General features: G+C 51.9%; 3 protein-coding genes across 8 annotated transcripts; 2 read left to right on the top strand and 1 right to left on the bottom strand.

The window, feature by feature from the left end:
• The first annotated feature begins 22,515 nt into the window (after positions 1-22,515).
• Positions 22,516-29,134, top strand: ARSI (arylsulfatase family member I). The gene is made up of 2 exons (XM_004042810.5): positions 22,516-23,415; positions 26,865-29,134. Exons 1-2 carry the CDS (start codon positions 23,105-23,107, stop codon positions 28,261-28,263), a joined length of 1,710 nt encoding a protein of 569 aa, XP_004042858.2. The 5' UTR covers positions 22,516-23,104; the 3' UTR covers positions 28,264-29,134.
• Positions 29,135-35,661: 6,527 nt separating this feature from the next.
• Positions 35,662-105,803, top strand: CAMK2A (calcium/calmodulin dependent protein kinase II alpha). Of its 5 annotated transcripts, XM_004042809.5 has the most exons (19): positions 35,665-35,920; positions 52,334-52,428; positions 60,479-60,538; positions 67,868-67,922; positions 68,653-68,718; positions 68,839-68,911; positions 71,940-72,042; positions 73,421-73,504; positions 73,642-73,736; positions 74,685-74,807; positions 75,186-75,269; positions 77,696-77,738; positions 80,297-80,337; positions 85,603-85,635; positions 86,591-86,639; positions 93,940-94,015; positions 97,019-97,113; positions 102,085-102,313; positions 102,589-105,803. In XM_004042809.5, the coding sequence occupies exons 1-19, from the start codon at positions 35,859-35,861 to the stop codon at positions 102,590-102,592; spliced, it is 1,470 nt and encodes a 489-aa protein (XP_004042857.1). In that variant the 5' UTR covers positions 35,665-35,858; the 3' UTR covers positions 102,593-105,803. The 5 variants fall into 5 exon arrangements, with proteins under 5 accessions (XP_063562946.1, XP_063562947.1, XP_004042857.1 ...); XM_031010833.3 differs by lacking the exon at positions 85,603-85,635 and having other exon boundaries at positions 35,666-35,920; XM_063706876.1 differs by lacking the exons at positions 93,940-94,015; positions 97,019-97,113 and having other exon boundaries at positions 35,662-35,920.
• An 8,442-nt stretch (positions 105,804-114,245) lies between these two features.
• On the bottom strand, positions 114,246-135,389 carry SLC6A7 (solute carrier family 6 member 7). 2 transcript variants are annotated; one of them, XM_004042807.5, is made up of 14 exons: positions 134,989-135,389; positions 130,438-130,621; positions 128,499-128,630; positions 128,070-128,304; positions 126,001-126,139; positions 124,140-124,274; positions 122,913-123,016; positions 122,660-122,784; positions 121,584-121,696; positions 121,298-121,429; positions 120,701-120,800; positions 120,405-120,505; positions 119,705-119,872; positions 114,246-115,905 (listed from the first exon to the last, which is right to left on the bottom strand). In XM_004042807.5, exons 1-14 carry the CDS (start codon positions 135,019-135,021, stop codon positions 115,696-115,698), a joined length of 1,911 nt encoding a protein of 636 aa, XP_004042855.2. In that variant the 5' UTR covers positions 135,022-135,389; the 3' UTR covers positions 114,246-115,695. The 2 variants fall into 2 exon arrangements, with proteins under 2 accessions (XP_004042855.2, XP_055242176.1); XM_055386201.2 differs by lacking the exon at positions 134,989-135,389 and having other exon boundaries at positions 128,499-130,220; positions 130,438-130,527.
• Positions 135,390-140,606: the final 5,217 nt, after the last annotated feature.

Here is a 140,606-nt window from a genome sequence, read left to right as displayed (position 1 = left end):
CAGCCCCACCAGCCTCCTCCCCAAACCCTAAGTGACCACCCAGGGCCCACATCACCTGCACTGAGAGGCCCTCCTCCGATCCCTCCCTGCCCCCTGTCCTCTGTCTCCTAGTTACATACATCCCTGTTCTCCTCCTCCCCTCACTGACCATAGTCCTGGTTACTATGTAGGTTAATAAGATTGGAAAGACGGTGGGGGTATCAGGTTCACCTTCCGATCACCTGGGCAGAGCTGGCCAACCGTGCATATTGGTTGAACAGATAAATACAAGCTAGAAAGACATAGCCTAGCAATAGCAAGGGTGAGAAAGAAAAGGCATTTTACGTGATCTTAGGCTAACTTCATACAGATAGGTAAAACCCTCCTCCCTTTCTCCCTCCTTCCCCACTCCCTCTTTCCTTCTTCCCTCCTTCCCTCTCTTCCTTCCAAAATACATCAAGTAGCTACTAGGTGCCCAGCTCTATGTTAGGCACTGGGGTGCCATGTTGAACAAGTTAGAGGAGATCCCTGCCATTATGGGGCTTATATTCTATTGGTGGGGGGTGGGGAGGGCTGGCAAAAAGACAAAGTACTGATAAATGTGCAGTATGAGATCTGGTAATGATCAGTGTTTAGGGAAAAAGAGTATCAGGGCTGTGTATATGCATGTGACTTTAGGTTGGGTGGAAAGAAGAGGCTCTGCTGAGTAGTGAAAACCTGAATGAAGAAATGCACCGTGTGAACACAGCGGGGAACGGTGGTCCTGGTGGAGGGCATAGCAGATGTTAAGGCCAGGTGGTGAGGATGACCATGGCATGTTCCAAAGGTGTTGGCTGTTGGACTCCAAAAAAGCCAAACTGGAAGGGCTTTCATCCAGGCCAGTCTCTTTTGTGATGGCAGGGGAAAAAGCCCTAAAGAAGGGAAGGAATTGGCTGGGCTCTGTGGCTCATGCCTGTAATCCCAGCACTTTGAGAGGCCGAGGTGGGGGGAGTCACCTGAGGTCAGGAATTTGAGACCAGCCTGACCAACATGGAGAAACCCCATCTGTACTACAAATACAAAATTAGCTGGGCGTGGTGGTGCATGCCTGTAATCCCAACTACTTAGGAGGCTGAGGCAGGAGAATTGCTTGAACCTGGGAGGCGGAGACTGTGGTGAGCCGAGATCGTGCCATTGCACTCCAGCCTGCGCAACAAGAGCAAAATTTCGTCTCAAAAAAAAAAAAATAAATAAAAAATAAAAGGGAAGGAATTGCCCAAGCATGTCAGTGGCAGAGCAGGAGACAGGACCAGGCATCCTAGCCTTTGTCTGAACTCCTGCCACCGTGCCTATCCTCAGGTCAGGACCCAAAAGTGTCCTAAAGGACCACCCCAAGCTAAAATCACACAAAAAGAAAGGTGGCAGGGCCTCTCAGATCACCTAAAGCCCTCAGTGTACAGACTGCCAACCAGAAGACTAAGGACCAGAGAGACGAGCCCGTCCCCAAGCCACACAACAAACCACTGGGGTTTCCAAACGAGCAGGGCCCATCCTTTCTGAAGCCTGGCAAGGAACTGAGTGTGGCTGAAGCAAAGGCTGCTAGAGGGCTGCCTGAGTGAAGGCCTGGGGGCTAAGTAGAGAGGCAGTGGTCTCCATGTCCCGCTTTTCTGTATGTCAAATGTGGTATTTCTCTATGGCGATGATGCTTGCTTCAATATAAAATCAAACTAATGAGGGCTGAGGGAACAGCATCAGAAGTGCCTAATTAATAAGGTTGTGTAGAAAAAGTACCCTTTCAGGAACTCTCTGTCAAACTCACGGGTGAAGCATAAGAGTACAATTAGGGCCTAGGAGAAGTTCTTCTCATCTGTGCATGGTGTTTGGGCTGCAAAGCAATTTTCCTACCTTTACGCTCCATACCTTATTTGGGTTTCACAAGAACTTATCTGGTGAACATGGGGGACACTTTTCCTCATCTTACCATGAAGAAGAATGAGCTGAAGGCAGGGTCCAGGTGTCCTGGTTCCCAGGCCAGAGCTCCCTAACTCACCCCTTCTCTCCTAGTTTCTATGACCCCTTCTCTCCTACTTTCTATGAAATGGGGGAAGCCCAAAGGTCCCAGTCTCCTAACTCCTGGTATTATGGATTGAATTGTGTTTCCCCAAAACGTACGTTGAATGCCTAACTCCAGTTCTTGTGAATGTGAGATTACAGTCGTGAATTACGTAATGATGCTTTGGTCAACAACAGATTGCATATGCAACAGTGGTCCTATAAGATTACAATGAAGCTGAAAGATTCCTGTTGTCTGGTGATGTCATAGTACAATGCATTATTTACGTGTTTGTGGTGATGCTGGTATAAACAAACCTATTATGCTGCCAGTTGTACAAGAGTATAACACATACAATCATGGGCAGTTCATAATACTCTTGATAATGACAAAAAACAGCTGGTGTATTTCTGGTTTATGTATTTACTATATATTATTATTATTTTTAGTTATTTATTATTATTTTTATTAGTGTTATCAACATCATTATTTTAGAGTGTACTCCTTCTACTTGTACATAAAAAAAATGTTAGGCTGGTGCAGTGGTTCATGCCTATAATCCCAGCACTTTGGGAGGCTGAGGCAGGTGGATCACTTGAGTCTAGGAGTTTGAGACCAACCCGGGAAACATGGCCAAAAGCCATCTCTACAAAAAATACAAAAGTTAGCTGAACATGGTGGCACATGGCTGTAGTCCCAGCTACTCAGGAGGCTGAGGTGGGAGGATTGCTTGAGCCCAGGAGTTCAAGACCAGCCTGGGCAACACAGTGAGATCCTATCTCTAAAAATAGTAACAGTAAATAAAAAAATAAAAAGTAGCCAGGTGTGGCAGCACATATCTGTAGTCCTAGCTATCCTGGAGGCTGAGGTGGAAGGATTAATTGAGTCCTTCCACTCAGGTGTTCAAAGCTGCGGTGAGCTATGATTGAGCCACTGCATTCCGGCCTGGGTAACAGAGTGAGACCCAGTCTCAAAAAAAAGTTAGTGTAGCCTAAGTGTCCAGTGTTTATAAAGTCTACAGTAGTGTACAGCAACGCCCTAGGCCTTCACATTCATGCACCATTGACTCACTGACTCACCAGAGTAATTTCCAGTCCTGCAGTAATTTCCATTCACAGGAAATGCCCTACACAAGTGTAATGTTTTTTATCTTTTTCATCTATTTTTGTCTTTTTTTAGAGATAGGGTGTTGCCATGTTGCTATGTTGCCCAGGCTGATCTTGAACTCTTAGAGTAAAGGCTGAGTCCCAACCTCAACCTCCTGTAGCTGGAACTACAGGTGCGTGCCACTGTACGCAGCTTTTTTTTTTCTTTTTAAATTATCTTTTACATGGTATTTTGCTGTGCCTTTTGGTTTGGATATGTTTAGTTACTCAATTACTTACCGTTATGTTCCAATTGCTTACAGTATTCAGTACAGGAACGTGCTGGACAGGTTTGTAGCCTAGAAGCAATGGGCCCTCTCATATAGCCTATGTGTGTAATGGGCTATCCCATTTAGGTTTGTGTAAGTGCACTCTGTGATGTTCACACATGATGAAATTGCCTAACAACATATTTCTCAGAACATACCCCAGCAGTTAACTCACACATAACAATATTTGACAATATTTGGAAATAGAGGCTTACAGATTAACTCAAATTAAGATGAGTTGTACTGGATTTGTGGGGAAGTCTAATCCAATGTGATTGGTGTCCTTATAAGAAGTGAGGAGACACACACATGGAATTCCATGTGAAAACACAGACACACAGGGACAATGCCACGTGAAAACAGAGGCAGAGATTGGAGCGATGTGTCTACAAGCCAAGGATTGATGGCCACTACCAGGAAGGAAGAAATTACAGATATCAACAGACATGGTTCCTGCCATGGAAGAGGCAAGAACAAATTCTGCCTAGAGTTTCAGAGGAGCATGGCCCTACTGACATCTTGGTTTTGGACTTCTAGCCTCTAGGACTGAGAGAATACGTTTCTGTTGTTTAAGCCACCCACTTTGTGGTTCTTTGTTATGGCAGCCACAGGCAGCAAATCTACCTGTATTAGGTCTTTCCACCTGAAAGTGAGGGAGATGGCCCCAGGCTTTTGATGCACTGACTTGATAAGACCAGCTCCTCCCAAGAGGCAAGGCCAACACTCAGAGCCTTCTTGTCCCTGCATGAACCTCAATGATGCCCAAGGTAGCTCTCCCTACCCTGGACTATTCTGTTCAATGTAACCCCCATTCCTTGGTCCTCCTGTGTGCCAGGCCACTGTGGAGGGAGGTGGGGATATCCAGATGATGAAGATGTGACTCTGCCCAAGGAGCTTACAACCTAGGGAGTTTGAAAGCACCAGGCAATTTGCCCTAAGAGTGGGCAGAGAGTGCTTCCATTTGGGGGACCTCAGAAGGCTTCATGGAAATGGTGAAACATGAGCTAGTCCTCAAAAGGTAGGCAGGATTTCAACAAGTAGGGTTGCTAATGATAGCTTAATGCTGATAAATATCTTACTATGAGTGAGACGTTGTTCTACATGGTTTCCATATGTTAACACACTAAATCCTCACAACAGCTTTGTGAATAACAGAGTCACGACTATCCCATTTTACAGATTAGGAAACCAAGGCCCAGGGAGGTTAACTGAGGAGCCCAGATCACACAGCTGGCAAGTAGCAGAGTCCACATCGAAACACAGGCAGCCTATCTCTTTACCATGTCTCCAACTGGGGCAGAGATGGAGGTATATATCATTCCTGGCAGAGAGAAAAATGTAAGCAACGCTCTGACATGGGGAGAGTCAAGGGCACTTTGGGGAAATGGGTAGTTTTCCAAGGTAGTGGACTTGGGGAAGGAGGCAACAGTAAAGGTAAGAGCATTCCACAAGGAACATTAAGGCTTTGCTCCAGTCTTGGCTTGGTCAATGTCTGGCACAACACAGCAGTTAAGACTGTGGGCTTTAAAGACAGGGGCTGCATCTTTAATGTGATTTTAGATGATATGCTGTATGAGTCAGAATAGCTTAGGTTACGCTGCAGTAAATAAACAACCTGAAAGTCTTAATGACTTATAACACCAAGCTTATTTCTTGCTTGTGTTACATAATCACTGTGGCTTAGCTGGGGGCTGTCTCTCCTCTTCACTGACCTCACTCTGGGAACCAGGCTCTGGACAAGAGAGGGCTGGCTGGCCTCACACCAGGAATTAAAATGTTCTAGCCCAGAAGTAATGTGCCATTTAGAAAGGGCCAGAACTGGTCACATGGCCCCACCCAATCACAAAGGAATCAGGAGGTGTCAACCCTCCATGTGCCTGGGAGGCAGAAAGCCAGAAATGTTTGCTGAACAGCACTAATGATGACTACATAGCTAAACCATATTAAATAACAGTGAAGCACGCAGTGAAAAACTGATTCCCTTTTCAATCTCATTTTAGCTTGCAGATTATTTCAAGAGAAATCCTGACTCAGTTCAGTGCTTGTGTATCATCAATACCTTTCTAACATTTGTTAATCTCTCTTGTTCATCAGTTGAATAAAGGTTTCAGATTTAGCTCTTTGAACAGCAACAGTATCCAGCTGGAATTTACTAACATTATTTCCTTTTTTTTTGTTTTATTTTTACTTTTGCCTAATATGTGTTTCCATTAATAGTAGTATTATAATAAGTTCCCTTTGAGAAAAAATTAATATAAGGAAATCAAACACAATGAAAACCAGAGTGAGCTCTAGAGTCAGAAGGCCGTGGTTCAAATCTTAAGTCCTCTACTTAGTAGTTGCTTGATCTTGGGCTTGTCATTAAACCTCTGAAGCCTCAATTTCTCCATCTGTAAAATGGCAGTAACACGAGTACCCACACCAAAGGTTTGTTAGATGTTACTCAAGCTCTGACCACACTGCCTGACCCATAGTAAGTTCTTGATGTTAGCAATTGTTATTATCTAGCTGGGTGGCCCCGTCTGTCTCTGGCTTCAGAGGATGATCTGTGGCAGGCTGTCTTCCCTGCTTAGGATAGTCAAGGTAGATACAGGTCCTTGAATGCCAGTGTGACTGAACTTTGCAGGCAGGGAGAGGACCCCAGCAAGCCTGGGCAGCCCCCTCCCCTGCCAGGCCCGGTCCCTCCCTGCAGGTGTTGTGCTGAGCCTCTGGTTGACAGCTGTGTTTTCTCTGCTCAGCAAAGGCTTTAACCATAAACAGGAGAAATCGGGTGACCCCTAGTCCCCGGAAAGCCTCACCTCAGGGGCCTGGGTGAGAAAGGGCTCCTTCTGTCTGAGGTAGGGGTGGGCTCTGCATTCCTCAGTTTCAACCATTTGGTCAGATTTCCTCCTGGAATGCAGCTGGAGGGCCCGGCACCCCGCCAGAAATAACACAGTGCAGGGTGGCTTTGCTGTGGTCTCCCTGCCTACTTTGGGGAGGGGCTCACTTTCAAGGTCCCTGCTGGTGCTGAGAGGGCTGATGTTCACAGCTGTCTGGATGGGACATGGATGCCCCTCAGAAAGATGGTTAAGCTCTTCTCAGCTTAGTTCTCATTCAGGTATTCGAGAGTCTTACTCTGAACTCCAGCCTACAGAGGCATGGACTTGCATTTAGCAAGAAATGAACATGTTTTAACATGGCCCACAAGGTCTGGCCACTCCCTGCCCACATCTCACCCTGCACTGCTCCCTTCTCCCTGCAGTCCCACTGCCTCCTTGCTGTGTCTTCCACAGCAAAGCCTTCTCCTGACACTGGTGCCTGCCTTGACCTCGCCGTGCTTGAGACACTCCTCCTGCCTCTTCACAAGCCCAGGCTCCCCTCATGGCTCAGCCCTCCTGGCTCAGGAAATGCCACCTCTTCAGAGAGGTTGCCCCTGGCCACTCCATCTAAAGTGGCCTCTTCCCATCACTCTCCACTGTATCTGTCATTTTCTTGTTTATTGTCCATTTGTCTATTTATTGTCTCATTTTCCCCCACTAGAATATAAGTTCCATGATGGCAGGAACCTTGTCTATTGATATCTGTATTTTCTTTGCTCAGTGAAGGGGTTAACCATGAACATCAGTGATACGGTTAGGCTTTGTGTCCCCACACAAGTCCCCTCTTGAACTGTAATCCCCATAATCCCCACGTGTCAAGGGAGAGATCAGGTGGAGGGTAACTGGATTATGGTGGGTGGGTCGCGATAGAGTTCTCATGGGATCTGATGGTTTTATAAGGGGCTCTTCCTTTTTTGCTTGGCACTTCTACCTGCTGCTTTGTAAACAAGGTACTTTGTTTCCCCTTCATCTTCCGCCATTATTGTAAGTTTCTTGAGGCCTTCCCCCAGCCATGCTGAACTGATGAGTCAGTTAAGCCTCTTTCCTCTATGAATTACCCAGTCTCAGGCAGTTCTTTATAGCAGTATGAAAACAGAATAATACAATTAGCAATTGGGTGACCGTCAGTTCTCAGAAAGCCTGTTCTGAACTCTGTCCCCCAACTCCTATAGGTACTCAATACATAAATACTCATCACATGAATGAATGACTGAATAAATGAAAGGAGAATGTTAGAAGAGACCTTGGATAATGTCTACTATAATATTATCTAAATAATAACTACCAATTTCCAAGAGCTTTATCAGTGTCCTATACTGTGCTAAGTGCATTACATACATGATCTCATTTAGTTTTGCAGTAGCAGGCACTGGTTTTCCCAGTTTCCTTTTTTCAGATGCCCAGAGAGGTTAAGTGACTTGCCCAGGTCACACTGTAAGAGGCAGACTTAGGACTCCAACTCCAAACTAGGTTTGCCTTGTGGCAAAACCCATGCTCTTAACCCTCATCCCCACAGCCACCCGGAGATGGGGGTGACTTGTACTCAAAGGGGTAAGGGAGGTTATCAGGGAAACTTCTCACTGCCTCCTACCATCCCTTCCCAGCCCAGACAGTTGCTGGTACTTTCTGCCCAGTACTACTTCACAGAGTCAGTGTCCAGCTTCCGAACAGCATGGAGGCAGCTCTGAGTCATCCGAATCCCAGTGGCTCCCACAGGTCAGCTCTCAGGCCATGACCCAAGGCCACTCATCCGCTGACTCTTTTACTCCTAGCCTAGCTGGAGGATGTGCCAGGCTCACCAAGGTACAGGGGAAGGGCCCTGAGGTTGAGCTGCGCTGCTCTCAGCCACAAAGAATGCTGCTGACTCACAGCAGTGAGGCAGGCAGACGGTGACTCAGGGGTCACACAGGCACAGCCCCTAGGGAGGAGAGCAGAGGGTCTTGTGGTAGGATGCGGACCAGGCCCCAGTTCATGGCCGGACATGCAGTGAGGGCTCTCTCCATGCCAGCGATTATCATCTTGCTTAATGACTCAGACTTCCCCTCAGTGGGCCTTGACCTCCCTGCCTGTGCATGGAGCAGATGCAGAGGATGTCCTATGATGGGATGTCATCTGTGATTAAGGTAATCAAAGCGGGTGAGAACCAGGTGATGCAAAGCTGCGAATACCAATGTGAAGAATCGAGACTGGATTTTCTGGAGGCCAAAGCCCAGACCTGAGAGTTGGGAGTCCTGGGTTCGAGCCCTGCCCTTTACAAGGACTCACTGTATGACCTTGGTAAACATTACCTTGCCTCTCTGAGCCCTGATTCTTGCATCTGTCAAAAGCAAGCTTCTAATGGACAGAGTGTCCTGTCACCAACTTGACTTTGTCTACACTCTGCCCTCTGCTGAGAACGCTCTGGCCACCATCTCAGCCTCCTGATTCTTCAAGTGTCTGTTTTCAAATGCCACTTCCTCAAAAGAGTCTTGCAGAATCTCCTGTTCAAAATTAATCTGTCACAGATATTAAAATGATGGCATAAATCTACATTTAATGACATAAAAAATGTCTGAAATATATTAAATGAGAAAAAAGCAGGAGACAGAATAAAATGCATCTTAATCTATATATATGTCTATGAATGGAAATGCATAGGAAAAAAAAGGCCTAGAAGAATATATATAAATGTTAACTATGACAATCTCTGAGTCATGGAAATTATGTTGGTCTTTATTTTTCTTAATATTTTTGAGTGTTTCTAAAATACATGCAACGAGCATGTTCCTTTTATAAACAAGAGACAATAGAGCTTCTTCCCAATTAAAAACATCATCTCCACTTTCCTAAACTAAGCCCTGATTGTTGGTTATGGCTGCGGCCCTAAATTGTTGTATGTGCTTATATAAGATGCTTCATCTCTCTAGGCCTCATTTTTCTCACCTATAAAATGAAGAAGTCGGCTGGGCATGGTGTGGCTCATGCCTGTAATCTTGGCACTTTGGGAGGCTGAGGCTGGTGGATGATCTGAGGTCAGGAGTTCAAGAGCGGCCTGGCCAACGTGGCAAAACCTTGTCTCTACTAAAAATATAAAAATTAGCCGGGTGTGGTGGTGGGCGCCTGTAATCCCAGCTACTTGGGAGGCTGAGGCAGGAGAATCGCTTGAACCTGAGAGATGGAGGTTTCAGTGAGCCGAGATCGTGCCACTGCACTCCAGTCTCAAAAAAAAAAAAAAAAAAAAAAGTCGTACTCTGCAGTCTCTAAATTAATGTTCTTCAATATAACTCTCTGTAATGATAGAAAATGTCTACATCTTTGCTGCCCAGTTTGGTACCACTAGCTTTTGAAAGGTGGCTATTGTTATTTAGGAATTGAATTAATTTAAATCTAACTAGCCACAGGCAGCTAGTGGCCACCATATTGATGGAGTAGTTCTAAATTTTCTCCTATCTCCAATGTTTGATTGTGTCACATCTTGTTTATTAAACTATAGTTTAATAAATAAATACTCTTTTCCAAAAGAGTACTCTGTCTTCCACCCTGCAAGAATGTGACTACCCTCAACTGTAGCCACCTGACTCCAGTGGGAGCTGCCCTTTCTTTTGTAAGTGCCACCCTACACCCTGTTGATTGATCATCATTTCAAAAGGAAACCCTCTCCATTCTCCCTTTCCCGTAGACCCTGGCAACCACCAGTCCAGGTTCTGTCTCTATGAATTTACCTATTCCAGATATTTCACACAAATGGAATTGCACAATACACGAACTTTTGCATGTGGCTTCTTTTACTTAGCGTAATGTTTCTGAAGTTCATCTGGGTTGTACTATATATCAGGACTTCATTTCTTTTTTATGGCTGAATAATATTCCATTGTGTGTATTTACTACAATTTATTCATTTATCCATTGAAAGGACATTTGGGCTGTTTCCACCTTTTGGCTATTGTAAATAACGCTATGAGGAACATATATTTGAATCCCTGTTTTCAACTTTTTTGGGTATATGCCTAGGAGTGGAATTGCTGGGTCATATGGCAATTCTGTGTCTAACTTTGTGAAGAACCGTCAAACTATTTTCCACAGGGGCATTTTACTTTCCCACCAGCCATGTCTAAATTCTCTGATACATTTTTAACCTGGACCTAGAGAGTGGCTCTTAGTTCCTTCCTGCTCATGGTGAGGGCTACTTGTCTGGAAGGATGACAATGACATCCAAAGAAATGTAAAGGTGAAAGGTGGAAAGAGTTCAAGTCATCTCCGAAGCTTGATTCCATCCTGTCTCCTTCTTTGTGGTTACGCGAGTCAGGAAATTCCTCCTTCTTCCCTAAGCTGGCAAGTTGGGTTTCTGTCACCCAAAGAGTTCGGACTGATGCCTGCTCGGTGCTGGGTTCAGAGTCTTGTATTTGAGGGTGCTCTAGGTAGAACCATCTACAATGTCAGCCACCAAAATCCAGCCTGGACCCTGCAACTGAATCACCTTTTGGTTCCCTCTGTTCTTCCCCAGGTCCTGAGCCAAGAGCTTCAGACAGAACCCTAAGGAAAACTTGACCCCTGGCAGGTCACCTGAATATGATAGCAAGCCAGAGAGGCTGGTGGCAAAGGCAGGCAGGAGGTGGGTTGGAGGAGGAGAAGAGGGCTGGGGTTCCCCTGAGGACACGGTGGAGCAGGGAAGGGAGCCTGGAGGCCTGGCTGGGGGGAGGAGGAGGAGGAGGAGGATGAGAAGGAGGAGGAGGAGGAAAAGGTGGAAAGAAAAACCCAGTGGAATCGCCAATGTTTAGATGGCCTTTCCCAGGGTAATTGAGACAGCTCATCTGTCCGTGGCCAAACATGAAGGCAACATTTTTTCAGGTTCTGAGAGGAAATAACTCCAATTTCATTTTCTGGCTGGAGGAAAGGAATGAAAAATGATGAAGAAGGGCAGTTTTGGAGACAGAGTCCAGGCCACTCTGACCCCTTAATTCTCTAGAACCTCAAACCTGACATCTGGGCCCATGGGAGCAGAGCCCAGCCAGTTGTTTCTCTAAATAGGACCCAAAGAGCACACTCAGGCACCAGGGAAGCCCTAGATGCAGACAACAGAAAAAAGGCCCAGACTCAGGAGCAGTGTAGTGTTGGGAGGATGAGCACCGGCCACAGGTGTCACCATAGTCTTGACAGGAAAATGGTTTTGTAATCATTTTCTAAACATAGAATGGAAAGATAATCCACTCTTCCCCCTTGCAGGGTTAATTGAATTTTTCTCTTTAATTTTTGATGGCTGGAATGCATAAAACATGAGATGTAGTCACTGTGTGTAATGCTGCTGCTGGTTGGTGGGCCACAGACATGGGTTTTCTGATAAATTCTCCTTCACATGCTATTGGCTTGCTAGGGCTGCCGTAACAAAATACCACAAACTTAGCAAGAGATTTAATTTCTCAGTCCTGGAGGCTAAAAGTTGGAGATCAAGGTGTTGGCAGGGTTGATTCCTTCTAAGGCCATGAGGGAATCTGTTCCGGGCCTCTCCCCCAGCCTCTGGTGGTTTGTTGGCAATCTCTGGTGCTCCCTGGCTTGGAGATGTGTCACGCTAACCTCGCCTTCATCAAAGCTTGGTGTTCTCCTTTTGCACGTCTGCCTGTGTCCAAATTTCCCCTTTCTATAAGAATACCAGTCATATTGGATTAAGGGCCTACCCTAATGACCTCATTTTAACTTGATTATCTCTGTAAAAATCCTATTTCCAGATCAAGTCTACATTCTGACACATTCTGAGGTAGGTGGGGTTTAAACATTTCTTGTTTTTTTGTTTTTTGTTTTGAGGGGTGGGGACATAATTCAACCCATAACATGATATCCATCAAAAAAAGAAAAAGAAAACAGAAGAAGTCCAGGCATGGTGGCTCATGCCTGTGATCCCAGCACTTTGGGAGGCTGAGAGGCAGGCAGATCACTTGAGGCCAGAAGTTTGAGACCAGCCTGGCCAACATGGTTAAACCCCGTCTCTATGAAAAATACAAAAATTAGCCAGGCATGATGGTGTGCACCTCTAGTCCCAGCTACTCAGGAGGCCGAGGCAGGAGAATTGCTTGAACCCGGGAAGTGGAGGTTGCAGTGAGCAAAGATCATGCCATTGCACTCCAGCCTGGGAGACACAGCGAGACTTTATCTCAAAAAAAAAAAAGAAAAAAAGAAAAAGAAAAGTCCTAGCCAGGGCTAGGAAAAAAAAAGAAAGAAAGAAAGAAAAAGGTTTTGGTGTGTGTATTTATAATGATATGTACTGTATTGTAGAATATTCCTGACAGGAAATAATTTCCATTTTGTTTAAGCATCTTTGAGCACTGAGTCTTTTGCTTAGAATTTTACAGGTCTGATAACTGGAAGAATTTTCCACAGCTTAGCTCTTGGCTCCTTAGATTTCAAAATTGTCCCTCTTCTCCAACACATATACTTCTATTGCCGCGGACTGGAAGACACCTTCACGCTGCCATCCAAGCTTGGGGCCTGCACCTTTGTGTCATAATATGTCAAGTGAGTCAGCTCAGCAGACAGCAAGAGGCCTGGAAGACATTTCTATACCGAGACAGCCGACTTAACTGTGCATGTATCCCCAGTTCAACTTCCCGTGAGCCAGACCCCCAAAATGCCACAGTCCTTCTAAAGCCATCTGTCCTGAGGAAAAATAACAGTGAAGAGGTCAGAGGGAAGAGTCATTGATCACAACTGATTGCAGTTAAGATGACGGGCTCAACTTTCAGATACATGATCATGTGAACACAGTGTCGGAGCCCCCCTCAGGGACTAGAGAGGACCCTGTGCTAGGGAGGGGTCTGGAAGTTTAAGCTGTACTGATTTCATGGTCAATCTGTCTCAGAATGGGTGCCTCTCCCCATCTTAAAATAATCCTATGAACAGGCTGGGCGTGGTGGCTCACACCTGTAATTCCAGCACGTTGGGAGGCTGAGGCAGGTGGATTACCTGATTGTCAGGAGTTCGAGACCATCCTGACCAACATGGTGAAACCCTGTCTCTACTAAAAATACAAAAAAAAAAAAAAAAAAAAAGTAGCTGGGCATGCTGGCAGGCACCTGTAATCCCAGCTACTTGGGAGGCTGAGGCAGGAGAATTGCTTGAACCAGGGAGGCGGAGGTTGCAGTGAGCTGAGATCGCGTAATTGCACTCCAATCTGGGTGACAGAGCAAGATTCCGTCTCAAAAAAAAAAAAAAAAAAAATCCTACAAACATTCATGAGATACAGACTTACTCATCTACTATAAGCCAGGGTCTTGCTAGGAACTGAGGAGGCAGAGACAAACTAAGTCAGCTGAGTGCAAATCCAATTTCTAGGTATCACAACCTCCGTGAGAGACCTGGCCCTGAGAGACTGGGTTTGCCCAAGAGACTAGGTTCTCCCAAGGGTGGGTCATAGGATAAAGGAAAAAACTAGGCTCAGGTTAGGCTATAAGATGGGGCTTTTCCCTTTGATAAGCATATTGAAAACCCCTGTGAGACGGAGGCTCCCTCCAGGGTAATCTTGATGCTGAAATGCCTCTTCATAATCAGAATTCCAGACCAAAGCGAGTCCACCCGTAAAGCCAGGAGCATGGGAATTGACACCCTCAAATGAGACCTTGGAGCCATGCTGCTCGCAGGAAACTATCCCCTGCCTGGAGTCCTGGATCCAGGGGACGAGGGCTCAGCCTCTAGGTCCAACTGCCAGCGTTGGTCTGGAAGCTTCCTGCTGAGCAGAAACTCACTAATCCCTAAACCAGCTCTTCCTGCCAGTGATCAGCCAATTACCACTGCCTGCCTCAGCTCCAGCCCAGCTTCATTCAGGACCGAGGCACTCTTAATCATGTGAAGGACACATATTTTGGGGTGTTCTCCTCTCTGAGCCTCAGTGTCTTCACAAGTCTAAGGGAATGACAATGGACCATCAACTCCAAGAGGGCCAGGTGGTTTGTCTTGTCCATATCTGTAGTCTTAGTCCCAGTGAGTGAAAGGCACATAATAGTTGCTCAGTAAGTGCTTGTTGAGTGAATGAATTGGATAAAGAGATCCTTGATTTCTGTGTGGATAAGACAGCATTCTCACAGTAGTTGGTACTCATCCAGTAGCAAGTGACAGACATCAACACAAATTGGTGTAAGAAAGAAGGAACATATTGTTCCCATAACTGAAGTCCAGGGGAGTAGTTCTAGCTTCAGGTAGGACTGGAAAGGACCCATGTACTCAAATGGTGTTATTGGGAATCTGTCTTTACCTCTCACTTTGCTTTTTTCTCTTCACTACAGTTAGCTCCAGGCAGGTCCGGGCTTCTAATCTTCTTGCTCCAAGTCTAGCAGCAAAGAGACGATGAACAATCTTGTTCTCAAAAATCCAAACAAAATTCTCAGAATTGAGTCTCACTAGACAGTCTTAGGTCACTTGTGCATTCCTGAACTAATCACTTTGACCAGGGACATTTGATGCTCTAATTGTCCAAGCCTGCTCCTGGAGTCAACCCATCAGTGGAAACCCATCAAAGAAAATCTAGGTTCTGTTTCCAAGAAAGGGGAGCAGCTGCAAGGCAGACAATAGGTGCCCATCACAGTATTTGACTAAAGTCTGAACACTTAGGCAACTCTTACCTTCTCTAAGCCTCAGTCTCTTCATATGTCATTGATAACAATGATGACACTAACAAAATTCCTGCCCCTTTTACATCCCAGAGCTTTCGTGAGGTCCAAACAAGATCATGAGTTATGATAATAATTAACATTTATTGAAGGATCACTGGACATCTGGCCCTGTGCTAAGTAAACCCTTTACACATTTAGTTTTATCTTTACCACAATCCACGTTACTGATGAGAAGCAGGTTGAGAGAGGCTACAAGGCTTGTATACTGGTCACACAGCTAGGAAGGGTGGAGCTGGGGTTTAAAGCAGTACCCTCAAGCATGAAGCTATATATAAACTGTAAATAATTTTACAAGTGTAAGGGATTATTAGTAACGGCCTGTACTATTAATAATAGAAAATATTTAAAACCCTGAAAGGAAATTCAAATAAATTCAAACAAATGTTTGTTTAGCACCTACTATGGGCTGATCACTCACCAGGGGCTCAGAAAGAGACACATAAATAACTCTGAAACCTGCAGACTGTGATCTAATAGAACCATAAACATGCCCCAGGGGACTGTGGAGAGCAAGAGATTGACTCTGAATAGGGAAGGAAGGGAGGAGGAGGTCTAGAAAAGTCTCTTGGAAGCGGTGGGATTTGAGCTGGGCTTTAAAGATTAAAGGACTTCAACAAAGGAAGGGAAAGGGAAAATCAACTTTTAAGAGACCTGGAAGGATCTAAAGACTCAGAACAGAGTTCTTGGATAAGGGTTCAGCACTTCTATGCAAAATAACTTTCACACCAGCAGGAACTTCAAAAGTGATTGACTTAGCAGAGCACAGTAGTTGCCATGGGAACAGAGGCAAGCCTCATCCCTGTCATTAGACAGCATCTCTGGCTTTGAGCAGTCTAGCCAAGGCCAGGAGGCAGCGGGGGCTGGGTTGTGCTATCCCTTAGAAGCAAAACCCAGCAAGATTGCTGCCCCGAGAGACTGACTCTCATTTCACAGGGAGGTGACATCTGGGTCTGAGAACATAGAAAGCCAGAGGAAGCCTCTGCCTCAAGGGGCTTTGGGACATCCTGAAGCTATTGGAGCAGGCAAGGGAGCCTCAAGGAGGGAATGGGAAGGGCAGGGGACAAGCCTGAGAGCGGCTTCCAAGATGGATCAATTCCCACTCAGTCCGGGAGGAGTGGAGCAGTGCTGGAGGCAGCTCCACCCAGCATCCCAGCATGGCAGGGGGTGGAGGGCGTCTCCCAGAGCATGCACTCATGTCACTCCTAGGCCCACTCGGACCTCTCAGGCCTCTGGGGCCCACTGCCAGGGCATTCCAGTGCATTGGGAGTGTTGGCATCTAACCACTGAAGTGCAGAGGGGACCCCATTCACAGGCTTGGTGACGGGAGAGCATATGGTGGGGACTTTAATGCAGCAGGCAATAGGTTTGACACCTATATTCAAATCATGGCCTTGACACTTTCTAGCTGTGTGACTTTGGGCAAGTTACTTACCCTTTCTGTGTTTCTCGGTTTCTCCATGGGCAAGATGCAGATAATGATAATAATTTTACCTACCTTATAGGTAGGTAAGAATTTAGTGAGATAATGGATATAAAGAGTTATGCATGGTACCTGGCACAGTAGATCTTCAATAAATGTAAGCTATTATATTATTATTATCACTTCCAAATTTCAATTTGGTATCGAGTCAGGTTTTTTTTTTAATTTATTTTTATTTCAGGCAGAGTCTCTTATCATTTGTGCTAAAAGCCAGTTTCTCCAAGTATAGTAGATGATGACAATGACAGCAGTAATAGTAGTGACGGGACCCATTTACCTTCCATATATCCAGTGACATTATGATGAAGAAGGAAGGCAAAGTTCTAGTGCCAAATGCCAGGCTAAACGCTTGAGCTTTTTATTTCAGGCAGCTAGTGGCTATTGAAATTTTGGAGGAGAATAACTTCATCAGGGAAATGTAGATTTTTGCCCTGAGGCTATACAGTTGTAGAAATAGAATCTAAGTATAACAACAACAAAGCTTAGTAACAAAAACAATAATAGCTACCATTTTCAGAGAGCTAATTGTATACCAGGCACTGTGCTAAGAGCTTCAGAAGCCTTGTCTGTTGTAATCCTCACAACAATCTTATGAGGTTATATATTTCTCCTTCTCCTCCTCCTCCTCCTCCTCCTCCTCCTCCTCCTCTTCTTCTTCTTCTTCCTCTCCCCCCCCATTTTACAAATAAGAAAACTGGGCACAGAGAGGTTAAGTCATGCAGCTAGCAAATGGCAGAGCTGGGCTAGAACACAGGCGATCTAGTTCTAGGAGTCTCACATTTAACCAGAACACGCTTTTTCCTTCCCTGAACCCTGGAAGGCCCTCGTGGTGGGGTTGGGGGGCAGCCTGCCACCCTCACTTTTGGGAGCCCCTCTGTTTGTCTGCATATGAGCACTGCCACTCTCTATTTGATTCTCTGGGACTTCACCTCTTTCTTTGAAAGTATGTGTGTGTTTGTGTGTATGTGTGTGTGGGGGGTGTTTGTATAAGAGAGAAACTGCAGCTGACCAGTGATGACAGAAGCCTCTGGACATCAAAGTGGGCAGAGCCCTGGATGGATGGGCTGGAGGCAGGCCTGGGTCCCATTAGGCTAATTCCTCTCAAGGTTGGAAGAGGCCAGGGCGGGAACTTCTGAGAACATGGAGAACAAGTCCTTTCATATGACCTCCCTTTGAGCAGGCCTTGGGGTGGGACCGGGGTCGGGTGGGTGGAGGGTGGGGAGTGTGTGGAGAGGTGAGGCCACAGTCAGGCTGGGCAAACAGATTGGGCAGCGGCTGTGAGCACAGAGCGCCCATTGTGTACCCAGAGCTCTGCTTTCAATAATCTTCTCGGAAGAATGTTTCATTGAGCGCCAGAGAAAGGAGCCATTGAAATGCCAGGGCTGGGCCCTATGAAGGGTTAAAGACAAGGAGGCCATGGGTACCTGGGCTCTTGCCACTCCTGGCTCAAAGACTTGATATAGGGATCCTGATCACTAAGACAAGGGCACTCAGTGAGACCACCCAGAGGTCTGGAAGCGAGGGTCAGAGGGGGGATGTATGTCTGCCCCAGAAAGGCTAAAGTAGGTGCCCCAGTATCAAGGAGGAAAACCCCTGTCTTCCCAGCACCATTTTGCCCAAGTAATACCCAAGAAGATGTTAGATACCTTCTCAGATACCCCTTCAGCCTGCCTTCTGTGGAGAGCAACCCATCGGGCAGACGTGTCTCTGCGTGGTCTTCCTGCGTGGACCCATACCATGGGTCCTGCAATCCATTCTCCACAATGCAGCCGTATGGCTTCCTTAAACACCTCTGGCCTTTCCATTAATCAGTAATTAATTATAATGAATGATGCTGAAGCAGAGAGTGTGGGAGTTACGGTAAGAGCCAGTGGTCACTAAACTAGGTGACCAAGGGAACATGTAGAGTTTTCTCTTCCAAACAGAAAGACCTGCTCATTAGAGGGATATGGCCTGGCTGTCAGAGAGGGCACCAGAGTGGGATTCTCTGCTTCCACACTGAGTCCCACGTGTCTTTGCCAGCTACTGAAGCTTGTGGGGCTTGAAGTGTGGGTAACACCATGCTGGCCTCAGTGGGCTGCACAGAGGAGGCAGAGGGTGGATGAGAGGGGCCTGCCACTGGGGAGGGAGGGCACTCTTGTTGGGCAGCTGAGAATGACCTCCAGCATCACCATGGAACCCGCTGAAGATGTTGCTGCCTCACTGAGCCTGTGTCTGCAGAGAGGATGTTCTGCAACTGAAGATGACCTTGCACTATGAACGGTTCATATTAACCATTTTGGATGGAAACCTTAAAAAACAGATGATGCCTTTCTGGCTCTCTTAAAAAGAGATCCTCAACTCTTAAAAAGAGATCTAAACTCACTTCTGTGCTGAACGGTGATTTGGCGATGTTTCTGGGTCTGTTCAGGTGAATATAGTTCTTGGCTCCTGCACCGATAAACCCCAAACTCCCAGGCTTTTGGAATTCATCAGTTTGAATTTTCGTTTATTCTTTTGTTTCTCCTTAATTTTTCACTGTGAAACATGTAAGCATATTTTGCTATAAAATAGGCAAGTGTCTCACTTTCTTATATATTCCATCTGAGCTGCTTCTAATATTCTCGGACTGGGAAAGGAAATGATTGGCCTTATAAGAATTGCGAATGAAGTAAGAGTCAGTAGACTTAAGAGTTAGGAAGGCCTGAGGAGCTCTCCTCTGAGTTAAGTGATTGAACTCTGTGATATTTTGAGTGTTCAGAGGCCTTCTATGTTTTCTTTTGGTCTTTGATTTGATCCAGCCTAGACAAATTGACCCCTAGAGAGAGACAGCATGCATAATTTATGCATAAGGTCTTTGCCAAGGGCAATAAATCAGAAGGAAATAATATTGGTACTTAGATAATTTTAGTTCAAAGATGGCCAAACATACACATATACCTAGCCACTAACATGCACACACACACACACACACACACACACACACATACACACGAATAGCAATGAGAGACAAAGCCACAAAACCAACTAACCCAGTTTTTCACTTTTATATCTCCGCTCCCTAAAAAGTTGTCTGGGAACAAGTGATTAAAATCGTAACATTTTCAAATGGGAAAGAGCTTTCAAAGTCCTTTCATTTTGCTCCCCTCTTTTTAGTTCAGGAATCTCTTCTGTTATCTCCTGGATAGACAGGCACTTTAACCCCCTTCTTGCATGGATCCAGTAATGGGAAGCTCAGTACTTTCTGAAGTCTGATTTCATCAATGGAAATCTGTGACAGGAAGTAACAAAACTACACCCTGCCACATCTGAAATGCATTTTGTATGCAGATATTAGGCTTTCTGTTGTGTTTTAATGTGGATGTCGTTTGGGGGTTAAGGGAGGAGAACACATCTGTGAGAATGGGGGGACAGATCTTTCCTGTGTGGGGTGGACATTCCTCTTGTCAATTGTCTTGGAAACAGCTGAGTTCTGAGACAGAAACTGAAAAGGCTAGTTTAGCTTGCTGGAGAGGGAACGTCTGTGTCTCTAAGTCTTAATTCTTGGGCCTGAACTTGAGACATGTTGGAGTTTTGAGAGTCTGTGTGGGTTGGGGTAGGGCTGATGGACATTGTCCCAGGGAAGAAGGCAGGTAAGCACCTTGTCTTGTAGAGAACACAAAGGGAAGATAAGTGAGCCAATCTTGAAAGCTATATGACCACGATTCACATTACACTTTGTGTTTATTCCCTCCTTGTCATCCTTGAGCCTTTGGAAATGTCTGGTTTAAATGTTCCAGCCTGGCCTAGCTGTGTAATGGCATCATTGGAATTGCTGAGGGTCAGTGTTTATTTCCCTAGAATGATAGAGGGAGGATAGTGCTCTCTGAGGCCTCTGTGGGTTTTGGTGATTATGGAGACTCTTAAGAAAAAAGTGAGTATTGAGGAACAAGAGTTGGGCCCGAAGTTCACCCACTCCCCTCCACATGGTGATTTACCAATCACTGTCATCCTTTTATTAAGCAGGTGGCCGGATTTCTTACAAAAGCAATCCCTTAAATTGGTCTGAAATCTGTTTTCCTGTAACTTTCACCCACAGGACTTAGTCCTTCCTCTCAAAAGCACAGAGAACAATCATCGTAACCATTCACATTCACCAAGTACTTACTGTGTGCTGGGCACTTTACTGAGCATTGTAGTAGATCTTATATATACTATTATCCCATTTTACAGATGAAGAAATTGAGGCTAAGGGAGGTCAAATAACTTGTGCAAGGCCAGACCCCAAATGAGTGGCAGGATTTGAACTCAAATAGTCTGATAGCAGAGCCCACTGTCTTGAATTCTGAAATACTACTTGTTTCAGTGACAGCTCCACAGAGGTCTGCCGCCTGTGATCTTTCCTCCCTGGGCCTTTTTTGATCCAGGTGGAACCCCCACCCCATCCCCTTGCTGCTTCTCTTTGTGCTTGGAGTAGAAGGGAGGCAGCCCTGCCCAGTTCCTTTTGCCCTGGGGTAATAGAAAGAATGCAAAACCCTAGTCCACCTGACCTCTGGTGACTTGTTCCACTTCGACACCCCAGGACAGACAGCCTTGTGGAAGCCTCTGGAAGCACCATTTTAGCAGCCTTCCCCTCAGGAGGCTGTATTTTTCCTGTCTGTCCTCAACATGTCTTCTGCCAGAACAACAAGCTCAGTTTTCCCTTCTGATAAATCTGGTCACCCTAAATATGGGGCTTTGAGCAAATGGGAGCGGCTGGCCCCACGCAGCCCTCATTTCAAAATGCAGATTCACACGGGCTGCTATTTTGGAGGTCTGGTTTCTTTCCCCACACGCAGTGGTTTTAAGTAAGAGGGAAGGGATCATGACAGAATCTTGGCAGGGGAAAGATGCTAGGAGAGAAGATGCACCTGGGCAGTCTTTGCTTCCCAAAGTCCCCAAACACTGGCCCTTCAAGAAGCTGGTTGGGGGGTGGGGGAACCAGGAAAGAGGGTCCATGGTAACATAACACTGGGAAATACAGCTTAACCAGCCCCTCCTGCAGATCAGCAGTGTGCATGTTAAACATTTGAAATCCTAGAAGTAAAGAAGCCTAACTGGTTTTGTTTAGCCCAGTTTTTCCATTTAAAAATGTAGCCTAGTAAAATTTTGCAAAACAATGATGCAGAGCAGAGCTTGCAAACCGGCACCGATGGTCTGATATATTCCTGGGAGAGGTCTGATTTGGCCTACAAAGTGCTTAAATTTTGCTTTCAATTAGTCACTAACATTTCACAATTGGAATAGTTCTCCTAATAGATAAAGAGGGTATTCCTCTTGAAAAATCAGAAGATCTGGAAACACTGGTCCGTATTCTTGCCTGACTGTAGTCAGCTGGAAGCCAGGCTGTGGTTTTTAACTTGCTGCAGCCCCTGTGTCTCCTTAGGGCAAGACAACTATCTCTTGCTCTACTCATTTATGATGCTCATCGGGTTCCAGAGTCCCCCAAGCTTGCCTTCTCTGGTGTGGAGGTTTCCTTGGGTAGGCTGGCCTAGGTGACCACTGGGGCCCATGCATCCATTCATTCATGCAACATATACTGATTGAGCTTATACTGTGTGCTGCACCCTGTGGATACGAGATGGATAAAACAGCCCCTGCCCTCTGGATTCCAGCGCTGGCATTCTAAGATTCTAGTTGGGAATTGCAGAACGAGGAGGAGGGAGGGATTGAGGAGAGGGGAGCTGGCAAGGCTACAACCAAGCTTCCTGACTTCCAGCCGCGGGGGCTTGCCAAAGTGCTTGCCATTCTCCATCGCTTTCTCTACCGGCTCACCGAAGGCAGCCGCCACTCCAACAGCCACGGTGAGCCTTAGAGACATAGCCACTGACTTGTTCTGTGACTTAGACGCGTTGAGGCTTATCTCCGGGCCTCAGTTTCTCCATCTGTAGAATGACCCGGTTGGACTAGGAAATGATGGGCTTTCCTTCCAGGGCTGGCACTCAGAGAGGCTAAGGCTCCATGATCGAGGAATGTCTGACCCAGCCATTCCGGAGCTGTTCCATCGAATTCCAAGCAGCCCCACTCCATCCTTTCCCCATCCCGGTCAGGGGCGGGCGCTGGAGCCAGCAGGCCGAGAGGGCCGGGGCTTCCCGCCCGGGAGGTGGAGCCGCTGCTTTGCGTCCCGCCCCTCCACCTGGGGCTCGGCCCGGCCCGGCAGATGTTACAACTTTTTCGAATTCTCTCCCGCCGTGTCCCCTCGACCCGCCCAACTCGTGCCTCCCTCCCCTTCCCCTCTGGGGTCCTGCCCACCTCCCTGCAGGGAGCTGGGCTGTTCTAGGGACTCCGGGTGGGGCGAGAGGCCGGGAAAGCAGAGGAGAGAGAAATTAGGAGGCGGGAGAAATCCAGGGCAAGAAGGAAGAGGGGAGTCAGAGGATGGTAGAGAGCACTTTTTGGAAGCTGCCACGCCGCGTCTCAGGCTGGCCGGGCTGAGCTGGGGAAGAGGGAGCAAAGGCGGCACAGGGCCTGCGCTTAGGCAGCGGGAGGCAGCTCGGCGCGGGCCTGACCTCCCCAGAGCGCCCCGCTGCGGCCGAGCAGATCCGGCCCAGCCGTCCGGCAGCCAGTCCCGGACCAGACACTGGGCCGTCCCCGGGGGGCGCTGAACTCCCTCGCAGCATCCGAGCCGGCGGGCCGGTGGTGCGCCCTGGGCGCGCGAGGTGGTGAGGCCCCAGGAGCCCGGCGCGCCGGGACGCGCGGGCCGGCTTGGCGATGCACACCCTCACTGGCTTCTCCCTGGTCAGCCTGATCAGCTTCGGCTACCTGTCCTGGGACTGGGCCAAGCCGAGCTTCGTGGCCGACGGGCCCGGGGAGGCTGGCGAGCAGCCCTCGGCCGCTCCGCCCCAGCCTCCCCACATCATCTTCATCCTCACGGACGACCAAGGCTACCACGACGTGGGCTACCATGGTTCAGATATCGAGACCCCTACGCTGGACAGGCTGGCGGCCAAGGGGGTCAAGTTGGAGAATTATTACATCCAGCCCATCTGCACGCCTTCGCGGAGCCAGCTCCTCACTGGCAGGTAGGCGTGGCTCAAGGCCCCGGGACTGGGCATCTAAACCCCAAATCAACCCAGTTGATAGATTTCTCCTGCCAGTACCACCCCATGCTGGGATCTGGGAAATCTCCTATTGGCTGTGTAATCATTAGTAAGTCCCTCGCCCTCTCTAGGCCTCAATTACCCTTCCTTTACACTGAATGGGCTTCATCATCTTTGAGGTCTTCTTGCTTTGATGTTCCAGGACACTCACATTCCACACAACGTGGAGACATCTGGTCATCCCTTTGTTAGAGGAACATGGCAGCCTCTGACATTTACTGCTGCTTCTATTTATGGACCCCGAGACCCTGAGCAAGTCATTTAATTTCTCTAAGCCTCAGTTTTCTTGTCCGTAAAATGGAGCGAAGAACAGTTTTCATCTTGAAAAGGAGTGGCAAAGTTGGAATGAGTTGTGTGTAACCTGCTTGGCTGTCAATATATGGCAGCCTCTATGTCTCCTGAGAGATTCAGGTCCCCATACTGCTTGATGAATACATTGGGAGAAGACCAAGGAATTGATAGGTGGAAGAGAAAGACACATAGGATACCATGACCTGTGTAGCCTTAGGGTGGTTACTTCATTTCTCTGAGCCTCTGTTTTTTCATCTGCAAAATCCTCCTAAGTTGGCTTGGAGCCCCAAGTAGACATGCTGCTTCCTCCACAAGGAAATGTCCACAGGCGAGGCAGCAGGATTACAGGATTAAAAGAGCAGGGAAACAGGAGGTGGGGATATGGAAGGCAAACTCTGGCCACTTATGAGAAAATCCTTTGGCAGTGCTGAAGCTAATTCTCCTTGGATGGGGTCCAAGGCATGCTTTCTCCCAAGTTCCACCCAAGAGCCACTAATGTGATCTCAGGAACCAGAAGCCTTAGTCTCCCTGTTTCTTAGTCTCACTATTTCTTGGATGGGAGAAATTGAGGCAAGGACTCAGGGAGGGCCTAGTTTGGTGCCCGTGCCCAACTTCAGGGTCTGTGGGAGATAGGATTGAGAGGCCAGTTGGCGGGGGTCCTGGAGCTGGGCATCAAATGGTGTCCTTTCTTCCTTCGATCTGGCACCCAGCGTTTAGATCCAGGAATCAGAAGGAGAACAGAAGAAAGAAGGAGGGGTGTGGGGTGTGTGTGGGTTGGGGTGGTGGTGCATGCAGGTTGGTGGTGTAGTGGTGAAGACCAATGTTGACCTGCAGAAGAGGGTGGAGGAGTCTGCATTCCCAAGAGTTATACACAACTTAGCGTTTCTGTCCTAAGAGGTGACTTTTGGTTTAAGTAGCGGAATGAGCAGACAGCAGCAGGGCAGTGCTCCAGTCCCCTGATCTGCGAAGCTAACTGAACGTGGCCGACCAGTGCCTGCCCTCCACCCCCTGCAGCTGGCTCCATCTCATTGATGCTTACAGCCCTCGTTAGTGTTTGTTAACACATCCAGTTGTGTTTTGTGACACTGGAGAGAGGCAAAGTTTCTCTTGTGACTCACTTGCAGGTGGGCTTTGATGACTCTTAGCTGGCCCATCCGCTTTACAAGCCAGCACTCCACAGCACCCCACCTCTATGAAGACAGGCCCAGTTGGGACTCAGGGCCCTAGGGCGCTTCTCATATCAAATCCAATAATTTATTAGCTTGATTGAGGCCTGGAGAGGCTGTTATCACCAAAAGATTTTGAGCATGACTTGAGTGGACCCGGGTTCAAAGCTTAGCTCCACTGCTTGTCAGCTGTCTGAACTTGGGTCATTGCTGCACTTTTGGGGGACTTGGTTTTGTCATCTGTAGAATGGGGGTGGTAATAGACTTCCCTGTAGGTTTTTAAAATGAGAGTTAAATGAGATAATGTATGCGTATGGCACATAGTGTTAAAAATGGCGGTAGTAGCTAATTATAGCTAACAACAATAACAGCTTTAAGATAAGGAAACCAAAACAGAAACTCACTCCTGTGCTCTGGTTAAAGATGTCAGGTATTCAGGGCTTGGCTTAATTTGGATGCCTGGGGGTGAGAAAAAGGTGTGGGATTTTAACATACTTGTGAAGTTCCAGGCTTCTTATTTACTCTGGGACTTTCAAGACTTGAGTAAAGGCAAGACACCATAAGCAGATCACATGGGAGCCTTGACCACAGAAGGGGGAAGATGGGATATGAATGGATAAATGAGGAATTCAGGATTTGCCTAGCCATTTACTCCTGCCTCAGGGTGAGAGCCTGGATCAAGGGGTCATATGAGCTCACAGGCAGGCACTTGGGAGCTGGTCTTAAAAAACTGGGAAACTAGACGAGTCTTAGAAATTTCCCATTTCAACCAACTCCTATACGGGAGCAAACTGAGGCCCCCATGTGGGAAGAGATACGGCAGCCCAGTTTGCTGAAAAAGAGTCCCTGCTTAGACTCTGCTTGGATTTATGTTCAAGTCCTGGCTCTGTTCCTGACCACTGAGTGACCTCGGTTAAGGCCCTTCCCCTTCCCTTAAAAAGACCTTACGTCCTTTTTAAGATGAGGTGAGTAAACTAGAGAATGAATTGGGTCCCTTCTGGCTCTAAAACCCTCTTGAGTGTCATTCATTCATTCATTTCATAAATAATTGAGTGCTCTTTGAACATCACTTGGGTGCTAGGAACAGAAGGTTGAATAAAGGACAGTCCCATCACATGTCACTGGGCGCAAGAGCATGTGCAGACGAGTATAATCCCACGGCCAAGTAAGAAAACGATGGCGTGTACTAAATGCTAGGGGAACCCAGAAGCAAAAGTGACTAATTCTTTGGGAGAGTTGTGAAAGACCTTATAGCATGGATAACATTTGGACTGAGCTTTGAAGAGTGAGTAAGAGTTTGCCTGGGAAAGCAGGGCTTGCTCTAGGCCCCAGTGCAAGTTAATAGCTTAGAGCTTAGGGATTCCGAAGTCTGGAGTCAGACTGCTTGGGTTATAAATCCCACTCCAACTACTAGCCGTGTGAGTCACTGGGCAACTAATTTAATTTACCAAGCCTCAGTTCCCTTATTTGGAAAAGGGGAACAATAATATGTACCTCTGAATTTGTGGTGAGGAATAAGAAAGATAATTCACATAAGAGGATTAGTGTAATGCCAAGCTCACAGTGAGTGCTCGGTATTAGCTATTATTATTGTCATTATTACCCTGGGTTCAACTTTTAACTCTCCAACTTCCTAGCTGTGTGATCTTGGGTGAGTGGCTTAGCCATTCTGAGCTTCAATCTCCTCATCTGTAAAATGACAATATGATCTACTTCCAGTGATTTTGAGGAGTCGATGAGATAACGCATTTGAGGTGCTTAGCACAGTAGATAATACCTGGTGGTTACTGTTATTATTTTTGCTGGTAGTGCTGGGACCACAGCCCACCTCACAGTGGTACTGGGGACTGGATGGCCAGAGCAATGGTCTGTAGCTTACCTGTGCCTTCTGTGCCTTCCCCTCCTCTCCACCAGGTACCAGATCCACACAGGACTCCAGCATTCCATCATCCGCCCACAGCAGCCCAACTGCCTGCCCCTGGACCAGGTGACACTGCCACAGAAGCTGCAGGAGGCGGGTTATTCCACCCATATGGTGGGCAAGTGGCACCTGGGCTTCTACCGGAAGGAGTGTCTGCCCACCCGTCGGGGCTTCGACACCTTCCTGGGCTCGCTCACGGGCAATGTGGACTATTACACCTATGACAACTGTGATGGCCCAGGCGTATGCGGCTTCGACCTGCACGAGGGTGAGAATGTGGCCTGGGGGCTCAGCGGCCAGTACTCCACTATGCTTTACGCCCAGCGCGCCAGCCATATCCTGGCCAGCCACAGCCCTCAGCGTCCCCTCTTCCTCTATGTGGCCTTCCAGGCAGTACACACACCCCTGCAGTCCCCTCGTGAGTACCTGTACCGCTACCGCACCATGGGCAATGTGGCCCGGCGGAAGTACGCGGCCATGGTGACCTGCATGGATGAGGCTGTGCGCAACATCACCTGGGCCCTGAAGCGCTACGGTTTCTACAACAACAGTGTCATCATCTTCTCCAGTGACAATGGTGGCCAGACTTTCTCGGGGGGCAGCAACTGGCCACTCCGAGGACGCAAGGGCACTTATTGGGAAGGTGGCGTGCGGGGCCTAGGCTTTGTCCATAGTCCCCTGCTCAAGCGAAAGCAACGGACAAGCCGGGCACTGATGCACATCACTGACTGGTACCCGACCCTGGTGGGTCTGGCAGGTGGTACCACCTCAGCAGCCGATGGGCTGGATGGCTATGACGTGTGGCCGGCCATCAGCGAGGGCCGGGCCTCACCACGCACGGAGATCCTGCACAACATCGACCCACTCTACAACCATGCCCAGCATGGCTCCCTGGAGGGCGGCTTTGGCATCTGGAACACCGCTGTGCAGGCTGCCATCCGCGTGGGTGAGTGGAAGCTGCTGACAGGAGACCCCGGCTATGGCGATTGGATCCCGCCGCAGACACTGGCCACCTTCCCGGGTAGCTGGTGGAACCTGGAACGAATGGCCAGTGTCCGCCAGGCCGTGTGGCTCTTCAACATCAGTGCTGACCCTTATGAACGGGAGGACCTGGCTGGCCAGCGGCCTGATGTGGTCCGCACACTGCTGGCTCGCCTGGCGGAATATAACCGCACAGCCATCCCGGTACGCTACCCAGCTGAGAACCCCCGGGCTCATCCTGACTTTAATGGGGGTGCTTGGGGGCCCTGGGCCAGTGATGAGGAAGAGGAGGAAGACGAAGGGAGGGCTCGAAGCTTCTCCCGGGGTCGTCGCAAGAAAAAATGCAAGATTTGCAAGCTTCGGTCCTTTTTCCGTAAACTCAACACCAGGCTAATGTCCCAACGGATCTGATGGTGGGGAGGGAGAAAACTGTCCTTTAGAGGATCTTCCCCACTCCGGCTTGGCCCTGCTGTTTCTCAGGGAGAAGCCTGTCACGTCTCCATCTACAAGGAGTTGGAGGGTGTAGAGTCCCTTGGTTGAACAGGGTAGGGAGCCTGGTTAGGAGTGGGTGGGAATAAACCAGACTGGGATGCCTGTGTCTCAGTCCTGCCTCCTCACAGACTTGCTCTGTGACCTCAGGTGACCCACATGAGCTTTTGGCCTCAGTTTCCTCATCTGTAAAATGAGCTCTAATGACTTTGTGACTCTTTGGTGTGGCCCTGGAGCCTGGGACCACGGTGGAGTTCCTGGCCGGCCTTGCCACTTGACAACTCCTTTAAGGCTTCCCCCTTAACACGGGATCCCTGTGGTGGTGTTTGGGAGTTGCCTGGAGGCAACTCCAAGCCTGGCCCCCAGCTGAAGCATGGAAATCTGGCTGCTCTCTACAGGGACCCCCAAGCGCTGTGGGTGGAGGGCAGGGGTCGGGGGGGTTGACCTTCCTGGGTCTTCACATGGCCTAGGCCAGTCCTCGGGTCAGACTGGTGTCAGGCACCGTGGTGCAAAATTCCTCTTCTGGCCCCTCCAGTACCCAGAGAAACTGGCTGGGCCATTAACTGCTGCAGCACCAAGGGTGGTAGAAAGAGCTGTGAAGAGCCCCCAAACCAGTACCAGGACACCTGGGTTCTCCTGTGACCTGGGGCACAGTTCTTGCCCTCTAGGCCTTGATTTCCCCACCTGCAAGTGGGGATGCTAGCCCTGGCTCTGCCTCCTTCATGAGGCTCTGGAAGACTGGCCAAGGTTGTGGAGGAGCTTGTGAACTTGATTAAAGTGTCGTAACGTGGAAGTGAGGGATGCAGTGCTGTCTGACTATGAGCATGTGTGGGTGTGTGCATGTGTGTCCTGGGGGCAGGTATGAGCTCACGGTCGCCCGAGTGAACAGGAGAGGAGGTGGACAGCCTGGCTAGGAGGTGGGGGAATGGGAGTCCTGCCACAGACCCACTATGTGACCTCAGGCACATCCCTGACCCTCTCTGGGCCTCAACATCCCACTATGTTCAGTGATGATCTAAGAGCACTTCCCATTTGGCCATTCTGGGCTAGTGTGCATGTGTGTGTGTTGGGGTGGGGGGCAGGCTGAGTGGTAGCGAGGAGGCCACGGGTGTTGCAGAGCCTGCCTGCCGCCTAGCGCGCCTCCATCCGCACACTGCGTTCTGCATATCTCCCTTCAGGTTCCAGTCGGCGCAGTGTGTGTAGGCGAAAGCCCTGCTGTGAATTTTGAAAATAGTTATTTTTGTCACTGGCAAAGGAGGCCTGTTAGGACTCATCAGCTTGTGGATGAGCAGGATGGGTGGGGTGGGGTGGGTGCGGTATGTGTTCAGGTATTGGTTACAGAGCTCCATCCCCACTGCAGATGTGGCTGAGTCCAGGAGTGAGGGTCTGGCCTGAGGCTGTTGGGTGGAGGTGACCATTCATGCTCTAGGCCCCTTCCTCCTGGCCCTATTCTTTTTACCCCTTATCACCTCCCCCAACTAGCATCTTTTCCTGCCTCTATGATGTTGATGCCCAGCTGTGTCATGGGGCAGGAGCCAGGACAGGCAGAGGCCTCTGGATTCCAGTGACCTCCAGCATTTCAGTCTGCTCAGGAGGGAGGCTCTGAAGCAGTAAGTCACCTGTTAGGGCGGTGGCCCAGGCCTGACACACCCTGGGAGATGAGCTGTCCATAGTTCGCCCACTCCTCAGGGTACTCTAGCTCTGCTGGGTGCTTGTCCCAGCTGTGTGGGTGGGGCCTTTCCAGGGTGGCATGGAGCCAAGGCTTCCCTGCTGCTCCAGGCTTGCACGAGTTGTATGGAGGCCTCTCCTGTGCCTGCTGAGTCAGCCCTGCCCGAGGCCTACCCTCCAGCTCCAGCCCCCACTTCTCTCCCGGGGCCCCTGCCCTTTGGCACCACAAGTGCAGGACCGTGAATGGCCCTTTCTGCTGTCCCCTAATCACTGAGGCTTACTGCCTGTGACCAACCTAAACCAAGAAAGACCAGCTGGGGAGGGGGCTGGCACCTGTTCCTGGTGCCCTGAGAAGGAGACTTGACCCCAGGTCTTGGTCCAGTCTCAAATCCAGCCCAGAGCTTGCCTAGCTGAGTCCTACCCAACCCAGCGCTCAGCAAACAGCCCGGTGGCCCCACGCAAGCTTGAGCCTGCAACCTGGTCTAGAGGAGCTGGCGGCTGGCCTAGGCCTGAGATTGGTGGAGGGTCTTGGGTGCCCCAGAGCACTCAAGCACTACGATAACAGGCTCAGCCTGTGGTGACTTCTGCTTTTCCCAGCAATCAGCATGGCTCCTGCCAGCCCCCTCCCATCTCCTGTGGCCCAAGTTTCCTCCAGCCGGGGCACCTGGGTCTGGACTCTGTGCCAGGCCGCCAACTGGCACTGCCAGGCGGTTGCTCGTACCATTTGAGCACCTGTGCTTGTGGGGAGGGAAGGGAGGGCAGATCAGAGGCAGCTCCGGTCCCTCGGGCCACAGATCTGGGGAAGTGGAGCCCAGAGATGCCTGGTGAGACCCCCTGTTTCTTCCTTGGCTGCACCAGATGGCAGCTGATCTGCCAGCTGTAGGGGCCAGAGCCAGGGGGCAGCCTGTCCAAGCTGGGCCCTGCCAGTGGAGTCCTGGGCTCTGGTAACCCATTCCCCAAGGGCCAAGTGATAGCCCCATACCTGGATGGAGGGCCAGTGCTCTGGGCTCCATCTTTCTCAGGAGGAAGTGGAGGTTCTGCTGGGGAGACCTCCTGCAAGCTCTTCCAGGACTCGAACTCAGGTCCTCTAACTGCAAGGAGTGCTATGCAGCCCTCGGCCCAGTAGCCATTGTCCTCTGTCCCATGGCTCTCTGCTTCACTCTCCCCTGCAAGAGTGCCTCCTGTGTGGGAGACCTCAGGGACAGTGCTGCTCCTTGATCCCTGACTTCCCCCACTTCTTCATGTAGGCCTAGCCTTACTTACTGCAATGAATGAACCCAATCTCCCTCCACCCAGACCCTCAGCAGGACCATTTCTCTCTTGGCCCACTTTCCACCAATTCTGCCCCCCATGCTCACTGCCCTTAGTGGGACAGGCCCTGTGGGGACCCTTTGGATGGCATGCTTTCTGTGGTGCCTGCCCAGGCCCTGCAGGACCCTGGGGCACTTGGGCATATGTGTGTGAGCACATATGTGTGTGGGCTGTGGAAGGTGGGATTTGAGTCAGCTGTCACAATGCCACTGGGGCTACAATCACCCATGCAGGAACCCAGCCCTGGTCACTTTTCATCCCTTCTGTCTCTGTGGGGCACTGCCTGTGTTCATGTGCCAATCCCTATTCTGGCATGTCAGGACTGGGTTCAGCAACCTCCAGGGCTCCCACCCCTGGCAACCAGCCCATAGCATGCAGGCCTGCTCTCGAATGCCACACGCGTGTTGCAGATGGGGGCACACGTGCTGCCTCTCGTGTCTGCTTTGGCCCTGGGGAGTGGGGAGTTTGGCAGGAACAGTCCCCCTCCTGTAATCATCGGCTCATTCTCTCAGCGCCACAGAGGCACGGCTGGCTCCTCAGTGCCCGCCACCACCGGGCACAGCTGCTAGCCTCGCGGGCTCAGGGGAGGTGGTGAATTAGCAGTCATGCCTTCTCAGCAGAGTGGCTATTACCCTCAGGAAGGTGGGGGGTGCCTGTCCGAGGCAGTGCCCACACTGCTGAGCTAGGCTCTGGAAGGCTCAGAGGGGTGTGTGTGTGTGCTCATGTGTAAGACTTTCAGAGGGGACTTCTTCCTCTTCTCCCTCCTCTTCGTCTCTCTTCCGCCTCTCCAGCCATCTCTCTGCTATCTGGATCTGCAGCCCTCAACTTGCCCATCCCCCAGGACCGCATGCACAGTGTAGGCCAGCAGGGGAGGGAGAGAAGAGTGACAGAAAGAGAGGGAGCTGGAAACCAGAAAGGAAGTAAAAAGGATGAGAAAGACGGAGAACCGAGAAGGAAGGATGCAAAGGAGGGAAGAGGAAAAATGAGGAAGAGGGGAGGGCAAGAGGAGAAAAGAAAGGAGAGTGGAAAGGAGAGATGGAAGTAGGGAAGAAAGAGATGACAGGAGCGGGGCTGTGCTGGCCCTGCTCCCAGCAGCCACAGAGGCTGCCCCCGTGGTCCACATCACATACAGGGAGAGAGGTGGCCATCTTCCTGCCTCCATTCCTTCACACCTTCCTCTGAGGGACCTGATGCCAGGGTCTTCCCCACGTGCTCTGCTCACTTCTGAGCATGCTCCATTTCATCAGTGGGAATGGAGAGAGGAAACAGGCGTCAGGCCAGCACCCAGCCACGCAGGACTGTCCCAGTTTGGAACATTAGATTTCCATTAATACAGCCTCATAATCTCACAGCATAGTTGCTTTTTTGTTTTACTGTGAATTTTTAAAACAGTATCATCATTCCTTTGGCACCCGATGAGCTGGAGAGCCTTGTGGTTCCTCTCCTTCTAGCTCTAGTTCTTTGTTCTACAGAAATTGCTGCAAACTAGGCTTAGACAAGGTGATTTCCAAACCATGAGCTAAACTCCAGTGCAGACTAAGGGAACAGTGCCCTGAAGTGCCGGGACTTGAGATGATGGTGTGTGCTTCCGTGATTCAGGGAGTGGTGTGTGAGGGGAGAGGACTTTTGAGTTTCTTGATTATAATTTCCCATTTATTGAGCATTTATAGTGTCAGCCACTGTGCTTGTCTCATTTAATCTACAGAACAGCCTGGAGGTAGGGAATATTATTGACCCAATTATGCAGATGAAGACACAGAGGCACAGAGAAGTTAGGATATTCATCCAAAATCACATAGCCCGTAAGTCGTGGAGTCACCCTAACTACTACACTGCCTCTCCTGTCCCTGTGCAATGGCAGGTGGCCTCGGTGGTCACTAAGGGCTCTTCCAGCACTTTCTTGTGTGGAAGCCATCCCCTCCTGGGGGACAGGCTAGAGGGTCTGGGGCAGGAGGGTAGCAGTGCAGCCCTCCCCCACCCTCCCCACATAGGCCTGTAGCTTGGCCACCGTGTTCTGTGCCCTGCCTGCTGCCCACTGGCTGTGCGGCCCCCAGGCATAGGCCTCTCCACTCTGCCTCTGAATTGCAACGTTGGCGGCAGAAGCGGGAAGCATATTGTGCGCAGAAACAAAACTGAGTGGTTCTCCCTTTTTCCGAAGGTGGTAATGGTGCAATTAGTGGCTAAGCCATTACCCCCCTCCTCCCTTGCTCACTTCCCCTCTTCCCCTCTGCCGCCCTCCCTCTCCCACCCTCCCTCTCCTCTCCTGGGAACAGTGGCTGAATGGGAGAACTCACCCTTTATTCTCCCCCACAGCCCACTCCCAGGAAGAAGGGCAGAATGGGAGGGTTATCCGGATGTCTCCAGGGGGCCCCTGCAAGTAGGGTAGTGAGTCAGGGACTTCGTGGGGTTGGAGAATACCAACAAGCAGATAACATGTCCTGCAAGTGAGAGGACTAGCAAGGCAATGTGGAGGTTCAGAGCGGGTGGGCTAGAATCCCTGAGGGTCTGGATGCCTGGATCCTTTTATCCAACCCATGCTCACTGGGGGCAGGTGCTGGCATGAAGCCTCTGCCCATCAAGCTGCGAAATGGGCCAAGGCACCCTTTTTCCTCAGTGGAGAGGGGAAGGTGTATGCAGGGTCTGAGATGCCAAGCCCAAGCTAGAGTGATGGGGTGGTCACGGGCCAGCCTTAAACCTTCATTTTCCTCCTCTAGAGCCTAGAAAGAGGCCTCCTATTTGCATAGTTCCCAAAGGCCTTCACAGCCCTTAACCCACTCCATCTCCACAGCCTTCCCCTGCAGGGCATCTTCATTCCCCTGTTGTGTAGAAAAGGAGCTGGAGGCTCAGAGAGGGTGAGTGACTTGCCCGTGATCACTCAGCTAATAAATGTCCAAAGGCCGGGCATGGTGCCTCACACCTGTAATCCTAGCACTTTGGGAGGCTGAGGCGGGTGGATTGCCTGAGCTCAGGAGTTTGAGACCAGCCTGGGTAACATGGTGAAACCTTGTCTGTACTAAAACACAAAAAATTAGCCAGGTGTGGTGGTGTGCGCCTGTAGTCCCAGCTACTTGGGAGGCTGAGGCAGGAGAATCGCTTGAACTCAGGAGACGGAGGCTTCGGTGAGCCGAGATTGCACCACTGTACTCCAGCCTGGGTGACAGAGCAAGACTCTGTCTCCAAAATAAATAAATAAATAAATAAATAAAATAATAAATGTCCAAGAATCAGAGCTCAAACTCAGATCCTTAGTCTTAAACTCCAGTCCCTTTTCTTCCTAACTCCAAGATCTTAGAGGAAGATCTTGTGGCTGTAGGTATGGCTGATGCCCTGAAGAGTTGAAGTTGGCAGGGAAGGTGCCCACAAAATTTTGGATTGAAGATTTCATGGCAAGTCTCTGGCCAGTGGCCTAGCCCGGGTAAGCCATGCCATGCTCACCTCCCCACAGCCCCCTCTCGCCTTTTTTTTTTTCTTTTTTTTTTACCTTGACTGGAAGCACAAGCAGAAACTGGGACATGAGCACCAGGAGACCAGATTTCCATGGTCCCGTTGGGGGCATGGGGTTGGGGAGAGGTTGCAGAGGAGGGCTCTGGAGGGGAGCAACTGTCACAGCTGTGAGAGGTGGGGGTGAGCAGGCAGTCAGGGCTGTTCCCTCCAGAATCCTGGAGTGTCCTCTGCACTTCTGCACCAAGCTGGAGTGCTAGTGTGATGGACAAGGTGGTAAGAGAGCTAAAAGAGCACGAGCATAACAAGAAAGACAGAGGCAGAAGCAAAAAAAAAAAAAAAAAAAAAAAAATACAGAGGGCAACAGAGAGACAGTAACAGAGACTACAGTGATCCACAGAGGGAGAGCCATCCCTGTGAATTAGCCATCGTTTCCCTGTAAACCTTAGAACCCAGCTGTTGCCAGGGCAACGGGGCAATACCTGTCTCTCTAGAGATGAAGTTGCCAGGGTAACTGCATCCTGTCATTCCTTCCTGGGGACCATCCGGAATGCGGCACCCACTGGCTGTTACCATGGCAACTGCCTTTTTGCCCCACTTAATCCCATCCCGTCTGCTACAAGGGCCCCACAGTTGGAGGTGGGGGAGGTGGGAAGAGAAAAGATCACTTGTGGACAAAGTTTGTTCTATTCCACCTCCTCCAGGCCCTCCTTGGGTCCATCACCCCAGAGGTGCTGGGTACATCCCACCCCCAGGCCCACACAGGCTTGCAGTATTGTGTGCGGTATGGTCAGGGCGTCCGAGAGCAGGTTTCGCAGTGGAAGGCAGGCAGGTGTTGGGGAGGCAGTTACCGGGGCAACGGGAACAGGGCGTTTCGGAGGTGGTTGCCATGGGGACCTGGATGCTGACGAAGGCTCGCGAGGCTGTGAGCAGCCACAGTGCCCTGCTCAGAAGCCCCAGGCTCGTCAGTCAAACCGGTTCTCTGTTTGCATTCAGCAGCACGGGCAGGCAAGTGGTCCCTAGGTTCGGGAGCAGAGCAGCAGCGCCTCAGTCCTGGTCCCCCAGTCCCAAGCCTCACCTGCCTGCCCAGCGCCAGGATGGCCACCATCACCTGCACCCGCTTCACGGAAGAGTACCAGCTCTTCGAGGAATTGGGCAAGTGAGTTGTGCCTCAGGAAGTCCTGGAGGGCATGGGGGGCGGGGAGGTCAGGGTCTCTAGCGGGGTGTGTGTGCCTGCAGTGCTTGGGGAGCATTCCTGTGTACACAGATGAAGGCAGGCTGCATGGGTTTGGGGGCACCTGCTTGTGTACAGAGCGTCCAGAGTCGGGCGTGGGCATGTTTGTGGGTGCACAGATGTGCCAAGCTAGCCAGGCGAGTGTGTATGTAGGGATGAAGGGTTGACAGTGTATGCCAGTGCACACACATACACACAAAATGCACACAAGTACACACAACCTGGATACACACAGATTCTTAGAGACTTAGGGTTAAAAAGGGATTTTCCTAGTCAGCTGGGTCCAAAGCTGGAATTCCTTCTCTAGTTTTGCTTGAGGTGGCCATCCCCCTCCACTTAGATACCTCCAGTGACAGAGAATTCACCAGCTACCGGTAGTTCTTCCTGACTTTAGACACCTACAGTGACTGTACAGAGTGGCCAACTTCTCCCTCCCTACCTCCCCTTTCTCAGCTCCTGCCAGGAGTGAGGGCATCAGTACAGTAGGGGTTAATATCTGAGCATGACAGGCTTCCCGGGTGTTGGGAGGTGGGGAGGGGAAATCAGGAAGCTGTAGCGGGGAGCACCGCTGTTTCAGGGGCTAGGGTATGAAGGGTGCAGTGGCTCTGGACAAGCAAAGTTGCCCAGTCCAGAGCTCATTTTCTGCCCTGATGACTGCTGTGTAGAGAAGGATGGGAGGATGAGGAAAGAGGGGAGGCCCTTGTGGGTGGCCCAGTAGGGTGTGGAGTGTCAGGGAGGGATTCCTGGATGTCCCCAGCTGGGTTTCTGGAGGATCCTGGGATGGGTCAAGGGTTGGGTGCATTTTGGAGGCAGAGTTTGCCTTGTGGGCAAAGGAGCACCGATGCCCTGGTTGGTTTCTGCTGTGGCAGCAGGAGCATGGGGGGAGGGGCCTTGGAGGCAGGTGTGTATTGGTGTGAGTTCTGAATGTGTGTGTACTAGTGTGCATTTTGAGGAGTGATGTGTGTGGCTGTAAAAGGGCTTTTGAGGGAAATTGCTTGTGACACTGGGGTACACTGGTGTGCCCTGCCAGGGTGTGCAAGCATTCATGCATATGCACCAGGAAGAGGTGCTTCGTGTGTAAGGCCTGAAAATGCAAGTGTGCCTTGCAAGGGTGCATGTGCGTGAGTATTACAAGAGTGCTATTGGCTGGGTTGAATGAGAACAAGGGTGTAAACATGACTCATTAAATGTGCACATGTATGGCAGGTTAGAGCTGTGTGCACGTAGGAAGGCACATGTGTGTGAGGTCTAGGGGTGTGTGAGGATGCTCATATGAGATGCGGACACAATGGTGTTCCTGTGAGGTCTTCATATGCACATCTACGTGAAGACTGGGGTCACGCACACAGGATAATGTACGTGTGTGTGCACACGCATGTGTGTGCGTGTGTGAGGCCTGGGCTCACAGGGTTATGTGGGAGTATGGGTGTTATAGGCGTGTGTGAGCTCATGCTGGTGTCTGCATATGTGTGGGAGGTGGCCCTGTGACTGTATACAGGAAGGCTGCACACACACACACACACACACACACACACACACACGCTATCCTACAGGCATGCACCACCTCCCTTGAGCACATATACCCCCATGTGTACGTGTGTTCACTCTTATCTGCAGACTTTCAGCTTTTCTGAATGTGCTTTTTTTGTGGGTAGGGGCAGGAACAAAATATTTGGGGCTGCTCTGGAGGACTGAGGCTGTCTACAAACTTGTGCAGGGACCCCTCTCCAGGTGTTTTCCAGTGCTCGCCTAGAACCCAAGAATTCCCTGATTAGCCACGAAGCTGCCTTTCAGGGAGTGACCAAGACTGAGTCCTGGCAGGACTGCGTCATGAGTACAGTGAGATGGAGTTGAGATGTGACTCAAGTGCTCAAAGTGAAAATAAAAGTGATGTTTTGCCCCAAGAGGAGATGGATATCATTAAGACTGGGTTTTGTGGGGGCAACTGGGCAGAGAGACCCTTCGTGAACCTTCACAGAGAATTTCAGGGGCAAGGGAGCCCTGGTGTGGCCATGGCAGGAAAACCGAGGGTAGCAGGCATAGCTAGGCCTTGTTTAATCAATTTCAGACTTCTTCCTTCCAGAACCATCAGACTGCTCTTAACCTTTTTTAGGTCACATATTCCTTCAGGAATCTGATGAAAGTCTAAATCTACGTTCCCCAGAAAAACGCACAAACCTACGAAATGTTGCATGCAATGTCAGGAGCTTGCAGGGACATCGGGAAGACTGTGTATGAGCCTAAGTTTGCAGAAGCTTGTGTTGGAGACAAGGGGATAAAGTGGACTGATTCCGCACCCCTGATGTCTGTGTTAAAAAGTCCAGACCACATCATTGAGGAGCCTGGGGCTCCTGCTCTCCACAGCAGCTTCAGTCTGAGCATCCAGTGGTGCAGGGAGGGGCAGTGCCCTGCGTAGCCGTTAGGGACACAGGCTCTGTCCCTCATCACCCATAGCTCTGTGACACCAGGCAGGCTATGCTACCTCTTTACCCCCACCTGTAGTCTGGAGATATAAAGGGCTGTGAGCATTCAATGAGATGGTGCATGTAGAGATGCAGCCTCGAGCCTGGCACATGACAGGCCCTCAGTGCCGATTGCTACCGGGGTGACTGTTGTTGTTCTCAAAGTCTGGGCAAGGCTGAAAGTGAGGAATGGGATCTGCTTGTACCTTTTGTCTGGAGTTGGCCCATCCGGGGCTGGGACGAGGTTGACCAAACTGTGCTTCCCCCCTGGCTGGCCTCTTCTGTGGGAGGAAGCTATGAGGGTACCTGCAGGGCCCATCCTTCAATTGATGATCCACCGTCCCTGCCAGCTGGGACACTGCAGTCACCACCCAAAAGCTAAGCCCCCGTTCCAGAACCCACTTCAGATCACTAGCAGGGTGACTGGAAAAGGCAGCCAGGTTGGCCCTAAAAGGGCACATGGGAGCCTTTGGGTCTCCTTCAAGGTGTTGGGCTGCCCAGCAGGAGAGGAGGGCAAATACCTCTGGAGGGCTTCTGGCATCCTGCCCAGTGAGGTCTGGCTCAGGACTGCAGGCCTTTGAGGAGCTCCGGATAGGGCTGGCTATGGATGTGAGAGTAGCTGCTCTTCTCCAGCCCTGGTGGGTAGCCCTCTGGGAACCTGTGACTGGGGCCAGGGCCCCAGGGAGGGCTACTGGAGCCTCTTGATGCTACTCGACTGCAGGTTCCACTGAAGCATATGAATTCAGATGAGTCAAGAACTTGATTCCGGTCTCCTAGAAGGTTGGGGTGGGGCTGTCTCTTGGGATCCAGAGATGAGCTCATCCCTCTTCCTTTGACCCAATCCTCTTCTCTCCTGAGGATGAGAGAAATAAAAGCCCAGATCCTAGCGGCACCGAAGCTTGCAGGAGGCATGCTGCACCAGCTCCAGGGTTCAGTGTGGACTGAAGTGGTCAGGCCAGAGCTCCCAGCATACCCAGCCTTCTCCAAAGACCTCTCTAAGAAAGGGAAGAATGCTGGTTATTGGGCAAAGGGGTTGCCACGGATGCACCAGAGGGCCCAAGGAAGGGGTCACGTTCAAGGAAGTGGAAAACGAGCCTTTTCCAGCCATTGGCATTCTCCGGGCTTCTGATCCTACCCCCAGGAGAGGTTAGAAAGGTAAAAAGTTGCCCTGCAGCCTGTGTCATCACTGGGCTGTATAGGAAGAGTCTCTGAAGGAGATTTTACTTGAGAGAGGGAGAGAGAGGGAGGAAGAGAGACTAGAGAGAGAGCTCAGCCCACTCTTTTCTCTCTAGAAACAGAGATCTGAAATTGACTCAAGGCAGAGCTGGGGTTGGAGAAGGGGTTGCCAAGGCTGCAGTTGGCCAGCATGGTTGACAGGGAGGAGAGGGCAGCTTCCTCGACCTAAGCTCCTTCTCACCTGGGTTGATCCACGGGTGGCAGTGTGGCCCAGAGGCAACTCCCTGTACTGAGGTCCTGGGGCCTGGGTGCTCAAGTCCTCTCATGGGACCCAAACTCTAACATCTGTAGAATGTGCTTAGCAATCCTGCCTTTCCCAGGCAGAGCTGTTGGGTGGACAATGTCACGTTGGAGAGAGGACACTGGGCATCCATGTACCCAAAGACTGGGGGCCGTGCTTTTCTTCCACCTCTTATACCCTCTCCTATCCACAGCACTTTGGGGCCGGCGAGGCTTTTCATCCATGAGCTCATCTCTGAAGGAGGTGGGCAGGGCTTACTCATCCATCTTACAGATGAGGAGACCGCAGCTTGAGGAGGTGGAGAGACTGGCTCAGGGGATTATGTCCAGGTCTCCAGCACCCAGCATATGGGGGGAAGACTGCTGAGAGGGATCATGACTGGTGCCGTATCTGGGGAACATCCTCCCTCTTACCCACTAACAGGGGAAGAGGAGCAGTGGCCATGTGGGCAGGGAAACTCTGATGTTGCTGATTTTCCAATCATGATTCTGCCTCTAATTTACTGGGCCATCCTGGGTGAATCACTTGCCGTTTGTGTGCCTCGGCTTTACCATCTGTAAAATGGGGATCATAATACCTCTGGAGATGCCTGCAATGCCCCATTAGAGATGCCACCCTCTGTAGCCTCCCTCTGTGGAGGGCACACATGGGAAATTGCAGACCTCCAGAACATCAGAATTGTAAGGACCATGGAGATGCTCTGCTCATTGCATAGATGGTCCTTGCCTTGGTCTCTGGGAGCCAACACTCAGAGAGAAGTGGTTTGTCCAAGGCCACAGGAGAGAGAGGGCCCAGTCTAGGGGACCAGATGACGTGCAGGGACCAGAGGCCAAAGGATGGGAAATTGAGGGGCAGGACCTCAAGGAAAGGGTGGCAGGAACAGGGAAGGGACGAGCTTTCCTCCCTCTCCTCCAAGCCATCAGAGTGGCAGGCACGCACATGTTCTGGTGCACGCTGCAGCCCTCCGCCCCCGCGCAGCCGCCCCCACACAGGCTGAGACACACTGACACTCTGCTGAGCCTCCCTCCCTCCCTCCCTTCCTCCCCACCTCCCTCCACAAGCACACAGTGACACTGCTGCCAGCATGCCCTGCAGTCTGGGCCATGGCCCTCTCTGTGGGGTGAGGGCAGAGCCTCGGAGTGCAACACTCACATCCTGTTGCTGATGCATGTGTGCTCACACACACACATGCGTCTTCACACAGCTCACGGGAGCACACACATGCACATGGACACACACACACACACTGGCTGTGACAGGGCATAGAGCACGAGTCCATCTCCCAGTGCAGGGATAGTAAGATGGTGCTAGCAGGGCTTGTCTTTCTCTGTGTTCTTCTCTCCATCTCTCTGGTCTCACTCTGTCTCTGTCTCTCTGGTCTCACTCTGCCTCTGTCTCTGTCCCTCTTTGCTGCAGTCCCCTTCTGCATGTGAACCACCTGTGGCATTCTCTTGGAGCTTCTCTGTGGCACTGTAGGAAGCCTCCTACCCCAGGCAATCTGCTGAGTGCAGGTGCAGCCCAACATGCTGAGACCCAGCCCAGGTCCTCTAGGTCCTCGTGTGGCATGGCTGTCTACCACGGTGTCAGGTGGGACTCTAAGGCCAGTGAGACTTTCTGTGCTGGAGAAGGTTGAGGGCCTTGGTGTCTTAGGGTCATATAAGAAGAGGAACACATCTGGAATCCTTGCATCCCTTCAACAGGTATTTCCTGGGCAGGTACTCTGTTCCCAGGCCTAGGTTGAGCCCAGCATGCACCACATGCAAGACTTAAGTAGTCTCTGCCTCACGGGGCTCACAATCCAGTGCAAAGCCAACATTAATTAAATCACTTCAGAAATCATTATTTACATGCAACTGGATAAGGGCTTTGGCCACACACATGGAATTGTGAGCTGCAAAGAGACCTCGATTAGTTGGGGTGAGGGAGGTATCAGGGAAAGTTTCCTGAGGCGGTGACATTAGGGAGCTGGAGGCTGAATAAGAGTTACCCAGAGGTTAGCTGGGCACAGTGGTGCATGCCTGTAGTTCCAGCTACTCGGGAGGCTGAGGTGGGAGGATTGCTTGAGCCCCGGAGTCTGAGGATGCAATGAGCTATGATCATGCCACTGCACTCCAGCCTGGGTGACAGAGCAAGACCTTGTCTCTATCTTAAAAAAAGAGAGAAAGTAAGAGAGAGGAGGAAGAGTTAACCAGAAGGAAGAGGGTGGAAGAGTGTTCCTGAGAGTGGGAACAACTCAGACAAAAGCTCTGAGGTATGTATTTCAGTGGAGCATGTCAGCCCTGGGGGATCTGGGGTCCCACTCTTCTCTGGCCTGTTCAGCCTGACCCCAATTTCCAGATGCTGGGTCCTAGCAGGACTATTAAAAACCTGTAGATTGTCTGGAAGAGAGGGCCAGGCAGGGTGGTGAAGATCTGGAAGCTGAATCAAGTGAGAGAACACCAAGGAATTGGGGGGCTTTAGCAGACAGAAGAGATCCCTTGGGGACTATGTCTCCCCCTTCCCCAACACCTCGTGTCTGCAGAGATGTCCTGGGGCCTGAGGGGCCCTAGAGGCAGAGCTGCCGACTCTGTAGAGTAAGGGAGGCAGCTTTCAGCTCCACAGAAGGAAGACATTCCAATGGTCAGAACTGCTCCTGCATCCCACAGCTGGCTGTGGCCTCAGGAGCTAGTAGTGCTCTGGCAGCAGAGATGTACAAATTCCCACTCTCATCCATGGCCTTACCTTCCTTGCAGGCCTCCTGCCCTAGGTCCCTACCCTCATCTGGGGAGATGCTTTGCTGAAAGAATGACATGCGAGATGGTTTAGAGCCATGGTACCCTCAGTTCGATTCAGTATATTGGAGGGAAGAGGGCTCCATTGTCTTACAGATGGTGAGCTAAGGCCCAGAGAGGGCGAGGGCGTTGCCCATGGTCACACAAGCCAGTGACACATGAGAACTGGACACTCCAGTGTCTGTCCACTCCAGTGCTTGGCTGTCCTACCCCTGGAGACCTCTCTCTCTCTCTGACGCTTGGACCTCTGAAAGCCTTTGTGGTGTATACTCTGGACAGGGACAGGCCATCAAAGACCGAGGAGTAAGTCACCCCTTGGCATGTCCCTTGACTTGCTGGGCTCTGGCCCTGCCTTTCAGCACTGTAAAGAGAAAATAGAATATTTTTCTGTTTTTCTTTTTGTGACCCATTCAAAAAAACCCTTGCATAGCCAAAACAAGGAATATGTTGGAACTTCTGTTGGTTCAATGTTCCCTGCAGCAAACAGATTCTTCCGGTTCCCAGCCCTTCTGTGTCCCCCACGAGACTTCTGCTGGATTGGTGTTTGGGGGCGGGGGGCAGTGTGGGACAGCTCGAGCACACTGCGTCCCTGCAGCATCTTTTAGAGTCTGGGAGTGGGTGGCTGCAGCCTCAGGCGGTCGAGAGGACGGGAGAGGTGTGGTTTCAGTAACAGGTCCTAGGATTTTCTGGCCGTATAATGCTTTGTTCTGTGGAGTTCTGCTTACAGAGCTGGGAAGAAGTGGGGAGAGTCAAGCAAAGGGGATAGTGAGCATCCAGCCCCATCTCCTCTGATCTATTTGCCATTTGAGAAGCTGCATAGCTGTGTTTTGTTTGTTTATTATTAACAAAAGGTACTAATGCCTAAATGGGAAAGAAAGAAAGAGAAGGTTTAAAAATTACTTATCAACAGTTGATTTCACAGATGGGTAAGCTGAGGCCTAAAAGCTTCTCATTGTTTCTGAATGAAACTGACCCCAGCTTTTTAACTGTTTTGGGAATTAGGAGCCCTCAGAGAATCTCAAGCAAGCTGTGGGTACTCTCCCCCTTCCAAAATGCACACTCACTGCAACACGCAGAATGCTGTTATTTTCCACAGGTCCTCCTACTCCAAGCCCAACTATGGACCTCAAGGTCGGACCCCCTCTAATCTGAGAGTACTGGGTATTGGAAAAAGCAATGACTATGAATCAGCAGTCCTGGGTTCAAAGTCTTGGCCCCAGTTTCTTCAGCTTTGGAATAGGAGGGGGTGGACTTCAAAAGTAAGACATTATGGGCTATACAAGGTTCTGATGCAGCCACATGTGGCCCAAACTCTAGCCCAGTGCGTGGTGCTGCCTCTGTGGCCAACCCCAGCTCTTTCTCTTCCCCCAGGCATTCTAACCTGTCTATTCTGGGTTCCACATCCTGGGTGATCAAATCAGCCAGCTTAGGCTATGTGTTACTGACCACCAAGGGGTTTTGGATGCAGATTCTCTTACAGATAACAGATCTATCTGCATTTGACCAGGAACTTTCTGAAATCACCCCCAGCTCATCTCAGAGAAGTGAAATGCTTAAGTATCTTAACCAAGAGTGGGGAAATTTTGGGGAAGAGACTGGGCTTTGATTATGAGGTAACTGCCATGTAGCATCTAGGCAAGACAATGAGTAGCTAAAAATACAGGGCTAGAGTTCCTAAGACAGGAGGGGGCTCTGGATGTGGATTTCAGTTTTGGGTGATGGTCAATGGCTTTAACTATTTGCGGAGTCATGGACTGCTTTGCAGAGCTGATGACTACGCATCCTTTGCCCAGAACAATGCACAGACACAGAATCATTTTAATACAGTTTTAAGTGGGTTCGCAAATGCCCAGAGCCTCCCCAGAGATCACAGCTAATGGCCCCTGGTAGAGGGGATGGGCGGGAGTGGTAAGAGGGTGGGTAGAAAGAGGCCGGGAGCAGCAACACTGAGGGAAGGTGGGGCAGCGAAGGCACTGCCAGTGATGGAGGAGGCCGGGAGAGCACGGCGACCCAGAAACAAAAGGAAGGGCGAGCTCAAAGCTGTGTTCAGTGGGGCCAAATGCTACCTGGGGTGGGGCAGGCAAGGTGCATTAGGCTCCAGCGGGGACTGCAAGGGGTAGTGGTGAGGGTGGGAGGAGGCATGGGTGGGCGAACCTGGCGCAGGCATTTCTTCCATGGAGCCCTGGGGGTGGCAGCCAGATTGTGGTGGGTTCATGGAGTGTGGGAGGTGGGAAGAGGAGGCGGCGGATGTCGGACATTTGTTCTGGAAGTTTGGCAGCAAAGAAGAAGGGAGGAAGGAAACAGCCCAGGCTGCTGGGTCGAGAGAAAGGTTCTCGGTTGTTTTGTTTTATTTGAGGAGACAGTTTTATTTTTCTGGAAGAAAGGAGACCTGAGCGTGTTTGAGGAAACAGTCAATGAAGAGCAGACACTAAAGACTACCGTAAGGGGCCCAGACAATCAGACCCCCACGGAGAACAGAGTGGAGGGAAGTGTTGGGTGAGTGCTGTCCCCAGAAGGCTGCGATAGATAAAAAGTCTTCCTGTTTGCTGAGACTCACAGATGTAACGTGGCTCTGAGTGGCTTGGGGTGAAGGTGAAGAGGCTTCCTTTAGAGAAAGTGGCAGCAACCAGTCTTGGGTAGCAGAGACCCCTCACAAATAGCCCCAGAAGGGAGCGGGGCTGGTCGCATCTTTCAAATGAGGAAACTGAGGCCCAGAAGAGTAAGCAAGCTGGTAGCCAAGCTGAGTGAGGGCTCAGGAGTTCTGACTCCCCATCTAGTGCTGCTGGAGCTGCACTTGGCTGCCATGTCAACTCTTCCTGCTGTTTCAGGCCAGAGAGGGCAGTGGGCCCCTTTGGGCTGGCAGCCAGCTACACCCAGGCCACCTTGTCTGCCAGGCAGCTAGAAAGCAATTTCCCAGCGTGAATCTTGCTTTTCACAGCCCATTAGCACATTCCCACATTCTCAGCCATGCGCCGGACCCACTGTCACTGTGCCCTCTCCGTCTGTCTGCCGGAGTGCCGGAGGGGGGCCTCCCTGCCTGCCCACACTCCTGCTCGTCCACCCTCAGGGGCAGGCTACTCAACCCTGGTGAGCAGCCCTTTCTCCACCTTGCTGTGGCTCCCACACACCTCCACCTTGGCTTGCTTCTTCCCCGAGCTTGGCAAACAATGTCCATTTTGTTTCTGATGATGCCAGCTGTCCTCCTCTCTTCATGGATAATGATGCCTACACAAGGCATTGTTCCTTGAGCATTTACTATACCCCAGGGACTCTGCCAAACTCATTGCCTACCTTATTATCTCATTGAATCCTTGAAACAACCGCATAGGGTTGGTACTATTATTATCCGTATTTTGCAGTGGGGAGGAAACAGGCTTACTGAGGTGAAGTAGCTTGCTAGGAAGTAGCTGACCCACGATGTGAACTCTGCTTGGTCTGATTCAGGAGTGCCTGCTCTTCTCTATGTTGAACCACGCTCTCCAACGTGGCAGTCATTAGCCACATATAGTTATTTAGATTAAATAAAATAAGAAATTTGGTGCTCAGTTCCACTGATCCCATTTCAAGTGCTCTGTAGCATCTGTGGCTAGTGGCTGCCACAGTGGACAGCTCAGGGTGTGTGCGTCATCACAGGAAGTTCTGTTGAATGGCACTGGTATGAAACACGAGAGCTGAAAAGCCACTGCGTTCCTGAGCCTCATCCTTACCCCAGCCTCCACATTGTAGGTGAAGAGACTGCGGCCCTCACTGGGGCTGGTTCTTGCCCAAGTCCTCCCAGCAGGGCTGAGGGCTGAGACTTGGTTCTTCCCGTGTCTGCCTGTCTGTCTCTCCCCCACACACCCCTCCCTGCCTACATTCTGTGACCCTCTGGCTCACATGGATGCACGCCTCATACCCAGGGTGATATACGTGTGCTTTGTCACACCTACAGCCTCACAGCATCACACTCTTAGGGGCTAGACCAGGTTGCCAATACACGCCTATGGCCAGACACCCGCCCCTTGCACCCAGGAACACTTCTCCCACCCCTCCTCCTTTGCACCCAGGGGCATTCCCCTACACCCCTCGAGGAATTCAGAAACACTTTCACAGGCACTTCCAGGACTGCCCATGGCCACCCGCCACAGCCCTCACACCCAGGCCTCATCCCTTCCTCTTGGGACTCTTGGCCATCGCTTCCCACCCTTGCCCTCCCCAACTTGGCCTCATTGCCTCTCCTGCCCTGTCCTGTTCCCAAGCTCTGGCCCACCCACCCATCTGCTGGCTGCCTGCTCAGCTCAGGGCCACAAGAGGAGTGGGCTGGCTCTTCTGTTTGCCAAGGTTTCTGGGCTATGGCCACTTGTTCATGCAGGACAAGAATACAGAAACATGCTTTTTTTTTTTTTTTTTTTTTTAAACAGAAGATAAAAAAGGGAGGAGGTTAGAGCTGCCGACTCACTGCTTTCACTCTCATTTTGGCTATGACTTTCCTCTGATCCCCACTGCCATGGCAGGCAGGGATGGAGCCTGGGGCTGCCTAGGTAGCAGCCCAGCCCCTTTTCTCGCCTCATTCGGAACCCCTTCTTTCCCAACTATGTCTCATGTGCTTGGTGCTGTGCCAAGTGTTTTGCACTAGTTACCTCACTTAATCTCCCCAAGGAACCCAGGAGGTAGAGGCTATTATTGCCCTCTAACAGGAAGACGCAGAAAGGTGATGCGTCAAGTTCAGCGTCACACAGTTGGGGGTGAGCTAGGATTGGACTACAGGTCTTTGTGACCCCAGAGTCTCTGCTTTTGAGGACCACATTCTTCTGTTGTTGGTTGAGTCAGAAGAAAAAGTGCAAGTGACCTGGATTCTCTTCACAGCCTCAGTTAAGAATATGCCTGCTCACTTGAGGCCTCAGTTTCCTGATCTATTAAATGGGAGATCAGAATTCCAACTTCACAGGATTGCTGTGAGGATCCAAAGGGTGCTTAGGGGTGAATGTACATTTGAAGAGAAGAAGACTTCTGCGCTTGTGAGGGGCTGGTACCCTCTGGATCAGCAGCTCTAAACTTGTTTTGAGAAACTCCTCTCTCTGAGCATCTGATAAAAGCCATGCACCCTTACCTGCCTCCAAAAAATGCACTTGCTTACATTGGGATGTACAGGGTGTCCTTCAAGGGGTTCAGGGTCCCCACACTACCCCACCTACGGCATGGACCTTCAGTGAGGAGCCTCTAATTTACACAAAAGCTTGATGCTGTTCTGAAGGGGAATTTCAGCAAGTATGGCTTCTCTTGTTTTATAGACGTAGCTCTTACGGCCTTGGCTCACTGAGCCAGAGCCCAGGCTCATGGGGCCTGTCAGGCCTCCCTGCGCAGAGCCCCCCTCGCTGGCCCCCATCAGTGCTGATTTCCAAGGGAGACAGGATACACAGAAGGACTTCCCCAGAAGGCGTCGGGCAGTGCTGGGCTGCCTGGGAAAGAATCACCCACAGACAGAGTTAAAATGAAATTACAAATTCCCTGGGCCTACACCCAGAGGTGCTGATTTAGGAGGTCTGGGTGGGACCTTGGAATCTGCTTATTTTTTCTTTTGAGACAGAGTCTTGCTCTGTCACCCAGGCTGGAGTGCAGTGATGCTATCTCAGCTCACTGCAACCTCCCACTCTGGCACTTAAGTGATCCTCATACATCAGCCTTCTGAGTAGCTGGGACCACAGACATGTACCACCATGCTCAGCAGTAGAGATCGGGTTTCGCCATGTTGCCCAGGCTGGTCTCAAACTCCTGGGCTGAAGAGATTCTCCCACCTTGGCCTCCCAAAGTGCTGGGATTGCAGGCGTGAGCCATCATGCCCGGTCAGAATCTTTTTTTTAAAGATCCTCCAGGGGATTCTGAGGCAGCCAGTTTGATAATCACTGATCTAAGGTCTTTACCTAGAATGGAGTTTTGCCTCTCTAATGGAGAAATTATACTCATCCCTCCCTCCCCCTGTCCAGCCATCCCTTCCTCTATCCCTCCAACTACCCACACATATTAATTGAGCTGTAGCTCTGGACCAAGATTTGTCACGTGCTGGTGAGCAGGATGAGACCCAGCTCCTGCACCCTGGAGCTCACAACCTTCCCTGCTTCCTGCCCTTCTCTTCCTGGAGTTCTCGGAACCTTGCCCAGATGTGGCCACTTTAAGCTTTTTTCTCATAGGTCTTTTGAGAATCATGGCCCCCAGCTAGAGGGGGACCTAAAGGTCTTTGGGGTCCATCCCCATGCCTGGGTAGGGTGGGCACCTTTGAGAGACCAGTTGTCCCCCACCTTCCTTAGATGACTGTTCCTATGCCTAACACCCCATCTGAAAATCTCTTCTCCTGCCTCACTTCAGTTTCTCTCACTCTTGCTGAAATCCACCTCCTTCTCCTGCAAGTAACACTCATGGAGGCTCTATTGGCACTAGACACTGGGTATTCAAGCACTGGGGGCAGAGAGAAGAAAGTGAAAGTCCTGGCCCTCAGGAACTCACTGTCAGGGTGGGAGAAATAAGCAGGTGGAGGAGCCGCCACCAGTCTAAGTTAGATGGGGATGTAGGGTTGTGATATGATGTAATAAGAAATCTAGAAATAAATAGTTGGTCATTGTCCCTGGTTCTTGGCACAGAGCTCCCCAAACCCTTGTAATTTTCTAAGTGATGGGGGTACTAACAGCATCTTTTGTTCTAATATTTGGTCTTAGAACCCAGTTCCTGACTGAAAGCTCCCAACTGCCTTGGAATTTCCTGGGTGATGAGAACATCTTTTGTTCTAATGAGGCAGCTTTGGGTAGGTGCCTGTATGGGAGCTGGTCACAGAAAGACCAAACCGTGGCCAGAAGCTTGGAACTTTCATCCCCTCCCCCCATTCTCAGGGAGGGGAGGGGGGCTGGGGATTGAGTTAATAATCAGTCATGCCTAGTGATGAGGCCTCCATAAAGGTCGCTTGAGTACGGAGCTGGGAGACCTTCTGGTTTGGTGAACACATCCACATACCCCGAAGGTGACACACCCCAACTACATGGGGACAAAAGTTCCTGTGTTCAAGATCCTTCCAGACCTTGCTCTGTGCCCCTCCTCATCTAGCTGTTCATCTGTACCCTTTATCATAACCTTTAATGTAAACACACACACACGCACAACTGGTAAATGTAAGTAAGCGTTTTCCTAGTTTTGTGAGCCATCATAGAAAATGATAAAAGGAGGGGGTTGTGGGATCCCCCAGTCACTAGCTGGGTGGACAGAATTGTGGGTAACCTGAGGACCCACTATTTGTGATTGGTATCTGAAGCAAGGGGAAAGTCTTGTAGGACTTAGCCCTTAACCTGTGGGGTCTGCACTAACTCTAGGTAGTTAGTCTCATAACTGAATTATAGGATACCCAACTGGTGTCCAAAGCATCAGTTGGTGTGAAAAAAAAACCCCTTCATAGCTGGTGGCCAGAAGCGTGGGAATGATGGAAGAAAAGTGAATTTTTTCTAAGCAGGGGTGCTCTGGAAGCACGGAAGAGGGGCTGCATAGCAGGGGAGAGTCTCAGGGAGGGGACTGGGGTCTTGCTGCTTTCTTCCTGGTAGCATATGGACAGGCTGCACGCCCCAAGGAGGAGCCACAGCTGTGTGAGGCCCTCTGTGTGCCCATGAATTCTGGCCCTCTCTAGCTTTCCTACAAGGTTATATTTCTTGGTCTCTAGTCCGTATCCTGGCTCCTTCCTCCTCATCCTTCTGCACAGTTTCCCAGCCGCTCATTTCCTGCTGCCCAGACATGAAGCCAGTGATACCATGTTCAGGGCTGTGTGCAGAGCAGGCATCTGTGCTAGCCTGCGGGCTTCTTCGGTGCCTGCCAGCATCCTCCTCTGCCTTGTCAGCCTCATCTTTTTGTGGGCTCGGAGCTGCCCATAAGCTTGGGATGAGGCATCCAAGTTTGAAGGATGTGATGGGTGCAGCCATGTCAAAAACCTGGGCATGGCCCAGCATGCCAGGAAGTGGAAGGCTTACTTGGTGTGGAAGTCACATACCCAAGAATGCTAACATCTGAGTTCTAGACACAGCTCTACCTGTTATGAACCATGTGACCTTGGGCAATCTACACTGAACTACACTGGAGCTCAAAGTCTTGAGGAATCATAACCTGCATTTTAACAAGGTGCCTGGGTGATTTCCATGGACATTTAGATTTGGGAAGCCTGCCCAGGAGACTCTCTTCTTGCTATTAGCATGGGGTTAGGGTGCCATAGTGGTGACCACGGTCAGTATCGGGCCCTTTAGGAGTCTCCTCTGTAGATGAAGGGGTTGGAGCACATGGCCTTTGTGGCAAAGAGTGCAAAATGGCATCTAGACTCCAGATCTAGCCCTTAGACAACTTTTGTTTGGCCAAATACCATCCTCAAGTTCTTTTGGAATAGGTGCCAATATTTAAAAATTGGGAAATTTCTCATCAATATCCAGATTTGTAGCTTTTCCTGAAAAATCAAATGAGGTAGGAAATGGGCCACATTCTACATGGTGACAATGTTTTCCCCTGTGAGCTGGAAAACTCACAGACCTTGCCCCAAGTTCTCTTATAATTACTAATAGTTTGAGGATAAAATCCCAAGAGCCTCTTAACACATGAAAAGATGCTCAGCTTCACTCTTAATGTGACAATTACAAATTAAATTACAGCAAATTGCCATTTTCTACCTGTCTCTTTAGCAGATATAAAAAAGTTTGATAATACACTGTGTTGACAAGGGCAAAGGAAACAGGCACCCTTGCATTCTAGTGGGAAAGTGAGTTGGTACAATCTTTAATATGGACACTCTCTCATTATCCATTGAAATCAGCAAACAACACCTACCCCTTGACCAGATAACATAAGTTCTGGAAATGTATCCCACACAGACACATGCATACATAGGAGATATAATTCTAATGCACACATACACGGCTAGTCATTGTAGCATTGTTTGTAATGGCTATAGATTGAAACTAATCTGAGTGCCCATCAGTAGGGGACTGGCTGAATAAAGGATCGGACAGCCATACAATTACATACTAAGTAACAAGGAACTCTTATGTTATGATATGGAAGGAGGATCTCTAAAAATATATTATTCACTGAAAAAAGGAAGGTGGAGAACACTATACAAAGTCCAGTCCATTAGTGTGTGGGACACCATCTGTGGAAAGAGACTCAAGGACATGGTAACAGTGGTAATCTCTGGGAAGGGGACCTCAGAGGCTGCAGTACAGGGGCGGGAGGGGGTCATTTTACTACCTATACCCTTATATCTTTTGAACTTTGAACCATGTCCACGTTTACCTACTCAAAGAATAAAAAACTGAAAACTTTCAGAGACCTGGATTCCACGGTTCTAACACTACATGATTCTAATGTTTTACAGCATGATGAGCCTGACTTTGATGACGTTGGCAGGCTCCTCTCACTTGAGGCCAAACTTCTAATCTTCTGCTTCTGGATCCATCTTCTGGGTCTCTCTGGCCTCGCTCTGTCCCTGAGTTGGGTCACAGAAGCCCCTGTGAGCTTGAGCAGCTCTGATGAAGGGCTTCCATCTAGCGTGGGGCAGTGATGTGAACTCCAACATCTCCTAGGGACACAGCCCTCAGGCATTCCCTCACCCTCTCCACCTTCTCTGTCCTCCTAGGGGAGCCTTCTCGGTGGTGCGAAGGTGTGTGAAGGTGCTGGCCGGCCAGGAGTATGCTGCCAAGATCATCAACACAAAGAAGCTGTCAGCCAGAGGTAGGTGCCTGATCTCTACCCTGCCCACCCTCCAGGGCTCTCCTCTCTCCCCTTACCTGTACTGCTTGGTTTAGACCAGGGCCCAGGGCTGAGCCCCTGGGTGATACTTATGGCAGGGGTGGGGGCTGCTCTTCCTGGGGTGTCATGAGAATAGACCTTCCCTTTTTCCTTCTTTTCCTTTTTTTCAAGGCCGGAGAGCACAGATTCACCCAGACAGGCCAAGCTCTGTGCCTCACGGGTGAGGGCTGAGACACCAGATGGGCCCTTCTTTCCCTACTCTCTTGCCACTTGCCATCACTTCTCCCCTCCAGACCGCTACCCTTGCCATTCCCTCTGCCTGAACGCCATCTCCTGGCTCCTTTGATGAATGGCTGTTTCTCAGCCTTCAGGTCTCAGCTCAAGGTCACATCCTTTGAGAGGTTTTCCTGACCCCTCAATCTGACGAGGCCTTCTCCATTTCCTGTCTCTCTCTCTCTCTTTTTTTTTGAGATGGAGTTTCACTCTTGTCGCCCAGGCTGGAGTGCAATGGTGCGATCTTGGCTTACTGCAACCTCTGCCTCCCGGGTTCAAGCGATTCTCCTGCCTCAGCCTCCCGAGTAGCTGGGATTACAAGCGTCCACCACCATGCCCGGCTAATTTTTTCTTTTTGTATTTTTAGTAGCGATGGGGTTTCACCATGTTGGCCAGGCTGGTCTCGAACTCTTGACCTCAGATGATCTGTCTGCCTCGGCCTCCCAAAGTGCTGGGATTACACGTGTGAGCCATCACGCCCAACCTATTTTCTCTCTCTTATTACTATTCATTTCCTTTATGGCTTTCTCTGACCTAGACTCATCCTGTTTACTGATTAGGCCCCTTGTTTAATACCCACCTCCCCTTCTGGGCTGTAAACTTCAAGAGTATGGGCTACTCTGCACCCAGCACCTAGGACAGCACCTGGCACTCAGAGAGGGGCCAGTGAACTCCAAGTGTGCTTGGCTTCAGCCACGCCACTCTTGGGTCCTCCAGAGAGTTGGTCTGGGGTGTGATCTGGGTTTTGGAAAAGATGCCCAGATAACTCTAATTTGCAGATGAGTTTGAGAACCACTGCCTTAAGACCTTAGAAGTGGTCCTGGGCCAGCGACATCAGCATCCCTAGCAGCTTGTTAGAAAGGCAAAGCCTAGAGCCCCACTCCAGACTTGAAGAATCTGAATCTGCATTTTAACAAGACACCAGGGTGATTGTGGACGTTAAAATTTGGGAAGCCTGCCCAGGAGATGCGCTTCTTGCCATTACTCTGTGTTTGAGACAGTGATGGTGGTAACCATGGTCAGTGTGTTGGAAAGGGTTATCTTCAGAAAGGCCAGTCCCCACCCTGAATGAAATGGTGTATAAGCTTTCCTTGGGACCGCCTGGTGGTGGAGGGAATTCTGTTGGGTGAGGTGGGTGCAGGTATGGGCTGTACAATCCATGGTTTGTGCAGTGCGGGAGATGTTGTGTGAGGGGCTGGCAGAGTGTCCAGGTGTTTGACAGGCGCAGCTGTGTGGGGCCAGGGCCCAGCAGGTGCAGGTTCGTGGCGGTCCTCACCGTGGCTGGTACAGGAGGCTCATGCTGCTCCCCACAGGCCTCCCAGCAGGCCTCATGTTGGACTGTGTGTTGCTGCCTTTCTTCTCTGGCTCAGTGTTGCTGGGAGCTCAGCACTTTCTTCCAGTTACCGACCTCCCCCCCATGTCTTGCGGTCAAAGAGGATCAGCAGAGGGGGTGGCTGGGGTTAGGGTGAGGGTCTCTGAAGGACCAGGAGCCCCACGTGGTATACAGTCAGTATGAAAAGTCCAAGCTTGTGGAAGGCTGGGAACTAGAGACAGGGTGGGCAGGAATGCCAGCAGAGGTGTTGCCTCATGGCCAGATGCCTGGATTGGCCTTGCCATTGCTGTGTGACTAGCAGCAGTCTGGTGCCCTCTCTGTGCATTGGGTGTTGAGTAACCAAGGGAGATGTCCCAATCCCTGAGATACAACAGGGACAGGGGGTGACAGGTTAAGGTTGTCCCAGTGGGAGAGAGGGTCAGGCACCAAGGTGGTCCCTAGATGCTGGGGATCTCGGGTTAGTTCACCACACTCTCGAGGCACATCCACACACACACTTGCACGTTGACCAAAAGAGACAGATGTGTATGGGAGGGTGGAAGGGCCATGGCTCCTGTTTTGGAAGGTGACTAAGCACTCCTGGGACAGTGCAGACCCTGGGCTATGCCAGACAGTCACTGTCCAAACCGCCTCTCTTTGGCAACTTGTTGAGTCCTTGACCTCTTGGAAGGAAGGTGGCCTGGCCTAGGTGAATGTTGAGGGCGGGGGTGGGGAGGTTATCAGGGAAACTTCTGGAAAAGTCTGCCAACCGCCAGCCGCTTTTCTTCCCAGCGGGAGAGGAGAAGCAAAAGCTTCTTTTAGCAGGATTCTTTGTTTGCTGCTCATGGTGCCTCGGGGGCGGGGGGAGGGAGTTAATGCTGAATATTTGGCAACACACTCTAAGCATCTCCTGCTGGTGCTCCCGGGTGACTTCTGGCAGCACCCAGCAGGGGCTGTACCCACCCTCCCGGGAGCTGTGGCTTTCTTTTGCCCGCCCTGCCCAGCCTCTTCTAGCAAGCGGTTCCCAAACCCACGATATATTTGTGTATGTATTTTTAATCTAGTCTTTTAAAAAATGTTCATAGTATAAACAATTCAAAGAAACCATGAAGAAATGAAGTGAAAAGTGAAAATTCTGCCTGTTCTAATCCCTGCCAAATACCTTTGGGAGCTTTTTAAAAAAGGCAGCTGCCTGAGTTCCACCCATGAGAGTTGGATTCAGTAGGTGGGGCCCAAGCCCCTGCATTAAAAAAATCCTATCATCAGTAACAGTAGCTATTAACACCAACCTAATACGATAATACAGGCTCAGTGCTAACCCCCATCAGGTGCTGTATAGCCTCCTAGCTCGTCCTCCCCACGGCACACACCGAGGTAGAATTCTAAGGGCGCATTGGGCACATGCATGAGGCTGGTGCAGCCAGAGGTGACTGGCCTGGGCACTGTGACCTCCACAGGCCCCACTCTCCAGCTCGAGCATGAGGGGGTCACTTCCTCGGCTCCCCAGTGACAAGTCTCGGGGCACCAGGTGGGGAGCATGACGAGCTCATCCAGCCTGCACTAGAGTGTCATTCAGTTCCCTGCAAGGAAGCCTCTGAGGGGACGGCAAAACATGTGCTTCCCATCTCTCCTGTTCTCCTCCCCACCACTTGCCTGGCACTCTTGCTCCCAGGATCAGGCTGCCCTATGTAGGGAGCAGGTACTTCCTGTTCCCAGACTTCAGGTCTCTTTTCTCTCCTGGCTTGTGTGCCTCCTGCTGGAATCTCGGGCCGCCTGCCTGCTGGAGGCCACTAATTATTAGAATGGGGCTGGGTTTGGTGGCTCACGTCTTCAATCCCAGCACTTTGGGAGGCGGAGGTGGGAGGATCACTTGAGGCCAGGAGTTCAAGACTAGCCTGGGCAACATGGTGAGACCCCCGTCCCTATTAAAAATATAAAAAATTAGCCGGGTGTAGTGGCGGGTGCCTGTAGTCCCAGCTACTCAAGAGGGAGACTGAGGAGGGAGAATCACCTGAGCCCAGGGGAGTCCACTCCCTTCTGGAGGCAGAGTCCTGCCCATTTGTGTGATGGCAGGTCTTCCAGGCCTGCCCTGTCCTGACCCACCCTGCTGAGACTGTCTGGCCCCAGGGACCTCACCCCAGAATGTCCATCCACCTCTGCCTGCTGAGCTCTGCTGAGCCTTGCCATGCTCTTAGCCCCCACACCCTGGAGGTGACCCAACCATCTGGGGAGGAAGCAAAAAGGTTCCCAAGATATCATCATGGGCATTGGGGAAAGCTCCCCCAGGTCCCCAGGCAGGAGGCTGAAGACTTCTAGCTTCCCTCAGATCTCTCACCATCATGGGACTCTGCTGAGCCAATGGATCTATTCATCAATAAATTAATTATTAGAATGGGGCTGGGTTTGGTGGCTCACGTCTTTAATCCCAGCACTTTGGGAGGCGGAGGTGGGAGGATCACTTGAGGCCAGGAGTTCAAGACTAGCCTGGGCAACATGGTGAGACCCCCATCTCTATTAAAAATATAAAAAATTAGCCGGGCATGGTGGCAGGTGACTGTAGTCCCAGCTACTCAAGAGGGAGGCAGAGAAGGGAGAATCACCTGAGCCCAGGAAGTAGAGGCTGCAGTGAGCCGTGATCCTGCCACTGTGCTCCAACCTGGACAATGAGAGTGAGACCCTGTCTCAAAAAAAATTATTAGAATGGGAAGCAATATAGTATAGTAGCTATGTACATGGATTGAAATCTCAGCCCTGCCACTTGTTTGCTATGGGATCTTGGACAAGCTGCTTAGCAGCTCTATGCCACGCCCTGGGAACATGGCAGTGACCAACAGAAAAGGTCTTACTCTCATTGTGCCCGTTTTCTGGGGAGTGAGACTGAAAAGAACATTAAACACATATGTCAGCTGGGTAGCTTCAGGTAATGACAAGTGTTAACCAAGAAAATAAGACAGGGTATGGGGACATGATGTGGCAGGAGGGACAGGCTTAGAAAAGGCAGCCAGGGAATCTCTCTAAGGAGGTGACATTGTGCCGGGGCCTGCCTGATGAGAAGACCCAGGGAAGAGCTTTCCAGGCAGAAGGCACAGCAGGTACAGAGGCCCTGAGGTGGGAAGGAGCTTGGTGTGTCAGGGCAGAGAGGAGGCCAGTGTGGCTGGAGCTTCCTGGCCGGAAGGTGAGGCCGGACCCAGTGAGGAGTTTGGATTGTGCTCTAAGTATATTGGGAAGCTGTTGGAGAGTTGGAAGCCAAGGAGGGACAGGATTTAATTGATGTTTTAAAAAGAGCTCCTTGGCGGGTCAGGGCGCGGTAATCCCAGCACTTTGGGAGGACAAGGCAGGCGGATCACAAGGTCAGGAGTTCGAGACCAGCCTGACCAGGCCAGCATGGTGAAACCCTGTCTCTACTAAAAATACAAAATATTAGCCTGGCATGGTGGCATGTGCCTGTAGTCCCAGCTACTCAGGAGGCTGAGGCAGGAGAATTGCTTGAACCTGGCAGGCAGAGGTTGCAGTGAGCCAAGATCGAGTCACCGCACTCCAGTCTGGCCGACACAGCGAGACTCTGTCTCAAAAAAAAAAAAAAGGCTCCTTGGCTGAGGGGAGGAGTTGGGGGAAGGTGCAGGGGTAGAGGCCTCAGAGCTTTGAGTTTTCAGAGTGATTTTGGTGAGTGATTTTGATAAAGGGACTCTTCCTTTGTCAACGGGCCTCAGTTTCTCCATCTATATAACAGAACACGGCCTCGGAGGTCAAAAGAAACATGGTCCCTAGATGTCTTAAGGTTCTCTGTATATTGGAAAATGAAAACACTGCAAACACAGTTACCAGAAATATTGTATAATGTATATGTTTACACTCAGTAGGATGAATGCTTTCAACAGTGACAATGCAGGTTAATTGTACCATGCATAAGATGATGATAAGATTTATACAATTAGTTCCTAGCATTTCCAGCAATAAGGTCTGGTAACCAGATACAAGTTTACAGTTGCATGACCAGCGTTTTCTTCTTTCAATCCTGTCAATATTCTCTGCTCCTGGGTAAACTCACAGGGAGAAAACAGCAACATTCTGGATTTGGGGCTTCCGCTTCCTGAATGCATAGCCTAAGCCAGAAGCCTCCTTCCCACTCTGACAGGCCTGACCTTGACCTGCCTGAGTTCTGGTTCTGCTGGAGGTGGGATGGGGGGTAGGGCATGGGACATGGGGTAGGGCATGGGACGTGGATCAGGGGAGGGCCCCGCCTGGTCAGCTCTGGATGGTCATCCCCTCCTCTGCCCAGAAGTCAGCCTCCCCTACCCTGGAGGATATGAAAGGAGCCCACGGAGGGAGGAGGAATCAAGGGATGCCCCCCAACTTGGCCCCACCTCCTTATCCCTAGCTTGCAGCCGGTTTTCAGCTGGGGAGTTGAGCCATGGAAACTGAATTGGACTTAATTGCTTTGCTGGTGGAAAAGCCACCTTTCAGTATTGATTTTGGCTTCTGCAGCCCTTGGAGGACAGCCAGTGATTGCTCTAGTGAAGGGGGCAGGGGAAAGGGGAGCTGGATTCCTGGGAACAAGGGCTGGAACTTTCTTCATTCTCACCACCCCCCCACCCGCATACCTGCCTACTCTGAGAGGGCCATTCAGGGCCAGGGTTCTAGTGCTGGCTCGGCGTCTGAGTGTCGGCATGAGTTTCCTCCTGTGGGTCTTAATTTTTCTATTTGGGAATTGGGGGCAAGTGGAGGTAGTGGTTGTGAGCTGGGGCACAGAGAACAGTATAGCCCAGGATTGAAAGCCTAGCTCTGGAGTCTAACTGTCTGGGTAAAAATCATAGCTCCACTGCTCACTGCGGGATTGACTTTGGGCAGGTACTTAACCTCTCTGAAGCTCTGTCTCCTCTTCTGGAAAGCCAGAAAAATGATAGTAACCCCTTCAAAGGATTGTAGTGAGGGCTTGAAAGGCATATAAAGCCCCTCTGCACAGTGCTTGGCACAGAGTTTTTAAAAAGAGATTTCTTTTTATGGTTTTGTTTGTTAAATTAAGGGGTTAACTACCAAATTGTGAAAAAAGCACCAAAAATGAAAATGGGAAATGCATTTTCAGTTCCAGCTCTGCCACCACGGAGGCTTCAGCTTGTTCAGGCTGCAGTTTCCTTATCTATAAAATGGGGAGAGTGGTGGTCCCAGCCCAGGATTGTTTGGGGGCACGGAGTAGGATCATGTGTCCCACTGTTCCCAGCAGCTGGAGAATCAGAAGCCACAGTGGCAGATCCCGAACAAGGCCTCTCTCCCGAGTGTGTGGGGAGCCCCAGGAGACTTGCACAGCAGTCCAGAAGGCAGGAGGGAGAGCTCTGGGTGGGCCCCTGCAGATTCTTTGGGGCTCTCTGTGTCCCTGGTCCCAGAGTCTCCTGAAAGGGAGGTGGCTTCTGGGAATCAACATAGCCCTCTGGAAGAATAGCCACTCTCTTAGAAAGGCACATTCATTCAATCATTTATTCTTTCATTTGGTTATTTCTTTTTTCTTTTCTTTCTTTCTTTTTTTTTTTTCTGAGATGAAGTCTCGCTCTGTCGCCTAGGCTGGAGTGCAGTGGCGTGATCTCAGCTCACTCCAACCTCCATCTTCAAGCAATTCTCCTGCCTCAGCCTCCTGAGCAGCTGAGATTACAGGCGCCTGCCACCACGCCCGGCTAATTTTTGTATTTTTAGTAGAGATGGGGTTTCACCATGTTGTCCAGGCTGGTCTCTAACCCCTGAGCTCAAGTGATCCACTTGCCTCAGCCTCTCAATGTGATGGGATTATAGGCGTGAACCACCGTGCCCAGCTTCATTCAGTTATTTCTTGAGCACCTAGTATGTGCCAGGTGTTTGGGTAGATGTCAGGGGTACAACACAGACGAAGTCCCTGCCCTCAAGGAACTAGATATCCATGAGACTGAGTGGGTCATGCTGTTCGGGGGCTCTGAAAGCACAGAGGATGGGCCCCTGCCTGCCGCCAGGGGCCTGAGACTAAGGATTGGAAGGAGTGAGTGATGGGCAGTGAACGGCAGGTGGGAGGTAGAGTAAGTGTTTCAAGCTGAGAGAACCGCATGTGCAATTCTCTCCTGAAGTGAGAGGGCCCAGCGGGGTCTGCTTGTAGAAGTGAAGTTGGCCATTTAGCCTGGCTAGAGTATAGGGCCTGAGGAACAGGCCTGGAGGAGTCTCGGAGAAGCATCACATTTAAGAATCATGGAAACGGAGGCCAGAGAGGGCGAGGGATGTGCTTGAGTCACTGCAACCCAGGCCTCTTCCTCTTTCCACTGCACCCCATGGTCTTCCTGGAGAACTCAGAGGCCCTGGCCAGAAGGTGAGCTTTCCCAGCCCCCAGGGGCTGCCCTGGGAGGTGGAGATAATACGAGGCTTTGAGAAGGGGGAGATGGAGGGTGATGGTTCCTTCCTCACCGGGGACTCACCTGAGCCTCTGTGTTTCAGACCATCAGAAGCTGGAGCGTGAAGCCCGCATCTGCCGCCTGCTGAAGCACCCCAACATCGGTGAGCCTTGTGGGATGAGAGGGGCGCAGGGGAGCCAGGCCCTGCTCCCCTGCCCACCCTGGCACGTGGGTGTTTGCGGGTTGGGTGGAGAGCAGCTGCTCTCTTCTCTGGGGATGGAGGCAGCAGAGATGGGAAAGGGGGCGTCTTTAATGGTTTCCACATTCCTCAGAGCCAGCTTGTTTCGGGGGAAGGTGAAGAAAGGCCCTTCCTCCCATCCCACACTGCCGGCAGCCTCCTTCAGAAAAGCTGTTTCAGGAAAACTTCTAAAGCTCTGGGAGAGATGAAAATAGGCCAGGGGGATACGCTTGGCCTTGACCGCTGTGGCCCATTCCCCATACCCACACCCATGCTGATTCAGCCTGGCACCGTGGCCCTGCCCTCCTCCCTCGACCTGGCACCTGCCTGCCTACAGGGTCAAGCTCCAACTCAGGCCCTGGCCCACAGGCCGGGCACAGGCTGCATGGAGAGGCTGGGCCATGGCGGGCTGGGACAGAGCCAGGGCAGCAGAACCCGTGGGGATGGGCTCTGAAACAACACCTCACTGCCTGGCCCCCCTTCTTCAGCCCTTGTGCAATTGGGGGCTGATCCCTGCCTATCAGGGTGCTGAGTCATGAGGGCAGGAAGTGTGGCTTTGAGGGCTAATTCTGTCGGGGAATTGCTGTGGGACCTTGGGCAGGAGCACTGCCCTCTCTGAATCACTTCCCCCCATCCTCTGAGGGAAGGTCTGTCTGAACCAGCATCTTGGGCACCTTGTGAAAAGGTAGACTTGGATTCACTGGGCCTGGGATGGGGCCAGGATTTTGCAGTTCTAACACGCTCTGAGGAGATGCCAAGCCTGCTGACTCATAGACCGCACTGAGGAGCAGGGCCTAGGTGATCGCTAAGGACTCTTCCAACTCTGACAGCCACCACGCCTTCTCACAAGGCAGGGAGGCCTCTCTCCGTGCCCAGGGCCCCAAGGGTTAACTCTCCTGCCAGAGAGAAGCATCTCCATCTGCTATTTATACCCAGAAGGCACCTCCCCTTCCCTGCACAAACAGCAGCCAGAGGCTCCGGGACCAGCATCAGAGAGACATCCCTGGGTTGGCAGGGAACAGCCCTGGTTGAACCCTGGTCCCTCACCTACTAATGTCCTCACCATGTCGCCTTCAGCAGCCCCTGCCCATTCTGGGCCCCCAACCCCCCAGCTGTGTGATGGAGGGAGTTGAGAGTGATCTCTGACTGTAAGATCTTATGGTCCTTACAGAGGCTACCAGCTCCAGTGGAAGGAGGGGAGTGTGTGTTAAGTGTGTGAGAGTGTGTGGAGTGTGTGAGTGAATATGTGTGTGAATGTGAGTGTGAGTGCAAATGTGTGTGTGAGTGTATGTGTATGCATGTATGTGTGTGTATGTGACAGTGTTGGAGTGTGTGTGAATGTGTGTCTGTGTAAGTGTGTGTGTGTGAATGTGTGTATGTGAGTGTGTGAGTGTATGTGAGAGTGTGTGGAGTGTGTGAATGCACGTGTGTGAGTGTGTGAATGTGTGTGTGAATGTGTGTATGTGAGTCTGTGTGTGTGTGTGAATGTCTGTGTGAGTGCATGTATGTGAGTGTGTGTGAATGTGTGAATATGTGTGTGTGTTGCTGCACAACTGCAGCTATCTCAGGTCAACACTGCCTCCTCATGTTCACACCTCCCTCTCCCTCTCATTCCCAGCTATAAAATGGGGAGCAGTAGGTTATGGCTTTGGAGCTGACAGACTACAGCTCAAATCCTGAGTTTGCTGCTTCATTGCTGTGTGACCCTGGACATGTTGCTCCACCACTTTGAAGCTCAGTTTTATCTGCAAAATGGAAATGATACCTAGCTCATAGGATTGTGATAATTAAATAGACCACAGCACAATGACAGTCATTATCATTAAGCTGCCCCCCTTTTCCCCAATCAACACCTTCCCTCAGAACAACCTTGCCTGAAGACATCCTCTTGCCTAAAACTCCATATGATTGTCATTCCTCGGGGCCATCAGGATTTTTAGTCGTCACTGGAGGCACTATATTATATATAACATGGTGGTTAGGAGAATGGGGTTTGCAGTCAGACACCCAGTTTCAATCTCAGCTCTGCCGTTAACTAAGTGTTTCAGCTTGGGCAGACTGTGAACCTCTTAGCCTCAGTATCCTCCTCTATGAAGTGGGGATAATCACAGCACCCACCTAGGACTGTTGGGAGGGTAAAATGAGATAGCGTAAGTAAAGCACTTGGCACAAAGCCTAGCGTGTGGTAAAAGCTCAGAAATGGTAGCTATCATCATCATCATCATTGAGTCATTTACTCCTTCCTTCATTCACCTAATGTCAGGTGCATCGTAGACCCACCCCATGCCAAGGTCTCTGCTAGGCACTGAGAATGTGCAGGAGAAGTGAGGATGGGGAATGGGAGTGGGGGTGGTGGCGATGCGCAGGCGGGACTGGAAAGCAGAGCTGAGCATCCAGCACAGGAAGACCCCAGAGGAGCTTTGAGCTGCTGTCAGGGCTGGAAGGTTCCTTGGAGGGTGCACTTTCCTGATCCTCCAAGCATCTTCCTTCAAAATTGTAATCTTCCCAAAGACGTGCAAAGAGGTACAGATGTGGGCTCAAAACCCAAAAGGTGAGCTTGTGCCTAAAGACACTGGACTGAGTCCTGTTCAGCCTGCTTGGCCAATCTAGACAAGGTTACTACTGGTCGCTGCTTCTGTGTGGCCACTGCCCTGGTCCCCAGGGGACCAGGTCAGTGAGGTCCCAGGTCAGTCCAGTCCCCAGGGGACCAGGTCAGTGAGGCTCAGCACAGGTCAGTCCAACTGTGTTGTGCACAAAGCATTTACCTCCCAGATCCTTCTTGGGAGAGGTCGGTAACCTGCTGTCTGTACCATCACCACCTGCAGATGAGGGAGACGCCAGAAGGCCACCCCAAGGCACAGGGGACTTGCACTGTGCTAGGGACAACCTGAAAGTTTAGTAGGTGATTTGTGGTGGGGAAGGGAAGTATGGTAGGTCAGTGATGAAGATGACAATATCTCCATTTATCGAACTCTTCCTAGTGCCAGGTGCTGTGCTAAGTGGTTTGCAGGAATCATCACATTAATGACTATAGCAGTCCAATGGTATTCGCATTACTGTTTGGAAGGGAGGCTCAGAGAGGTTAAGTCATTTGCCCATAGCTACACAGCTTGTAAGAAGTGGATCTGGGAGACGAACTCCGCAAGTCTGACTCCAGAGCCCTTGTTCCCAGTCCTTCTATTTAGCTTTCCAAGTGGATATCACATATGTGGTGTCAGGGGGACATGCAAATAAGGGAACAAGTACTGTCCTTCAACCTCCAAGAAAAAAATGCACTGTTGGAAAATCACAGGCATGCCAGAAGTGCATGAATCAAGCTACATAAATAAAAAGCTAGGTTACAGATTTGTTTGTTCTATGACAATATTTTAAACAGTCAAAAGTGACAGAATGACTCAATGGGCACAGACACGTCAGTCACTCCACCAGGAGACAGGACCATGATGATAGCCTATGGCCCTTGAATCTTGGGCTCCGGCTGAGTCGTTCCTCAGGCAGCCTCCACTGATGGAAGGGGAGGCTTTGTGTGTGAAAACGGCCCTGAAACAAGAAATCCTGTCTCCTGGGCTCTGAGGTGTGACTTGACCTCAGGGACTGAAGCCAACTCTAGTACCATCACGTGTGTGGTGCACTGCAAAAGTAGGTGCTGAATTCCAACCCATGTGCCCCTTGCCCAGCTGCTCAGAGGGGTAGCCTCTTACCATCAACACAAAGTCACCATCTGAGTGAGAATCAGCTCTGGAGAAAACCTCCCTCAATTCTGTCCATTTCCCTGAGACCTGAGGACATTCTCTAAAGGGGCTGAGGCCCTGGGTCAGAGGGTAGATCTGGGACTCCAGTCTTCTTGTGGCTCCTTCCAAAGCCTGTTGCCATGGTTCTAAAAGCCCTTTCTGAGATGATTCTAGCTGCAGCTTGGCTTCTCAAAGCTTCTTACACTCAGGAAAGGGAGGTTAGAGACGACGGCCCACCAGAAAGAATAGGAGAGGGTTCACTCCCCAGAGACCACGTGGAGGAAGGCAGGGAGAGGGAAGAGTCTTTTGCAAAACTTTACCTTGATACACTAACAATACAAGTTTATTGCAGATAAATGAGAAGACAAATACTTTTTAAAGTATCTTCTATAACCTCACATCTAGAATTAACATTTAATGATACGTGCTACCATATGATATATGATATATGTGCCTTCTCAAGGACTGTATACTTACATATATCATCTCAGGTCAGGTTCCCTGGAAGCAGAGCCTGAGTCAGGGATTCAGGTGCTGTTAGCATCCCACACTCCAGCACGTGGGGTTTGGATGCACCAACTTACCAAAGGGCTTCTGGACAGGGCCCAGGTGTAGAATTGCCAGATGCTACACACCAAAAATACAGTTAAATACCCATTTACACTTTTTTTTTTTTTTTGAGACGGAGTCTCACCCTGTCACCCAGGCTGGAGTGCAGTAGCGTGATCTCGACTCACTGCAAGCTCTGCCTCCTGGGTTCACACCATTCTCCTGCCTCAGCCTCCCGAGTAGCTGGGACTACAGGTGCCCACCACCACGCCTGGCTAATTTTGTTTTGTATTTTTAGTAGAGATGGAGTTTCACTGTGTTAGCCAGGATGGTCTCGATCTCCTGACCTCGTGTTCCACCTGCCTCAGCCTCCCAAAGTGCTGGGATTACAGTCGTGAGCCACTGTGCCTGGCCAATACACATTTATACTTTAAAAATTAAGCCTGCATTTACTTTGAAATGTACTAAAAATTAAATAAACCAATGGACAGAGGAATGGATAGAAACGTAATAATGCAAGTATAGGAAAACATTAATGATAGAACCTAGGTAGTGGATAGCTGGGTGTTCACTTAACTGTATGTTTGAATTTTTTTAATTTTTAATTTTTTTATTTTTTGAGATGGTGCCTTGCTCTGTTGCCCAGGCTGGAGTGCAGTGGCGTGATCTCGGCTTATTGCAACCTCCGTCTCCTGGGTTCAAGCAATTCTCCTGCCTCAGCCTCCCGAGCAGCTGGGACTCCAGGCGTCTGCCACCACACCCAGCTAATTTTTGTATTTTTAATAGAGACGGTGTTTTGCCATATTGGCCAGGCTGGTCTCAAACTCCTGACCTCAGGTGATCTGCCCACCTCGGCCTCCCAAAGTGCTGAGATTACAGGCATGAGCCACCATGCCCGGCCTGAATTTTTTATAAAAAAAAGTTGAAAGGAATTAAAGCAGAATTACATGTGCCTTTAAGATTTTGCTTTAGAATATATTTAAAACATCTTTTAGTTATTATTTATAAATATATGTCATCATTAAAGAATGTTTTAAAATTTCATTTTATTATTATTGTGATTATTTTGAGACATTCTCACTCTATTATCTAGGCTGGAATGCAGTGGGGCAATCTTGGCTCACTGCACCCTCCGCCTCCTGGGCTCAAACAACCCTCCCACCTTAGCTTCCCAAATAGCTGGGACGACAAATGCCTGTGCCACCATGCCCAACTAATTTTTGTATTGTTTGTAGAGATGGGGTTTCATCATGTTGCCCAGGTTGGTCTTGAACTGCTGAGCTCAAGTGATCCACCCACCTCAGCCTCCCATAGTGCTGGGATTACAGGGTGAGCCACTGCACCTGGCCTAAATTTTTATTTTATTTTATTTTATTTTATCTTATTTTATTTTAGTTTTTATTTTTTTGAGATGGAGTCTTGCTTTGTCGCTCAGGCTGTAGTGCAGTGGCACGATCTCGGCTCACTGCAAACTCCACCTCCTGGGCTCAAGCAATTATCCTGCCTCAGCCTCTGGAGTAGCTGGGATTATAAGCATGGGCCACCACACCCAGCTAATTTTTGTATTTTTAGTAGAGATGGGGTTTCACCATGGTTGGCCAGGCTGGTCTCAAACTCCTGACCTCAGGCGATCCACCTGCTTCGGCCTCCCAAAGTGCTGGGATTACAAGCGTGAGCCACCGCTCCCAGCCTAAATTTTCATTTTAATCTGTGCCCCTTCCCTCTCCATCTCTGGTGCGCATCCACCTCTCCCTACCGGCATCAGCTCTGGGGTATCTGATGCCTGCCTCTCTCCAAATTTTATGTGCAAATACAACAGCCATAAACAATTCAGGGGACTCAATATTGAGTCAGAAATATATGCACATGGCAAACATTCAGATGGCACTAGGATTCATAGTGAAAAGTGAGTCTCCTCTCATGACCCAACTCCCCCAATTCCCCTCCCCAGAGGCACCCCAGTGCCTGCTTCTCTGTATTCTTCCAGAGAGACTTATGCCATATATAAACTTAAATACATCCTTTAAAAAAGTACTACGCATACTGTTTTGCACTTGGCTTTTTCACCAAGCAACATAATTTGGAGATGACTCTGAACCAGTAGATACATAACTGCCGCATTATTTTAGCAGCTGTGCCATTTTCCATTGTGTGGATGAATCGTCATTCACTGAGCCAGCACGCCCCTGCATGGGCATTTTTAGGCTGTGGTGCGGGGAAGGATGTGAGCCCTGTCCTGTGAGAACTTGCTCTTGACTGACAGGATGTGGCCCCAGAGTCAGCCCCAGGACTCAGGCCCTTCCTTCTAATAGCTCAGGGGTGCATGCTGGGAGCCCTGGGCTCCTGGGAGCTTTGCCTCTGTTCTGGGTAAATGGGGTGTGAAGAGATGACAGCTCCTCAGCATGCCAGAACACAGGGACCCTTTCACTCCTGCCTCTGGCCTCCATGCTCCATTATCTCCTCAGACTTGGGAGCAGAGCAGGATATTAGCTCAGGCAGCACTGAGTGAGCACCAACTGCATGCCTCCTGGAACTCTCATAACAAGCCTGCAAGGCCAGGAGTTTCATTCTCATTGTCCAGGCAAGGAAAGAGAGGCTCAGAAAGGCCTAGCAACTTGCCAGAAGTCACACGGCTAGTAAGTGGCAGAGACTGGAGCCACAGGCTTTCCATGACTTGGGCCTGCCCAGCAACCAAACAGGGTTTCGGAGAGGGGAGGGCGCTAAACTCTGACCTAAACAGGCATCTTTCGTGTTGAAGCCCAGCCCTCTTTCAGTAATGCCTGAGGTCTATTCGGACTCAATGCAGTGAGCCCTGGTTCACCGGCGCTTGTCAAAGCACCTGGCACCTGGTGTGTACTCGGTGACTGTCTGGGAGCGGCAGGGGGTGTTGGATATACACAGGAGGGGAGAGAGGGAGGGCGGGCCTGTGCAGCAGTGTGTCCCGCTGTAACCAACTGCCTTGCCCCGCCCACAGTCCGACTACATGACAGCATCTCAGAGGAGGGACACCACTACCTGATCTTCGACCTGTGAGTTTGGCCCCCCCCTGGGATGCGCCAACGGTGTTGGGGCTGCCTAACCAGTGATGGCCTCACTGGGCCTCTTGGGCTGAATTCCCTCTTGTGGTCCAGAGTTTCCCCAAATGTGGTGGGCCTGCCACCCAAGCAGTGCAAGCTGACTTTCCTAAAACACCAACAAACACTTTTAGCTTTCATCCTATATTTATTTTTGCTTCTCTTCTATTTGTGGCCAGTGATGCTGGTTTTCCATTTTCAGTGGCAATATAAAGTTTCCTTCTGGAATATGTTTAATTTTTTTTTGAAGAGTGTTGATTCAAAGAGAAGCAATAATGAAATGATAGGCCACAGTAGTTCCTGGTATGGCAATGAAAATCAGTGATGGAGCCATCTCATCGATAAAAAATAGCCCTTGAGATATTGATCATGGGGGAGGCCATAGGCTTCCTAATGAGCCTAGTGATGTGCTCTGACTGTCCCTAACCTCCAGACTCCAGCCTGGGTTAGGTGGGGAAGAAGGGCCGGGGATGGAGGAGGAGAGGGGACTGGAGTCAATGGAAGGGTGGTCTGGAAGACAGGAAGGGCATTGCAGCAGGGGACACCCCCCTGGCCCTGGGGCCCCTCCTTTTGTGGCTGAGGTCCTGAGGTCCCTGGGCCCCATCCTTAGCTTCCTGGAGACTCCTCCAGATGAGGCAGCACCTGTCGCCTCTATCAGAGGGTGATTCCATGCCTGTCTCCCCAGGGTCACTGGTGGGGAACTGTTTGAAGATATCGTGGCCCGGGAGTATTACAGTGAGGCGGATGCCAGGTGAGTGTCAGGTGCTGCCTGGCAATGGCACCTGGGGACAGGGCACTCTTGCCTGCTGTCAGCTTCCCAGGGGAGGCCTGTGCTCACACCACCATGACCCCTTCCTCTCTCTCTCCCTAGTCACTGTATCCAGCAGATCCTGGAGGCTGTGCTGCACTGCCACCAGATGGGGGTGGTGCACCGGGACCTGAAGGTGAGCAACCCACCGTGGGTGTGGCTCACCCCGGGATCCCCTCTCTCCTCTGCATGTCCCTACTCCTGCAGAGCTGGACATTATCAGAATCCCTTCAATTTATCTGTGTTAGGCTGGAAGGTGGGGTGGGTGAGATTATTTTCCCCACTGTTCAGATGAGGAAACTGAGCTCAGGAAGGTAGAGCGTCTGTGTTTGGGCCCCTGCTCTTCCAACTCCCAGCCCACATGCTTTGTGCCAGGACAGGTGAGCTGCAGTTATACTGTCATGACTGGCTACGGTGGGTGGGGAAGAAGGCAGGCTGGGTCCAAATCTCAACCAGGCCACTTTCTAGCCATGCAGCCTTTAGTAGCATGACCTTCCTGAGCCTCAGATTCTTCACAATGGGGGTTGCCATAGCAACCTCTGCAAAGGGTTGGTGAGGATATGAAATGAGATAGCACGGGGCCTGGTATACAGATGCATTCTTAGTCTTGTTCCTGCATCTCTGGCAGGCCAGGGGAGAAGAAAAACCAGACTCTAGGCCCGTGCAGTTCTCCTTCCTTTTACCTGAAGGAGATTGCAGAGTCTAGGACTGGCACCAGCTGCACAGCCTTGCTCCTTCAGCAGGGACTTCGTGGATCTCCGCTGCTGATCCTCATGGTATCAGTGGCTGGTAGTTCATATTGTCTCCATTTTGCAGAGCAGGAAACTAAGGCCTAAGAGTTCAAGCAATTTGCCCAAGAACATGCAGTTCAATTGTCCTTAGCTAGGGTGGGGGAATTCTGGCCTTCTAACCCCAGATCCTGTGACCTTGGGAGTCTGGTGCCAAAAGGTCACTCTATCCAGCTCCTGCTTCCTCAGCAGCCCCTTCTAGGGTGACCCTGCCAGATGTCCATCAAACCTCTGCTTTTTGTTCTTCAGTGACAGCAAACTCACTTCCCATGGGGTAGCCCCTTGCACCACTGGGGAACACTCTTCCCTGCTGGAGGGGCTTTGCCCTGAACCTCAGTTCTACCATTTGGAACCACACAGAGACCAAACCTCCAGCTTGGAAGAGCCCTACAGGGACTCCAGCAGCTTTGTTGTAGCTGCTAAGTCCCCTGCAGGGTGTACCCACCCCTGCCACGGTCCTCCCAGAATGTGATTTTCAGGCCAGCCTCATCCTGGGCACCTTCCCTGGGCATGCTTCCACTGGTCTGGGTCCCTCTTTGGGGCACAATGCTCTGAAGAGAGCCCCTGCCCCTCTCTGACTGTCCTGGGCAGACATGGCTTCTCTCCTGAGCCCTAGGCAAGCTCCCTGTGGCTCAATCTAGATGAGACGAGTGTGCACTCCAAGAGGGTCTCCAGCCAGACTGCAGGGCAGCTCTCCCAGAGGGCCTGTTCCCATTATAGCTGCAGCCCCTGCACTGGAGGAGGAAGGAGGAGAGGCAGCCCAAATTTAGGCCACTCTGGATACAATAATTAGTGACACATTCATCAAATCAGGGCAGGACGGTTACCGAGACCCAGGACATGTTAGGAACATTGTCCCCAGAGGACAAAGGAGGCCTTTGAGCCAGGCGGAGGGAGCTATATTTGTTTGGGTCCAGCCTAGCTTTAGACAGTGAAAGGTCAGAGGTGGGACCCTTCAGAAGTCCCACTGGGAAGGGGATCAGAGGAGGACTCAAAACCAACAGTCTTCAGAGACTCTGAGCCCCTCCCCAAGCAGAAAATAGAAGTACTAACATTTACCAAGCACTTACTGTAGGCCACAGCGAAGTGCTTACACAGATTATCTCAGTTAATCCACGCACCGCCCCATAAGGTAAGCATTTTTCTTAGAGGAAACTAAAGCTCAGAGAAGTGAAATAATTTGCCCACATGTCATGGCATAGAGGTGGGCGGCATTGGGATCAGAAACTGGGACTATCTAAGCGAGCCCACAGTCTTAGCGCCCCTCCATCCTGAGTCTCAGGGTGAAGGGACCAGCAGGAAGTGGAGGAATTCTGGAGGCTGAGCCAGTGCAAAGCAGCAGCCTCGATGCCCAGAGGCCAGGTGTGGGACCTTCCCAAGTCAGCTGCTGGCCCCATGTATAAGCCTCATCATCTTTCAGCCTAGAGCAGTTAAGATAGAGTCAGACTTTGCCTCGATTCTGGCTCTGTCCCTTACCAGCTGCGTGATCTTGGCCAAGTCACTTAACCTCTCTGAGCTTCAGTTTTCTCATCTTTATATACATGACAAATACTTATTAAGTGCCTGCTGTGTGGCCCCCCAACCTAGGTGCTGGTGATACAGTGGTGAACAGGACAGATAAGGAACTCACATTCCCCAGGGCTGACAGATGATAAACAAGCACATAGACAGATGGGAGAAAACACTGCAAATTGTGATGAGATCTATGAAGGTAACAACAGGAGCAAAGACACAGGATGCCTGAGGGCTTCCCCTCTAGATAGAGTAGCCTTGGATGGCCTCCTCCATGGGGTGACATGAGACTGAGGGCTGGACAAAGTAAAGGGGCCACTTTGAAGCTTGGGGGAGAAAAATTAGAGGAGGAAAACAGGAAGTGCAAAGGCCCTGAGGTGGAAACAAGATGGACTGTTTCAAGGGGCGTAAGAAGGCCACTGTGGAAGATGTAGGTAATAATACCTACCCGAAAGGGTCGTTGATACATGAGATGATGCACGCAGAACACTTAACCCAGCAGCTGACATATAGTAGGGGCACAATCAATGCTGCTGCTGCTGCTGCTGCTGCTTTATTGTGGTGGTGAATGTACTACCCCGCTCTCACCTCAGCCCAGCCCCAGATCTTGAAGTGGGGAGGGAGGAGTGGCTGATGGAGAAAGGGCCTTTCTGTTGTAGCAGATGGAGGTCTTGCCATAGGATAGTCCCCTCTCTGGGGACTGAGACTCAGGAGCCTGAGGCAGGGCTGGAGATGAAAGCAGGGGCCCCGGAGGGCCGGGCTGTTCTTCCTGTGAGCCCAGGCCCCTAGAGGTGAGGCTCTGAATCTGCTGACTGTCTCTTGGCGCTTTCCTCCCCTTCCTCCCTCTTCTCTGGTCCTGACAAGCCTGAGAATCTGTTGCTGGCCTCCAAGCTCAAGGGTGCCGCAGTGAAGCTGGCAGACTTTGGCCTGGCCATAGAGGTGGAGGGGGAGCAGCAGGCATGGTTTGGTAAGTGGGGTGGGCTGGCAGAAGTGTTGGGGGTCAGCACCCATTTGTGTTGACACATAAGCCTCTGGGAACCCCCTGCCTGAGTGGGTATGGCTGGAGATGCTGTTGGGCCAGCCGGGGCTGGTAGAGCAGAGGCCCTGTCCCACCCAGTCTCTGAGCCAGTGGGCAGCACCTATCTGTGTCCCCAGGGTTCAGGCATGGGACCCTACGGCCTTCCACAGGGCTCCCTGGGGCCCCCTCTCTCCTTTCCTGCCACTCCCCCCTGCCATCTCTCCTCCCCAAAGGGCTCCCTGTGGTTGAAGGCCTTAGGGAAGTTTCCACAGAGCTGCCCTAATAGTCTAGGTGCTTGAGATTATTATCCTGATTTTATAGATGAGGAAAAAACTGGCAGAAAAGTTGCAGAAGGTCAAGAAAGTTTAAAAGGGATAGACCAGGACTTAACTCAGATGATCCAGCCTGCTTTGTGATTTTGGTATAACTGAGTCTCTTTCAGCTACCTGGGAGTACTTTTTAGTGGGCAATATTGAGCCATGGTTAAGAACCAGAGTTCTAGGTTCAAATCCCGACTCTGCTACTTATGAGGTATGTGACTTTGGCTAAGTCACTTCACCTCTCTGTGCCTTCATTCCTCATCTGTAAAATGGGAATAATAATTGTGTGTTCCTCAGGAGTGGTGTCAGAATTAAATGTGACCAGGCATATGAAGTGCTCAGCCCAATGCTTAGCATACACTCTCAGTAACTTGTAAGTATTCTTAAAAGTGCTTGTTAGAATACCTCAGGTGTCCATTATTTGAACTGACCGGCTCAACAACCCTGGGAGGCACTTAAGATAGGAATCCCTAATCCTTCATTTGACAGATGAGGAAACAAGGACTAGAAGATAAAGAGACTTACCCAAGGGGCAAAGTCAGTTAGGACAGGCCTCCCGACATCCCATGACCAACTCCAACAAGGGGGTGCAGAGTGGGCTTAGCTCTCAGCCTGGGGCTGACATGGCAGGTGCATTTCATCTTGAAGCCACCAGCAATGGATCACTAGTGGCTCCTGGAAGAGTGGTGCTGAGAAGCTGATGATCCTGAGTCAGGACCCAGTAGGAAGGAGTTCTGTGGCTGATTACCACTGGCTCTGAAGTGGGAAGTGGTGACACGTGTGCTAGGTAGTTGTCGATCTCATCTAGAGGCTTTGCTGGCTCATCAGGCTTATGTCTTGGGCCGGCTGGGGTTGCACAATACAAGCCCAAGTGCACCTGAGGGGCAGGGGCTGTTTTCCTCAGCTCCAGAACAATCCTCATCCCCTCTTCCAGCAGGATCTTGCTCCAGGTTACTTACGAGACAACCTCTGTGTATGTGTCTGCCTGTCTGTGTGTCTGGGAGCAGGGTTTGCAGGGACTCCTGGATACCTCTCCCCAGAAGTGCTGCGGAAGGACCCGTACGGGAAGCCTGTGGACCTGTGGGCTTGTGGTGAGTTCATCCTAAGGCCCTTTTGTGCCCCTGGCTGCACCCCGGCCTCTGGGGCCCCCTCTCTCCTTTCCCATCACTCCCCTCCCCCCATGTCTCCTCCCCACAGGGGGTTGAAGGTTCTCTGGTCCTCTCTCCAGGGGTCATCCTGTACATCCTGCTGGTTGGGTACCCCCCGTTCTGGGATGAGGACCAGCACCGCCTGTACCAGCAGATCAAAGCCGGCGCCTATGATGTGAGTGTCGCTCCTCTCTTCAGCCCCCATCATCCTCTGGTGCCCTTCCAGTGAAAGCTAGCGCCAAGCCACTCTCTAGTTCTGGCACAGGGGTGAACCCCAGGGGAGCATGAAGACGGACCAGGGCCAGGTGGTTACCATGCTGTGCCTAATGATTGGAGATTTATCCTGTGGGGCCCCAGAAGGCAAGAAGCAGCACCAAAATGGAGTGAGGAGTGGGGGAGAGGCGCCTCCCAAGCCAGGGTTTCTCTCTTTCTGTCTCATATATACAAATAATAATAATAGCTAACAATTCTATAGCACTCTTCTGAATGTTTTACACATATTATTACATTTAATCCTCACACCAATCTATGATATAGGTGCTGTTATTATTCCCATTTTACATATAGAGAAGCTGAGATACAGAGAGGTCAAGTAACTGCCTAGATCACACAGCTAAGAAATGGTACAGGTGGGATTTGAACCAGGCAGTCTGGCTCTACCATCCATGCTTCTAACTACCAAGCTACATTGCTTTTATGCAGATAGCTATTAAGCTCTGTGCTGTATGTTTTATATTGTATTTAATTCTCACAACATCTCTAGAGATAGCACAAGGGGTCATGTGACTTACCCAGGTTACACAGCCCAGGAGGCAGAGCCAGGACTCGAACCCAGGCCTTTTGATTCTGAAGTCTGGGCTAAAGCCACTGCCCGGCTGCTCTCCAAATAAGGCGCAGTCTCAGAAAGATGGTTGGAGGGAGGCCTCCTTTCCCTCCGCCGTGTTCTGATTTGTATGGGGCTAGGGCCCTCCCCTGCAGTGAGGAGCCCCAACTCCTCCTGGTGTGGATGTCCAAGTGGATGGGCAGTAGGACCCCTGCCTGCTCCCCTGCCAGTCAGGGGCTGGGGGATCGCAGGGGTGGCCTGGGGCAGGCTGGGCAAACCTGGCCTCTCTGCCCCTTCCAGTTCCCATCTCCGGAATGGGACACTGTCACCCCGGAAGCCAAGGATCTGATCAATAAGATGCTGACCATTAACCCATCCAAACGCATCACAGCTGCCGAAGCCCTTAAGCACCCCTGGATCTCGGTGAGCCTCCCTCAGCAGGACTTCTCCCAGGAGCCCCTCCAGACCTCATGATCCAGGCCCCTACAGAGTTCTGGCCCTTCCCCTGGCCCATGGGGCCAAGAGGGCTTAATCCAAGAGACTGCCCCTGCTGTGGTTCTCAGGGGTAACGTGGAAATGAGGAGTGAGTGTTCTGGGTTGGCATACAACTGACAGTGCTACTGGCATTGAATGTCTGGTGCCAGGATGCTAAACACCCTGAAGCATCCCCTAGAGCAATGAATCGTTCTCCCCAGGATGTCAGCCACACCTCCATTAAGATGCCCTGCTGAAGGGTACCCTTGGGTGGGCCTGTCTTCCAGCCTGCCTTCCACTCACAGTCCTCTCCCCTACTTCCTCCAGCACCGCTCCACCGTGGCATCCTGCATGCACAGACAGGAGACCGTGGACTGCCTGAAGAAGTTCAATGCCAGGAGGAAACTGAAGGTAACAGGTCCTCACCCTCCACAGTCCTGGCCATGGGACTAGCTCTGCCTGGGTCTCCACAGAGGCCAGGAGACTTGCTCACTAATTCTTTCCTTCATTGATTCAATAAGCATTTATTGAACACCTACTGCATACTGGACAGCAGGCTGGGCTTGGGGAGTGAGCGGTGAATGACTGAGCCCTTGCTCTAGTGGAGAGGACAGACAAGTTCCTGGGGCGTTATGGGGCAGTGGTGAGTGCCATGCCTGGGAAAGCCTCAAGATGGTGGCAGAATGCAGCAGGACAATGGTATTCTGGGTCTGGAGCCAGGGGCGTTTAAGCTGAGACCTTGGAGGATAAGCAGGTATTAGCCAAGTTAGAGTCAGAATGGGAAAGTGTGGCCGGGCGCAGTGACTCATGCCTGTAATCCCAACACTTTGGGAGGCTGAGGTGGGCAGATCACCTGAGGTCAGAAGTTCAAGACCAGTCTGGCCAATGAGGTGAAACCCTGTCTCTACCAAAAATACAAAAATTAGCCAGGCATGGTGGCACATACCTGTAATCCCATCTACTTAGGAGGCTGAGGCAGGAAAATTGCTTGAACCTGGGAGGCAGAGGTTGCAGTGAGCGAGATCGTGCCATTGCACTCCAGCCTGAGTAACAGAGAGAGACTCTGTCTCAAAAAAAAACCAAAAAAACAAAAAAAAGAATGGGAACGTGTTCCAGACAGAGGAAGCAGCCTGTGCAGAAGTTTGGAAGTGCGCCTGACCCCTTAGGGGCACCACAAGTGGTTCATAGTGGCTGGGGAGAGCTTTTGGGGGTGAGATGTGACTGAACATGAGACCCTGGTCAGGGAGGGGCCCCAGCTGCCCAGTACTGTGGAGGAATGGCTGAGGCACTCAGACAGTGATTGTGGCTCTGAGGAAGCTCAGTGTGACCCAGGTGGTCCCAGAGCTTCACACTCTTGCAGATTCTGTGTGCTCTCAGGGTGGTGACAGCTCCTGGCCTGGCCTTTGCCAGGCACTGAGGGGCCCCTGGTCAGTGGAACAGAGGAGCCGTCAGCACGCTGGGGATGATGAGGGAAGAGGCGGAGGCCCCAGCTCTTGTGGAGCCTCCTTATCTGCTGCTCCCAGGCCTGGAGTGGAGGCTTAGGATGGTGACACAGACCAAGGGGTGGTGGCCAGCATGATGCCAGGAGAACTGAGTCCCATCCCCATCCTGCAGTGGAAGCTGTGTCACAGAGGAAGTCTCAAAATATCAGAATCAGGGATTCTTAACATCATAAGCAGTGGGATTCAGACAGTGTCAAGTCAGGTCTGAATCAGATGGCTCTGGAACCAAAGGGGCCATTAGCCCCCAGCCTGCTTGTTGATGGAAGAGGCTTTCTCTACATTGAGAATCCTCCTGGGATTCAAAAGATTATAAATCATGCTGCTATAAAGACACATGCACACGTATATTTATTGCGGCACTACTCACAATAGCAAAGACTTGGAACCAACCCAAATGTCCAACGATCGACTGGATTAAGAAAATGTGGCACATATACACCATGGAATACTATGCAGCCATAAAAAACGATGAGTTCATGTCCTTTGTAGGGACATGGATGAAGCTGGAAATCATCATTCTCAGCAAACTATCGCAAGGACAAAAAAACAAATAGCGCATGTTCTCACTCATGGGTGGGAATTGAACAATGAGAACACTTGGACACAGGAAGGGGAACGTCACACACCGGGGCCTGTTGTGGGGTGGGGGAGGGGGGAGGGATAGCATTAGGAGATATACCTAATGTAAATGACGAGTTAATGGGTGCAGCACACCAGCATGGCACATGTATACATATGTAACAAACCTGCACATTGTGCACATGTACCCTAGAACTTAAATATATATATATATATATATATATATATATATATATAAAATCAAAAACTTGGAAATAAAAAAAAAAAGAGAAAATCCTCCTGGGATTCTCTGAGCCCAGGGGCCATGGAGGGATGAGCTAGTCCTGGAGCAAGATGCTCTCAGCACGGGGCAGAGGGCTAAGAGGTGGAGGGGTTGGGGGACACGAGGTCTGCTGTTGTTGCCCAAGCAAGAAAAGTCCATCATCTTCAGGAGCCTCTGCTGGTAGGTGTCCCTCAAGCTCATCAGCTTGGGCAGGCCAAGGGGCCCATTAATATCTGCCCCTAGGATGGCCTTGTCCCAGGAGCTGTACTGGCTAAAGCCTAGCTCACCCCGACTTCTCCAGGGGGCGAGGGATGGGCTCTGGGCTGGGGTTGGGGTTGGGGTTGGGACAAATGGAGGGGCAGGGCAGAGGCTTTGGCTTCTTCTCTGAATGCAGCACCTGCCTCTCCTTCCCCGTGGCCCTCCTATCTCTCTGTCCCTCCTGTGTCCCCTCACTCCGGCCTCCTCTCCCACTGCCCTCTTCTTATGTCTTGCAGGGAGCCATTCTCACCACGATGCTGGCCACCAGGAACTTCTCCGGTAGGTGGCAGGACCTCAGGGTCCCCAGTAAACCCTGCACCAGTTTGTTGGGGGCACCGTCCTGTCAGATATTGGAGTGCCCCCAGGCCACTGGGCCTGGGGAGAGGGAGTTGTAGAGGACTCTGTGACTAAGGGCTTAGCTCACCTGCCACGGCCTGTACCCAGAAGTGAAGAGAGGTCAAAAGTCAGCAAGCCCAGGGCCCACCAGGACTGGTTACAGATTTAGTCTGGCTGCCCACTCCTACAGCAGTGCTGGGGTTCTCAGGCTGGGCCGCCTAGAGGGGAAGGCTTCTGATTGCAGGGGATTGAGTTCTAGATGGGGTGGAGCCAGGTCCAGGGAGTAACAATATTGCCCACCATGATTGGAGCCCTGTGCTAAGCAGTCCCGTGCTTCCACTCAGGTGGCCTACATGACAAGGCAGCAGAGGGGATGATGGGGGTGCTGCCATCCCTATTTCTGGGATGAGGAAGCAGAAGCTCAGGAAGGTGAGCTCTGACTTGTCCCAGGTCGCATGGCTAGAGAGGCAGAGCCTGCATTCAGCACAGGTTTGACCAAACCCAGGGCAAGTGCCTTTAACTGGGCTGGGTCACCAGGGAGTCCAGGGCAGGAGCGTCCCAGGCCCTTGGCCAAACTGGGCTGGTTAAGGCAGGGAGTGCCCAATCACCTGAGGCATCTGGCTTTGCAGAGAGAAGGGGAAGGGATTATTGTCAGGGTTTAGCAAGAAGCTCCTCTTGGCACATCAGAGAGGGCTGGGGCCAGTGCCCGCCAGAGGCTTCCTTCTGGGGAGCGCAGGCCGCTGGCAGGCAGTAGAGGAGATATAGATAGCAGATAGAGCAAAGCTCACCCGAGGGGCCCTCTGACTGGGGCTGGGGCCAGCAGAGAAAGCTGCTGCAGAGTTGCGGCCAGCACCACAGCAAGAGGGCAGCTCTGAGAAGAGGGCAGCTGGCTGCATTGAGTGGGTCCACCTGCCCATGTAACCAGTTGGGAGGAGTGAGACCCAGAGGTGGGCAGATACTAGAACTTCTGACTGGGCTTTTCCTACCTCGTTAAACTGCCTTCCCACCCTCTCCCTGGACAAGGATCCTGCCATTCCGTAAACTGAAAGATGAGCTACCCAGATAGTCAGAGTCTTTTTTTAACAACTGAAGCACCCTAGAGAACTCTAGTCCTGAGCTCACAAAATGGCGGCCTGTGAGCTGGATTGAATCTCTTGATATGCTTTGTGGAGGTAGGGGTGTTTTAAAAATTTTTTTGAATGAGTTTCTAACACTTAAAAATGAGGAAATTTCATAGAAAACCCCAGATTGCTGTCGTCTCTTGAAAATTAGACGCTGTGGCCTCACTGGACCCACGATCCTGTGACAGTAGGCTGGAGCTGAGAGGGGCGTCCACCTTGAGGCTCGAGGAGAAAGCACTCCCCCTGCCCCACTGCACATCCTAGTCCAACCCTCCAAAGCCTGTGGTGAATGGACAGCCATTCCTGTCAGCTTCGGGATCCAGAGGTGGCCCCTGCCTTGGTTTGCAAGTAGGGAACTTGGAATGAGAGCCTCGAAGGGGTCATAGGTGGAAATGTGGGTGTGACTGGGAAGGTGACCTGCCATGAGCCCCATGCCTCAGAGCCCCTGGGGCATCAGTGGCTCATATGACCTTCCTCCCAACTCCCCCTCTCAAGGCCACCAGGAGAAGTCTTATCATGGCTACCATTTCCTGAGCATGTGCGGCATATGGGTCAAGTGCTTTGCTAAGTACTTCACAGATACCTTGTTTCGTTTAAGGTATTTGCTTAAGTCTGAAGCAGCCGGATGCCTGTGGGCAGGGCTGGACATTCAGGCCATTTCCTGGCTGATGCCCACTTCCAGGGCTCTGGCCAGGAGGTGAGGAGGGAGGTAAGGGGAAACGACAGCAGGGGAAGCCCCCAAAGAGCTGTTGCTCTGCTTGTCCCTGCCACCCGGGCCATAGCCAGTGCCAATATGGGGCTCTGGAGTCTGAGGTTGGGGAGGCCTATATGGCCTGAGGAGAGAGGCAGGGGATGGGTGCTCTGGCAGGGTGGGCCCCAGTGGGGGCATCTGCTTCTTGTCACTGGCAAGACGCAGCCTGCAGCTGTCCGGAGTGAGTAGGCAGGGCTGACACATGACCTCCGCAGCAGCATGGGGCTAAAATTAGAGAGGGCCAGGGTGGGGAGGGCGTGTCCAGCCTGGGGCCAGGCAGCCAGGCCTCGGGTTGGCCACCGCCAGCACGGTGGTGACGGGGATTCAGAGGGAATCCCCGGGCTGAAACAGCAGCCCACAGTCCTGGGACACGTTGGACACCTCCCTCAACCCATGAAGCCAGAGGGTTACGCTTGAGATTGCTGAGAAGGCGGGGAACCCAGGCAGTCCCTGGGCCTCCAAGGAGGGAGGAGGAGGAGGAGGAGGAGGAGGCCTCCCCCAGGATCGCTGGGCCAGCTCTGCTCCCTGCAGTCTGCCCTCCGGCTGCGTGTGGATGCTGCTCTTCCTCGCCCTGTGGGCCCTGGTGCCCTGCCTGGTGTTGTTAACCCTCTACTTTTTCTCCTCCACAGGAGGGAAGAGTGGGGGAAACAAGAAGAGCGATGGTGTGAAGGTAAGCCCCTCCAGGAGCCTGGCAGGGCTTGGCTCTGGCAGCGTTTCTGCCAACAGAGACCGGCTTTCAGGCCTGGAGCAAGACCCGGGCCTTGCTGATGGTGTCCTGGGCAGACGTGGGCCACATTTGTGGCCAGGCTGTCTCCAGACCCACAGCCTAGGCTTTGGTGCCCACCGTTGCGCCGTGACTGTTGGGGGGCAGATGGGAGAGGGGGGACTGGAGGAGGGTGGAAGTGACAGTGTGCTGGGGCTGGGGCAGGCGCAAGGAAAGGGGCAGGTCAGAAGGAGATTTCTGTGGTTCTCCGAGGCTGGAGAGCTGGTGTGCAAGAGAGGGTGCAAGGAGAGGACAGAAATGGTCATGAGGGGTGACCTCCGTCCTGCCTATGTGTGGGCTGGATCGGGCCCCTGCCCCGCTGTACACCTTAGTTCCACCCAGAAAGCTCGTGGAGGATGGACAGCCATTCCTCTTGGCTTTGGGTTCCAAGGTGCCCCCTCCCGGCAAGGCTTGCTGGTGCTGGTTCAGTTCCAAAATCCCCTCCCGGCTCCAAGGGCCTGCCCTGTCCCACCCCTAGAGCCCGAGTTACCCTGTGGTCCCTCCACATCCTGCGGTCCTCCTTCCCATCTCTTCTCTCTTCTCCCTCTGCTCTCTGGGGCCTGGTCCCCTGCTCTCTGCAGTTCCCTCCTCCTCTGCCACTCGATCTTATCCTCTCTTGAGACCCTGCCTTTTTCTGGGCTCAGAGCCCTGCCTGGCTAGGGCCCCAGGGCTGGTATGTGCCCAGGACATTGGAAGGTGTGGGATGCTGTATGAATACAGCCAGGTGTGCTGGTGGCTTGATGGCTTTGTCTAAGGAGGCATTTATGGTCTCTGGCCGCTGGTTTTGGTCTGTCAAGTTTGCATGGGAGGGAGTCTGGGCTAGATGTCCAAGGCCAGGATTGGGTCTCCCCTCTGTACTTAGCCTTCTCCTCCCAGCTTGAATTTTCCCCTAAGTACAATGAGTGGGGTGTGGATTTGATGATCATTTCCAAGATTGCAGCTTTAAAAACAAACAAAAAAAGCAATAAAATCCTATCTAATCATTCTCCCTTCTCATCTTGGGTGCTAGAGAAATACATAATTATTTGGTTATTAGTCCAAGACAGTGGTTTTCAAATTGAACTCTTTAGATCCCAAAGGTACTGACTGGGGAGGCACCTCTGGCAGCGGATCGGGTACTGTGGGATGTGGAAGGGGGATGCCAGGTTAAATGGTTCTGGGCTTCTCATACCCACTTCAACCAGAGCATGATCATGGTGAAGAGAGCCCTTGGGCTTGCCTGCAGCTGGACCTCAGCTGGGTATTTATATTCCCTGAGCCTGAGCTTCTTCATTCATGCAATGAGGTTAAAAGAGATCTCCACCTCCTAAGCCTATTGGTGAGGATTAACTAATACAATGCGCCCTGAGAGCTTAGCATGGTGCTGGTATGTAATACACACTCATGAGATGCTAGGCACTATTATCTTTCCTCTATTTTATGTATTAGACTTTTGGGTAAAATTTCTCTTGAAAACCAAGTTTTCTCAAGAATATTTGAAAACCACAGATCTAAAGCCAACTTAATTTATAAAGTTAACAGGCACTCATTCCAAATCCTGTAATGGAATCTGGCATTGAATTTTGGCTTGCCTGCTGTTTTGGGTTAACCCTGAGCCAACCCCCCATCCCTCTATGTGTAGGGGTAACAGAGGGATGTGCAATGTGGGAGCTGCCAGCTTTGGAGTAGCTGGGGCCCTCTCTGACCACTGTGTGGAGACGCTGAGCTAGGGGTGCTGGGCGCCCTGGGGAAAGCAGACTTCCTGGCTCCGATTTGGGGGATGTGGGGATAGAGACCAGAGACACCGGTGGGTTGTGGCCCAGGTAACTAGAGGAGAAGGAAGTAGAGAGAGAAGCTGCCCTGGTCTGCTTGGCTCTTGGATGTGGCCCTGGTAGAGGCTGGGCAAGGGGTCAGGAGAGGCCTCCATCAGGCTGGTTCTTGGGAAGAAATGCTAATTAGCTCTTTTAGGGCAAGGCCAGGAGGCAGAAGCTGCCAGATGGCAAGGACAGCTCACAGCATGGTGGGGCTCTGCTGGCCACTGCAGGCTTTCCAGTGGGCACAGCTGAACAAAGCGTCACTGCTTCCCGTGGCGCAGGACAGACTTCTCAGGGTGGCCTGGGTATGGAAGAAGAGGAGCTCAAAGGCAACTCCTGCCCTACCATCTCTTTGTAGCTCAGCCTCCTTCACTCCCTTGGATGGAGGACAGAAGAAGTCCTATTGGAAGATAAGAATAACCTGGGGGCCTGGCCCAGGATTTGGGGAGCCTGGCCTGCCATGTCTTGCTCCCGGAAGGAGTGTGGGGAGAACGGCGGAGCTGGGGGTCCAGGTGCATTTTCAGTACGATTGAAACTGGATCGCAAGTCAAGAAGCCATGGGTTTGAGTCTGGGCCCTACTGTTCTCCCCCTGGGTGACCCAGGCCAGCGATTCTGTTGCCTGTTCCAGGGGAGCACAGCAGTTCTTTGCAGGGGGCTGGTGAGAGGGTCACACCAGAAGGGCCTGGTGGAGCCACATCACAGGCTCCTTTCACTGTCTCACCTTCAGCCCAGTGGGGAGGCACACGTTCCTCCTACCGCTGGGCAGCTGGAGACAAACCCCATTTCATCCGGGGCTTAACTGAAGAGGCAGTGATTGGCTCCAGCACTGCAGGAATGGCAGAGATGTGAAGCTATATTATACTTTATGGGCCTTGGAGGGCTTTTCAAGGCTAATTTTGACCATACTGTTTCTATCATCCTTGCTAACCTTAGAACCATGCTTCCACATGTGATTCTAAGAGATGCGGTTTCTACTTTTGGTGAAAGAGGGAGATTTCTACTTTCAGTGAAAGTTCCTTTAAATCAAACTAAAGTACTGGTCAATACAAGATTATTAGCATCATCGTTTGTGATTCAGGGAAGTTAAGTCTTTCTATCACCAAGAAGCAACGTCCCCCTCCCGGCCACCCCAGGCCTGGACTTCTAGGAGGAGGGCCGACTGCTCATTCCCCTCAGCCCCACTCACTGCCCCTGTTGGTGTCCCACTGTGCATCGTGACCTCTCTCCCCATGTCCCATCCTGTCACTGTGCGTCCGAATCTGATGCAGTCTCTGCTCTGTGTTTCCTCCTCGTGTCCCGCCTGGAACCTCCTGGCCCCTGCGCGGCTCCTCGGGTTTCTGCTGACAGCTGAGCTGTGTGGGGCCTGGCCCCTTCCCCATTCTGTGCCTGGCCTGGCTCCAGCCAGGGAGGGAGGACAACCAGGGGAGAGGGGAGGGGAGTGGAGGAAAGAGGGGAAGAAGGAAGAGAGAGAGGAGGAGGAGAGGAGAGGGAAGAGGAAGGGAGAGGAGAAGAGAGGAAGAAAGGAGAGGGGAGGAGAGGAGAGGACAGGAGAAGAGAGGAGAGGAAGAGGACAAGAAAGAAGAGAGGAAGGAGGCAGAGGAGAGGAGAGGGAAGAGGAGGGGAAAGAAGAGTGGAAGAAAAGAGGGAGGAGGAGAGGAGAGGAGAAGAAGGAAGAGAAGAAGGAGGAGAGGGGAGGGCCAGGGAACGGAGTAAAAGAGAGAGGAGGGGAGGGGAGGGGAAGAGAAGAGAGGAAGAAAAGAGGAAGGAGGAGAGGAAGGAGAGGAGGGAGGAGAGGGGAAGGGAATCGGGGAGATGAGGGGCTGACTGCAGGCTGCTGACTGTGGAAGCCACACCATCCAGCCCAGCTGGGGAAAATGCAGGGTCTGTGAGCATTTATGCCCCTGTCAGCACACGGGCATCGGAAGTGCCCAGTGAGCCACCCCATCCCCTCTGTGGAGGCCCCGGATGGAAGGCACAGGGCCTTGAGTTCAAAGGCCACTCCTGGCCCAACCATCACTTTGTAGCTCAGCCTCCTTCACTCCCTTGGATGGAGGAGGGAAGAAGTCCTATTGGAAGATGAGAATAACCTGGGGGCCTGGCCCAGGATTTTGGGGAGCTCACTGGATCTTGGAGTCAGAAACCCAGAATTAGACCTGAGACCCTCAAGGCATATCCAGTGCCTCCCATGGCAAAGGCCTGCCCTGTGGGCTCCTCGAGACCCTTCTTTCCAGCAGGGAGAGGGGCCTCCTGGCCTCTCTGGTATAAGGGCATCTAGAATAGGATGAGCCTTTGGAGAGGGTCTGACTGTGGGTGCCTGGAGACCTGGACAGAGGAAAGAGCCTGAACGCAGGGCCTGGGTTCTAGCCTCAGCTCTGCTAGTGGCTTGCCGCGAGGCCTTGTGCAGGCCACTGCACCTCTCTGGGCCTCAGTTTCTCATCTGTGCAATGCAAGGGTCTGTCTTCACCTACCATCTTCTGTGAATGGGAGTCTTTAAGACTCCTGGCTTGGAGAGCTGAGGGAAGGAGAAGGTAATTTACATTTGTCCCCCTCTCCTTCTCTTGGTACCGTAGCCAATACAGGGGATGCTACAAATCCCCAAAATGCTAGTGTAAGCTGAATGGCAGGGCCAAAAGACTCAAGTTCTAGACTCAGCTCCACTTCTGGCTGAGCCTCAGTTTCTCCATCAGCATGAAGGGGTGGAATAGGCCAGCCACCAGGAGGTTGTGAATGCAAGCTGGATTGCAAAGGCTACTTAGAGGACTGGCTCCCATGCTTGGCCCTGCTTTGGCATCACCTGCAGATATTGTTTAAAATGGAGATGCTCAGGCCGCACCCCAGACCTAGTTATCAAACTCCTCAGAGGGGACCTGATTCTGTTTATTGTAACAAGCTTCCCAAGTGACTGTGACAGTCAATTGGGAATGAGGTCCTCCTAGCTGAGATGCACGGGGAGCCTAGGAGAAGACATTGGGCCTCACTTCCAGGCCTGAGCACCCTTTGTCCTTCAAGAGCATTGGATTCTGGAGGCCTCCAGTGACTGGCTTCCAGAGCCAGGATTGGATTTTGCCATCAGAGTTAGGCAGGGTGGGTAGCCCTGGTCCCAGGGAGGCTTGGCCATGAGCTTGGCTGTTAGATCGCTAGACCCAGGCAGTGTGCATGAGGACTCAGAGCTTCAGGCCGAGGACTGGCCCCACCAGGTCAACTGTTGCTGGTGGCCTTGACTCCTTGACTCCTTGTCCCGATGCCAAGCCGACAAAGGACTACAGAGGATGACCCAGAGGCCCATCCTCCTCCCAAACCTCCCCTGTCGTTCCTCTGCTCCCTGCCGTTTTCACGCTGTGTCTTTTCCTGTCCCATCTCTTCTCCTTGTTTTTCCAGAAAAGAAAGTCCAGTTCCAGCGTTCAGTTAATGGTGAGTGTCTGCCGTCTCCTAACGCCGGTAAATGCTGGGCCTCGAACCCTTGCTCCTGCCTCCCTCCTGCAGGCTGCACTGGGAACCTGGGGCGGGGAGAGGGTGCTCAGGGCGTGCTTGGTACGTGTGCCTTGTGTGACAATATGTGTGTTGTGTGTGTGTGTTGTTTGCGTGTTTCTGTTGACACCTCCAACTCCACGGCCCAGACCAGCAGGCTGACAGCAGACCTGAGATCCTCCTTGGGTATGAAGGTGGATCTGAACCCGGTCCTATGTCCAGACCTTGGCTTCTCGCTTCTCCCTGCCCCTCTGCTCTAGAATTCATCTCAGGCTTGGTTTGTGCCAATAGCGGCGAGGGTGGGGCTTGGTTTGGCCAAAGTAGTAGGTGCCACAGAGGCCCCTCTTGAGCTGTTGTAAGGCTACCAGGCCCGCTGGTGGCAGGGGAGCCACCAGCCCTGCCTCTGTCTAGGGTCCAGTGGTGGCATGGTGGCCCACCTCCCTCTTCTGGTTCCATCGCTGTCTCACTCAGTCGTGTGGTTTTTCTCCCCTCTGAAGAGCCCACTCTCTCTCACACTGGGCCTCCCTCTCTCTCTCTTCCTCCCCTGCCAGTGTATGTTCCTCCCCACTCTGCGGCCGCCATGGTGTCTCTCTGCTCCTCCACACCCCTTCTTCACCCCCTTGAGCAGAAAGGACCCAGGACCCCCCTCAGTCCTTCCAGAAAGGCCAGGGTTCTCTTTGCAGCCATCCCTTTCCCCAACCCGGCCCCTGGCCACCTGCTCAGCTGGGCCCTCCCCGTCTTGAGGCTGGAGAATCTGACAGGGTTTTCAGGACAGCATCTGGAAGGCAGAGCCTGTGAGGCTCACAGAAACCAGCCGCGTCACCAGGCAGCCAGGGCCTGGCCATGCCTCGCCCCGCTCCCAGGCAGGCCTCACCATCTCCTGTATTCTCTTTGGCAGGAATCCTCAGAGAGCACCAACACTACCATCGAGGATGAAGACACCAAAGGTAGGGAGGGGCCTTCAGTGTCGGGACCCCTTAGACTTCTGGAACCAGCTCTGAGCAGACCTCTTTTTCCTGACAGCTCCCACGTGCCAACCTCATTTCTTGCTCATCTACAGAGAGCTTCGCTCTGGTGCCTTATAAACTGGGCACACTGGGAGGCATCATTCCCATGGGCAGGGGGGTGGTACTAGAACTACTGCTGGTGCGTAGATAGGTTTTCTTATTTTATTTATTTTTATTTTATTTTTTTGAGATGGCGTCTCACTCTGTCGCCCAGGCTGGAGTGCAGTGGCACGATCTCGGCTCACTGCAACCTCTGCCTCCCAGGTTCAAGCAATCCTCCTGCCTCAGCCTCCCAAGTAGCTGGGATGACAGATGCCTGCCACCACACCTGGCTAATTTTTTGTATTTTTAGTAGAGATGGGGTTTCACCATGTTGGCCAGGCTGGTCTCAAACTGCTGACCCCAGGTGATCCTCCCGCCTCGGCCTCCCAAAGTGCTGGGATTACAGGCATGAGCCACTGCACCTGGCCAGTTTTCTTATGTTAGAGGATATATATTATATGTGTATTAGAGAAAAATTTAACATATTCAAGTCATAAGTGTTTGGTAATGGTATACATGTTCCTTTTGAAATAAGTGTTTTTGAGTTTTTTTTGAAAAGTGAATTGATTTTAAAAACAGTAATAACTGTAAAGGAAGGGAGAGCAAACATCCAGAAAGCTCCAGTGGCTGGAGTATGGGAAACACTGCCTAAGACCCACCAAAGATGCCGGCGCCACTGGAGCTAGTGGCCGGCAGTCCTCAAAAGCTCTCAGGTGGGGGAAGCAAAGCATCAGGTAACTGATTGGATTGTGAGTAAGGATAAAACAAAAATAGTAATAAGGGCCGTCATTTATGGAATGCTTGCTGTGCGCTAGCCCCGGTCTCAGCACCTTATCTGGACTGACTTCCTGGAGTGTCACTATAGCCCATGAAGTAGGTGCTGCTGTGAACCTCATTCTACAGCTGAGGAAACAGAGGACAGAGAGGCCGGGTATGTTGGCCTGTACTCTGTCGTCCCATGGCTCGCAAGGATGTGGCTAGGGTTTGAACTCAGGCAGTCGGATTCTAGAGCTTGGCTGGTAACCGCCACTCTGAAGGCCTTGGTGGTGGAAAGTGCCCTTGGAGCTTGGAGGAAGGGGCAGGGATTGCTGACTTCTGCCCTGGGGACACCAAATCCTCCAAGTGTTAGCAGCCAGACCTCCTCCTTCCCCAGGACAGGGAGCTCAGTGGTTCACACACTCAGGTGTGTAGCAGAGATGCCTGGTGGTGGTGGTAGTAGGGGGGTCTCTGAAATATAAAAAAAGGCCGTTGACCTGGAGGGAACTCAGCAGTACCAGTTTAGATATTTTGCCTTAGAATACAGAGATGGGAAAAAGAGCATTGTATTACGTAGGAAACATTTTTGTAAAATTGTGATTCAGGCTTTAAGGCAGTTTTGACGCACCACATACCAAGGCTGCCTCCTGACGCTGCCAGGATGCCTGGAAGATGAGACCCGCCCCATGTGTGTCCCTTCCTGGTCATTCCCAACCTGGGCGGTGGTGGGTACTCTATCACCACAACCTGACCCTACAGTAAATCCATCTTCTGTGATGGCACCAGGGACAACTTATAAAAATACATTATCTTGAACTACTCAGGAGGCTGAGGCAGGAGGATTGCTTGAGGCCAGGAGTTTAAGGCTGCAGTGACCTATGATGGTGTCTGTGAATAGCCACTACACTCCAGACTGGGCAACATAGCAAGACCCTGTCTCTTAAAAAAAATGAATGAATGAACGAATGAGAAAATACACTATCTTGAAGAATTCCCTGGTAGGGTCAAGTCAGCATTCTAGTTTCACAAAAGTCCAGTGTTCTAACCACATTCCCAGCCCTGCCCTGTGAATTACGACCCCAGGGGTATGTGGCAGGCCAAGAAATGGTGCTTCTAAGCTGTTCCCCTTATTTGAGGCTAGCTGCCCAATGATAAGAGTTGGGCCCTGGGATGTTGAGGAGACTGGATAGATATAGCCACATAATCCTGGCCTCAGAACAGGCAGGGACCATGGAGGTAATCTGGCTCTTCTTCTCCACTGGAGTCCATTTGCTGAATGACCTCAGACAACTTACTCAACCTCTCTGAGCTTCAGTTTCCTTCACAGTAAAGAGGTAATGAAAATAGTACCAACCTCAGAGGATTGCTGTGCAGATGAAATGAGAAGATGCATATGAAGTGCACATATAGTGTTTGGCCCAGAGAAGCTATTTAATCAATCTCAATTTCTTTTTTCAAACTGGAGTTCGTGGTTGAATGACGGGAAGCCAGGTGACATTTTCTTGGAGCACCAATTTTACTCAAAGATTATTTTAAGACAAATTTAAATGTTAGAGAAATATTTGGAATACAATACCAAATCTGTATGCCCTATTAATGTAAATTAGGAGCCATCAAGGACGTTTTTTCTCTTGGGGTAATGGCTTTGGGCTGCATCCCTGAGGTCTCACATCTGCCATCATTATCCTCTGCTTTAGAGCGATCAGGATGGGGCAATTTGCAAAGTCTTGAATTTTGGCTCACTTTCCAGATTTTCCCCCTTTCCAGAGGGAAATTTGAGGCCTAGGGAGGAGAAAGGGCACATATGGCTTATTAATGGTAGGACTGGGACCCTGTTTCCTGCCTCAGTTTCCCCAAATGTAAAAAACCCCAAAAGCCACGTCTGATGGAAGAAACGGTCAGCCAGGAGCTTCTCCCCGTGTTTGGCAGGAAAGAGGAGTCCTTGTGCCTCCCCCAGCCTCTCCTGGCCTCAGAGAAAATTTCCAGGGAACCGTTTTCTGGTGTTAATTTGTTAAGTCTTCTTACTAAGTGAGAATAACAGCTGGTGGGGTGGACTCTGACCTGACATTAAAGTTAATTAGAAATGTCATCCTCCAGGGAACATAGTCCCCTGAGGAGAGAAAGAGACATTAATATTTCAAAGCCCCTCTGGCTCACTGCACAGGCCTCTTGCCCTCCGAGCTGCCTGGGGCTCTGCTTCCTTCCCACTCCCCCATCCCTCCTGATTCGCTCCTTGAAAAATTAACTTCCTCTCCAACTAAAGAGCTACCTCTGCCTCGGGCAGAGACATTCTGGGAAATATCAGTCAGGAATGCTGATCCCGTCTCAGTCTTAGCATGCTGTATGATCTTGAGAGAGTGTCTTAACCTCTCTGGGGTTTGGGCTTTCCCATCTGTAGGGGAGCATTCCCGGATTGTCTGGGTGAACAGCTGGCAGATGAGAAAGGCCAGTGGTTGCTACTAAGCAGCTGCTGAATGAACACAGCAGTGGGGCTGCTGAGGGCATGGTAGAGGCCCAGAATCAGAGTGGACTTTCCAGATGTAAGAAGCACCAGGCCCCCAGATCTTCTGTCCCACAGAACAAAGCTAGGGAGATTCCTGCCCACTAGGCTTTATTGTTGGTAACTTGGTGTCCCGAGTAGCTGGAGATACAGCCAAGTCAGGCACTGTCTCAGGCTACATTAACAGAGGTATAATATCCAGAATTGGGGAGGGGATAGAGAGTGCTACCCCAGACCTGATATTCTGCATTATTCAGGCCACACCTGATATTGTGTGCGCGTACTCAGAGAGGTATCTAGACAGCTCCAGGACTCTCAAGGATTAAATGGCCAGCTTGAGTCAGTACCACAACCTGGAGGCCTTCAGCTCTAAGAAGAAAAGACTAGGCATAGAGGCTGGGGAAGCACGTGTTCACTTCAGGGCCCCAGAAGGCAGAAAGAAGACAAGAACTGTATCTAGGGGGTTTCGGAAGGACAGATTTCAACTTGAAAGGAGAAGGAAGTGAAAATAGCCAGGGCCGTCCAACAGTGCAGCCAGCTTCCGGGCAGGCCACAAGCCCTGGGTTCCAACCAGAGCCACACCCCCTCATATCAGGCTGCTGGGAAATATCCCTGCCCTGACTAGAGACTCCAGGATGTCCTCAGGAGGAAGTTCCAATTCAGAGATTCCCAGATGATAGTAACCACACTCTCATTTCCCAAGAGCCAGGCACTGTGCTAACTTCTTTACATAATGCAGCATCCTTTACATAAGTGCTTTCATCTAAAGGACTCGGAGCAGCAACTGGCTCTCTGTGAGGACCATGTACATGTTAGCTATTTCTATTGACATATTCTTAACTCAATCCTTAGAACAACTCTACAAGGTAAGTACTATTAGTATCTTCATTATACATATAGGGAAACTGAGGCACTGGAAGTTCCCTTGTCCAAGGGAACAGCTATTAAGTAAGTGGCATAGCCAGAATCCAAAGCCAGGGACTTTGGCTCCAGAATCCATGACCTCAGCCACTGTGCTAGACTCTCTGAGATGGCAGGGAGAAGCAGACCTCAGGAAACAGGCATTGAGCACAGGCTCCTGGAACGGTGAGCCAGAAGGGTCTTGAAGTCCATGCAGAGAAGGCAAGGAGAGTGACTCAGGTCTCACATCAGGAGCACGTGGGTTTGCTCTGGTTGTCACCCCTGATTCCATGTGGGAGTGGCAAGAAAGAGGTAGCTCTGGACCAGGCACAGTGGCTCACACCTGTAATCCCAGGACTTTGAGGCCAAGGCGGGCAGATCACCTGAGGTCAGGAGCTCGTGACCAGCCTGACCAACATGGTGAAACCTCGTCTCCACTACAAATACAAAAATTAGCTGGGCGTGGTGGTGCATGCCTGTAATCCCAGCTACTCAGGAGGCTGAGGCAGGAGAATCGCTTGAACCCACGAGGTGGAGGTTGCAGTGAGCTGTGATCACACCACTGCACTCCTGCCTGGGCAATGCAGAGAGACCCCATCTCAAAAAAATGAAAAACAAAAAACAAACAAACAAAAACACAAACAAACAAAAGAGGTGACTGGCTGGGCTAGGCTTCTTCCCATACTCAATCTCCAGCTTCTGGGAAGGAGGGCACAGGTGATCAGGAAGCCAGGTTCTGGGTCTCCTAGGGACAGTGGCTACCAGGCAACTTGGGCAAGTCCAAGGGGCGGGATGAAGATAGCAGTCCAGACTCTGGTTTGGTCCCATTCACTCATTCATTCATTCACTCAACATGTATGTATTGAGTGCTGCCTCTGCCCCAGCCCCAGGAAAGTCCCCAGAGAGAGAGGTGCAGCAACACCTGTGTGACCTGGTGGCACTCATGGTTGAAAAACGGACTCATTCCCAGCCCAGGTGACTCTGACTGGAGCCAGGAGAGAGAAGGGAATTAGCTGTTCACAGTGGTGGCTGACGTTGAATGATCACTGCTACATCTACCGTGTGTCAGGGGCGGTGCTCGGTGTAGTGTGGGAGAATGTGATGGGCTTTAGAGCTGCAAACTCTGATTAGGGTCCCAGCTCCACTGGAGCTAATTATTTAGCTTCTTTCACCTTCAGTTTGCTCATCTGTGACATGGAAATAAAGTTGTGCTGTGAGGCTCTGGAACTTGGTAGACTAAGCACATAGCACATGGCCTGGTACACATTCATTCATTCAGTGATAAAGGCCTATGGGGCCAAGCCTGTTCCAGGCTCCAGGACGCAGTGAGCAAGGGATGTCACAGCCCAGCCCCCATGAGCTCATCTGTGAGCTGGGGCATAGATAAAGCATTCGGGCAAAACAATTGCGTGAGGTTAGTGTTAGGACAGACAGTGAGCTGGGGCCTCAGGGGCCTATGGAAAAGGCCCTGGGCAAGGAGCCAGGCTCTCCACCTGGTATGTGCCATGTCCTTGGGCAAATCACAACCCCCTCACTGGGTCTCAGTTTCCCTAAAGTTTGATAAGGAGGCTCTGGCCTCCAAGGGTTCTTCTAGCCTGGATGTTCTATGATTCTGTGTCCTCTGGGCCTGAGGTGTGCTCCTGTGTGGGGTGGTGTGGTGTGGGCAACTGGTGAGGACAGGGCTGGTGAGGGCCTCTGCTAGGCTTGGGCTCCCTCCCAGGCTTCCAGACTGAGAAATGCTGAGGCCAGGCCTGAGCTTGCAATCCTGGCAATGTGTTCATCTATTCACCTGAGACAACTCCAGTGGACCAATGAGCTGGCCAGGTTTAAAGCCAAGCTTAAGCCTGTGGAAGGAGGGAAAGGGGCCTGCCTCTGGGAGATGGAGCAAGGCTTCTGTTAGGCTCTGCCAGGAGCCAGGACACCTGGCTTCAAATTCCTCCATCACTGAGGCTCAGTCACCTTGTATGTGAATTGGGAGGAAGCTGACCTTGCCTACCTCCCAGGGTATTAGTGAAGAGCAGAGAGGCAACCCCCGGCAGGGGCCTAGGGAGGCAGGGCATGGTCGCACTTATGAGGTGCACCCACTATGTGCCAGGCTTTGGCCAATGCTTTGTGTACATCACATCACCCCACCCTCATAACAACCCTCGGAGAACACTATCATCTCCATTTCACAGACCTTCAAACCACCTTGTGGCCTGCAGTTGCACAGCTTGAGGACCTGGACAGTCATTTAAATAAACATCTGTCTAAGCTGAAGCCTGGATTCTGCTCACTATGTATTTGGCTCTGAATGAATGAGAGGTGGTGGTGCCCTCATTTTACAGATGGGAAAACTGAGGCTCAGAACATCACACGTCTAATAAGATGGCCATCTAACTCCACCAGAAAGACCAGCTGTTTGTGGTGTTTCAGTGGCAGATAGGGGAGGGCCAGGTCTCAGCAAATGGGATTCATTATGCCTAGAAAGTTCTGGACAGCTCAGTGCCTAATTCCTATCGGCACCCAAATAGAGCAAGAAGCTCATCTAGGCTCAAGGGATGCGTATACCCTAAGATTTTTCTTAGTGGTGCTGGTTTTGGTCATAAGAAAGCCCCTGGCTCATGGCTATCAGTGACAGTGTCACAGTTGATCCTGTTTTGATTTACATGGCAAAGCAAAGGTGGTAGGAATAAGTATTTGGGAGCCAAGACCTGGATTTACATCAGGTGTAGAGTCAGAATGTCCACCATGTATTAGAGGCAAAGACCGCCAACAGAGACACTGGCTCTGGCCTTTGTAGTTGAGGAACTTTCACACCTTCTTTTTTTTTTTTTTTTTTTTTGCCTTTCTGGGCCTCAGTTTCTTCTGTGAAATGGGGGTGATGATGCCTAGCCTCCAGCAGCAATGCGAGGATAAATGAGATCATCTGCATGAGGTCTTCAGGTCCCAGCACAGAGTCTGGCACATGATAAGGACTCAAGAAATGGTAGTTGGTGCTTCATTACCATCACTATTATTATTATTATTATTATTATTTCTGTGTCCCCTTCTGCCTTACAGTGCGGAAACAGGAAATTATAAAAGTGACAGAGCAGCTGATTGAAGCCATAAGCAATGGAGATTTTGAGTCCTACACGTGAGTCAGCTGGGCTCATTCTGCATGTCCTGCCTGGATTGTTGTTCAGGGGGTACCAACGGCTAACTTTGGGGGTCCTTGTCTCCGATCCTCATCCACTCACTTTGCATGTGCTGTGAATCGGGCTGAACTCATATTTCTATTTTGCATCCGGACTTGATGCTTCTATTGAGCTTTCTGTTCGCGACACTGCTCTATATGTCAGTCCTCCTCCTCCTCCTATCCTTCCTCCTCCTCACATCTTGTTCCCTGGGAGGAACTCCAACAAAACTCCCTTGCTTCCCCAAGGAAAGAGGGGGTGGACAGTATCACAGCATGGGCCTCCTCAGGAGATGAGCTGGGAAGGTGGGAAGGGAGGCACGTTCCCTTCATTCCTGCCCAGTAGGCCTGAGTGCTCACCCTAGACTCCCTTGGACCTCTGACCTCAGATGGGCAGGAGCAAGCAGGATCCACAGGCCACGTCCCTTCAGTGAGCAGGCATGAGCAGAAGTAATTCTAAGCAGAATCTGAACTCCTCTGAGAAATAAGGCAGCTTGCACAAAAATAACATAAAATGAGACATCCCATACACACCTGGACTTGCCTTTGGAGAGGCAGCTGTGTGTGCATGGGCTGAGCCAGAGCACCCTGTGCTGCCCACTCACACCTTTCCTGGCCTGGCCCAGAAACAAACTTCACTTGGGCCCTCAGCTGGCCCCCGGGAGAGCAAATATTTTGGGCTTAGTCCTCAATATTTTGGCCAGTGCTGACAAGGCCTGGGCCTAGAGACCAGACATAAGCTTTTTGGAGGACAAAGACTGCCAACCAAGGCAGAGTTATTTTTGCCTGTTGGGTTAAATTGAGTTGGGCATAACCTGGCTGGGGTTTGCTCCTTGGGCAGCCTGCTCCTGATTTCCAATGTGCCCAGAGCTGAAGTTTGCCTCTCAAAGGCTTGGCAGACCAGGTGCATTCTTTATTTTTTCCCTTTTTTTTGAGACGGAGTCTCACTCTGTCACCCAGACTATAGTGCAGTGGCACGATCTCGGCTCACTGCAACCTCCGTCTCCCGGGTTCAAGTGATTCTCCTGCCTCAGCCTCCTGAGTAGCTGGGATTACAGGTGCACGCCACCACGCCCAGCTAATTTTTGTATTTTTAGTAGAGACGGGGTTCCACCATGTTGGTCAGGCTGGTCTCGAACTCCTGGCCTCATGATCCACCCACCTCAGCCTCCCAAAGTGCTGGGATTACAGGCGTCAGCCACCGAGCCCACCCGGCCTGCCAGGTACATTCTAATTGTGGGAGAGTTTTCAGCAGCAGCAGGTGGCAAAGCCCCCTAGAAGGTCACTGGCTCCCTCTGGAAGAACAAGGGGCTTAGAAGATGCATGTGTGGAACTGAGGGTGATGTGTACATATGTGTATGCATGCACTTGTACACATGTGTGCACGTCTAAAACTGTGCACAAGGAGGGTGCGCAGGTGCGTGTGCATGTATATACCTGAGTGTTGCATAAAAGCATGGAAATAGGCTGTTAAGCTGGTCTTGCAGCCAGTTCTAGAAAGAATGGACTTGGAATGTATCATGCCAGTGGCTCTGGAAGGACACAGCCAGGGAGTGAAGGAAAGAGAGGTGGCCCCTGTGGTTCCCAAGCTCCTCAGTGGCACTTCTGGGCGTCCTGGGGAACCCCTCCCACCTATGTGATGGCACCTCCTCTGACATCTGCAGCCTGCTCTAGGTTCTGACCCCTTGTCATGACCTCTGGGGTCCAGGATGCCCTGTGTAATCTTGAACATGTTCCTTCATCTCTCTGAGCCTCAGTTTCCCCATATGTACAATGGAGTTGGGGCAGATGGCCTCCAAGTCCCTTCACTCTAGGAGGCAGGAACACCCAGGTGCCTCCAGGGTTGGGGCTTCTTCAGTGGGGGCGCTCAGTCTCCCACATGTCCAGACCCCCACTCTTGGGGGATTCTGGAGCTGGAAGGGTCCTGGGCATCCCGTTTGGTCTGAGCACAGTCCCCTAGCCCCTGGCTTAAGCCATCTGGAGAATTTGGGGTCATGAGTAGAGAAGCAAGTTGTCTGGGGTCACCCAAACAGACAGGACAGAGCAGGGACAGTGCACCCTGTGAATGCTTTCTCCAGCTCAGACGGTGCTGGGCCTGACACCTTCTCCTGGGTGTCTCCAGTTCTACCCTGGGTTGGGAGCTTTGCTTGTCCTGGGACATTTCCTGCCCGTGGCTTTATTGCTATTGTCACAGGGGTCCATGTTATACCACAAAAGATCCCACAGACCTGGAGATGGGAAAGACAGCTTGTTCCCTTCCCCTGCCTGGCTGTCAGGATCTCCCAGAAGACTAAGACCTGGAAGGGAATAACAGCTGAAAATACACAGCCTCCGTCATGCCCTGTGCTTCTCCTCCCAGATATTACCTCATCTAATGCTATTTTTCTCATCTTACAGAAGAGGAAACTGAGGCTCACAGCCAAGGCTGCTGTTAACAATAGGGCACCTTTGTTCAAATTAGAAAACTCGCCCCTTCCAGGTATATACCTGGCTTGATGAGCAGAAGTCACTTTTATGTGAAGGAAAAGGCAGTGTCCCCCATCCCGACCCCACAGGAAGACAAATTAGCAAAAGCCCCCTCTGGATCCACCGCCCTGAACCAGGGAGTACAATTTGGAGAGTAGAGAGCAAGCTGAATTTCCTCCCCACCAGCACCTTTAGTGCACTGCACAGCCCTGCACACCATTCATGGTGCTCTTGCTTAAAGGGATTAAGCCACTTGCTTGGGGTCTCACAGCCATTGGCAGAGCCTGGGCCTGAACCCAGGCTTCCCGGATCTAGATGGCACCAACCAGTCTGTGATATCCCATACTTTATAACTTGCAAGCCCCTTGCCCCTTCCCATCTACTAACTTCAATGATCCTGTGAGGTAGGTGCAATCATTCCTATTTCACAGGCTCACCCTCCAAGGGTCCAATGAGAAGCCGCCCCAGTCCCTCTTCCCTCTGGCTTCTTTCCCCCAGGAAGATGTGCGACCCTGGCATGACAGCCTTCGAACCTGAGGCCCTGGGAAACCTGGTTGAGGGCCTGGACTTCCATCGATTCTATTTTGAAAACCGTGAGCAATTCCTTCTCTCTGTGGTGCCTGTTGTCTGCTCTCGTTCCATGTCCTGCTGGATGGCACAGCAGGGTGACGGGCAGGGCCCCAGGGGCGGCTCAGGAGCCAGCGAAGAGGAAGCTCCCGTGTGGACTGGGGTTGGTACCCTCTTGATTCCCTCTCCTAACCCTGGCCCATCGACTACCAGCTGCCCCTCCTGTGGTTGAAGATGGGGCAGGTGAGGTCCCAGAGACCAGGGACACACAGGACAAGCCCTCCCAGGCCTCTCCTGCCCATGACCCTGGGAGTGGCCTGGGGAGGGCCTTGATTCCCATATTATAGATAAGGGAGGCTTCCCACTGGCACACACACCCGAGTTACAGTCATCTTGATGCCTGGGGCCATCCCAGCTGCCCAGCTGGTCACAAGCTGGCTGGTGGGTTGTTACGCAAGTGCCCTCTGTGGGTGGGCAGTTTGGGAAAGAGGAGGACAGAGAGCTCACACTGCTGTGCCCCTGCCTGTTTGTCTAGGTCTCTGTCCTGCATGTCTGTCCTTCCTGGGCCTCTCCTTTGCAGGAGAGACCTTGGCAGCTTTGCAACCAGGAGCTTCAGGGGGTTGAGGCTGGGGCTGACCCAGGGTGCTTTCTGCCTGTGTCTGTCTTTCCCTAGGCCGGGGTTCAGATAGGGATGAACCAAAACGCACACAGGTTAGAATCAGGTAGCTTAGGACAGGGAGGAAGGACCTAAGAAGTGGTATATTCAGGGTCCCCCAAATCAAGGGCGTGTACCACTGAGGCTACACAGTGATTTAGGGTGTACGCGGGCACCACTTAAAACAGCATGAGTTTACACAGTGAGAGAGCTCTTTCCTTCTTAATTCTCTCTCAATACTCTGGCTCCATCGGGGGAAAGACTCTGCTGGGTGCTAGCCTGTTTTCAACACCTCTCTGCCACTTTGTAATTTCCCTCTTTATCAAAGAGAAAGCAAATCTCAGGCTCAGATCTCTTTCAGGCAGGAGTATGGTGCAAGGATTATGTAACTTTCTTTCATTTTCACAGGCCTTATTATTAGAACTTTATTCATGATACTGATTGCTCATCAATGACTATGTCAATAAGTTTTCTTTTAAAATAAATCTATAGCCGGGCACAGTGGCTCACGCATGTAATCCCAGCACTTTGGGAGGCTGAGGCGGGCAGATCACTTGAGGTCAGGAGTTTGAGACCAGCCTGGCCAATGTGGTGAAACCCCATCTCTACTAAAAATACAAAAATTAGCTGGCCATGGTGGTGGGTGCCTGTAATCCCAGCTGCTCGGGAGGCTGAGGCTGCAGTGAGCCAAGATCGCACCACTGCAATCCAGCCTGGGCGACAGAGCAAGATTCAATCTCCACACAAAAAAAACACAAAAAACCTATAGAAATTAGTAAAGTCAATCAATCCAGGAAACCCCCCCCCCTTTTTTTTTTTTTGACTGAGTCTCACTCTTGCCCAGGCTGGAGTGCAGTGGCACGATCTTGGCTCACTGCAACCTCCGCCTCCTGGGTTCAAGCAATTCTCCTGCCTCAGCCTCCTGAGTAGCTGGGATTACAGGTGCTCGCCACCACACTCGGCTAATTTTTATATTTTTAGTGGAGACGGGGTTTCACCATGTTGACCAGGCTGGTCTCAAGCTCCAGACCTCAGGTGATCTGCCTGTCTCGGCCTCCCAAAGTGCTGGGATTACAGGTGTTAGCCACCAAGCCCACCCCAGGAAATACTTTAATGAAGTACGTACAGTGGCACTTGCGAATGGCAAAAATAACAAAGAAGGTACTTCAGTGACTGAAGTAGGATCTAGTCCAGCTCTTCATCATACAGAGGGGAAACTGAGACTCAGAGAGAAGTGACTTGTCTAAAGGAACCCAGGAAGCCGGTGGCAGAACCTAGACCTCACTCACCCCAGTGCCCTTTCCCTTCCCTGTAGCACCTGCTGTATCTGCACATTAGCAAACCCCACTGGGACTGACACTCCTACCCTGGCTTGCACCCTCTCTGACTGAACTTTATAGAGTACAGAGGCCAAGGACACCCTCCAAAAAGTTGTGAAGAAGAAAACAACATCTTCCTTTAATAAATCAAATGAATTCTCCAAGGCTAACAAGGAAGATTGAATTCTCGGCCGGGTGCGGTGGCTCACGCCTGTAATCCCAGGACTTTGGAAGGTTGAGGTTGGGAGGATCACCTGAGGTCAGGAGTTCAAGACCAGTCTGGCCAACATGGTGAAACCCCATCTTTACTAAAAATACAAAAATTAGCCAGGTATGGTGGTGCACACCTGTAATCTCAGCTACTTGGGAGGCTGAGGTACGAGAATCACTTGAACCTGGGAGGCACAAGTTTCAGTAAGCTGAGATCATGTCACTGCACTCCAGCCTGGGCAACAGAGCAAGACTCCATCTAAAATAATAATAATAATAATAATAATATAATAATTGAATTCTCATGCAAGGAGAGGTAGCTGGACCCCATACGTCCCTATCACCCTGGAGCTCCTCACTGATCATGGTAGCCACCATCCTATAGTCTGTCCTCTGGGGGCACTGGTCCCCCAGTGTGAACTTACAATCCCCACAAAGCATGGACCAGGCTAAGGCCCAACTGTAAAGGCTCAGGGATGGCAAAATTGAAGTAATCACAGAGAGGAAGCCATGCAGCCCTTGGCCTGCGTCTATGCAGCGGGCCCCATCTTAGTGCTGGCCCCCAGACTCCAGGCTTAAACATCTGCTCACCTCCAAGGCCGAACCCACAAGGGCAGACCCAGAGTAAGTGCTCACTCCTGGCCAAGTTCCACCCTCCAGGGCCCTATTTTTTCCTGTCGAGGACTTGGTTCTCTCCCACCCTATGCACAGGGGTAGATATTGGAAGCCGCCTATCTTTTCAAAAGACACCACGTCAGGTGGCGTTTCTTTACAAATGCCTCCTAGGACTCCAGCCCTTGCTGACTGTAGCAAGGCCCAGTGCCCCCAGCAATGCTAAGCTCTGTTTGTCCCTTCTGGGATTGTTCTAGATTGTTCTAATGCAGTCTCACTTGGAAACTGACTTTTTTTTTTTTAATTTTATCTATCCATTGTCTCTCTCTCTCTCTCTCTCTCACTTTCTCTCTCTCTGTCTGTCTCTCTCTCTTCCTACCTACCAGGTTATGAGACTGGCTATTTTTTTGTATTTTTCGTAGAGACTGGGTTTCACCTTTTTGCCCAGGCTGGTCTCAAACTCCTGGGCTCACGCAATCCACCTGCCTCAGTCTCCTAAACTGTTGGAATTACAGGAGTGAGTCACCGCTCCCGGCCAAAACTGACTTCTTTTAGATTCCACTACGTTTTTTTCAGGAATTAGCCCAGCTTGGGATGAGTCAGATTGCTTCTCTGGACCTGAGTTTGCATATCTGTGGAATGGATATGTTGGTCTTGTATGCCTCCAGCCCCGAATGCTGTCAGGGACGCTTATAGAGCCCTTCTCAGATTCTATAGTTGGGCTGCTGGGTGACCTCTGACCTCTGAGGTCACTCCCAAGTCTATGACGCTGAAACCCTACATTCTGTATGTCTGAGAGCCCAAATTCGAAGTCTGTTATTCTATGGTGCCTAAGACTTGGTGATTTTAAGTCCTTATTCAAAGCCTGGGTGTAGCGTGCTTCTGATATTAGGGGATGGGTGTTATTGGATATTTTCTGCAATCCTGAAAAAAAAAGACATTTTACATTTTTCAGGAAATAAGTGGCTCACAAACCTGGCTTGGCACCAGGGTCAAGTGGTAGGGAAGGAGAAGGCAGATTTTTAATATTAGAGATTCTTGAACTGGGCTCTCTAAGGGTGGGGCTGGGGAAGCTGTGTTTTAAGTCAGCACCTCACATGATTCAGACCTATATTCGGGCTACACAAAGGGAAGGGCTCCTCTCAAGCCCAAGATACAGATCACCACTGTCCAACCCCTCCCTGGGTCATTGTCTTTCTATGCTTTCATTTCCTATCTTGAGGAAAACATCGAGTTTCTAGAATTAATATAATAATAGTCCTGGTGATGCCTCATGTTTCATCTGGTGGAAGCTGGTGTCAGGGACTTTGTCAGCCCTATCATGATTCCAAGAGCTATGCATCTCTCCCTAACGCTGGAAAGCCCCATGACCTCACCCCATGACCACCAATACCATCCTTATCATTTCAAGGTTCTAAGATTCTACAATTTTCATATTCCTCCACATTTCCACAATTCTGTATATCTACAGTAGAAGTAGATATACAGTAGAAGTAGATATACTTCAGACAGGCCCACGGGCCGTGTCTGAAGTGTAGATATGTTTCACTTGGCTTGCATGATGTTTTAAATTTGAATTAGATGCCAATACTAAAAAATGAAGAGTTTTCATATAAAAATTCAGATTTCCAGATTCTCTTGAAAAACGAGGCACGTCAACACTGGTCTCACTCACATGGCAACCACCAGGGAAGCTGTGTGCAGGATGCCCTCTTTAGGTGGGACAAGACATTCTATTCGCCACAGTCCCCATCACTCCCTATCGCCTCCCTGACCCAGAGGCAAAGGGTCAGTTGTCATTTAGCATCTTATACCCAGCTCAGCCCCCGTTGTTTATGTGCCTGCCTGGTACCTGGGGAGATCCGGATTTGAGACTGTGCTCACAGCTCTTCTGGTTCTATGATCCTCTAGGCTTATTCCATGTGGCTAACGGTCATGATTCAAACATTCCATTTTCTCATGTTTGATGAATTCTGCATGTCTGAACTCCACTGTATCTAAACTAGGATGTGATGTCCCCATCATCTAGAAGTTCTACCTTGATCCCAGGTAGCTGAGTCCTGCCACACAGGCCCCTTCCCTGCAAATGAGGCAGGCAGGGCGCCTCCATTGAGAGGGCTGCTGGGAGTGGAGAAAGTGAAGAAAGTGAGACAGGAGGCCCCCGGTTGCATCTCCTCTGCCCCTCCCATCCCCGCCTCCAGTGTGGTCCCGGAACAGCAAGCCCGTGCACACCACCATCCTGAATCCCCACATCCACCTGATGGGCGACGAGTCAGCCTGCATCGCCTACATCCGCATCACGCAGTACCTGGACGCTGGCGGCATCCCACGCACCGCCCAGTCGGAGGAGACCCGTGTCTGGCACCGCCGGGACGGCAAATGGCAGATCGTCCACTTCCACAGATCTGGGGCGCCCTCCGTCCTGCCCCAGTAAGAATCCCTCCTTCCTGCCTCCCAGGGTAATGTAAAGGATGGGAGTGTTGCCCTGGAGGGGGTTACGTCAGGGAAGCTGCTGCCTTCAGCTCTGAAAGGCTGCAGAGTGGGGTGGGAAGACCCCAGGAAGGGGGCCAGGCCTGCAGGTCTGGGGGAAGAGCTGGGCAGGAGCCACCGGGGACCGCTTGGACTCCATCTAAAGCGGCAGGGTGGGTGGGTTGCCCAAGCAGGAAACACCATGCCCTGAGAAGCACCCCGTGTGTGTCTTACAGCTGAGGGACCAGGCTGGGGTCGCTGCGTTGCTGTGCCGCAGAGATCCACTCTGTCCGTGGAATGGAGCTGCTGGTTCTCCCAGGTGGATTTTGCTGGAATTCTCCCATCTCATCACCCCACCACCGTCACTTCTGTACCTGCATCAGGAAAACCTGCTTGTTCACAAAAGTCATCGCAACTTCAGAGCGAACGGCCACATCTCCCCACCTCTCACCCCCACCCTCTCCCCTGCCAGGCTGGGGCTTCCTCAGGCATGGGTGTCCACAGCACTGGCCCCCTCTCCCCAGCCTCAGCTGCTGTCCGCCTGGCCTGTCTTGGGCTGTAGGCTAGAATGCCCGGGCTGTGTGCCCACCAGGGGCTGGGGAGAAGGAGGGGTGGCATGATGAGGAAGGCAGCATCCGTCCATCCCTCTCCCAGACCTCTCCTCTTCCAGTGTCCCCGGGGAAGGGCAGATGACACTCCCTTCCCCCTAAGCCAACCGCACTGAAGGAGTGGGGAGAAGAGCATACGCCAGGAGCCTCCTGCCTCGAAGTGCTCCCCTAAGTCTTCTTCCTCCTGTGCTGACCTCAGGGTGGTCTGACCCTTCCCTCGGTGTGGGGGATGTGGCCCTCTCAGGTGCCCCTACTTGCTTTCTGCTTCCTTCTGGTGAAGTCCACTTCCAACATTAACCTGCCCACCCCACCCCCGTCATCCCTGGAGAATTCCAGCTTTGTCGTATCTCAGAGAGGGAATCTAATTGTTTTTGGGGGGCAAAAGAAAGCAACGTTTAGGTATCACTTCTACTTGGACCGCATGCCTTTTTATAGCCAAATTTCTGTGTATTTCGTAAACGGATTTCGCGTTAATGGATATTTATGTAATAACTAGACTTCTCAGATTATTGTGAGAAGGGTCAGGTTGGAAGGGGTGTAGGAAGAGGGGTGAGGGGTAGTTTTTTTCTGTTCTAGTTTTTTTTTTTTTTTTTTGTCATCTCTGAGGTGGACCTTGTCACCTGTGGTATTGGGGCCAAGGCGGACTCAGCTCCGGGGAGAAGGGCCTCTCTGCCATTTCGGTCCCAAGGTGAGCTGACACAGGCATTCCTTTTGGGACTGTGGAAGCATCAGATGCCAGCACTGACTCAGGAACAGCAAGTCAGGGCAGAGAGGAGGAGGGAGGCTGTCAGGATGGAAATATCTGGACTTTTCTTTGCTTCCCTCGCAAACTGGGGTCTTCTCTACCGAACTTCCCAGGATTTCATCTCACCATATCTGTGTGCCGCCCCCAGCACCCCCACCCACCTCTGGGGGGCCCGTGAGCGTGTGTCTTCATCGCCTCTCTCCCCTTGGTGTCTGATGACCACAGCAAAGCACTGGGAATTTCTACTCTTCATGCCTCATCCTGCAGCCTCGGGTTCGCATTCTCTCTTTCTTTTCCTCTTTCCCTCTTTCCCTGGGATTGACTCTGAGTGGAATACCTTGGCACATCCACTAGGATCTACTGTCTGCACTGTTTTCTTTGCATGACTTTATACGCAGTAAGTATGTTGAAAACAAACAAAAAGAAGAAAACACTCAACAAAACCAATCTACATGTTTTGGACTAAAAAAAAAAATAGAGGTTGTATTCTCAGTGTCCGACTCGGAATTTTGTTGCTGCCTCTCTGTGCTTTTGGCCTCTGTGTGGCCGTGTTTTGCCAGCATGAGATACTGTCCCCTCTGGAGGATTTTAGGGGAGGAAGAGCCACGTCCCCAGGGATTGGAGGAGGCTCCGGTACCCTCGACCCTCCTGGGTGTTGGTTGGAGCAGAACTGGTGAGGATGTTTGATCCGAGATTTTCTGAGCTCTCCCCGATCACCAGCTGTCTGCTGGGTTCTTTTCTCAAGTCCTGCTGCCCAGGCCCAGGTGAGATAGGCAGCGCCAGGTCTGCAGGCCAGGAGAGATGCTGCCCAGGCCTCCTGGTTTCCAAGCTGGTCCATCACTGGCCTCTGTCCTTGGCAGAGACCTTGCTGCCCAGGCCCAGGGGTAGGCTCTTGGCCTGCCCCAGGCCCAGAGGGCTTCCCAGTAAGGCCCAGTGATCCCATTATCCCAGGGGCAAAACCACCTGTCCCCCTTTTGAGCTGCCAGTTCCCTACAGCCATCCCCAGTCAAGGGTGAGGGTGTGGCCTTCACCAGGGGCTGCTGTAATTACCGAGCAAGGTCTGAGCTCTTCTTCAGCCTCAGTTTCCTCATTGGTTAAAAGGGTTCTTTGTTCCCATCCAGCCGATGAAGGAGCAAACGTCTGGCTATGTGAAGCCTAATTTACCTGCAGGAACTGGCAGGGATAGTCACTGGCTGGACTCCTGTTTACTTCTAGACCTGGTCAGGCTCCATCCCCTCCCCCACCTGCCCCTGATTCCCCTCTCCGGTGCCTGTCAACTGCTTTTCAGCAGTGGACTGCAGGGGAAAGAGCAGTGATTTGGGGTGAGTAGGCTTCAATTCCCAGCTCTGACCAGACTTGCTGTGTGACCTTGGGCAAGTTCCTTCCCCTCTTTGGAGCTTGGTTTCCCTGCCAGAGGAAACTGAGCTGGAGGAGCCTGAGGTCCTGCCTTTCATTGGCTGACACACCTCCTGTCCACTGTGTCACTCTCCAAGTGCCAGAGAAGTGGAGGCAGATCGCTACCCCAGGCTGAGATGGCCCCCACTGTGAAGGCCATGCCTGTGGGTGGGCAGCCACCTGGTGCCACCACAGGGCACCAGGGATGATCCTGATGCAGCAGGCAGGGGAGACTCACAGAAAAATCTGCCCAGAGCCTACCCTCACCAGACAAACTCTGTGCTCCTCCAAAACATCCTTTAGATGCAAAAATAATAATATAATAATAATAAATTAAAAAAAATCCAAACCCAAGTCAAAACCTTGGCTCCAGCATGAAAACACGTTTACAGGAAAGTGTTCTCCTGGGTTTGTGCCCACCATGGTGCGAATCCTGACCCAAGGCCTCCTGTCTCCCTTCAAAGGGAGACCCTTTTGGGGGATGAGTTTGCCAGACTCCCCGTGCTGGTTTCTTTGTTACTATTTGTTTGGGGTTTTGTTTTAGTTCTTTTTTTTTTTCTTTTCTTTTTTAAAAATATGTGGCTGTGAACTTGAATGAACACTGCTCAAACTTTCTGCTTTTGGAGGGGGGGGGGTGGGATGGGAAGAAGGGGCGTTTGTTTTATTCTTGGTGTTTTCAGTGCAATAAATAGCTACAAACTTCTGTGCACTCTGTGTGTCCCTGTCTTGGTCAAGCCCCTGAGCTGGGAGGTTTTTGTTAGTTTCCAGTTCTAGATCTGCCCCATGGCAAAATAAAAGTCCTGGTCTTCATTCTGATTGGACCAACTGTGGTCACATGCTCAAGGCTGAGCCAGTCACTGTGGGATTATGCCTGGACCACATGCCCCACCTGTAGAGCCAGGGATGGGGTCAGCTTTCTCCCAGGCACATGGGGGTACCCTCAACAAGAGCAAAGGGGTGGCTATGGGTTGCCTGAGCAGCCAAGAGCTAAAGCCTCTCTTGGGCCCTGGGGCAAGGTTCTTCTCCTCTGGGCCTCAGTTTCCCTGTACAATGTGGAGGTTATTCCACAAGTCCCCCACCCATCCTCTTCCCTCAGCCCAGCCTCACAGATGAGTGCTCAGGACTCACCACGCCAGAGAGTGCTTTAAAGAATGGGGAAGGGGAGGAAGGGTCTCTTTACCCATAAACATATGTCTGGACCTAGTGCCTGGGACACTTTGGTCCTTGGAGCCTGAGCTGCTGGCTTCTGGCAGGGCAGAGCCAAAGTGGTGATGCAGAGGCTTTGGCCACCTTCAGGCCACGGTAGAGTGGCCAACCTTCCCGGCTACCTGTGTGAGATTTTCAGTGCTCAAAACAGGACAGCACCAGGCCAACCAGACAAGCTGGTCACCCATCCATTGCCCAGAGGCCTGGATGCCACGGGGCCAAGGAAAGGTGCCCATCAGAGCCCACAGTTCCCTCTAGACCATACTCCGGGTGCCTGGCACTCCAGAATCCCTGCACCAGATGCTTTCCGGGTCTATCCTCACTGCTGGTGTGTGGAATGGCCAGGGGCAGTGACTGTAGGGGGTGTGCCCCTTGCACACAGGGGAGGACCTTCACAGTAAGAGCACAGGCCAAGGCTGAGAAAAGCAAGAGAGGCTTGGGGGCTTCCATTTGCCACCTTTGCGGATGATGTTTTAAATTCCAATTAGATGCCAATAATAAAAAATGAAGAGTTTTTTTATTATTGCGGACATCACCGATGTCCTCAAGGGTTTAGTGGCAGGCGTCCTCCCAGCCCTGCCTTCACTTGCCCCAGCGGCTCCTGCCTGGGCCCTGCAGAAAGCTTTGAGGGCTTGGGTGGTCATTGTGTCCCTTCACCAGCAGGTGGCAGCACAGGAGCAGGTTTCAGGCGGTCCTTGGCCCTAGCATGTCTACCACGCCCTGTGAGATATCCTTTAACTCTCAAAAAGTACCGACTCCACTTAAAACACTATTATTATCTCACAGGAGAATGATGCTCTACAGTTCACAAAGTGCTTTCACAACACCTCTTGTCCTAGTTACAACAGTCCTATTTTGAAGATGAAAATGATGAGACTCAAAGGCAAAGAGACTTCTTGTAAGACTCTGACCAGTGCTCCCCCCAGCCTTCTAACTCGGAGCACGGTGCTCTGTTCCCTCCAGGGGCCTCCCCTGCCCTGGTCGGTGCTGCCCTGTCCCTGGTCTCTGGACAGCCAGCGAGGAGTGACTGGGATTCTTAGGACCTCCTCCCCTTTTGACACTCTGTCCCCTTCCAGCTACTGCCTTCTCTCTCGGTTGTCTACACCCACAGTCTCCATACTCCAAAGGGCACTGCAGAGGGCCATTTCCCTTGCATTTTCCCACTGAGCGCACTGTGACACCTTCTCACCCTTCAGGACATGGCTCCAGCATCTTCTCTGGGAAGTTCCCTCGCCCTCCCCAGCCTCCCCCGTACCCTGGGCTAGGTCCCTCCATGGGCTTCCACAATCTGCTCCACCTTCCTCACCACAGATCTCTGGTTTCAAGTCACCTAAGCAAGTTTCTGCAGAACTGTGCGCTCCTTGAAGGCAGGACAGCATCTTGTCCGTGCTCCCGATGCACGCGGCAGATACTGTCATTCTTGCATAGAGAAGACCCCTAGCAGATGTGCCCCTGGAATGAAGGAGGAGTGGAGGCTGTGTGGGCATGAGTATTCCACCCACCCAGAAATAACAACGGTTAACAGTGGGAACTGACTGAGTGCCAGGCACGCCCCACCTCTTTTATAGGTGCTCTCAATCTTTAGCATACCCCTCCACTGAGGGCACTACTATTCTCTTTATTCCATTAATAAGAAGGTGCCCAGAGGAAAGGAACCCACCCAAGATGGCCCAGGGCACGAGGGAGGGAGGTGAGATTGAGGCTCTCAGCTGCTGTGAACACCTGCTTCCCACACCTGCTTCCCTGGGGCATGCTGTGGCTGGGCTGGGCTCCAAGGAGGGCTCAGTGATAAGCTAGACCTGTCTCATGACTCCTGTCCCCCAGGAATCTCTGATGCCATTCCAGACAGTGAGAGACATGCAGAGAGCAAGAACTCAAGGAAGGCTGGGATGGGGGCTGGATCTGGAGGTGCAAAGTGTGCAGGAGCCCAGAGGAAGGAGAAGGAGAGATGGTCACTGGGCTGGATAAAACTTCATGGGGTGCTTGATGGGATGGAGGCAGGGAGAGTGTGGAGGCCAGAGCAAAGGCTGGGAGCCCAGAACTGTGGCGGCAGGGTGAGCAGAACAGGCTTGGGAGGAGGCCATGGGGGCCGGAGGTGTCTAAGGGCTGAGTGAGCCCCGAATCTGCCATGATGTGGTGCCTTTTCAGGGCATGGGTAGGCCCCAGCAGTGGAAACGGCTTTCCCCAGGCCTGGGTTGTGCTAAATCTTTCAGGAAACATCCCCTGGCAGGTGCTGGGGGTTGTGCATAGGGCAAAGTGGGGCAGGTCCAGTCCTGTGGAAATGCCCTCTCCTTGTCCTTCCTCCTGGGACCAGCCCTGACCTCCCTTCTCCACCCAGGGCTACCAACGTCTCAGAGGCCACTTCCCTCAGGACGCCCTGGCCCAGCCATTCCTTCCCAGACCCAGGGCCTCAACTGGAGGTGGAGGGAGCTGGAGGGGGATGACTCCTTCCTTCCAGGAGAAAAGGGAGGACTGTCAGCCTCCTCTCCCAAAGTGACCTTGGAGGAGTCACATCCCCTCTCTGGGCCTTAGTTTCCTCATATTACAATGACACTGAACCTGTGGGCCCCATATGTGAGAACTGAGCTGGCTGCTGCAGATTCACCAGGGAGTTTGCTAAACATACAGATGTTTTGGGCCCCACCCTCAGAGAATAAGAGCCATTCTTCTGGGCAGGGGTCCAGGCAGCTGTAGTTTTAGTAAAAGCCCAGGTTCGGGAATTTGCATGGAGCATCCCTTCCCCCTCCCCGCATTGTCCCCACCCCATTTCCACAGTCACAATGGCAGCCTGAAGATGCAGTTATCAGGGAGCCCCACCCCAGGCTTCCCACTTCCCTGTCCTCCCCTGACTCAGCTAGATCAATATTGACCATAGGCCCCTCCCCTGCCTCTAAGTCCTACCACCCTAAGCCCCAAAGCTCTCTGAGACCCTGACCTTGGATCAGCAGAATCAAGGTCAAGCCAGGCTTGGGACTGTGATGATTTTATTGCTGTGCCCACGCTCACCCTGTATCCCCCTACTCCTAGTGATTGGGCAGGGCATTTGGCTCACTGGAGAAACCTTCAGGGCTCTGAATCCTTAAACTCATCCTGCAAGAGAACTGAGACTTCCTTCCCACTAGGCAGAGCCAATCCCAATCCATCTCTGAAGAGGGGTGCTGCTCCCCTCCCTAGCTCCCGTGGCATGGTCCCCAGCAGAAGGCTGCATGGAGTGGGTGGGAGCAGAGAGCTCCCCTTTCCTCACCTCCCTCCACCAAGGCACCTCTGCAGAGCCCTCTGTCCTTGTTCAACCCACTTGTTTTATAGATGGGGACACTGAGGCTGGGTCCTCAGGGCACACAGATGGTGCTGGCAAGCCTGGGCCTCCAGTTTAGCCTGTCCCTGGCTCCAGGCACACCAACTCCCAGCCTCTTTCTCCCCAGGCTGGTTGGAGGTGGGAGCTGAGCCTCAGTTTCCTTATCTGTACAAGGGAGAGCTGGCTAATGAGATGCATCCCATCTAGAGGGTTCCTGCATGCCACATTTTGTGCTAAGCACTTTGATCACATTTTAAAAATATGTATTGAGCATCTAATTTATCTCATTTAATCCCCTGCCAAGGGAAAGCTATTCTCCCCTTTTCACATCTGAGAACACCGGGGTTCAGAGAGGTGAAGCAGCAGATTCAGAGGGGCCATGGAGCCAGGGTTCCACTCTGACCAGCAGATGCCTAAAGCCTCCTTGGCTCCTACTGCCCACAGTTTTCTTTTCTTTTTAGAGAAGGGTTCTTAGCCTGTCACTCAAAAGATCCTCCCAGCTGGGTAAGGTGGCTTAAACCTGTAATCCTAACACTTTGGAGGCTGAGACAGGAAGATTGCTTGAGCCCAGGAGTTCCAGACCAGCCTGGACAACAAAGTGAGACCCTGTCTCTACAGAAAAAAAAAAAAAAAATTGCTGGCGTGGTGGTGTACACCTGTGATCCTAGCTAGTAGGGAGGCTGAGGTGGGAGGATCGCTTGAGCCTGGGAGGTCAAGGCTGCAGTGAGCTGTGATTGTGCCATTGCACTCCAGCCTGGGTGATAGAAGGAGAGCCTGTCTCAAAAAAACTCCACAAAACAACAACAACAAAAAAAGCAATCCTCCCACCTCAGCCTCCTGAGTAGCTGAGACTACAGGCACAAACCACTAAGCCTGGCTTCTAAAAAATGTAGAGATGAGGTCTTGGTACATCGCCCTAGCTAGTCTCGAACTCTTGGCCTCAAGTGGTCCTATGGCCTCCGCCTCCTGAGCAGCTGGGATTACTGGCACCAGCCACTGAACCTGGCTCCCTGGCTGCAATTTTCTAGGGTTGCTGCTCACAGAGCCTATGGACTTGAGCAGGAAAAGGCTTTCTTTCCCAAAACAAAAAGTGATTCTGAATGGGGGTGCTGAGAAAAGGCCTCCCTGTGGCCAGAGGGGGCGGGCTGCTGCTCTGTCCTGGGGGAGAAGGCCAAGGCAGCAGGAAGTCAGGCGGAGACAGAGCAGGGGGGACTGTTGGCCAAGGATCCGCAGACGGGCAGCCAGCCCTGGACGCCCTTCCAGGGCAGGACCAGCTTCAGCGAGGACTCAGGCCCCAGAGGGAGTGGCCTGGAGCTCAAAGAACCAAACTTTCCATGAGCCACCAGCAAAAAATGAGTCTGGAGGAGCCTGTCTACCGCAGACCCTGGGGCTCAGCAACTAAGGGTCACATGGGATTCTGAGGGGCCTGCGACTGTCTTAACTCTTTGCTGGATATCCCCAGAGCCACCCAAGAACTGTGTTCAGTTTGATGCTTCATGGTGCAAAGCTGTGAACCAGCCTTGTGGAGTCACTGGGGCGACTGAGAGATGAGGAGAGTCCAGTCTCTGTCCTGGAGGAGTTGGTAGTGGGACAGAGATGGTAGACACAAGTGTGTTCCTCCAATCAATAAATGTGTATCACACGCCCACCAAGGCAATGGGTGATGCTGCTACGTGGTAGGAGCTGTCATTGCCCACATTTTACAGGTAAAAGAATGAGAGCTTAGAGAGGTTAAGTGACTTCCCCAAGACCACACATCCAGGGAGGAAATAAATCCAGATCAGTGTGGCTGAGCAGCCTGAGGCCTCTGCACCATGCCCTGCTGTGGCCCCAAAGCACTCTGGGGTCCAAGGAGAGTCTTCACTATGTGGAAACAAAATGCACTGTCTCAAAAGGATGTGAGTGCCCTGGGCAGGCAGGGCTGGGCTGTCAGGACTCACCAGATGTAGGGCTGAGTCAGACCCCCTGAAGATTCTAGGCGTCCACATCTGGTTAGGGAATTGAGGAAGGCTTACAGGGGAGGGTATATTTAGGAGGGACTTAAAGGATGGCTAGGATCCCAACGGGTGGGCGGGAAGACACTGGATCAAGGCGGAAGGCCCTGCCTAAGCCAAGGTTGGAAGGCAGGACAGCCGGGGCCTGCTCAGGAGCATAAGCTGGGCTGGGGTGATGGACAGGAACACAGGGCTCGGGGCCCACTGAGGACCGAACACTCAGGTAACCAGTGTGACCCCTGGAGCCTGTTGACCCTCACTTGGCCTCGGGAATATGGCTGACCTAATGGTGTGGGTAGGAGCCCCTGCCCCTCCACTGCCTTCCCTCCTTCCCCGCCACAGAGACCACACGTTGGCAGTGGCTGTGTATAGCCAGGCTTCTCATCTCAGCATTTCCTGGTGCCCAAGGGCACCCTCTAACAAGCCCCAGAACAGGAATGAAGGGCCCCGGGGCACCCTACCCCACACTCCAGCCAGGCACGTACGATGCCTCCCAAGGCTCCACACCAGCCTCCCAAGTTCAGGGGTCCATGGACACACAGATCAGATGAGACAGGACATTAGAGGACTGAGTGAGGGTGGAGAGCCCTGGGGTCTGGCCTCAGCTCCAGAACATTCTCCCCATGGGACCTGGGTAAACCCTCTAGGCTGCTCATCCGTTGAGACTGCAGAACAGTCAGCCTGCAGAGAGGCTGACAGGAGGCCCTAACTGAGCTGGGCTTACAATTTTTTTTTTTTTTTTTTTGAGATGGAGTCTCTCTCTGTCCCCCAGGCTGGAGTGCAGTGGCATGATCTCGGCTCACTGCAACCTCTGCCTCCTGGGTTCAAGCGATTCTCCTGCCTCAGCCTCCCGAGTAGCTGGGACTACAGGCACGAGCCACCATGCCCGGCTAATTTTTTGTATTTTTAGTAGATGGGGTTTCACCGTGTTAGCCAGGATGATCTCGATCTCCTGAACTTGTGATCCGCCCGCCTTGGCCTCCCAAAGTGCTGGGATTACAGACGTGAGCCACCCCGCCCGGGCCCATGCTTACAACTTTTAAATCAGTCATCCACATTGCACATTGGGAAATTTCTCATAAAAATCCAGATTTCCAGCTGCCCTTAAAAAGCCCGGAGATCTGGCAGCCTGGGTCCATACTTCTGAGAGGTGGCCTCCCTCTTAAGATAGGCGTGCTTTCTTCTCTAGTTCACCACAGTCCCTACCACTCCCTCTTGCCTCTCCAGCACTCACGGAGGGTCAGTTGCCACATATTCTCCCGCTCATACCAACAGCTTTCCTCACCCAGGTTCCTGGCTGGCCCTGTAGGATGTGAGTTTGCCGCCAGGTAGGACATTCGAGGTTTGCAGGGTGGGATCCTACTCCAGACAGGGCTGATGTTTTCTCTGAGCTGCCTGCTATGCTGTCGTGGGTTCCCCCAGCTGGAGCTCCCTGTTCCCCAGTCAGTTCCCACTGTAATCAGGGCCAGGCTGGGGGCTGTTCTGAGCCAGGGAGACCTAAAGTCAATACAGGGATCAGGACCGGAGCAGTTGGGAGATGTTGCCGGCGACGGAGGGAGGAGAAGGTAGAGCGGCAGGAAAAGCTGTCTGAGAGCAGAGGAAATGGAAAAAGTAGGAGAAACTGGAAGACTGGGCCAGGGAGGGCAGGACAGGGACCACAGGCCCGGTGGCAGGAGTGGGCAGGGGTTGGGGAGGCAGGAGGAAGTGAAGCTGGTGGGACCCATGGACTCCTACAACCCTCCAATCTCACACTTGGAATCTGAGGAGAAAGGAAGCCTAGACTCCCAAGATGCTCCTTTCCTGACTCCCAGGACACCTGGCTGCAGCCGAGAGGCTGGTGAGGAATATTCGAAAGTCCATGGCCCCATGCCCAGGCAGAGAGCACCTCCTCCCCGGACAGGGCATGCTGAGAAGGCTGAGTACCAGGGTGCTGCCAGCAGGGCTGGAGCCTGCCCCGTGGGAAGAAGCACCTGAATTCTGAGGACCATTCTCACACGCTTTGCAAATTAGCAAATTCATCTCTTTCCCCTCACCCAGAGCCCCAAACAAAGAGGAGTGGGAGGGGGGCCTGGCCCTTTGTTAGGGGGAATTTATTAATATCTGAAATATGCAGCCGCCCTTCCTTTCCACCACCAATCAAAGCCTTTGCAAACACCTGGGCCTTGCATTTGAAAGGCCCTGGGGCTCTTTTATATGACAAGGCCCTGCCAGGAGAGGGTGGGTGGAACCCAGAGATTCTTCCGGCCTGGGAAACTCTTGGCTCCTCCTAGCCCTGGTCTTCAGCTCCAGCCTTCATCTGCAGGCAGGGCTGAGGAGGAGTGGGAGAGGGAAGGAGGCAGCGGGCTCATGGGCTCTGCTTTGCTGGCCCCTGCTGCGCCAGGCTCTGCCCGGCTTGGCTGGGTAACCTTGAGCAAGACTCTTTCCCTCTATGGGCCTCGGTTTTTCTGTCTGTATAACAGTGAACTAAGTAGTCTGTAAGGGCCTGGAGTTGTCTTCCTTTCTGAGCCCCACCCACCCCGTACTGCCACAGGCAAATGTCAGACCCAGGGCAGAAGCCAGGAGAGCCGGGGAAGGAGGGAGCAGAGCCTGTTTCCTCCCCTGTCCAGTGGGAGCTGGGGAGCCCTGTGCTCTCAGCAGTAAGGAGACGGGGTAAGGAGCATGACCTCATTTGATATTTATTAACAATGAACCAACAGAACACAAGGGGTTGGGGGGACACAGCGAGAGACAGGCAGAGGCTGGCCACAGGGAGGCCTGTTGCATGAGGGAACCCTGCCCCACGGGAGAATGCTGTGTGCATGAGCCATGCTGAGGCATTTCTGCACCCCACTCTCCTCTTTGAGGGACCCACAGTACCAAGGGCTACCCTCTGCCCTCTGCGTCTACCCCCACACCGGGCCCAGGCCCATGTCCTGGAACAAGGTGGGTGGCCTCAGGACCAGCCAGCCGTGTGTATGGGCCACCTCCTAGTCCCATGGTTGCCCTGTCACCAACAATGAAGGCCAGCTTCCCAGCAGCTGCTGGAACTGGAAGAGACACTGAAGGCCACCAGGACAAGGGAGATGGGAAGAGAGGGGCCCTGGGCTCTCACAGTGACCCTTCCAACCTCCCCAGCTTTTGTGGCTTGGGTCCAGTGGGTGAAAGGGTGGCCTTTGTCTGAAGTGCTGGGGCCTCCTTTCCCCACCTGCAGCCCCAGCACCCTGGCTCAGGCCACCGGCAGCTCTTTCCCACTTTGCACAGGCCTCCCCGCTCCACCCTGTCCCCTCGGATCCGCTCTGCACAGATCTGGAATGATATTCTTCATCATGCAAATCCCCTGCCCACCCCATCATCCCTGGCTCCCCCTCTGTTAGTTTTCCTTCTGTCTTGAACCCTCCTGTAACCTGGTAAAACTAGTGTCTCCAACCCTCTTGGTCTCTGCCCAGGCAGCTCAGCATCCTCTGGCCCAGAGCTCCTCCCCACCCTGCCCTCTTCCTCTCTCTGCAAACCTTCCCCATCCTCCAGGGCCCTCAGCTCCCACCTCCTTCAGGAGTCCTGCATACAGGAGCCCCCAGGGATCTTTCTCCCCACCTAACTCATTGACCTTTGATCCCCAGTGCCTTGGAGCCTCAAGAGCCTCTGTAGTCCTGACCCTCCCTGCCCAACTCAAGATTCTGGTTGTGCTGAGGTGTGTGGGGACAGGCTCCCCCAAAAAAGGGAGGGGTGTAGGCCCTGAATAGAGATGAGAAGGTGGTGCCGGCTGCCCCATGGGAAAGGGAGCTGGCTGGTCCGGAGGCGTGGGTTCAAGTCCCCTCTGCCATGCGACGTGGGGCAAGTCCCTCCCCTCCTGGCCTTAATATGTCCATCCGCAAAGTAGGGCTGAGTTGGATCATTCTCAGCTTTGAGTGGGTCTGAGTATGCCTGTGTGTATGTGTAGGGGGTTGTCAGAGGTTTCAGGAGAGGCAGAGGCTGCAGGAGGGACCCCCATTGGGGGACTGGCATCCCTATGGCAGGCCCCCCATAGCCTCTGAGAATCCCAGAGGGCACAGCTGACCTTTGCAGGCTTCTAAGAAGGGACTGTGAGGTCCCGGGCAGGGCCTTCTGCCCACCTGCCTCCTGCCTCACATCATCGACTCCTCCTCCTCTGCAATCTCACGGTCCACCTCGATGGCCGTGTTCTCGAAGCTGGTGATGCCCCCGTACTTGCGCATGTGCACCATCAGTGGCTTTGGTGACTGGCTCCCAGCCAGCGTGGCCACATACATGCCCGTCCGGTTCTCCTCCAGCGATGGTCCCCAGTCCATGGCCGGCCGGCTGGCCTGTTGGAGCCGCTGCAGCAAAGCAACGAGAGCAGTGAGAACAGGAAACAGGCAGTGCTGGTGGAGGGTTCACTGTGGCCAGGCACCCAGCAAACACCTGACCACATCACTGGGTGAGTCCTGGCCACAGCCCCCTGGCGGGGAAGTGGGGGGCACTATGACTTCCCCAGGGGAGGGATCCACCTGCTTGGGTGAGAATCCTGTTCTACCACTTGCAAGCTGGATGGCTCTTGGCAATGCCGCTCGGCTCTGGGTGCTCTGCTTCCCGGTCTGTAATTCGGGAATCCCAGTCCTGTCACAGGATTGTTGTGAAGGCACTGAGATGACGCACTTAGCAGGGTGCTGGGAACAGGGTAAGGCCTGGGAAGTGGCGGCTGTTGCTATAATTACGCGGCGGGCCCCTCCTCAGAGTGTCTGAATGCCAGTCCGGGAGCCTTCCCCTAAATGCTGAATCTTAAGGAGCTGGGGGCTTTTGGAAAAGAGCCATGAACCGGGAGAACTGTGGTGGGCTTGCAGCTGGCTTTCCCGGTTTCTTCCAGCCCTGACCTGCCTCCTTCTGCCTCTGACCTTTCCCTTGTAGAGCCCCAGTTTCCATGGACGGAGTCGGGGTGACTAAGATGATGACTAAGCCTGGAGATTCCAGAGTTCCTTCTTCTTCAACCACATTCCCAAATCCCTCTGCCTGTCATGCCAGGGAGAAGAGAGAGCCCCTGTGTCCTTAAAGAAAGGAGGCAATTAACATTTGGGCAGCCCACTGGGCAGGTTCCGAGGGAGATACCATGTGTGATGCCTTTAGCCGGGGTCTCCCACAGCTCGGTACTCATAGCACAGTGATACTTAGGAAGATGTGTTGAGCACATGCTACCCCACTGCTCAGAAGCCTGCCAATGGCTGCACATCTCACTGGAAATGAAATCCAAAGTGTGCACCAGGGCCTCCAGCTCCTGGCTCCTGCCTACCTCCCTGATATCAGCTCCACCAGTTCTCTCCACCCTCTCTGCTCCAGCCGCAGCACTGGCCTCCATGCTGTTCTTAAACATGCCAGCCCCCTGCCTCAGGGCCTTTGCACGTGTTGCCTTTCTGCCCGGAATGCTCTTACCCTAGATACCTACATGGATCACCCTGTCCAGTTAGTCAGGTGCCACCTCCTCAGAGAGGTCTTCTCTGACCATCCTGGCCAAAGTACCACTCTCCATTTATTCCTGTACTCCTTTTTTTTTTTTAAGTGCAGAACTTACCTTTACATATTTCTTTATTGCCTATCCCCCACAATAAAATACAAGCTCCCTGAGAACAAGGACTTAGATTTGTTTCCAGCTGAAAACGGGGGTGCTCAGACCAGTTTCTTAACCTGAATGCTCCTGACATTTTGGTCTAGAGAATTCTGTGTTATGGGGGCTGTACTGTGCATGGAAGGTTGTTTAGCAGCATCCCTGAACTTTGCTCACTAGATGACAGGAAAACTCCTCCTTGTATCCCTCTCCCCTCCACGACAACCAACAATGTCTCCAGACATTGCCAAATGTCCCCCAAGGGCAAAATCACCCACTGTGAGAACCCCTGGCCTAAAATTGAGCACCCAGTGCACTCCAGCTCTGTGCTAAGCATTGGCTAATTTAATCTTCACAGTGTCCTAATGAGAGGGGTATTAGTACTTTTACCATCCACCCGCACTGATATTATCTGAGTATTAAAGCTCAGAGAGATCAGTTAAGTTGGCCAAAGTCACACAGCTGGGAAGTGGTGGCGTTGGGATTTGAACCCGTCCTGACCCCATCCTGAACCTTTAAAATATTTTGCTTTTCTGCCTTTCACAATGCAGACTATATTGATAAGCTTCTTTTCTTCTCATAGCAGGCCTAAAAGTAGGTATCACTCTCTCCATTTTAAAGACAAAGACACTTAATCCTAGCACTTTGGGAGGCCGAAGTGCGTGGATCACTTGAGGCCAGGAGTTTAAGACCAGCCTGGTCCTCTCTCTACTAAAAATACAGAAATTAGCTGGATGTGGTGGCAGGTGCTTGTCATCCCAGCTACTTGGGAGTCTGAGGCAGGAGAATCACTTGAACCCGGGAGGCGGAGGTTGCAGTGAGCCAAGATGGCGTCACTGCACCCCAGCCTGGGTGACAAAGTGAAACTCTGTCTCAAAACACAAACAAAAAAAGACCAAAAAAACTGCCTATTGGATACTATGCTTACTGTCTCCACTGCACTGCACTCCAGCCTGGGTGACAGAGCAACACTCTGTCTCAACAAAAAAAAATAAACAAAATTAAAATAAAATAAAAATAAAGACAGAGAAGCTGAGGTTCAGGGAAGTGCAGTAACTTGCTTAGGGCCATGAGGCTGGCAAATGGCAGAGGCAGGATTCTGATCCTAGGGTCAGTGCTGGAAGCCCTGGCCTCTGAAGCTGGCACTCCTGAGCTGGGGAATGCCTCTTCCGCAGTGCTCACCACAGCTCTTGAGCCCCCCAAAACATGCCCCTTCCACCTGGCTGTGGGACAGGGCAGCAGGGCAGCAGGGCAGCAGGGCAGCAGGGCAGTGGTGACTGCTGGAGAGCCCAGCATTCCTAGTGGCTCATTAGCAAGGCTTGGGGACCATGAGCTTCCTGGGAGCTGGAGCCTCCACCCTGAGCAACTCCCCTCTCTTCCCTCCCTTTGCAGGTACCCTGGCTCTCAAGCAACGAGCAGAGGTGGAGCTCCTGAGGTTCAGAGAAGGGAAGCAGTTTGCCCCAAGTCACACAGCAATTGGAGGCAGTGCAGAGGCTAGACTCCAGGGTGCCCCTGTGGTCTGGCAGCAGGATGGGGGAGGCATAAACCACTTCTGCCTCCTGAGCAACCCCTGCAGGTGGAGCCTTGTGGTGGAGGAGGTGAGGGGCAGGAGCTACACGGGGGAAGTGGAGGAGAGGCAGTAGTGTGCTGGTAAGCAGACTGTGGGGTGGGGTGCAAGGGAGGCCCGCTTTGTAGCCATTTTCTGTGGTGTAAATATCTCCACCATTGCCAATTCCTAGCTACCAATGGTTGAACACCTAGCTCACACATTCCTGAATATTTAAGGATGAACCAGTGCTAGCTGGCTCCAGCACACTTCTGGTGGGATGTGTATGTTGTGGGTGCCTCCAGGCTCTCTCTGGATGCCATCCATCAGGCTCACTAAAGCTGCATTCATGATGATGGCCTCTTGCCACCGGAGGACTCCACACCAGCGGCGGCAGAAGTGCTGGCCTCAGTGTTCAGAGGGTGCAGTGAAGCTCAGACCACACCACTTCTGCTGGCCCACAAAGGGTCACTACTCCTCTCTTCCAAGGCCTCAGACCCTGTGGCAGAGTGCACTCTCTATGTTTGTCTGAGTCCCTCCCCAAAACCCTAGGCGTGGGCAGGGCTCACACCATCATTCTATCCCGGGCTACCAGTGGGACACAGCAGGACTCCTGGGCACGGGAGTAGGGCGATAGCCTGCCCTCTGGGGTCCCTCACTGTCGCCATTTGACCCTGAGTTCCAGAAGCAAGCTCTGGGCTGGTGACCTGAGTTCAAGACCTGACACACCCCCAACCCATGGTGGGACCTGGGGCCAGTCCCTGGTTAACAGTGGTCTTTAGATTGTGCCACCCACTCCCCTAAGGCTTCATGTGGTACAAAGTGCCACAGGGCAGGACTCCAGCCCCTGAATCTGCCTCAGCCCAGGCAAGTCTCCTCAGGCTAAAAGAAGCTGGATAAGGGGTGGGTGCATATGTTTTCTGTTCTAGCAGGGGGACCTAGAGTCAGGCCACAGGTCAGGAAAGCTGAGAGTGGACAGGGTGGGCAGACTCACCTCCCAGAGTGAGCCCTCTTCTCGAAGCACAGCCACCAGCATGCCAGCTGGGATCATGAGGCAGGACAGCAGGCCCATCAGGATGCCCAGCAGCTCAGCCCAGGGCGGGAAGCGGTAACTGCCATACTCCGAGGGCTGGTACTTGACGATGCTATACACCAGCAGGGCCTGCAGAGTGGGGACTCCCAGCATCACTGCGAGCTTTTGTCTTAACTGCCTTAAGGCCCGAGGTAGCCCAGCCTAGTGCCAGCCCAAGGCCTGAGACAGTCCAGCCCAGAGCTACCCAGGATCCTAAGCTGTACCGGAACCTGAAGTGGTCCATCTCTGGAGCCTTTGCAGGGCTTGAGCCAGCCCAGCTCGAAGCTGACCCAACACCAAGGACTGCAGCAGCCCAGTTCTGAAGCACCCCAGACCCTTAGCTGCTCTAACCCCAAGACAGAAATCACAGCCTAAAGGCTCCAATCCTGAGGCCCTGGGGCCTGGGAAAGACCCACCCATTTAACCAACTGAACTAGGGCCAGGCCCAGCACAGCTACAGAAGCTGGGAACATCAGGGGAGGGGATGGACTAAGATTCTGGTGGCCACCCCACAGCCCTCCACTGCGGGCCAGGGTGGCCCTACCAGACTGAACGTGCGGAGGGGACTCCCGCTCTCAGTTCTGGGGCCCCAGCCAGAAACCCTCCCGCCCTCCCCAGTTACCAAGAGCGTGGCTGGGGACAGGAACAGCCAGCAGGCCCTGAAGTAGAGGCCCGGCTTGAAGCCCAGCATCATGTGGATGTCTCGGCAGAACCTCTGAATGCCTGCACAGGGGAGGGGAGGAGGAATGGCCCCACCCGCCGGCCCCACAAGCGCCAGCAGCCCCTCCTCTACCCCAGCTGCCCCCACTGGAAACCCTGGCCCTTGGGACCAGGGACCCAGGTTCTGGGGCTCCCCAGGGTAGACTCCCATTCTCCCACTGTGGAGAGCTCGACTCCGCCTCCCACGGCTCTTCTCACCATACACCCGTGTCACGGCAAGGCACGTGGTGATAACCACCACCATCAGCCCGAAGCTGGCGCTGTAGTCATCCAGAAGGACCAGCCAGTACATGCCCCCCTAAAACACAAGCACAGTTCTGGTGTCCCCTTCCTGGGCCTCGCTCTCTGCTGCAGCCCCTTCTCCTGGCAAGAAGTGAGCAGGAAGCAGCCTTGCTGACAGGGAGCACAAGATGACAGGGTGACCACTGGCTGCCAGCCCAGCCCTTCTAGGCCTTGTCTTATCTGAGTCCCAAGACAGCCGTCTATTATAGAACCCTCCTTTTACTGATGAGGAAAAACAGTCTCAGGGAGGGGAAATCATTTATCCTGAAGCCCCCTCAGCAAGTGCAGGAGTCAGGTTTGAACCCAGATCTTGCAGACTAAATCTCCACAGCCAGGACTCTGGATCACAAGGCCAAACTGCCTCCCTTGGGAGATAGGGCCGGGGAGGGACTGGGTTCCTTGCAAAGAGGAAGATGGAGGGGGCCCAGCAACTGCTCAGCTGGGCCAGAGATCTCGTTGCAGGCGTCTGCCCTTGTCCCGCCCACCTGCCATCCTCCCTGCAGCGCCACTCACATCAGTGGTGAGGATCAGCCCCATCAGGTACATGGCCACGCAGATGAGCCCTGAGAACACCGCCTTCTTGGGCCGCAGGTAGTATGGGAACTCATCTGTCACAGCTGTCACAATGGTCTCCAGAAAAGCAAACTGAGGAGAGAGGAGGGGCTGGGGGTCAGAATTCTATCCCCACCACACACACACACACACACACACACACACACACACACACACACACACACACACACACACACACACACACACACACACACACGGGGTGCCTGCTGCCACAGACGAGACTCACCTGGCTGTCTAGGCCGAGAGTCAGAAGCATGAAGAAGAAGAGGAAGGACCAGAAGGGTGACAGAGGCAGCATGGTCATGGCCTGTGGGTAGACGACAAAGGCCAGGCCAGGGCCTGGGCCAGGGGCACACGGAGTCAGCAGCTTGGGTCATGCGGTGGGCTCCCATACGCACACTCAGACACACACGGCCACTTACACTCATTTGGGCCATTTGTTTCGCCTAACTCAGAGATGCCCACTTAAATGCACCCTCTGACACTTCCTTAACTCCCAGGACCTACACCAGCACATTGTAGGTGCTCAATAAACATAGGTTGATAAACAAACACAAGACCCCAATATAAAACCTCATTGAAATATACTTATGTATACAATTATTGGTACAAATAACCCCACTAACACACACATTTACATGCATCCACTGGCAAAAGACACAGTGATTCACAAGATCATTCTCACCCTTTTAACTTGCACATAGACACCTCCACACACAATATGACTTATTTGTGCAACCAAAGCACAAAACGTGACAATCTTGCACAGAAACTCATTTGCCTCCAGACATGGGTTAATGCACGCTCGTTTGCTCACCCATCCCCTTGCACATGGACCACCAGAGACCAGCTAGGACATGTTCCTTTGCACGTACATGTGTGCATATGCACACACATGACATACCCATCCACAATCTTTTTTTTTTTTTTTTGAGGCGGAGTCTTGCTCTGTTGCCCATGCTAGAGGGCAGTGACCCAATCTTGGCTCATTGCAACCTCCACCTCCCGGGTTCAAGCGATTCTCCTGCCTCAGCCTCCTGAGTACTGGGATTACAGGCATGTGCCACCACGCCCGGCTACTTTTTGTATTTTTAGTAGACACTGGGACTCACCAGGTTGACCAGGCTGGTCTCGAACTCCTGACCTCAAGCGATCCGCCCACCTTGGCCTCCCAAAGTGCTGGGATCACAGGCGTGAGCCACCGCGCATGGCCCCCATCCATAATCTTGCTGGTCCACTGGCCCAGCCCCATCTCTACCCAACACACATGCTCACCCCACTGAGGCCTGGCAGCCTGCCCACCTGCTTTGGCTACTTGGTCCACAGGCACGCCCAGCTCCTGAGACATGTAGCCCAGCACGGAGAAGATGGCAAAGCCAGCCAAGATGCTGGTGATGGCGTTGCCCAGAGTGACGATGAAAGTGTCTCTACCAGAAGAAGTCCAGGTGCGGGCCAGGGTGAGTGGGCCTTCCTTTCAGCCTCTGAGGCCCTCCCTGGCCAGCCACTCTCCTCCCTGCTTTGGACCCCAGGGTCTGGGAGGCTGTGGGACACTGACCTATAGATGTTCTGGTGAAACGTGTTGTAGGAGGCAAAGGTGAGGAGCCCCCCGAAGCCCACACCCAGGGAATAGAAGATCTGAAGAGCAGCTTCAATCCACACCTGTGCCGGGAAGGATGGAAAGGGAGGGTGTGCGGATGGTCAAGGACAGAGAAGGAAGGCAGTGAATGAAGACGGTGTGACAGCTCCAGGGATGGCGTGGTCACGAGGGATGGTGTGGTCATGAGCCTGGCTCACATGTGACGTGGACCAGGAGCAAAGCCTCCCCCAACACTTACACGGTGGGACATGGGCAAGTCCCTTCCCCTCTGCGGGCTTCAGTTTCCCACCCAGGATCTAGAAGATGGTCTCTAAGCTTGGTCCAGTTCTGAAGGACACAGAGCCTAATGTAAAGTGTGCAGGAGATTTGTATTGGCAGTAAGCCTGCATAACTCCTTTACTTCCTTTCTGGAATCCTGGCACCTGGATTTGGACCCCAGCTTCACCATTTTCTAGCTGTGCAGCCTGAACAAGCCAGGTCACCCCTCTGGACCGCAGGATCCCTATCTATAATGAGAGGATAGGAATAGTGCCTACTTCATGGGAGGAGGGTGGGTTAAATCACTACACACATACATGTAAAACACTAGGGCAAGGTCAGGCGCAGTCCCCAGTCAATAAATATTAACATTAGCTGTCAGTACCACTGTTATCACCATCGTCACTAATGCCCTCCTTGGGGTTTACAGTCACACAAATCTGCGCTGGGATCCCTGTTCTGCGATCCCCTAGCTGTATGACCTTAAGCTTAATAAGAACCCTTTTGAGCCTCAGTTTATTCCTCTGTAAAATGAGGATAGTGTTTACATGATTGTTAATAATAATAAATGAAGTATAATATGCAGTTAGTGACAATATATTGTATTCTTGGAGAATGCTAAGAGAGTGGATGTTAAGTGTTCTCACTACAAAAATGATAATTATGTGAGATAATACATATGCTAATTAGCTAGATTTAACAGTTCCCCCAGGTACATATGCTTCAAAACATCATGTTGTACACGATAAATACATAAAATTTTACCTATCAATTTAAAAATAGAAAAAAATAACAATAATAATAAATAAAAAAGACACAAGAAGGGCTGAGCAGAGTGCCTGGTACTGCGGTGTCCCAGGGAGCCCTCTTTCCACTCTCCAGCTCAGGCCTGGCCCCTCCCTCTGCACCCCGCCCTGAGGGGCTCACCTTGGAAGACAACAGGTGGTGGAACTGGGGGGTGAGATAGAACTGGATGCCCTTCCAGGCCCCTGGGAGGGTGACTCCGCGGACCAGCAGCATGAGCAGGATGAGGTAGGGGAACGTGGCCGTGAAATACACCACCTGAGAGATGATAAGTGACGAGCTGATGGCATCGGGGACCTTCACTCAGTGCCATTCCTTGTAAACTCATCTGTGTCACTTGCCTCCCCAGCCTTTGGGTAGCCCAAGCCAGGAACCGGCCTTCATCCATGAGGCTTCCCTCCTCCCTTCACACACTCAGCATCGGCAAAGCACCACCACCTTGCTTCCCAAGGCCATGTCCACTGCAGCCCCTGGTCCAGGCCGCCATTGTTGGTTATAAAAGCCTCCTCCTCCCCGTGTCCACTCCCTGCCCCTGCAAACTCACTCTGCATTATCCTCAGACATTCAAGATTCCCAAACTCACTCCTCCCTCTTTCCTTCTTTTCCCAAACCTCCAGCTACCGCTTCAGCAAACACCATCAAGTCTCAGCGTCCTCACTGCCTTGGCTTTGACCATAACCTCTTCTCTCTTTCTATATGGTTTCTACCCTGTCTTTTTTGTCTTAAATGGCTCTGTTCCTTGTAAATGATACTTCTGGTATCGTCTGCACCTTGCAGAGGAAACAAGTTCTGATTTACCAATGATTGGGCAAGCCATCCTGAAGGTTTCTGAGTTTTTCTTTTTTTTTTTTTTTTTTTGAGACGGAGTCTCACTCAGCCTCCCAGGCTGGAGTGCAGTGGCACAATCTTGGCTCACTGCAACTACCGTCTCCCAGGTTCAAGCGATTCTCCCGTCTCAGCCTCCCGAGTAGCTGGGATTACAGGCACCTGCCATCATGCCCGGCTAATTTTTGTATTTTTAGTAGAGACAGGGTTTCACCATGTTGGCCAGGCTGGCCTTGAATTCCTGACCTCAGGTGATCCACCCACCTCGGCTTCCCAAAGTGCTAGGATTACAGGCTTGAGCCACCACCTCCGGCCCCGAGTTTTTTCAAAATGTCTTTATCGTCCTTTCCACCCCTTCATCACCTGAAGTAGACATCCGTGGCTTTGTCTTCCAGTCTCTAGTTTACCTTTTTCAGATAACAGTACCTGACTTTCCCACCATGGAGCTGACTCCATTCCCAGCTCCAGGGGTGGATACATGACCCACGCCCAGCCAAGAAAAGCATTCCATCCTCCTGACCACAGGGATTAATTTAGGGATGGGTGCACAGCCCTGCTCATCCAATGAGACTCAATTCTAAAATATTTGCAAACTGGGGAAAGACAACCCTTTACCAAGCTTAGATGTACGCCTAGAGCTGCTAGGGTGACCTCACGAAGAATGAAGCCTCAGAAGGAAGCCATCCTGGAAGGAAGCACTACTGACAGACCCAGAGAACCAGCTTCCTGATGACACTGATTGAACCCCTAGACCCAGCTGTGCCTGAAGCACACCCTCTGGACTTTCCAACTGAGTGTGATAACTGGGTTCTGGTCACCTGCATCACAAAGAGCCCCCTAACTCACGTACTCACACTCTAAGTGTTCAACAAACTCTTGCTGAGCTCATTCAAAGTGCCAAGCACTGGGTCAGGATACAGCTGAATGTAGACCCTGCCTTGGTGAGCTTCCAGTCTAGTAAAGCAGCCTTGCCCCCGTGCGTCCTCACCTCCACGTCTCTCTTCAAGCAGCCCTCATCCCCCAGTCTCAAGGCTCTCTCCCTTCCCCTCTTCCCAGCTGAAGTCTCTTCATCTTCTCATGCTCAGTCCATGCCCTGCCTTCTCCAGGAAGCCTTCACCCCATCCAGCCCCTCAGGCCTCCGGGGCCTCCCAGGCTTCACCTTGCCCGAAGACTTCACACCCTTGAGGATACAGAGGAACACGATGACCCAGGCCAGCAGCAGGCAGAGGCAGAGGTTCCAGCGGATCTCCCCAGGGCTGCCGATGCCCTGGCTGCCTTGGATGTGGAGGACGTAGCGGCTGTGGGAGACAAAGGTCTCAGTGTCCCCTGGTCACCCCGCCAGGCTCCACAGACATGGAGTCAAGCCATGTCCAGCCCGCAAGTCTCTACTGCTGTTCTCCACTTGACGCCCTCTTGATCCCTCTCCATCCTTCTCCGACCAACTCTGACCCAGGAGGCTGGCCTCACCAGACCTTACCCCTTCCTCAGCTTTGGGAGGCTGAGGAAGGAAGATCACTTGAGGATAGGAGTTCGAGACCACCCTTCCTCTTCTTCCTTCCTCTTCAGCTTCCGTGTGGGTTTGGCTAATGGGAGGCAACAGCGGGAGACTGGAGTGAGGGGAGGAATGAGGGGTCTGGGTATTTGCATATACATGTGTACACCACACACACACACACACACACACACCATCCAGGGCCTGGCCATGACTGTGTTCTTTAGGCAGCCCCTCTTCCAAGGCTCTGATTCTCTCCTGGTTCCCTCCCATTGCCTCCTAGGTTCAGGGGTGGTGATAGCTGTCCCTGTTGCTAGTCATTGATGCTTCACTTTTTGCTGTGGCTTCCATGACCCTCTGAAAAGTCCCTTCACTAAACTCCCTTCAGTGAAACCCTCTGACAATCCATCGGCCTCCTGCCTGCATCCTGACTGATGCAGTGGGCTGTGGCATGGCCATGGAGACCACCCTGGCAGCTGCCAGTGACTGTATCAAATCCTTTGGCTTTAAGCTGCAAACTCAGGCTGATTCTTTCCCACTGGTCAGATAAACTCTTCAGCAGGTGCGGACACTTCAGATGGACTTGAAGTGGACAAATGAATGAACTATGTACTACAGGCAGGTTAAAGACCAAAACATTTCAAGACACGGAGCCTATCTGGGAGAAATCTCCTAACAGCAGTCCTTTGTAGGTGAAGGGATGGGGTTATAGGGTCTGTGTTCTCTGGCCAGCCAACAGTCCCACCTAGGGACCAGGCTATTTTAGAATGTTCCAGAACAGGATCAGGACTCAGGAGTCCTTAGTGTCAATACCATCTCTGTCACTAATTACTGAGCAATACTGAGCAAGCCTCTGGGCTTTTCTTTCTTTCTTTCTTTCTTTCTTTCTTTCTTTCTTTCTTTCTTTCTTTCTTTCTTTTTCTCTCTCTCTCTCTCTCTCTTTCTTTCTTTCTTTCTTCTTTCCTTTCTTCTTTTAAAGGCAGAATGCAGCAACAAGGCTTTGTTTTATTGACCATAAAATGGGGCATTGGGATAGGCTGATGAGTGCAACGTCCTTCCGACACCCACCATTCCCAGGACCCACTGTGTGCCCAGCACCGTGATAATGGTTTCACCTGCATTATGTTGTTTAATTCTGATGACAGTCCCTTACTCTATTATAGTCCTATCTCTATTAGAGGAGTCTGAGATGGTCCTTACTATGTACGTCCTGGCCTTATGCTAAGTGCTTTACCTATGATATAGCAGTTGCTCAATAAATATTTATTAAAAGAATGAGTGAGTGGGTAAATGACTAACTGGATAACACCTTACGAAGCAGGTACTGTTACCAACCCCTGTTACAGAGGAGGAAACTGAGACTCCATAATGTTACTATTACTGTTATCATCATCATCATCATTCTCAGCTATTATTTATTGAGCACTTACTATCCACCAGACTGGACTGCACAATTTATTAATATATGCTTTCTCTCCTTTAATCTTCACAACAACCTTTCTGAGATACCTAGTATTATTGCCCTCATGCTACGGATAAAGCAACAGAAGCCAAATAAATTGTTCGAGGCCACACAGCTGGTCAGGTGAAGAGCTGGGATTAGAAGCCAGAGTCCACCTGCCATCACCACCTGAGCTCATCATGGCGGTGCATGCTGAGCCTGTTGGGGATGCCCTCTGGCCACCCTCAGCAGTGCAGGGTCCCCTCAGATGCCACGGGGCCAGCAGCTGCCTGACCTCCAGTACTCCTCGCTGGGGCTGACGGTGCAGGTGAGGTTGAGGGGCAGGGCCCCGTTGCCGTCCTTGGAGACTCTGTGCTCCAGGCAGAGTTCTGTGTTCCACCAGTTGCCACAGTGCTCCCAGGGTAGGTCGCTGGTGAGGGAGGCGAAGAGGTAGAAGAGCACGTAGGCGATGATCATGTTGTAGTAGATGGCCACCAAGCCCACGATGAGCAGCATGGCTGCGCCGGCGCCTGGTGTGGGGAGAGGCTGCTGGGCTGCCCAGGCCAAGCCCTCTGCCAGCCGGGTGGAGCGGCTTCCGGGGAGCTGGCAGCTATCTGGGCTTCACTTCCATCTCTGCCTGGAGCTGGCAGGGGTTCTGGGGGCAACCTCCCTGCCTCCCCCAGACCCTGAGCCCTTCCCTCCCTGGGGACCACTGAGGCCTCACCTTTGAAGAGGGGGCTGATTTTCCAGACAGCCAGGGGCCCTAGGCTGGAGAACTGGCCCAGGGAGAGCTCCAGGAAGAAGAGGGGGATGCCACAGATGGCCAGCATGAGGAAGTAGGGCACGAGGAAGGCGCCTGCCGGGAGCGGGGTGGTCAGCAAGGGCCTTGGGGGCAGCTCCCCCAAAAGCCCAGCTCTAGCCCCGCGCCCCTCCCCTGGCCTGCAGATGCCCCCTCAGACCTGATGGAACACTGTAGGTTTCTTCTCTTCTACACCAGACTGCTGAGGGCCAGAGTGGCCAGCAGGGATTTACTCACCTCTGGAGCCCCAGTGCCCAGAACAGTGCTGGGCTCAGCGCAGACGCTGAGAAACGCCTGCTGAGGGAGTGAATGAATGAATGAGGGAGAGAATGTGTGAATTTCCTACTGAAGAAAGTGCAGACTCCTCAGTACAGAAACCAGCACCCTTCAGAATCTGGCTTCACTCTATCCGCCTGCCCCTCCCCGCCATGCCGCCTCAGACACTTGTGACTGCCACCTGTGGTTCCGTGGGCCCAATAGCCCTTCCCCTTTGGTTCTCACATTGGCAGTCACTTCTTTAGAGAACTGCCCACCACCATATGGCTCTGGAAGGGCTGCCAGTCACATCAACCAACCCCCTCCTAGGCGACCTTGGGCAGAATTAGTTGGAAGTGTTTTATCATAACCTGGGGCTGGGAGGAGGGAGTTCACCGCCCTCTCCTCCTTCCCCCGTGGGCACCTATCCAAAGCCAGGCCTATCAGAGGCCTTCCCTGCAATTCTGTATAGATTCATTCAGACAGAGCAGTTCTGCAAAGCTCTTGGGTTGCTAAACCCATTTGAGGATGAAGTCATTGCAGAGTTGTCTGTGGCCACCTCCCCCCAAGGCCTGTCCCCCACCAACTGCGGGGAGGAAGCCTGTCTCAGGACAAAATGAGGCCAGCACACAGAGAGGAAGAGTAGGGACATGGGGAGAGTGCTTGCCGAGAGACACCATGGGTGTCATCAAGGTCCTAGAGCTTCAGAGGCCAGCTCCAGTCCCACACATCCTAGTCATGTAAATTTATCCTTTCTTTGCTTCATCTAGCTTTATTTGGATTTCTCTCACTTTCTCAATATATGCTTCCTTCAGAGTTTGCTAGAGACAGAAGGAGATACAGAGTACTGGTGAGAGCACACTGGCTAGGGAGGAGATAGTCCTGGGTTGGAATGTTGGGTCTGCCACCCTGTGACCTTGGGCAAGGACGCTGGTCTCTTCAAGTTTCAGCTACCTCATCATATCCATGGTGCCTACCCAATAGGGTCATCACCAGGGTTAAATGAGATGGGCACAGCAAGCACCAAGCCCAGGGCCTGACAGGTGGTAAGCGCTCAGCCCCAGCTTTTGCTAATGAGACTTGGAACCGTCACTTGATGGAGAAGCAGGGACGAAAGGAAATTTGTTTAAGATGGGAGAGACTTTGTGTTTGCAGCCTGAATGGAAGGAACCAAGAGAGGAGGAAAGATTGGAGACTCAAGAGAGGGAATGATTGATGGAGCACAGCTCAGGAGGAGGTGGAGGAAGGAGGGGGTGGGGAGAACACTGAAAGTGCAGTGATCATCGGCAGGCAGATACAGCTCCTTATCACGAAGCAGAGGCAGCTCCCTCTGCCCACCGTGCAGGGCGTGGCGTGGCCAGCCTTAGAGAGGGAACCATGTGGGTATCCTTCCTGGGGATGAGAGGGAGGAAGGAAGGGCTTGGGTGATGAGAAGGACAAGACAGGGTAAACTCCTTCCTCCCAGCCCCAGGTTACTATAAACCACTTTCAATGAATTCTGCCCAAGGTCGCCTAGGAGACAGTGGCTGAGGCCACCTAAAAGCTCACTCTACCCCAGGGCCTTGGTCCATCACCCCAGGCACCCTCCGACAGGACCTCAGGCCCATACCTCCTCCATTGGTGTACGCTCGATAGGGGAAGCGCCAGACATTCCCCAGGCCTACACAGTAGCCAATGCAGGACAGCAGGAAGTCCAGCTTGCCTGTCCAGTTCCCCCGGTCTGCAGCAAAGTCCACATCCAGGTCGACATCTCCCTGGTCACTGGGGGTCATCAGCAGGTCTGGGGTGACAGGCTGCCAATGAGAGAGACCAAAGAGGTTGGGGAGAAGACTGAGGCCAGGCCAGAAATGTGACCTCAAGACAAGACTCTGGAATTGAACAGAGCTAAATGAAAAGACATTCTCAGTCCAGATAATCAAGTGCTCTCAACTGGACTAACCTTGTCATATGCAGGAGAGCCTCAGGATTTCAGGCGACCAAAACTTACTGGGCCAGCAGGGTAGCTTAGGCACTAACAAAGCTACCCTGACCTTAGTCTGGCTAACACAGATGTCAAATCAAGGGATGGTCCTTTTTTTTTTTTTTTGAGAAAGTCTCCCTCTGTTGCCCAGCCTGGAGTGCAGTGGTATGACCTCAGCACACCGCAACCTCCACCTCCCGGGTTCAAGCAATTCTCCCATCTCAGCCTCCCGAGTAGCTGGGACTACAGGCGCCCACCACCACGCCCGGCTAATGTTTTGTATTTTTAGTAGAGACAGGGTTTCACCGTGTTAGCCAGGATGGTCTTGGTCTCCTGACCTTGTGATCCACCCGCCTCGGCCTCCCAAAGTGCTGGGATTACAGGCATGAGCCACCGTGGCTGGCTGGATGGTCCTATTTTGATGAGGATGAGGGTGACGAAGATGAAGAGCATGATGATGATCTTAGTAAGTTACTGTATATTGAGCACTTTCTATGTGCCCACTGCACTAGACATCTCACTCACATTACCTGATTTCATTCTCAGAACAACTTTTTGAGCTCAGTATTCATCTAAGTTCCATTTTCATCATGAGGAAAACTGAGGCTCAAAGAGGTGTCATGACCTACCCAAGGTTTCTACCAGGTTGGTGAGTGGAAGAACTAGGTCTGGAGCCCAAGGTTTCCTGATGCGAAAGCCAGGTCTCCTTCACCCACCAGTGCTGGAGTTTTGTTCCTCCGTTCCGGGCACCATATTTTAAGAAAGATGCAGACAATATGGAGCATGTCCAAAGGGCAGGTGGCCAGGCTGGAGGGTGTTCAGGAAAAGAGGTGATAGGAGGACAACAGGAAGAAGCTGGGAGCCCTCAGCATAGAAAGGAGAGGACTTGGAGGGACCTGTTCCCTCCAAGGGGTTCCCCTGAGGGAGGGAGTCCACTTATGCTCCGTGGCTCAAATGGGGCCTACTAAGAACCAAGGAGATCTGACTCCTTGGTTAGGACTGGTACTTTTCAGTCACAAGCCAGAAAACTTCCCCAATACTCGCCCTCCCCGCATGCTGACAGCTTGGCTGGGGGGGTCCAACCCCACCCAGGTAGGGAGAGCCTGAGGTCTGGGTGAATTTTGTGAATTTTGGCTCATGAGCAGGAAGAAGGTACTTAAGCCGTGATCTGTCTCAGAAAGTTATAATCTTGCTGTCCCTGGAGAGGAGATGCATGCCCAGAGGGGAGCGGAGGCCAGCTGTTCCTAAGGTCTCCTTTCATGCTTCAAAGTGGGTGAGAGGTCCATGGGGCATTCTCCCTTAGGAGACCCTCAGTGATGGTGACCACAGTGGTGATTTTGCCAGAAACTGGCTATTGGCCACAGGCGCCGTGGTGACAGGAACAGCCAGACATTATTATGGGTGACGATGACAATGACAGAGCACGAAGAGCTGTTTTTAAAGTAACTAGGCTGCAAGGGATGAAACAAATACATGCCTGGAAGTTCTTTAGCTGTGATCATGGACATTCTGAGGTGACAGGAGCAGCAGATCCCAGACTTACGTGAAACCCACCCTTCCCCTCCAATGCCCCTTTCCCTGAGGCTGCCTCTCCAGCTGGGTGAGCATCAGCCTTCAGCAACCTCTCACTCCCAGGTGAGCTCCGGGAGGAATGGTTGCCACTGTTCCTGGTGTTGGGTGGTGAGCAGGCCTGTTACCCTGAGACACCCCCCGCCCATCCCAGCACCATTCAGGCCAGTTAGCAGGAGGTCCCAGTAATGAGGCTCCTCTGATCCCTCCAGAGAAGCTGCCCTTTCCATGCTCACGGAGCGGTCCCGGTTCTCTGTTTCCATGGTGACTAGAGTTCCAAGAGCAGGATGCTGCCAGCTCGTCCCCCTCCTCCCCCAATCAGAGGGAAGCCTGCTTCTGCTCCAGGGGCAGGAGATGGGGTCCTCCAAAGCTGAGCTAATCAGGAGCCCAACTGGAGTTCCCAACCCCACCATGGGGTGAATCCCAGGAGGCTGGCACAGTGAGGATGGGGCTGGTTGGGAGATGGAAGAAAGCAATCAAATAGCTGGGGCAGGGCTGGAAGCTGAATGAGTTGCTTCATACTTCTTCCTGGGTGTAAGGCTCCCACTCCTGAATCTCCCACTCCCTACCCCAGGGGCATGCAGGAACACACAGCTGAGTCTGTCAGACCTGCATGCTCGCCTTTAGGGACTCACAGCAGGGGCTGGGAGACTCAAGACTGCCCAAGCCAAGACTCTTCAGGACAGAGAGAGACAATAGGAATCTGGGGTCCAACTTCATCATTGTGCAGATTAGGAAACCGACTTTCAGGAAGAAGGGATGGGCCCAAGGTCAAACAGCAAGTTAAAGGCACAGCAAGACTTGGACCTAGATCCCCTGACTCTAAGTCCAGTGTTCATCTCTGAGCAATGCTGCTCCTTTGCGGAAATCTGGCATTTTCTCATTCCCACCCAATTCTGCTTGAGAAAAGGGAAAGGACCCTGAGAGGAGGTAGCAACCTAGAACCAACCCTCTGCCCTGTTGGCTCTAGGTTGCCTAGCCTGCCAGCAGGTAAGCAGTGAGTCTCACCCCTCTGTGCCTCAGTTGCCTTATTTATAAAGTGGGGCTACTAAGACCTAGCCCCTGGAAGTGTTAAAGGATTAAATGAGATAAAGCTTGCTAACCCCCCAGCCCAGAACCCAGCAAGAGGGACAGGGCCTCTTGTGGGGAGGGAGGGCAGAGAGGGAAGAGAAGGAGAGTGGAAAAGAATGGAAACAGGACCCAAGAGACTCACAAATGGTCTCAAGAAGTCACTCATGTCAGTGAATAAAAAAGACATACCAGCTGGGCGCAGTGGCTCACACCTGTAATCCCAGCACTTTGGGAGGCTGAGGTGGGCGGATCACGAGGTCAGGAGATCAAGACCATCCTGGCTAACACGGTGAAACCCCGTCTCTACTAAAAATACAAAACATTAGCCAGGCGTGGTGGCGGGCACCTATAGTCCCAGCTGCTCGGGAGGCTGAGGCAGGAGAATGGCGTGAACCCGGGAGGCAGAGCTTGCAGTGAGCCGAGATCGCACCACTGCACTCCAACCTGGGCGACAGAGCGAGACTCCGTCTCAAAAAAAAAAAAAGAAAAGAAAAGAAAAAAGACACACCACAGTGGTTCCAAGCCCAGCTGCCCCAGAGCAGAGAACTTGAATGAATGAGTGTGTGTGTGAGTGAGTGTGAGTGTGAATGTGTGTGTATGTAGGGAGGTTGATAACACCAGCCCCTGAGAACAGTCTTCTCACATCTACCAGCCCTTTAGCATTCTTCCCCACACCTCACACACCCAGTGGGGCCTGTTTTGGTGCCTCCAGGCTAGGGCTGAGCCAGAGGAGGTTCAGGTTAGAGAATGAACTTGTCCAAAGTCACCAGGCAAGTGGCAGCGGCAGAAATAGTACTCAGGAGATCTGACTCCTTAGTTAGGACTGGTACAAGCCAGAAAACCTCCCCCAGTATTCCCCCTCCCCATATCCTGACAGCTTGGCTGAGAGGTCCAATCCCACAAGGCAAGGTAGTGAGAGCCTGAGGTCTGGGCCCACGGCCACTCTCCCATACCAGCTTCCATCTTCATTGATCATATCCTCCTGCCTCCGATAGCCCCCTCCCTGTCTTTGCCTCCCTTCAGCCCTGCTGAGGGGCAGCCTGGGGTCTCAGCAGGCAAGCTAAGGGGGCAGGGAGGGAGCAGGCAGGAAAGAGGAGAGTCTTCCCGCAGGCTCAGGGAGCCGGCTTCAGTATGGATGACCGCCTCCCACTCCCCACCCCTCAGATGAGTCCAGCTCAACGCTCAGGTATTCCAATACTCCCCACACCCGGCAATCAGCTCCTGGCGGGGAGCAGCAGGGTGGAATTGGGGAAGAGGTGGGTGCCTGGCCCCGGCCACCCCTACCCCGCGCCTCCGGGGACTGCAGACACCTGTTCATAGGCCTGGCCCAGTGAACCAGGACTCCCCTCATACTACATCCCGAACCCCAGATGGCAGGGGCAGAGGTGGGGGCGCAGACCGTGACCCTGACCCTCCCTGTTATCCAGCTGATTCGGGCCTTCCCCAAGCCCGAAGCTGGTCTGGGTGCGTCCTCAGACCTTCCCCAGGGGCCTCGTTGGGGGCGGGTCTCTCCAACCCTCCTCCAGGTGCACCCCCCGCGCCCCCGCCCTCGTGCCCTACCTTGCGGAGGTGAGCTCCCTGGAGCTTCTTCATCTTGGAGAGCGGGTGGCCGGGGCTCAGCTGCCCCGGAGCGCAGAGAGCGAGGGCACGAGAGATGGTCCGCTGGCCACTGCGCCTTTGCCCCCGCGGCTCCCGCGCACAGGCTGGGGGGTGGAGCGCGGGCAGGGCGCTGCGAACGCCTTGTCTGTCCCTGCGCAGCGCCCGAGGCTGGGGAAGGGTGCACTGCTGCGCCCGCGTAGACACCCAGACAGACAGCTGACGGACGGACGGCGGGGGGATGCGCGCGCCCCCGCACGCAGAGCTGCGGATTGGAGAGCCCTGAGCGAGTGGGGAGGGGGGTTCGCGACGGAAACCCTCGGCTTTCTGCGTGACCTTGGGCAAGCGACCTGCCCTCTCTGGGACTCCCTTTCCACAGTTGGGCAAGGAACACTAACAGCCCACCCCCCTGCGTCGTCTTTGCTGTGCGACCTTAGGGGATAAGAATCTCTCCTCCCTTACAGGAGTGTGAGCAATTCAGGAAGATGGAGCGTAGAAAACATCTAGCACAAAGAGCCTGACACTTAGTAGGTGCTCAGTTAACATTTATTCACTGACTGTGGGTTGCCCACGCCACCATTAGTCCAATTATTCAATCTATCAGTATTTATTGAGCACCTAAAATGTGCCAGGTCCTGAACTAGGTGTCCTATTTTCTCAACCTGGAGAGACAGGTGTCGTTACTCCTATTCTACAGATGAGGAAGCTGAGGGACAGGGAAGTTAAGTTACTTACTCAAAGTCATGGGGCTAATGAGTGACACCAGGGACAGAGTCAGGCTTCATGGACCTTTAGGCTAGTAGAGTCTTCAACTCTCCTCCTTTCCTTAAGATGAAAGCAAAATGGGGAGGTTTGGGTGAGCAGAAGGGACAGGCAAGTGCCACAGTGTCACTGTGATCTGTGACTTAGATCATTAGTAACTGGCTTCCTGTCCAGCAGCAGTATGGCTTCTGGATAGTTCTAATTTCATATCTGTAAAATGGGCCACGAGCCGCCCATGCATTGCTGCCTCAGAATGTTCTGAGGGTCCAGTGAGCCTGTGGCTAGGACGGGAAATGATGAGCTGGAGCAATGGCACACATTGGTTTGCTGGGACTGACTGATATACACTAGTGGATCAGTATATACATTACAAATTGTGTCCTTTTCACCCTCGCAAGTGTCCCAGTTTAGACATTAACCATACATCTGTTTGGCTCACTATCAGTTGACATGGTGGGAGGCCTTTGGGGAGAGATGAGAATAAGGGTCTGCTCTCTCCCACCTCTGGAGCTTGAGAAAAGGTTGGAGGGGTTTAAGTCAAAGCATGGACTTGGGTAAAGGCCTGGCCAGGCTCCAGTCCACCCCTTCCCCTGCCCAGGTCCTATCAAACTTCTCTCCCCTTTGAGCCTGGCCACAAAGGGCAAACCAGGGGCTCTCCAGACCCAGGAGGAAGGTGTCTCCTCTGCCCCCTGCCTGCTGACCCATATGGGGCCAAGAGTGGCTGTGAGTGTGAAGAGAAGGAGCATTTATGGAGCCCTACTGTGTGCATTATGAAGGATTTTTGCATCCAACATCTAATTTTTAATTCTTTCCAGCTGTCTGGGAAGACATGTTTGTGCATCTCATTTTACACCTGAGGAAACTGTCCCAGAGGAGTGAAGTCATGCACTGGGTGTTGGGGATGAAGCCAGGAAAGCTGTGGGTCATGGCTGGGAGAGGCAGAAGCCAAGGGCTCCTGAATCCAAGGAGGCCCAGGCAGGAAACTTCCCCATCCCTCACCCAAGGCTTGTCAATGCATCTTGTACAAAAGAGGCTCAACCTTGCTCAACCACTCCCTCCCATTGGCACTTGGGTTTCATGAGACCCTTTGGAAGGCACAGAGAGCCACAGGGATGAGGCAGTTGGCTCAGGAGCCAAGAAGACTGGCCTCTTTATGACCCTTCCTAGCAGCACCTGCTCCTCCCACTTCACGGACCCAGCCCTGGGGGAGAAGAAGGGAGTGGACCAGGGCTTTAGCTTCCCTTGAGCAGACACATCAGGGGGTGACCACTGAGCCACTGTGGAAGTCACTGGGGCTGTGAGGTGCAAATGGATCTAGGCCCATGCCTTTCAGATGGGGAAACTGAGACCCAGAGGGGCAGGATTTGCAAAATCACTCAGTGATTCAGTAAAGACAGGATCATGTCTATAACCTAGGAGTCTGACCTCACCCAGGCTCTGCCCTCTAGCTCATACCTCTCTGCCACCATCTCCTCCATCCCCACAGCCCTGGTGGGGAAAGTCTGCCCTTTCATAAAACAAACAAAACTCAAAGATTTTCTTTTCTTTATTTTTTTGAGACAGAGTCTTGCTCTATTACCCAGGTTGATGTGCAGTGGCTCCATCTCGGCTTACCACAACCTTCGCTTCCTGAACTCAAGCGACCCTCCCACCTCAGCCTCCCAAGCAACTGGGACTACAGGTGTGTGCCACCATGACTGGCTAATTTTTGTATTTTTTTGTAGAGACAGGGTCTTGCTATATTACCCAGGCTGCTCTTGAACTCCTGAGATCAAGGGATCTGCCTGCCTCTGCCTCCCAAAGTGCTGGGATTACAGGCATGAGCCACTGTGCCCAGCCAAAACTCCAAGATTTTCTAAAAGACATTATCCACATAAATCAATCTACCCACTGAAGCTCCAATTTTATGATCATACAACTGGCCAGGAGTCCAGCAACCAAGCACATTTGACAATTGCTGTCACCACCATCTCCTCTCCCCCATTCCAGAGGGGGTTTGATTGATTCATGGCAAAATGACTGCTTAGGAATCCAAATGGTAAATATTCACTCTCCCTTTCCCCCTTCTCTCCCTGTTCTGGTCTCATATCAAACCAGAAGTGCAATGGAGATGTGTGTGTGTGATTTAAGGAAAGTGTCAGATGAAATGTACTTCCTTTTATTCTATAGGGAGATATTTTTAAATGTATATAAATAAACATTTTTAATTTGCTTAAATATTCAGATTTTATCACTGTAGAGCATGTGTTTTGTCACACTAGGGAGTGACGACTGTAAAAAACAAGGTTCCAGGCTGCTAGTCCATCTGGAGTGGTTCAGAGGAAGTGATCCCAGAGCTGCCTGGTTGGAAAGGGATTGCCCTCCAAAGCTGCCCTGGCGGAGGCTGGCTGTGCTCTCCAGCTCTGCATCCCCCTGGCAGATCATCTCAAACACTCAGAGCTGGGCTGATTTCCTCAGAGCTCCACAGTCCTCCTGTTCTAACCCCTGTACCCCTATCACAGCCCATTAAACACACACACACACACACACACACACACACACACACACACACACCCTTGACTGCTGGAGCCCTCCTCTCTCAAAATACTCCATTCCCCACCCCAAGTCCCTCCCTAGAGTAGTGCTGCAACTGTTCTGCTCAGTCCACACCAATCTCTTGGCAATCAATGGTGGGATTGGCTTTTCCATAAGACAGGTTCTCAGCCCAGGGTTAGGAGTCTATGGACTCCCTGAAATTGTATGTAAACAGTGTTGACATGCACAATTCTGATTTGCTAGAAGACATAAGCAGTCTGTGGGCCTTGGAGGGCCAGCACAAAGTCACTGTACGCAAAGCAGCATGGGCCATTCCTGATAGGAGAGCTGAACACCTCTTACCCCTGGGGTGGCTGTAAGATTTGACTAGACTTGAAGGGTCTCTTTCCTAAGCCATTACAGCACCCCAATCTCTGGTGGAACTCTGGGTGACAGGAAACTCACCAGGCACAAGGCAGCAAATTGCACTGCTTGGAAGTTGTCTTAGATGAGTTCCCTTTTTCATGGGGCTAAACACCCATTGGTAGGTGAGCACCAACCCAACCTGTGGGTTGTATCCAACCTCCTGACCTCCCATGTGGGCAACTGCTGCAGCTCACCCTTTGATGTGGTAATGCGCCGCTGTGACTCTATCAGAGGAGTGGCCACTGACCTCCTGCCGGGCAGAGGTCTTCCTAATGCGGAGACAGGCTTGTCCTCCTTCAGGTGGGTAGAACATCAGCCACGCCTGCCAGCCTCTCACACTGGGATGCAGCAGCAGCCCCGTGAGCAGGTGGCTCAAAAACAGGCACTTCTTATGTGCTGGGCCCTGAGCGAAACACAATTCTAAGCTCAGTTAGACTATTTTATTTCCATTTGACACATGAGGAGGCCAAGGCTCCAAGAAGCTAAGTAACTTGCCTGAAGTCTTGCAGCTTGGAAGTAGTCACGCTGAAATCCAGGCCATTTGACGACAAAACCTGCTGCTAAATACCGAGACACAGAGAAGGTGTGGCCCTCCAGCCTGAACATCCCAGCACTGCAGAGTGTGTGGAGTTCAGTGGGATGCTGGGAGGTGTGAGTAGGGGCCTCCTAGGTAGCAAAGCATGGGGGAAGGCCAGATGAAAGAAAATTCAAGGGGTTTCTTTGCTGTGGGGCTTGTCAGAGACTTTGATGTGCTAATGGCCCACTGTGACTCTATCAGAGAAGTGGCTTCAGTAGGATTTCCCAAACTTACTTGACCAGAGTTATTTCTTTTTGGTAGACAACTTCCCCAAGTTTACAGATGGGGCAATGCAGGCCCAAAGAGGGGAAGCAGTTACCCTAGGGTCACAGAGCATACTTTTTTGAAGATCAGAAAACTCTATTCAGTCCAGGCCAGCCACCTTTTCACCAGCCCCTCCCCCTCTACTCTTGGAACCCTGGTTCTTTCCCAAGCCTCAGGTGTCCACCATTACTAATGAATGCCCACTGTCTCCCAGGCCACTGGTAGGAGGAGAGAGAGAAGTGCCTGCTGCACTTCAGGGGACTGTGCCAGGCCAGGATCCACCTTGTGCACTGTTATCATGGGAGCAAAGGGCGATGTCAGGCAGGCTGTGCACACTTTTTATGGCCTGGCCACCTCCCAGAACAGTAAACAGAGGGGCAGGCAGCTGGCACCAGAGCCCCCGGGGAGAGAAGGCCCCGGGTAGTAGACTCCCGAGTTAAAAAAAAATTACACTTTCAGTTCATATTGCTCAAGTTCCTTTTCTCCTTTATTCCCTTCTTGGCCTGATCCACACTTGCTAGTCCTTTTCGGTCTCAGTTCAAACATTACCTCCTCCAGGAAGCCTTCCAGGATAAGCTAGGCATGTGCTCTGCTCTCGTTGGGTGCTCTGCTCTCATTGGATGCTCTGGCTCCCCTGATGCTCAGATTGGCCCTTATCCTGTTATATTAGTGTCATCTGTGTGCATGGCAGTCTTCCCCACTGGACTGGGGACTTCTGCAGAGCAATTCAGGACCCCTGAAGTCAGACCCTGAGGGGGGCTTTGTGGCTTCTCTCCTGCTCCAGCTGCCCGGACCACATGGACTCTGAATGCATTCTCCCCCTCTAGATCTTGCTCTCCTACCCTGGAGATGCCCTTCTCTGTAACCTTCCCCCTCCACATCTTCCCAAGACATGATGTCGCACCCCTTCTCCAGTCTAGGGGACAAGGACTGTGTGCTTCCCAGGCCCAGCCACGTGTAGCACATGGGGTGAGCAATGAATGTCATTATTGAAAGAAAAACCTGAACTGAACACATCTGAAAAATTCAAAAGACTGAT

Source organism: Gorilla gorilla, chromosome 4 (assembly GCF_029281585.2).
Source record: "Gorilla gorilla gorilla isolate KB3781 chromosome 4, NHGRI_mGorGor1-v2.1_pri, whole genome shotgun sequence".
NCBI lineage: Eukaryota > Metazoa > Chordata > Mammalia > Primates > Hominidae > Gorilla > Gorilla gorilla.
The sequence above is the reverse complement of the archived record's forward strand: the minus strand, read 5'-3'. Positions and strand labels throughout refer to the sequence as shown.

Coding starts and splice junctions, on each gene's coding strand:
- ARSI (XM_004042810.5), top strand. CDS start 23,105: ATGCACACCCTCACTGGCTTCTCCCTGGTCAGCCTGATCAGCTTCGGC. Junction 23,416..26,864: donor AGCCAGCTCCTCACTGGCAG/GTAGGCGTGGCT, acceptor CCTCTCCACCAG/GTACCAGATCCACACAGGAC.
- CAMK2A (XM_004042809.5), top strand. CDS start 35,859: ATGGCCACCATCACCTGCACCCGCTTCACGGAAGAGTACCAGCTCTTC. Junction 68,719..68,838: donor TACAGTGAGGCGGATGCCAG/GTGAGTGTCAGG, acceptor CTCTCTCCCTAG/TCACTGTATCCAGCAGATCC. Junction 73,737..74,684: donor TCAAAGCCGGCGCCTATGAT/GTGAGTGTCGCT, acceptor TGCCCCTTCCAG/TTCCCATCTCCGGAATGGGA.
- SLC6A7 (XM_004042807.5), bottom strand. CDS start 135,021: ATGAAGAAGCTCCAGGGAGCTCACCTCCGCAAG. Junction 126,140..128,069: donor CCCAGCGAGGAGTACTGGAG/GTCAGGCAGCTG, acceptor TGTCTCCCACAG/CCGCTACGTCCTCCACATCC. Junction 123,017..124,139: donor ACCACCTGTTGTCTTCCAAG/GTGAGCCCCTCA, acceptor TTCCCGGCACAG/GTGTGGATTGAAGCTGCTCT.